General features: G+C 38.0%; 3 protein-coding genes, 1 long non-coding RNA gene and 1 other non-coding gene across 9 annotated transcripts in view; 3 read left to right on the forward strand and 2 right to left on the reverse strand.

Annotated features, from left to right (window-relative positions):
- Positions 1–293: 293 nt before the first annotated feature.
- itgb6 (integrin, beta 6) lies at positions 294–40,278 on the reverse strand. Its single transcript, XM_007237337.4, has 17 exons — positions 40,186–40,278; positions 31,215–31,284; positions 30,951–31,021; positions 29,392–29,590; positions 27,141–27,387; positions 24,968–25,133; positions 24,704–24,865; positions 22,446–22,541; positions 20,218–20,307; positions 17,223–17,357; positions 16,434–16,699; positions 13,583–13,734; positions 9,506–9,728; positions 7,879–7,973; positions 5,300–5,413; positions 3,866–4,032; positions 294–3,711 (listed from the first exon to the last, which is right to left on the reverse strand). Exons 2-17 carry the CDS (start codon positions 31,267–31,269, stop codon positions 3,622–3,624), a joined length of 2,328 nt encoding a protein of 775 aa, XP_007237399.3. The 5' UTR covers positions 31,270–31,284; positions 40,186–40,278; the 3' UTR covers positions 294–3,621.
- Positions 40,279–51,091: 10,813 nt separating this feature from the next.
- Positions 51,092–77,078, reverse strand: rbms1a (RNA binding motif, single stranded interacting protein 1a). 4 transcript variants are annotated; one of them, XM_022669582.2, is made up of 14 exons: positions 76,681–77,078; positions 68,689–68,870; positions 62,508–62,566; positions 61,015–61,145; positions 59,657–59,814; positions 58,041–58,120; positions 57,791–57,897; positions 56,939–56,988; positions 55,932–56,019; positions 54,795–54,845; positions 53,717–53,827; positions 53,504–53,584; positions 53,152–53,230; positions 51,092–51,736 (listed from the first exon to the last, which is right to left on the reverse strand). In XM_022669582.2, the coding sequence occupies exons 1-13, from the start codon at positions 76,729–76,731 to the stop codon at positions 53,156–53,158; spliced, it is 1,224 nt and encodes a 407-aa protein (XP_022525303.2). In that variant the 5' UTR covers positions 76,732–77,078; the 3' UTR covers positions 51,092–51,736; positions 53,152–53,155. The 4 variants fall into 4 exon arrangements, with proteins under 4 accessions (XP_022525303.2, XP_007237397.3, XP_022525304.2 ...); XM_007237335.4 differs by having other exon boundaries at positions 57,782–57,897; XM_022669583.2 differs by having other exon boundaries at positions 61,054–61,145; positions 76,681–77,077.
- Positions 77,079–101,109: 24,031 nt separating this feature from the next.
- On the forward strand, positions 101,110–109,225 carry psmd14 (proteasome 26S subunit, non-ATPase 14). Of its 2 annotated transcripts, none has more exons than XM_007237334.4 (11): positions 101,110–101,217; positions 103,203–103,259; positions 104,113–104,184; positions 104,335–104,454; positions 105,087–105,157; positions 105,296–105,446; positions 106,773–106,880; positions 107,152–107,226; positions 107,344–107,469; positions 108,655–108,717; positions 109,049–109,225. In XM_007237334.4, the coding sequence occupies exons 2-11, from the start codon at positions 103,212–103,214 to the stop codon at positions 109,145–109,147; spliced, it is 933 nt and encodes a 310-aa protein (XP_007237396.1). In that variant the 5' UTR covers positions 101,110–101,217; positions 103,203–103,211; the 3' UTR covers positions 109,148–109,225. The 2 variants fall into 2 exon arrangements, with proteins under 2 accessions (XP_007237396.1, XP_049321476.1); XM_049465519.1 differs by having other exon boundaries at positions 101,137–101,217; positions 103,182–103,259.
- A 2,627-nt stretch (positions 109,226–111,852) lies between these two features.
- trnar-ucg (transfer RNA arginine (anticodon UCG)) lies at positions 111,853–111,925 on the forward strand. Its single transcript has one exon. It is a non-coding gene; the product is annotated as a tRNA-Arg (tRNA).
- A 9,546-nt stretch (positions 111,926–121,471) lies between these two features.
- Positions 121,472–144,179, forward strand: part of LOC107197699 (uncharacterized) — a 25,699-nt gene continuing 2,991 nt past the window's right edge. Inside the window, exons 1-4 of the long non-coding RNA XR_001518719.3 lie at positions 121,472–121,888; positions 123,484–123,663; positions 128,782–128,852; positions 131,754–132,089. This is a non-coding gene — a long non-coding RNA (uncharacterized LOC107197699). The remainder of the gene's footprint in view (positions 121,889–123,483; positions 123,664–128,781; positions 128,853–131,753; positions 132,090–144,179) is intronic.

A 144,179-nucleotide genomic window follows, 5' to 3' on the forward strand; every position in this document is an offset into this window, starting at 1 on the left:
AGGGAGCAGAGTCTGGAGGAAGAGTGGAGAGGCACACAAGCTGCTTGAGGTCTATAGTGAAGTTTCCACAATCAGTGATGGTTTGGAGAGACATGTCATCTGCTGGTGTTATATCAAGTTAGTGCAGTGTTTCCCAAAAAAATCTTACAGCACTTCATGCTTCCCTCTGCTGACAACTTCTATGGAGATGCAGATTTCATTTCCTAGCAGGACCTGGCAAACTGCCCACACTGCCAAAAATACCAGTCTGTACCAATCACAATCTGTACAAATAAACAGAAGGAGGCACGCACTGACCCAGCCAAAATCTCCAACTTTATTCCAACATTAGTTCAAAAGTGAACTTAAAATATTAAAAACACAGCATGAGGCTCAGCCTCATGCAGCCAATCACAGAACAGTTTCATAAACCTGTGTAAAATAAACACACACATCACACAAAATCAAAAACCAGAACCCACCCAACCACCAAGTCCACTCCAGTGTTCCTCAGACCTGCAGGAGCTGATTACAGTAACATCACATTTCATCACAGTCAGAATCACACTGTTCCACAGCAGTGAGTAACAAATAAAAAAAACTCATTTAAAACATTAAAAATAAGCTGGTGTCTGTTTTTTTAATGTTCTGTGGATTCCCTTTTCTTCACTTCTTTGTGAAAGAAGCGGTCACTCGTGTCAAGATGGTGAAATACGCTGTTTAACAAAACTTTAAAAATGAGGAGATAACGATACACTGAATATTCAGCTAAAGATGCAAAAATCTCAGACAAAACCAAATAATTTATACCAAAGGATTTTGTACCCTGTTCATATGTCTTTTGTGATAGTTTAGTAATATTTGTTTTGACTATTTAATTTATGCAATGACAAAAAGTAGCAAAATGAAAGAAAACCTGCAAAAAATACACTCAGTATTTAGTATTTAACCAAATGTTTCATGTTGTTTGGTCTTGTTCTCCCTCCCATGATATTTAATGTCAGTGCATCCCTATTAGGAACTTCACTCAGTACACTAATTATGCCATAGTTCAATCTGACAATATAAATACACATTACCTAAAAACAGAAATTGCTATTATTAAGTTCTAGGCTATTATTAACATAAATGCCCGTATTAGTATATACTTGCTTTGCTATTTTGACCATGCGTGCACATAGACAACTGGCTGCATTGTGAACGTATTGGTTTACGTACTTGCCTGTGTGTGCTGTGTGTGATTTTGGAGGCTTCATACATGCAGATGTTCCTAGCCCCTCTTTAAAACAATGGCTGCAACCTATTTGTTTTGACCCAGTTTATTTACTTTGCTCCCTTTTTTCCATCCTACATGATGAGAATAATGTTGATGGCTGTCCAAAATTGTTTCTAATATTGATAAAAATGTTTGGCTTGTAAGCGCTGCATCATTGCTAGGTTACCTGTATGTGGCGGAGGAATACATGAAGAGCTTCAGTTACAGTGCATTACTGGCTGACATGCTCTTTCCGCCAGAGAATCTCTAGAGAGGAGAATGCCCCCTTAAAAGATCTGACTCGGGTTCGATGGACCACCAGAGGGCGCTTTTGAGTGAGCTGATACAGAACAATGTCAAATGTTTTAGCACCATAGACATAATACGTAAACTTTTTTATGTAATCTTTTAGCTTGTTATAAACCCTGTTTGTTAGCTTGTTATAAAACATGCTCTGGCTGTAGCTCCAGGGGGCATATTTTAGCGATCTATAAGCGAGCCGTCAACAGTGCGTCGTGCAGCTTCATTTAGGTCGTGTCAGTGTGTATTTTGTATCGCGAGAATGCCAAAAGTACGTTTTGGGTGACACGAAATGTGCAAAAGGCACATACTTATTCTCTTAACTAATCATGGGTGTGTTTTGGGCGAAACATGAAATAAACCAGTCAGTGTGTCAAGTGTTGCCATTCACTTTAAGAGCCAGGTGTGCTCTGACTTTGGCAGATTGGTATTTTAACAGCGCAGCGCTTCTCAGCACTGACCAGCGCCTTCATGCTGTAAAGCTGAAGGTGCACCTGTGTTTTCCTGTTTTTTCCGTTATTAAGATACTAAGAAATTATAATACACCAGAAGTTGCCCTGAACACACCTCACTTTCTCACCAGCATAGATATATTCACAAGCACTGTTGTTATTGAAACAATGCAGGCGCAAAGCACTGAGAACTGTTGGCAGAGGGACATTCATTAAGGACTCAATCAAGGGCTTCCTCTACCTGTTTTGCTTTTCAACACCTCGCGTACATGTTGTATTCATTTCTAAGGACAAGCCCAACTAAGTATATCTCAAATCCTGTAGTAGACCAGGTCTAAAAGAGTGAACACTCACGCTGTGGTGTTAACGTTAAAAGTGTTTCATTATTTTAAGATGCTAGTCTATTTTTAGACGCTAGCAGAAGTGAAGTGCTTTAGTTTTGTAATAAAGTATTATTAAGGTTATACTGAAGGTACGGAAAGTGGTATGGTGTTACGTCTACTACACACAATGTTCACCAGGTTTTACCCTGCCTGTAGCAGTGCCATGAATTCATTCCTTTCTAAGACCTGGAATCAAGTCACAGAACATTGCACAAATAAATATATATGTACAGCTCTGAAAAAAGTAAGAGACCACTTAAAATAATGAGTTTCTTTGATTTTACCAAATTAAAAACTTCTGGAATATAATCAAGAGGAAGATGGATTATCACAAACCATCACACCAACCTGCTTGAATTTTTGCACCATGAGTGGCATAAAGTTACCCAAAAGCAGTGTGTAAGACTGGTGGAGGAGAACCAGCCAAGATGCATAAAAATTGGGATTAAAACCAGGGTTATTTATATTTATTTATTTATATTTCTGAACTCTTAAAACTTTATGAATGTAAACTTATTTTCTTTGCATTATTTGGGGTCTGAAAGCTCTGCATCTTTTTTTGTTATTTCAGCCATTTCTCATTGTCTGCAAATAAATGCTCTAAATGACAATATTTAGAATTCGGGAGAAATGGTGTCTGTATATTATAGAATAAAACAACAATGTTCATTGTACTCAAACACATACCTATAAATAGCAAAATCAGAGAAACTGATTCAGAATCTGAAGTGGTCTCTCAATATTTTTCAGAGATGTATATATAAAAGGTGTGTGGAAGAACAGTTTGGAGTGTTACAGAACCATGTTCAGTACCAGAGAGCAGTACAAACAGAATGACAGTACCAAAAAAACATTAAATAAAAGGACATTAACTACAGGAAGAGGTGTTCCCTTAGGCCAATTCTAATAATAAATTATAACTACTCTAAACTACTTTACTGTTTGTATGTTTTTTTTACTCATACTAATACAAAAATCCCAATAATTCCAGGTTCTGACTGATCTTGATTTTTTAAAAACCATTAGCAGCACTTATATTTACAGTATAAAAAATGTCCAATGCATGTTTCTGAGGTGTAAACATGAACAAAATATATAAACCACTGAAATACAAATAAAAATCCCACACAGAGAAATACACACAAACACACAAACACACTTAGGCACACACTCTCTCACACACACACACACACACACACACACACACAGTAGTCTACATTCTGTACATTAAGTTAAACTGACAGACAGCTCGTCAGTATATATCCACCTTCGGTCGGACAGTGTTTTTATACGCCACATTCTTAAAGGTTGACGTTGAACTCCTGAACAGTGGGTTTGTTCCCTGTGAGGATAAAAATGTGACATAATTAAAAATAAATAAATAATGAATATACTAAAATAATAAAACAATAGATTCATTTTCATCAATTAAACACATGCAGCTTCAAAAAGAGTTCAAAAAGTTTTGTTGACACGTTTTGGACTAAATTACTTACTGACTGCCATTTAGCTTTCGCTCGCTCTGCCTCAAACTTGGCGACCTCTTTTTTGTCATGGACAGACACCAGGAACTTCCAGACCACCAGCAGGATGATCCCAATAGTGAGCACAGACATGCACACACCCAGAGCAATCACTGGGATGTTCGGGGGCTGCGGACAGTCTGCAACACATCCAGATAATAATTTTATTTCAGATTTTTTTCCCATTTTCTCCCAATTTGGTTATCCAATTGTCCCACCCCTTTGTGCGTCCCCATCACCAGTGGCACCTGCGACCCTAGGAGGATGCGGACGAGCACACGCCTCCTCCGACAGTCACCCCTTTTTTCGAGCTGCTGCTGATGAATCATTGCCTGAGCAGCTAGCGTGCACGGAGGAAAGCACAGCGGCTAGGTTCTGATACATCCGCTCACAGACGCCTTGTGCCGCCCGACGCCACCTTCAAGCGTGATGGGGAGAGAGTGTCATCTACCCTCCCAATGGGAGCAGGGCCAATTGTGCTCCCTCTGTGCGCCGGCACAGATAAAGAGTTTTAACCAGATATAATATAAGGTGAAATAGCACCAGATATAAGGAATGTTCCCGATCTGATCATGTGATCGGTAATTTTCAAAGGATCGGAATCAGGTGGAAAGATACGGCTTTTATTTCCTCAATTTAAGCTCTCATTTAAACCCAGCACATTACAATATTCTCATTTAAAAAGCATCAAAACAAGCCTGAAATATTAAAATACAGTAAAAAAAAGTCTAGTCTAAGTCTACTCTGCCAGGCCTAAACAACAGTACACTGTTCTCCCTCCCAAGTATACAGGGAATATCAGCACTTAAAAAAATTATCATGATTAATTACAGAATTGTTGTTGTCTAACATTTTTTAGTTGGTTTATTTAAGAAAATATGCCTATTTAAATGGAAATTACTTACATGACTATTTAGTTCTTTTTTATTTGGTGCTAAAATTTAATTTTTTGTACCACTGTTTAAATAATAATTAAATAAAATAAAATTAAATAATAAAAAAAAACAGCTTAAGTAACAAATTGGATGTGTTCTTTACTTTTTTTCAGCACTGACAAAGTATTGGATCGTGATTCGGTATGGGCAGATAATGACTCGGACTCAGGAGCAAAAAAAATAAATAATTGAAACATTACTTCCAGATTTGTCACATAAATGGGTTATCCACTGACATCACATCCAAATTCAGCTCACACAGCTCAGTCCAGTGTTCTTTACCCACAAGACAAAAGTCACTGGACATGAAACGTCAGTGTACACTACAAAGGGTTCTTTAAATGTTGCCATAGAAACTCTATTTTTGCTTTCATAAAAAAAACTTTATCGGTAAGAAATGTAAATGTACGTTCATGCTAAGATTTTCCTGTGTAATGTTTTTTTTTTTCACAGATTGGACGGTGGATCTTACCGAGGTAAGCTTTGTACACAGTGTTCCCTTTATCACCCGTCACCAAATTAAAGGAGATGAAGCACTCATTCTCACTCTGGACAGTACAGGCAACCACTCGACTCGCTTCAAACTCTGCAAAAAAGAGAAAATAGAGCTGAATGTGTTTATGTGTTCAGTGATTTGCAATTGTTTGGACACAAATAAAAGATTTACTCGATTTCTCAAAGTTATAAGGGTAAAGAAAACATTTGTTTAATATTTTAGCAAATTATTTAATTTTCTGTTTCAGATTCAAAATTATAAAAAAGAAAAAGGGAGGCAAATATCTGGGCATTCTATAGATTTGCTTTGACTCCCAGTGCCACTGGCTGCAGCATTAACACACAGTATCCATCCTCCCCTGCACTCTTTTTTCATTAAAAGTATTTCTGCTAATTGCTTATTCTATTTCCACTATATGGAACTGAGGACAAGAGTAATCTTAACTTGGAGAAAATATTTAAATATTTACAGTAATAGAAATTTAATTATAAGTATCCAAATATTTGACACTCGTTAAAAGAACTATGGAGGGTCACTGAGGGATGATTTGTTAACCACACTTACTTGCTTGATTATAAACAGCTCTGGAAAAAGTTAAGAGACCACTTCAGTTCCTGAATCAGTTTCTCTGATTTTGCTATTTATAGGTAAATGTTTGAGTAAAATGAACATTGTTGTTTTATTCTATAAACCAATACCATTTCTCCCAAATTCCAAATAAAAATATTGTCATTTAGAGCATTTATTTGCAGATAATAAGAAATGAACAGAAAAGGCTGAAATAACAAAAAAGATGCAGAGCTTTCAGACCTCAAATAATGCAATTTATTTGCATTTAATTCTTAATTATATTATTTATTTATTTAATTATTTAATTATTATATTCATAAAGTTTTAAGAGTTCAGAAATCAATATTTGGTGGAATAACTCTGGTTTTTAATCACACTTTTCATGCATCCTGGCATGTTCTTCTCCACCAGTCTTACACACTGCTTTTGGATAACTTTATGCTAATCACTCCTGGTGCAAGTACTTAAGCAGTTCAGCTTGGTTTGATGACTTGTGATCATCCATCTTCCTCTTGATTATATTCCAGGGGTTTTCAATTTGGTAAAATTAAGAAAACTCATCATTTTAAGTTTTTTTTCCAGAGCTGTATATTGACCCAGAAATAACTGCGATACAATTTGTTATTGTCATTTTAAGACAATTTCATGCCACTTTTAGAAAATTCATTTTTTCCCCTTGCACCGTAATTGATCACAGGTCATTGCACATTGTACAACTGGCTAAAATACTGGTGTCTTGTCCATACAGGAATTTGTGTGATACACTGGTAATAAAATGAGTGTGACAGGCCCAGTGCCATGTCTCTTGGGGATTTCAGGAGGCTTTAGTCCTGGATCTGATTCAGTTCTTTTCTATTACATCAGCTTTATATGAAATTAATCTGTAAAGAAAGACCCAATATGTCACATTTCCACAGCAGCCTCCAGAGCAGAATATAATATTGTTCTTATGCTGTAACATTCCTGTGCAGGTAAAGCTGATAGTGCTGATATTACACCAGCAAAACAGAACAATAACTCTTTTATTCTGTTTCAGGTAAAATGATCTGGATCTGCTCCTCTCAGGCTTGCAGTGATGTCCTCTTCAGAAGATGACACTGCTTTGTGTGTCTCTATTGTATCTCTCAGCGGGAGACTAAAGACGCAGCCTGACCGACACCTCACTGCTCAGGCTGAGGACTCTGTGGAGTATAAAGGCCGGGTTCCAGCCGAGACACTTCAGGGTCTTGTACTCAATGAAGCTCAACAAAAGCCTCGTCTAGACAACAGGCGGAGGGGCATGTAGCTCTTTGTAGCGTGTCAATAGGCTAATCTTAAGGGAGTGTGTGTATGTGTGTGTGTGTGTGTGTTTGTGTGTGTGGGGGGGGGGGGCAGGCAAAACAAGAAATACGAAGACAAGTAGAACAATATCATAAAAACTCATCATCAAAATAATAACTGCATCCAGAAGGAATTGTAGAATTCTGCAACGTTATGCAGAAAGAAGATAAAGCTTACCAGGAACAATAAATGATTAAACACTTAATACTTATTTTGAAAATATATTGAGTTACACATACAGAATTAGTGTGTAATACATGTGTAACACAATATGCCAGACAAATTGGCATGTGCCTGTCTTGTGTTTCTCCCTGTTTTGGCTCCATATGCTCGTTTTCCTGTCTTGTGTTCCATGACATGTGCTCCTTTTATCCCTGCCTGTCTTATGTGTAACCCCGCCCCCTCATTACTCTCCCAGGTGTTCCTTGTCTGTGCCTGTGTGGTTGTTGTTGTTGTTTTTTTTTTGTGCTCACAAGAAGTTCATTTACACATGTAAAATGTTAAAACTAGCTGGTTAATTTTTTTACCTGGTATTTTTGCGCCCTCGACTTTTGACATTGATGTGACGCCATATTTCTTTACATTTTCTTAAGTTACAACTAAAAGCAGTGTCAGCGAGTCACAGTGTTGGACAGTCAGATTGTGAGGAAGATGTACACACTTACCTGTGGAGTTGCTGATAGTGGTGTGAACATTGTTACACTTGTGGACACACTCTTCTGAGAATTGATCAGTTTTTAGATAACACTCAACACAAGACCTGTGGGACACACAAACACACACATAGAAACACACAAACACGCACACACACATAGGCAGGTGAGCTTGTTGGAGTTCTCAGGAGAGGAGCTGGTTTTGTTTATGCTGTAAGGAGAAACGTTGGGACACTTTCAGCTGCTTTTCCCCATTCTTCTCTATATCTCTACATCAGGGAGTGAGTGACAGGTGAGCAGGCGGGGCGTTCGGAGGGAGGAAACGAGATATGGAGAACCTGTGACAGGCTTTTATACTAGCCTAAAACAGGGAAAAGAACCGGGACAGGAAGGTGTGGGATGGTGAAGACTAAAATCTGCTTCCTGAGTCACATGATGGTAGCTAAAGCATCTAATCACTAAATGAAGTACCACTGGGCAGCTGGACACATTTGTCAGTTCTGTTGTATTAGCGAACAAATGCCCACACTGGTTAACAAAGGGTTCTGCGATGGGCCACCCACCATCCAACCCAGTTATGCTCTCTGGGTCTCCCAGACTATGCTATAAACAAGAGTCATTTTTTGGGACTGAAATGAGTATAACTTAGATAGCTGTGCTACCTCAGAGCTCCACTTCTGTCTCTTGATTTTTTTTACACAATATAACCCCTGCAGTGCTTTACTTAATATGTAAAAACTGTAAATAAATGGGTCAATAAAAATCGTAAAGTTATTGATCATATCTCTCATGCCAAAAATGTTTGAACCTTAACAGATACAGCTCTGGAAAAAATTAAGAGACCACTTCAATTTCTGAATCATTTTCTCTGATTTTGCTATTTATAGGTGTATGTTTGAGTAAAATAAATATTTTTGTTTTATTCTAAAAACTACGGACAACATTTCCCCCAAATTCCAAATAAAAATATTGTAATTTACAGCATTTATTTGCATGAAAATGAGAAATGTCTAAAAGAACAAAAAAAATGCAGAGCTTTCAGACCTCAAATAATGTAAAAAAAACAAGTTCATATTCATAAAGTTTTAAGAGTTTAGAAATCAATATCTGGTGAAATAACCCTGGTTTTTAATCACAGTTTTCATTCATCTTGGCATGTTCTCCTCCACCAGTCTTACACACTGCTTTTGGATAACGTTAAGCCACCCCTGGTGCAAAAATGTATGCAGTTCAGCTTGGTCTGAAGGCTTGTGATCATCCATCTTCCTCTTGATTATATTCCAGAGGTTTAAAAAATAAAGCATGCATTTATTACAGGTTTGATCTGATTAGACACTTTTGCTTCCCGTGCTGCCTTATAAAAGCTCTCTCAGAGGTTACCACTGGGTAGCGCACCTCTTAGTGAGAGATAAACATGCTAAACATGCCTCTATGATTTTTGCCCAGTTGTCAGATTTTAAAAGGGGAATCACCAGATTTATCACCAATCCAGCATTTATGGGACCAGATAGGATGCCAGCTTCAGCAACCAGTGTAGTGTAGCAACAAGTGTAGAGCAGGATCTATATGACCAGCTGTAACATCTGTTGGTAAATGTGCTGCAGGATGCCATACGGAATGTGTGTGTATATGTGTGTACCTGGTTTTGCTGCAGATGTCTCCACAGGTAGGGCACTTCTCGCATTTATCCCCCGAGGCTCCAGGAACAGAACACACACATTTCCCACACACACACTTCCCCCGTCCACTGCAGACTGACCCGTCCGCTGACTCACACGCCTTGGTGCTTGAGCTGCAGTTACAGTACTCTCCCGTCCATCCGCTGTTACACACACACTCACCACAGTCACACTTGCCATTTCCTAACACACACACACAAAAACACAAACACAGTAATGTAGGCTACATATTTTTAGTAGAATACAGAGCACATGTAGGGATGTGTGTATTCATACTTTTATTTTTAAGGTAACTAGCTATCTTACACTGACTAGTTAACTATCATACTTTGAGCATGAATATTTAGCACACCTTGCTAACATGAGCTTTTTTAAGCTCTTGCTTAAAGAATAAATATAACATTAAAACATAACGCTTGAAACTGCTTAAAACTGGCGGGGTGGCTCAGACTAAGGTTTAGGGCACCAGCAGTCAGTCCAAAACCAGCTGACCAATGAAGATTCAAGGGAAACGCCTTCTTCTTAGCCCCGCCCACCCATGCAAACTGTGCCAAAAAACTCAGAAGCAAAAAACTGAAGCAGAAGTAAAAGTGAGATTCCAGAAGCAAAAGTCTTTAACAGAAAAATCCAAAAAATACACAAAAAATTCACAAAAAAACTAAAATAAAAGCAAAGACTGCCAAAATCCAAACTGAAATAATTTTCAAATAACTGCAAAGGATAATAAAGTAACCAAGTATATTTAAATATATATATTTTCTAGATATTTTATCTTTTTTGAATTTGCAACATACAATTTTTCTTTTTGATTTTCATTCATTTTGATTGCAGATTTAATTTTTTTACGTAAAACTTTTGGCACAAAGTTCACTTCATAGACATTTCTCATTTTCTGCAAATAAATGCTCTAAATTAAAATGTTTTTATTTTGGTATTTAGGAGAAATGTTGTCTGTAGTTTATAGAATAAAACAACAATGTTCACTTTATTCAATATTCCTATAAATAGCAAAATCAGAGAAACTGAACTCAGAAACTGAGGTGGTCTCTTAATTTTTTTCCAGAGCTGTATATTTGCCAGCTTACATGTATGAATAAATTATAATAAAAAATAATAAAAATACAGAATAAAAGGTTACTACTAAAAATGCATTAACATTCAGATATTTTAGGACAGTAGCCAGGTGCTGAGTAAACTCTCTGTTCTATTACAGTACATTAAACACAAAATTCAATACTAAGCTGAAATATAAAATCTGCCCATATTATAGATATGATAAAGATATGATATAGAAATGAGCTGGAAGAGTTCAGGGTTAATAATTCCAGTATTTCCAGTGAACTCATCACTTTGTGTTCTAACCTGTAGAAGTGTAACAGCCTGGCTTCTCGTGACAGGAGCTTCTCTCTGACTCAGTCTCACCTGTCACCTGCAGCTCTGAGCATTTCCTCAGGGTTTGAACCAGATTGTTGGTTTGAGTCACTGACAGCGTTAGAGTCCCATTACTCATCATAAACGCTGTTGATTAAAACGGCAGTTACAGGCAGGGGGCCGGTTTACTGACAGGGCCTACAGGGCATGTGTTCAGGGGCTCAGACCACCAGGGGACAACATAGACATTAAGTCATAAGCCATTTACACAAACGCTGAAATGTCATTGGTGTAAGAGTCTGAATTTGAAAACTTTAACCTTTTTTTTAGATTTGAAATTATGTGTTAAATGTTGACTGTTGGTGATGTTGAAAGTTTAATTTAGTTTTTGCGTTTTTCTTTTAAATTATTTATTTTTACCATTTAATTTAGTCCTGTTTTTATTTTTATTTTTTTTATTTATATATTTTTGTTTATTTAATAGTTACTTTTAGGTTCATTTATTTTTTTTAATTCATTTTACTTTTTCTGTTTTAACTTTATCATTTATTTCCACATTGTTTTCTTCTTTTATTACTTTTCTTACACCTGTTTATTTTAATTCTCATTTTACCTTCTTTATATACTTACTGTAACTTATTATTTTTATAACATTATCTTAATTTTATCATTTTTTAATTTAAGTTGTGTCTAATTTGTTTCTTATTAAATGCTTTTATCTTGCTTATTTTCCCCTGTTGTTTACAATAAGGATTTATTATTGATTGACACTAATTAAGACAATATTAAACACTACTCAATTCTAATGCTTAAGAATGTTGTAATTAATAACACATTTAGTTAATGACTTTAAAATGATTAATAATGTCTTAAATAGTGTCAATAAATAATTAGATGAGCTATTCAGTTGTAAGTACTGTTAATTACTGTACCATTATTGTAACGTGTTACAACCTTTTTCTTTTTTAAACCATGTTTATTGTAAATGCTCTGAGTGTTACATTGAAAATGAGGGCCACTCCAATGTACCCTCAAGTCAAAATAAAGGTTGACTGATTGATTAATGATTGATTACAGATTATCAAAACCGACAGGCGGTAGTTAAAAAAGTTGTTACATAAAGACTATATATTTTTTTTAAGAAATTCAATTTAGTTATTAGAGTTTAATACCTACCCTTATGGTTTGTGTGAACAATTCATTAAGCTAATAAACTATTCTATACATGCTATGTATTTATAGACCCTGTTTATAAGCTAATTAATATGTATTTAATAATAAATGCACTGTATGTTTTTAAAAGTTTCTGATCCATTCTCATTTTCAGACACATTTATATTGGTCATTATGTTATGCTTGATCGATGTATACAGTATACAAAATCCAATATATTAATCCAGTACTATTAAGCTCTGGAAAGCTCTGGAAAGAATAAAGAAACCACTTCAGTTTCTGAAATAGTTTATCTGATTTTGCTATTTGTAGGTATATGTTTGAGTAAAATAAACATTGTTGTTTTATTATATATATATATATTGTCACTTAGAGCATTTATTTGCTGAAAATATTAGAAATTACTGAAATAACAAAAAAAGATTCAGAGATTTCAGACTTCAAATAATGCAAATAAAACATTAATTTTCATAAAGTTTTGAAAGTTCAGAAATCAATATTTGGTGGAATAACCCTGGTTTTTAATAACAGTTTTCATGCATCTTGTCATGTTCTCCTCCACCAGTCTTACACACTGCTTTTGGATACATTTATGTCACTCCTGGTGCAAAGATTCAAGCAGTTCAGCTTGGTTTGATGGCTTGTTATCATATATCTTTCTTTTTAGTTACATTAGTTTTTTTTTGGTAAAATCAATATAAATAGCAAAATCAGAGAAACTGATTCAGAAACTGAAGTGGTCTCTTATACGTTCGAGAATATATAAAGACGTATATTGAGCTGTTTATATTTTTAGTACATTCTTACATTCTTGTTGTAAACTTGCTTAAATGGTGTTTTTATTTTTTGTTGGCTTTTTTGCAGTTAGACACATTGCATGTTTTAAGGTACTTCTTTGCTATGAAACACCTGACTCAAAATCCACAGGGACTCCACAAGCTTCCAAAAATGATATTTTTCCTCTCGAAAAACATAACTCATGCCATAGAGAGTTAATAATATGCATTGTGTATCGAGAACAGTAGTAAATTGTTGGATCTTGCAAAGATAATATCTGTAAGTCAGTAGATACTGTATTGTCATGTTAAATGAAAATAGTGTGGAGTTTCCGTTTGTATCAAGCAGCAAAAATGTTGTAACATTTAATTAACTCTGCCTGGCATGACACTACACATCCTGCGGTGTGCCCACTGCTCATGCCTGCACTGCCATAATAATGCTTTATATTGTGCAGTTCTACTTTCACTAGGGTAAATAAACTGATACTGATCTGCATACCTACAGCACTCTTCATCTGTTATCACACTCAACACTGCGCCGCAGAAACACTCCCACTATCATTACAGAGTGTGGGGGTACTGTCAGGATGGCATGTAATTAGCAGGATGTTGTTTTTTCATTAACGCTCTCTCGGCTGAGAGATCAGACACTCCTCCCTGCAGTCGGCTGCGCTGCGTTTGTGTCTGCGCTGGGTTTTCCGAATATCTGCTCACCTCCACACAGTTTCCCTCTGAACCTCAGGCAGGAGAAGTCGTCACACTCGCAGTATTTCCCGTACACACGCCCGAAACTGGACGGGTGGCACACACACTGCCCACAGAAACACTCGCCCTGCCCGCTGCACATCTCCGCACCCTCCTCCGGCCTGTAACAAATACACACACGGACACACACATTGGATCAGGAAAGTTTGAAGTTTGAAAGTTTGAAAACCTGCCCCCAAGCTCATTGCTACCTCACACCCTGTAAAGAGTCTATTTTCACACCTTTTGCCTGCGTTGTTTAAAAAGCAAGGACGCTCACAAATATATCAATGCCGATGGCCATGGTGGTCTGGAAGTGAGGTGTGTTCAGGTTCATTTCTGACGTATTGCTATCTTGGCAAAGGAAAACACAGGTGCACCACTGACTGATTAGAACCTACTGTACAGGGGTTGGACAATGAAACTGAAACACCTGGTTTTAGACCACAATAATTTATTGTCCTGACGGACAGTTCTGGTGGAAACAGGAGAGTTGAGGTGCTTATTGAATTCTGTCGTGATTTGGGCAGCCATGGTTTTATGTTTTTTGAATACAATCCGGGTTAGCACCCGAACATCCCTTTCAGACAGCTTCCTCTTACAGCGTCCACAGTTAATCCTGTTGGATGTGGTTTGTCCTTTTTGGAGGTATGCTGAAATTACCCTGGATAACGTGGCTCTTGATACATCACAAAGACTTGCTGTCTTGGTCACAGATGCATCAGCAAGACGTGCACCAACAAATTGTCCTCTTTTGAACTCTGGTATGTCACTCATAATGTTGTGTGCATTGCAATATTATGAGTAAAACTGTGCTCTTACCCTGCTAATTGAACCTTCACACTCTGCTCTTACTGCTGCAATGTGTAATTAATGAAGATTAGCCACCAGGCTGCTCCAATTTAGCCATGAGACCTCCCACACTAAAATGACAGGTGTTTCAGTTTCTTTTTTTTCCAACCCCTGTAGATAACAGTCAACCTTCAGACGTTCATTGCTATCTTGGCAACACATGAACTTCACATGCGCAACAATAGTGAACAGAAGACAAAATAATTTAACACTGCTCTTCCTATAAATCATCTGCCTGTACACCTTCACAGCGTGAACGAGCAGCTCATTTTCTTCTGCTGAGATACCAATCCACAAAAGTCAGAGCACACCTGGCTTTTAAAGAGAATGGCACACTGATTGATTTATCTCACATTATGCCCAAAACACACCTCATTTTGAGTCGGCAAGGTGCATTTTTTGCATCCTTACGATACCAAAGACACAATGACACGCCCGTTATCAAGCTAAAATAGGCCTAAAATCAACTAATTCACATTAGTTTCTGTACTTGGATTAATAGCAATAAACTGAAATACTAAATACTGCAATAATGTCAGCAGTGACATAGAGAGTCAATGGTAAATATGAATTCCTTCCTCTTTGTTCTAGAGACAATTACGGAATTGTTCATAGCAGGGCTGATAGCAGGGAAGCAGAGTTTCTTCACAAAACATCCTCAGTTATGAAACCACTGCCTGATGCCTATCAAGTGCTATCAAATCTATTTACATATAACATAGTCATAGCTAGTTTTCACTGTTTTTTTTGTTCCTTTTTTTTAATTGTTCATCATGACCAACACAGATCCCCCCACACTGTATGGTAACATTTGTGGTACATAAGTCTGATCAATTTTTGCATCTAAATGTGTATAAACAAAGAAAACAATCTATTATATTACAGAGTTTGTGAATTTTGTGAATTTTACTACCTTACTCTACACTCTTGGTTTATCCCATACTGAGAGTAGGACAGAAATAATAAGATGAAAAGGACTGATACCATGTGATCCTAGGCAGCATGCAAATGTGACGTGATGAAATGACACATATGCAAATTAGTGCATTAGGTCATCTAGTGACATTTAGCAACGTTTCAGGCTGGTTTTGTCTGTCCTACTTTGAAATAATTTCCCAGCAGTGATCATCAGTAGATTACTCTACAGTGAACCAGTTCACATTAAAACACAATGACTTCATTTATACATCTACACTCTGAACTCTGCAGAAAACTGGAAATTTCCCCTTAAACTCTGCACTATGACTGAGCTCAGTGCAGCACTGACGGGCTATTCCACATTTTTATTATACGTTGATTCAACTCAACATCACATTCAAATGTACAGCTCTGGATACATTAAGAGACCATTTAAAAATGATGAGTTTCTTTAATTTTACCAATTTAAAAACCTCTAGAATATAACCAAGATGAAGATGGATGATCACAAGCCATCAAACCAAACTGAACTGCATAAAGTTTTGCACCAGGAGTGACTAAAAGTTATCCAAAAGCAGTGTGTTAAACTGGTGGAGGAGAACATGCCAATATGCCTGAAAACTGTGATTAAAAACAGGGTTATTCCACCAAATATTGATTTATTCCACCAAATATTAATTAATTTATCTAAAATTTATGCATAATAAAGTAATTTCTTTAAATTATTATTATAAGTTTTATAAGTAAATTCAACTTACCCAGACTTACATAGATCAGTAAGTGTTAAATTGTATTTTTTTAGTCTATTTTAACAAGGATTGGTTTCGTTAGATAGTTAAAATAAAATCCAGGTTCTCTACAGACCTGAGATCTATAAGTTTCCTTTTTTAACGCTCTGAGCTCAGCTCAGGAACGCCGTGTGCATCAGCTGATGGGTTAAATGTATTGTGTTTAGTACGGAACAACACGAAGCTTAGCTGTACTGTGGTCTGTCAGTTCAGTGTACTCTACGCAACTTCTCTAGTAACAGAACCGTGTTCCTCTTTCTCACCTGCAGTCGCTAATCTGGCCTTCAGTATCGTCACACTCACACCTGGGCCCCATGAATCCAGGCTGGCACGCACACACGCCACAGTCCAGTGCCCCGTGCCCGTTGCTGCAGTGTGTGCTGTTCGGCCTGGCGGTCCGATGGCATTCGCACACACACAGTGACTCCAGCTCCACCTCTAGCGTGTCCTGGAACCCGGCCGGCCGCAGGGAGAAGCGCCGCGGACTGTCCAGACAGCTGGCCAGCTCCACTGTCACGTTAAACGCCACCTGAGAACAGCAGATCGCACTTAGTAGTGTACTAAGGCTCATGTGGTATGGCCTAAGGTTTTGTTCTTAATGACATTTTTCCTCTTACATTACTTTTACTTTTATATTTTAAGTAGTTCTGTAAAACTACAGTGTATTCATTTATATTAGTAAATAACAAATAACTAAACTGAATACAACAGTTCCTATTAAATATAGAGCCAACATTATGAAATTAACTTTAATGTAAAAGAGATGATCAACCAAGTTTCTGTCTGACTGTTAGCTTTAGTATGAAATGTATTTCTATTTCTATTTATGCTTAAAATGGTAGTATTAACAAAAACAATGAACAAACGATTTAATCTTTGTTAGATTACATTCTTCATATTAAAAGTAAAAATGTTCAAGTTATTTACAGGGTTAAAATGTGTAGGTATTATTACTTATAAATAACATTTATATAGCATTATATAATAATGTTTATGTATTTTGTTTTGTAATCTCAGATGTATGGTAAAAAAAAAGCAGTAGGAAAGCTTACTGTGTCTCCAACTTTGACATTTGTGCATCGTTTGGTCCCAGGTTGCACTGTACCATCCTGACACAGAGCAGTGAAGGACATCTGGAGATGTTCTGTGTCTCCCAGCACTTCCAGCTCAATCTCAGACCTCAGCTCCTACCAGTCCAAAAGAGCAGATATTAGCACTGCAGAGGATGTAGGGTGGGCTACTGTCAAAACCTGAATAATAGACTAAAAAATATGGAAAACAACTAAACGTGGACTATTTATTTTGACTATAATCTGTGTGGAGGAAGAGGCGGGGCCGGTTACGGTAAGAGTCATATAGTTTTCTTTAGATGGATTCCTCAGCCTAATTCCAGGTAAGGGAGCTAGTTTGGCTTTGCCCCAGCCACAAGAATCATGGATATTCATTGGCTTGTTATTGTAGCTAACCCGTGCGGATGGTGGACGGTAAGTTTATCGCATTCTGGCAGGGGCAGAGACATTAATAATGTAAGTGCTATTAAGACGGTTTGTCAATTCACACTACAATAATAATGTGGTACAATACGCATCTCTGATCACCTCAGAATGTGATTGGATTATGATTACTTTTTATACTTCTACATACATTCTATACTTTGTGCCGGACCCTTATAATCGGATAACCCTGGTTGCATGATAATGTCAGCTGTGAATAGGGTTCAAGTCATTTCCAAGGGTTTACTGACTAATCTGTAATGCAATGCATCAGTATTAGCCTACTATTAGACAGTGTAGTATGAAGTAAACACTATGAGAACAGTTTCCTTGTAACACTGAAAGAATGACTTTTTACAACAGTTCTCACAAATCTGATTGGATCCGGGCCAATCTAAATCAATGTCTAACTGACTCGACTCAAATATGCCGTCATGTTGGCAGCGTTGTGAGCCGTTAGTGAGTCATTACTGAGAAATGAGAGATATGCTGCTTTACCCTGAAGGTAAAGGAGAGCTGAGGTGAACCCTCTACCTGACTGCTCTCACACAGGCCCTCCGTTCTAAACAGGAACAGCAGAAAACACCTTTTCTTTTCTTTTTTAGCTCGTTTTCACACCTGAAAGCTTGGACCAGAGTCTGACGCAAAGCTTCATGTGTTTGTTACATTGTATACTGTATATTTACTCCGGGTAGATTTGGTTTCACACTGCAGTTTAGAGGCAGAGCACATCAAAGGGCGCCACTAGGTCCTGTCATCATCACTTATGAGGGCAGAGTCTCCCTATACTGTACTTCACACTGATTATGTTGTAGAACGATGAAGCATGTTGTCAATTTGGCAAGTTGCTTTTCTAGGTTTCTAGGTAGCCAAATTGTGCCTCCCTGCCGAAATCTGACCTCCTTTGAGTACAGGTGCATACGGTAACAGAATAAGCGCTTCTGTTCATTAAGAAGGTTGTGTATATCTGTGGAGTATAAAGCTGCATTAGCACAGAAAGCTGAAAATTTGCAGCTGTTTTCAGTGGGATGTGCAGCACAGATGTTTTGTGCAGCAAACGCATTCTTATAGCTGCGAGCAGCGAATGCTGCACATTTCTGCATGTGTAAACAGCATGGAGCAGCAGAGACAGTGTTTGTTCATAGCACTATATATATATATATATTATCTGGCTAATATGTTAGATTAAACTGTGCCTTCTCAGCAGTTTAGCTCAATTAAACAGAAGTAAATTTGATAGCTGGATCAGATCAAGACCAGATCACGTTCTCACCACAAGCGAACTGCTACAAAAAAGAAATCTGTGCGTTGGGTGGGGGAGATTATTGTGGAAGTTGGGGACAAAGTTTTCATTACAAGAACTCCACAAAAAAACAACAACTTTTGATCAGAATCGGGCACCTATGGGTATAAATACATTGAATATTATACGAGTGGTGTCCAATCTTCTTCAATTTTTGAATTTTCTGCTGCGGATTCAGCATGGGAAAAGCATTTGGGAGTATGTATATGTTGTATATATATATATATTGAATCATATATTGGAAAATATATTTTTTTCATCATCTACTGCAGTACAGACTACTGAGTCAAAGTTATTAAAGAATTGGTTATTTAGCGTCACTGGCTAAAATACTGTTCACTGCTGTATGTGAAAAAAATACAAATAAATGCAATAGTAGATTTCATGATTAAATTTGGTTTAATTATTATTAAAAAAAATATATAAAAAAATATAAAAATTATTATTATATTAAATATTATTGAGGTAAAGTCCATTTATTGTATGATAAGTCGATAATGTAATTACTGTGACAGGCCTAACCATGGTAGATACTGTATAATTTACAGTAGTTACTGGAAACAACATGTTATATCTTTCATATTCAGTCACTGCTTTATTAACTAAATAATAAACTATTATAAATAAATAAATAAAAAAAAATAATTTCAGGTGTATTTTTCCACAGAGATCTTAAGAATTAACAATATTTAATGTCACCATAAAGTATGACAAATATTAATAGCTATAATCCTACTTTAAAAAAAACATTAGACCAGTTTCACACAGTACACCGTCTGCAGTAAAGTCTGGGGTGGGACGGACGGGTGCAGGGTGGGTGCAAGACGGGTGCAGGGCGGCTCAGTTCCGGAGGATTCAGATGAAGCAAGTTATTAGAGAGAGCTCACAGAGGAACGTGGGGTGGGGGGGTGGTAGATGGAAACATCAAACAGTCGAGAGAGAGAAAGAGCGAGTGCAGAAACGAGTGCAGGCATGCTTCACCAACATCCCGACACCGAGCGAGAGAGCGAGAGAAGTGCAGGAGAGAGAGAGAGAACTGCAGAGGAGAGAGAAAGAGAGAGAGGGATGAAAGATAAAACACACAGCGCTCACACTCGCCTTCCACAGCTCAGCTGATTCAGCGGATTATGGACTAACGCTTTACGTCTCTACAACTTCCTTTTCACAGCCCCCTAATTAATACTGCACACTTACCCTTCAACTACTGTCACAAATCTCACACAGACCTGCAGGCCAGCACCGCTACCGTACCTTATATGCAGTCATGATCAGATCCAGAATGTTCCGGGAATCCTCTTCCAAAACCCCAACTGTCGCTCCCGGAATCAGACTAGCATAATTCTGTGAACAAGGAAACAACAGGTAACTAAAAAAATAAAGTTTTACAAAAGCTTTCTGATCAAAAACAGAGCTGGTAACATCTAGACCTGAGAATTGCCGAGAACTTGGTGATGTGATATGTTATTGCTTCGAGGGCCGCAATGTGGCACTAAAAGGACCACAGAAAATATGGAAGAAGTTCTAACTCTTCTATATTACATTATTTTCCGTTTCATCTATTTATTAATTTATTAACCTGATTTGCCAATATCTTAAAAATATGTGCCTTAATAAAAATAATCACAGAGAAATGTTGCAAAACCTGAAATTTTTGTTTTTTACCCCATGTAGGGTCGGGGGTGCGGCCCGTAGTGAAACATACCAGCCATAAAAGGGGGCTCCAACTAAAAAGTTTGAAAACTGTTGTAATATGCATCAAGATACAGGACTTATATAGGACAATATATTGCGATACTGTAAGCAAGGCAATATAATGTAAAATTTTAATAACTGTTGTAGTAAAAAAAAAAAATCATATTTATATTTATCATCACAGCATGCTCAGGGGAAAGCGCAGTGACTCGGTTCAGATACATCAGCTCACAGATGCCTTGGACTGATCGACATTACCCTTTGGAGTGATGAGGGGAAAGAGCATCATCTACCCACCCAGAGAGAGCAAGGTTAATTATGCTCTCTCAGGGCTCCAGCAGCTGATGGCAAGCTGCATGACCGGCATTCGAACCCCCAATTGACCAATTTCTGACAACAATATTTACATACATATTTACAGCTGATCATGGATAATATAAAAAATCAAGAATAAGCAGTGCAAAATAGAACACACAGAAATTGGGAGTAAACAAATAAACATATTGAACATACAGAATATTGAACAGATGCATCTTATCACAATGAAATATTGCCTCAAATTTGAACAATGGTTCAACACCCCCTATTTTATGTGGATTATGTGTTGAAAAGAAGAAACCCATTGGGAAAATGTTTCCATACTTAAATGACATGTATTTTTCCAGCCCAATTTAGTAATTTTCCAATTTCACATTTTTCAAGTGATGTCATAGGCCACAGGTGGGCACATTTAGGGTAACAGGCCACATGAAACACAGCAGCAGAAACACTTATTTAACACAATGTGAAACACAGACTGTGTACAAGTATATACACTGATATATTTAAGTTATATTCAGTAACATCACTGCAGTTAAACTATTTACTGCATAAGGGAATTAAGTCTGTACTGTATTGGACTGTTTCAGACTGTCTTCCTCAGACATTTCTACAATAGTTGATGACAAAATCTGGTTAATACACATTTCCTTTACTGACTTTGTAGAAAATCCAGTGCCTGAATGCAATCCCAGCTATTATTACTCTAAATAAGCACTTACTCATCATTATTCATATTTATACAACTTTATCCAGTTCAACTGCAAAGATTCAGTTCTAAAAAGGGGTGTGCCATATTATATCGTGCACAAAATATTGTGACAAATAATACTGTAATTTTAAAAATCCATATTGTGATAATAGCAGTATTCATAAAAGTATGATATTTAATTTTTTTGCTATATTTCACTGTTTTAGAAAATACACAAAGGTTTTCTATTGAATGTTTGAAGCTAATTTTATTTTAATTACATAAAATTAACACATATATTGTTGCATTAGTATTTTATTAAAATTAATAATATTTTTTCATATTGCTAAGAATATACCCATATCACAGAAATATCCTTTTATACCATGTTATAATTTTATGGCCATATCGCCCACCCCTACTCCTAACTTTTACACTACATATTAATTTCATAAAGAGTATAAAATATTTCACAGTTCATTTCATAAGTCTAAAATATAATCACTGAGTAACAGGCCATGAGGTAAAGCAGAAAAACAAAGTCTGTACAGAGAAGCAAAGAAGAAAACGTGGTCGCATTCCTGGTATAGATGTTGGGTGAGATACGGTTCGTGTTAGAGCATGTTCCCCACAGAACTGAATACACTCACAATCGGACCATCTACCCCATTCTCGCTGATACACACCGCTACCTCTTTCTCTCAGCGGCTTCTCGGGTTTCACTGCGTCTGAAACCTACAGCCGTAGATCTGAAAGACCTGTGTGGGCGTGACCTCACCTCGTAGTTCTGTCTCTGATTGGCCGTCACTGCGAATAAAAGGAGGATGTTGTTTTCCACCAGCTTGTCTATCAGCTGCCCTAAGGTCGGGTACTCCTAAACACCAGAGAGAAATTACACAGACTGAATCACAGACAGGAAGCTGGCATCACACAGAGTTTGAACCAGGGGGCAGTGAACGCCCTACGTCTGGAACTGGTCTCTTCAAACAGGGTCATCAAACAAGTTTGACCTGAGGCCAAACTCTCACAGAGCAAATACTCTTTGTGTTATCAACACTCCACCCCTACTGCAAAATCTGCAGGAACTGTGCGAGAGTATTCAAGACAATTAGGAACCTCTACGACTCCACCCCGAGACGTCTGAGACAATTCTGTGTAAATATTGCTCATATCAGTCTACATTTTTTATCGGTTATTGTTCCTTGTAATTTTTTTTTTTTTTTTTTAATTTTTCCCATTTTCTCCCCAATTTACACGGCCAATTACCCAACCCACTCACTAGGACTCCCCCTATCTCTAGTGATGCCCCAACACCAGGAGGGTGAAGACTAACACATGCCTCCTCTGATACATGTGAAGCCAGCCACCGCTTCTTTTGGAGCTGCTGCTGATGCAGCATTGCTGAGCAGCATCACAGCGCGCTTGGAGGAAAGCGCAGCGGCTCGGTTCTGGTACATCAGCTCACAGACACCCTGTGCTTCAGACATCAACCTAGGAGTGATGTGGGGAGAGCGCCATCTACCCACGCGGAGGGAGCAGGGCCGATTGTGCTCCCTCTGAGCGCCGGCAGCTTGATGGCAAAGCTGCATGAGCGAGGGTTGGAACCTGTGACCTCCTGCTCATAGTGGCAGCGCTTTAGACCGCTAGACCACTCGGCGCCGTTCCTTGTAATTTGTATCTTCTGTTAGAATAGCATTGCAATCCGACACTTTCTTCCGGATGTAAGTATTTTTTGATGATGAGTAAATTTTGAGTACATTTTGGTCATGAGCCCCTTTTTTGATGATGCTTCCACACCAGTAAAACAATATAATCATCACTCTTACTAAATGCTTGACCTGAAAGCATGGGGTTCTTAAGAGCTTTCTGGGGAGTGTATTATTTTATTACATTTATACATACAGTTATATGTACACATTAAAAATGATTACAAACTCAACAGTTATTAATAGAGGCGCTCCAGCAAACTAAGGTTCTGCCACTATAATCAAAGGATCACTGGTTCACTGTGCTGAGACAGCACAACTGGCATCTCTCTGGTATGTTACACGACACTCTCAACTCCACAAAGGTGTCTGTTATTAGAATTTGGTGTATTAGAATTTGGTCGCTGTGCTTTCCCCCCAAATGCACTGGCTACCCAACAATGTTGCATCAGGGGTGGTTTCACATTTGTTGGTGGAGGCATTACATGGGCTAGCCTTCACTCTGTAGTGTTGTGAGCATTACTAGTGACAAGAGGAGTCCTAAAGAGTGGGTTCAGTAATTTGGCCTTCCAAATTGGGGGAGAAATTAAAAGTAAATTATACTGACTGGGGATTAATTCCTAATTTGTGTGACTTTACTACTACACATAGTACAGATTCATACTGGATTAAAACCAGTCCTGAATCAATAACTCCATAACATGATGTCTGGCCTATTGCATAGCACACTTTTCCAGCCAGGTTAAAAGAGAATGGTGGCTAAGTTTTGTACAAAAGAGGTTAATTTTTTTCAGTGGTTGCTGTTTATGAAACACTAATAAATTACTTTATTACTTTTATTAATTTCGGTCATTTAATGATGTAAAATACAGCTCTGAAAATAAAATAAGAGACCACTTCAGTTGCTGGATCAGTTTTTCTGATTTTGCTATTTATAGGTAAATGTTTGAGTAAAATGAACATTGTTGTTTTATTCTATAAACTACAGACAACATTTCTCCCAAATTCCAAGTAAAAATATTTTCATTTAAAGCGTTTATTTGCAGAAAATGAGAAATGGCTGAAACAACAAAAAAGATGCAGAGCTTTCAGACCTCAATTAATACAAAGAAAACAAGTTCATATTCATAAAGTTTTAAGAGTTCAGAAATCAATATCTGGTGGAATAAGCCTGTTTTTTATTAATGTTTTCATGCATCGTGGCATTTAATTTGGTAAAATCAAAGAAACTCATCATTTTTAAGTGGTCTCTTAATTTTTCAAGAGCTGTATAACGTTAAAACAGCAAAATTTAAAAGATGACAATTCAGAAACTGTAGCTTCATCCTACCAGGTGTCCCGCCATGGAATACTCATTGTTGCTGTCCAGGTGACACTGTCCATCGTTAGGAATCACAATACCCGCCAATTTACTGTCCATTCCAAAATGGGAGTCATTGTCACTGACAAAAACCAACAAGCGCATGGAGCCGTTACGCCACCCGATCTTGTCCTGCAGGGGGAAATTCCAGGTGAGTTCAAAAGTGCAGGACACAAAATGCCTTTTTTTCACAAAAGCAGGGTTCCAGTTACACAAAACCAGAAACAGTCTTACCCCACACACTGCCACCTGCATGATGGCATCAAAGCCGCATTCCGGATCGTCGTTGTTGGCCGAGACGCGCTGCTTGGAAATGATCTCGTTGAACTTCTCTGTGCTGCCGGTCAATGGAAGGATGTGTCTGTATCCGAAGGTGGGCAGACAGGAGTAATCCACACTACTGCAGAACAAAAATAAATACATTTTAGCACTTTAAATTAGAGCCTTTTTTCATCTTAAAATTCTTAGTATCAGTACACTACATATACGCTTCTTAAATGTCACATGACTCAGCACTGAAACGACACCGTTATGGGTGGTGTGTTAGTGTGTATATTTTCTGGCATGAGAAGATCGGACACAGCAGTGCTGCTGGAGTCTTTAAACACCTCAGTGTCAGTACAGTGTCCAGTGTGAGCCTGTCATAGGCACTACTGGATGTCCAACACTGTAAACTGTGCAGCAACAGATTCAGAGCTTCTGTCTCTGACTTTACTTTATCTACAAGGTTGAGCAGACGGATAGGAGAGTCTAATAGAGTGAACAGTGAGGGAACACAGTGTTTAAAAACTCCAGCAGCACTGCTGCGTCTGATCATCTGATCGTGTCGGCACAGCACACACTATTAACACACTATCACAATGCCAGTTTCACTGCAGTACTGAGAATAATGAACCACCACCTGAAAAAATAATAATAGCTGCTCTGTGAGGGTCTATTCTGTGGGGTCTTGAACATTGAAGAACAGGGTGACAGGAGGACAATAATGTATGCAAAGAAACAGATACAGGGCTACAGTCTGTAATTATAAAACTGTGGAGCTGAAAAAATGGATAATCAGCAAAGAAACATAGGAGGTGGTCATAATGTTACATAATGTTACAAACCACTGATTCTCAGTCCTGGTACTGGACTACTGCCACCTGTACTGCATGCTGTATTGTTTATCCTAATCTAACACACCCAGCTCACCTCAGGAAAGCTCTGTTAATCATTTCTGTTAAGTTGAGTTGATCAGATGTGCTGGCAGTAGCAGTACTCCAGGACGGTGGTTAGCATGAGAATAACACGTATTACACAACAGAAACATAACTTTAGCCATATGTTCCCTTTACAGAATATTAAGCTCATTGCTTTAAAATAGATTTTAGGGAGGCGACCTGATCTGCTATACATTTTTGTAGTAGCTTCAAATTAAAACCACAGTCTTATATCTAATACTTAATACTTAAAAATAAACTCCTTGTTACTACTGGAGATTCCAATAAATGTAAAAAAAATATATAAAGCGTTACACTTTTTGATCAGTTCTAAGTTTTATAAAGAGGGGTTATATAATACTTGACTATAATCTTGTAATGAGTTTACTGATTATGATTAAGATATGGAAATTTTGTTAGAGACTGAAACAACAGTTGCAGTTCACACTGAATTCTACATATGATGATGCAATTCTTCATATTGTTTTTTTTGTTATCAGGGCTCCAGACTCCAGACAGATATGATAAAAAAAGCATGCAGGACTCCAGGAGCCCTTATCATCATCAATGCAATGTGAACAGTTGCAACACTCACCTGACAGGACGTGCAACGTCACATACAGCAAATACATTTATACAGATCACATTACAATATGCTTGATTAAAATTTCACACTGTTCTCGTTTAGCATGACATATCTACCAGAGACAGATTATAATCTGTTTAATATAAGTTATTTTTAAAAAATCAAATATCGGCCCCAGAATGACTGCTAGCAGCAGCTCTGGATACAGTGTATAAATTAAAGGTGAATGTAATTAACGGTTTCCTCTCCGTAAAAATAACCTCTTAGACCCAGTAGTAATATCGTTTATACTATGGCTAATATTGGCAAAAAATGGACACAGACGTGTTTTTATTTACCAGATTTCACTAGACGCAGTATAATCGTGCACTCTGTGTACTGCAGATTGAAACATATTAAATCATATAGGGGATTTATAAGCTGTCTCTGGTAGATATATCATGGATATATCATGGCTCCCTCACAGTTCCACAAAGTAAATCAAGATTCTTCTCTAAAAGCAGGAGTGTGTATTTATGTGGTTTTGCATATGTACACTTGTCCCTGAACTTAAAATAAACTTAAAAATAACATACAGTGATAAGACTTAACACTTCTTTGACAGATAATTGAGAAGTATTACGTGCAGGGGTTGGCCAATTCCTCTGGAGTAATTTTGATGTAAGGCAGAACCGGCTTCTCCACAAAAGAACCGAATCCTAGTCTGAATTTACTGGTGAGACTGGCCATTTCTTTGGAGAGGGTAGATCCCAGGTGTGTGATTGTCTTCAGATCATCAATCATGGAAGCTGACAGGTCCATAAGGTAATACATATCCACGGGGTGGTCTTCAGGTTGCTGCACTTTCACTTGGAACGTCACCTGAGTTCCTGAGGAGGAAAAGGAGAAATGCTTATTAACTTGGAAAAATTAATCATTTGTGTTTTAAAAAATTACACGTTAAAGTTTCTGGATAAATCACTTGTACCAGGAAGTCTGATCTCTTCAATTAATCCTCATATAAATTATTTTATTGCAGTACTGAAGTTGCAGGATTAACTCTCCTTGGGTCTGAATTTGAACGCTACAAGGACAGATTTTGAGATCATGCCGGTAAATTTACCCATCAGACACAAAACAATCCCAAAATAACCCCCTCAGACCCAGCTCACAGGCCTTTACCTGAGGGGAGATAAGCCCAGGCATGTTATCAGAGGAAGTAAATATTATAAATGATGCTTATGCAGAAATACTGAACTGTAAACACAGTGTGAGTTTATAGAAAACACAAGAAAAAACTACTATTCTGAGATGGTGATGCCTTACCTGAGAACAGCACAGCTCTGCACTCATATCTACTTCAAACACAGTCACCTCACTGCTGTTACTGTAATTTTGGTTTATTCAGTAAATAGTTTTAAATTATACAGGTTTCTGGTGAGCTGTTGGAGGGCGTGGGGTTTAAAGGAATGGTTGTTCACTATTATAAAAAAAAGGCTTCCATCAAGATGTGTTTGGGAATTAAGTAAATGTTTTAAGATATATTTTTGAGAAGTTTAATAACAAACAAGCCTTATTTATAATTCCTGATTTTTGATCAGATTGGATTGAACCATCTTGATGGTTCACACAATACATTTAAGTGATCTGTAACTGTAATATAAATTTATGTAATTATGGATGTCAACACACTGATTCTGATATCGTTGATTCCAGTTTGGGCCACTTCAATGTGTGGTAATGTGTGGTGAAATCTGATATAAATCCGATTTCAATCTAAACGGCCAGATCAGGATTCATGCAACTTTTGTTACATCAAAGAGAAAGGCCAAAAAGGACAGTAAAGGAGTACACAGCAAAATGCATGACAACTGCGTGAATAAGGGTATAATAAATGGAATAATAATTTAATAGCTCATAAATCTGAGCTCATAGATATATGATGTGATGTCTCTGTTTAAAAAAAAAAAAAAAACATATGACAGTAGTTTTGGCTATTTAAAAATGGCCAATAGTTTAATTTAAAGAGGATAGTTTACCATACAGTCGAATAGAAACGATCCAAATTCAACATTTTGAAAATAATAATAGAAAAAAACAAGAGCAATGAGCACTTAAACATGTTCACAACACAATTGTAGCACATTTTTAGCTAGCTTTATGGACTTATTTTGCTGACTAAATTGCAGACTAAACAAACTCAATAATAACACTAAATAACTAAGAACAATATTTATAGCCCCTTGCCTTTATTATTAAAAAGTAAATTTTAGATTATAGTAAAAGTCTAATCACTTACGGATTGGGGAAAAGCCATGAATCGTGGAATAGAGCTCAATGAAAGTAGCCTCGATCTTGGAAAGCTATTTAAACTGTCTATGTCACATTTTATTATTTTTTTAAGTCACACTATTGACATCGTCAGTATCCTATACATAAAATCAAATGATTCTGATTAGATGAGGCTGTTCTGATTTTACCACAGGTGGTAGAGCAGGACCATGAGGAGACTTCAGTTATGTCAGTTTTGCCAAAAACAATTATTTTAAGAAGGAGATGTTAAAAGATGTTAAATTAGTTCATCATCTTAATGAAATAGTTTAACAAAATATGTTAACCTGTAGAATGCTATAAAATAGTAGAGTACTTTAGTCAGTAAGCTAACCTAGCTGACTAGTCTTAACTGGTGGGCATTGACTTTTTTTTATTATTATTATTCATACTATTATTATTATCTACCATTACTGGAAAAAAAAAACGTTTGGACCAGAACTTTCTCTCATTTACTCAAATATGCTATAACAGCGTCTCCTGGATCAGACAGGGACGTGAATCCGCTTAGTTCAGTTAGTCAGAGGCGGTTCTGGTACTGTAAACCGTGTTTAGAGCCGAACCTGGTCTCAGTCTGAGGGCCATCCTCTGCGGCGCGACGTGGGTCACGTTAGCGCGCGCTGCTCTCTTGCCCAACGGCTCGTCCTCGAGCAGCTCCGCGCGCGTTCCCGGGAACTCCACCTCGTCCTCTGGGCATCCTCGCGCGCTCAGCTCCGCCAGCGTGCCGCAGCGCTCGCCCTCCGCCAACGAGTCCGTGAAGTTCTGCAGGTGTGAACACAGCACAGGATGCAGTAAAATGCAGCACAATATCCTCTGTAACATCCCTTAATACTGAATATATATATAGAATAAATCCGGACAGCATTTCTGCCAAATTCCAAATAAAAAAATTACAGCATTTATTTGCAGAAAATGAGAAATGGCTGAAATGACAAAAAGGATGCAGAGCTTTCAGACCTCAAATAATGCAAAGAAAACAAGTTCATAAGTTTTATAAGTTCAGAATAAATATTTGGTGGAATACCCCTGTTTTTTAATCCGTTTCCATGCATCTTGTCCTGTTCTATCCCACCAGTCTTACACACTCCTTTAGATGACTTCATGCCACTCCTGGTGCAAAAAGTCAAGCAGTTCAGCTTCGTTTGGCATCAGTTAACGTTGAAAATCTGACATTGAATCAACGTTCATTTAAAAGTCTTGAATGGTTGGAGATATTAATCTACACTCACAATATAATGTTTTAGGTGAATAAGATGTATCTTTTAATGTAAGTAAACATTAATACATAAATAAACCATACATAAATAAACCATAATGTTTAATCAATGTTGCATCTAAGTAAAATTGTTGTACACAAATACATCAATTCTGACGTCAAGGAACGTCATTGAAACCTTATTTCAATGCATTAGCGATTAAAAAAATTAACATTCATTCAATGTCTTTTCGCTATCTGGGATGTTAATACAGTTATTACATCAGTTAAAACTATTATGTTATTGTACAAAGTGCAAGTAAGATAAAGTGTCAGTCCACTAAAACAGTATGGCATAGTAAACGTCCAATGATGTCTATGTGTAACGTGTATGTATGTGTGTCTGTATGAGAGAGATAGTAAGAGAGAGAGAGAGAGAAAGAGAGGAAGAGAATGAAAGAGAGTGTGTTTGAGAGAAAGAGAGTGAGTGTGTGTGAATTGAGTGTGAGAGTGTTCGAGAAAAAGAGTATGTGTGTGTGAGAGAGAGAATTGCTGTTCTTTTTTCTATTTAGTATAATCGTCAAAATCACAAGTACATGCAAATATCATATTTTCTATCATATCATATCCTTTGTAAAAGTCTTTTTTTAATTCTTGCTATTTTAAATCATTATTTTATTTATTATTTAATCATTACTGTTGTCACTTATTGTGTCAATATTGTTGATTTTATTTTGTTGTACATTTTGTTTGTAATTAGTGTAAAAAAAATCTTGTAAGGCTTTGGCAATACTGCCAATAAAGCTTCTTTGAGAGCTGTGTGTATTGATATTATTGCTATTATAGTTATTATAATTAATGTGTATGGCTGCTACCTTTAAGAAAACATCCGGTTTTTTTTTTTTATTACTGAAGGAGGACTCATACCTGCTGAGTGCACCACGCGCACTGCGGCTCCAGCTGTAAGCAAGCGTCGCACGTGAGCGCCGAGCACGACCCTGCAGATAAAGCGGAAAAACAGAGGGAGAAATGGGTCCGTTCTGTTCAGATTCAGATTTAGTTCAGAACCGAACCCTCAAACAGATCATTAACACGAGCTGGAGGTGAGTCTGAGTGATAGAGGGATGTAGGCAGGGAGAGAGAAAGAGAAAGAGACATGGCTCGAGACTTATTTGAGAGGTTCGGTCTTACCTGCGGCGGCGCTAAACCAGAACTGGAGCAGCAGACCGATCAGCACAGCCCCCATTAGTCCTCAAGGCCGCTGCGCGAGGGAGACAGAGAGCAGCATGTTCAGGTGATTACTGTAGAAACAGAGCTGAGGTGGTGAGGTGTTATCTGGTGTGGAACTCGAGCGGACTGCCTCACCTGAGGGAACATTTCTTCACTTACCTGCCCTGCCTCCTCCACACACTTCCGCCCAGGTGAGAGCGGGGAGGGCGGGAGAACAGAGCGGGAGGAGGGAATTATTACAGCCCTGTACACACAAACTCTGCTCCAACAACCTGAACAAACCAACAGATAACTAACCCAGCTAGTAGTTCTGATTTAGATTCATTAAACATTCAGGAGAAAAAAAACTTTTCAATCTGTGATCAGGATTTACCTCAGAAAATATTGCATTTTAACTTTAAATCTGTATTTTGAACCGTTTTATGGTAAATGTGCTGCTAGGCTAATAACTTTAACAGCACCACTGACAGAAAAAAACAAGGAGCTAAACTCTCCAGCTTTGTTAATTTTAAGTGATGATTTTGATCTGAAATTACCTTCTGAGCTGTTAACTCGCCTTATGAACTGAACAGACAGGAAAAACAACAAATAAAATATTTGTTCTGAAGTGATTGTGCTAGGCTAAGAAAAGTACAGAATAGTAGTTTTTACTGAAAAGTTCTATGTTAGATTCTTTAAACATTAAGAAAGAGAAATCTGTTTAATGTGTGATCAGGATTTACATTTAAATAAAGTTTTTAACAAAAATTAGCATTAGCTGTTTTTATGACTAATGTCAAGGGTCAGCTATAGCTGCTAGGCAACCAATAGGAAGAAAGGAACTATTTTTTTTGCTATAAACGTATCTGCTGAGCTGTTATCTCTCCTTATGAACTGAACAAACAGTAAAAACAACAAATGAGATATTTTTTGTTGAGGTCTTTGTGCTAGGCTAAGTAAAGTGCAGAATGGAAGTTTTTAGTGAGTTCTGATTTAGTTTCATTAAAAATGAAAAAGAAGAGACTTGTTCAATCTGTGGTCAGGAGTAACCTCAGACAGTATTACATTTTAACTTTAAATCGATATTTAATACAATTTTGAACAAAACTAGCATTAGCTGTTTTCATGGCTGTGTGAATGTACCAAATATTTTTAAAATCCGAGTCACTTTCATGTGCAGTCCTAAATCGGATACGTATTCCATACATGAATGTGAACGGTCAAATCTGAATTCATTTGTCTTTTTCCTTTTACGCATTTTGCCGTTGGTGAAGAAGGCGACGTTTATACACGGATCAAGCTTTTCAGGGACAGGTTCGTTCACATTACACACAGATACAGGTCTTCTACCTTTGTGAATGTGAACCCTCAAGAACCCTTCCATCTCAAGAAATAACTGATTTGAGCAATGTGGCATGTAATGTGAACGTAGCCTAAAAGCTTTGTGTATTTTAATCTTTTTGACATGAAAACTAACCCACTTAGCTATTATCTCTCCTTCTGAACTGAACAGACAGTAAAACAACAAATGTAATATATTTTCTGAGGTTTTTGGGCTAAGCTAATAAATACTATACAAATAGTAAAAAAAAAGGCAGTATTCAGCAAACAGCAAATGCTAATGACTTTCATCAGACATCTAGGAGGATTAGGAGTAAACTGTGTTCAGACTTTACCTCACAATATTAGATTTTAACTTTATATCTGTGTTTAATACATTATTTGAAGAAGACTTTCATTAGCTGTTATTATTAACGATCAGATAGCTATGCTTTTAGGCAACTTTACCAGCACCGCTGACAGGAAAACAAGGAGGTAGCTTTGTAATTTTTTTTATTTTACCTACTGATCTATTATCTTATAAACAGAACAGACAGTAAAAATACCCAATGATAATATTTTTCTGAGGTGAAAATATCAGCAAACAGTGCTGATTTAGGTTTATTTAACATTAAATGACTCTAAATGATCATTAGTTAAACAGACAGTTTAAAACAAATGGAATAAACTGTGATCAGGTTTTACCTCAGTCAATATTTAAAGTTAAAATGTATATTTTTCCTAAAACCAGCATTAGCATTATAAAGCATTCGATTAATATCAGAGGTCATTATATTAATGATATGGAAACTTACCTAGTAAATTGTTAGCTCTTCTGATAAACTGAATAGCTGATATAAAAGCACAAAGAATATTTTTTTCTGTGTAAAAATCATGTGAAATAAACCGGTGTTTTCTATTCTAATACTTGCTATTCTAATAATGAACAGTTCAGAATGGTAGTACTGTGATATGTGGGAATATGACACAGTTTCTCACTTCTTTAGTGACGTTAAGCAACTGTCCACGCTCTGTCCTGTGGCTTTGAAAGGAAAACCCTTATAAAACTATTCCACAAAAACAGGGAAATGTGAGCGTTCTGCTTAAGTGCTGCAACTTTCCCACGAAACCAGTCTTCAGTCTAGCGTACAAATGTGTACCTGTGTCCTTGTCTGTTTCATCTACAATCTATACTTGGGATCAGTGTATGAATACAGAGTAACAAACTGCGGTTTCAATACAGTCTGAATTAGCCTGGAGCGCCGTCATTAGCTTAATTAAGCTGAGCCTGACAGTGGATTTCTTTGTACACACATGTACCTCAGCTGAACCTCAGGCAGTGTCTGTGCAATACACCATCCATGGCTGATTAGACCAAAACAACATTTAAAGAATATATTTTTTTAAGGAATACACTTACCAATGCCAAATGTCAGTGTAAACACAATACCAGTCCCATGTCCCATGACATTTGCCACACTGCACTGACCTGCATTGAATTTGGGTGTAATTTGTACCAGATTTGCTTGTCTGTTCACACAGAAAAATAAAGCCAGACACCACCAGTCACCCTCTATACTATCACTGCACTGTCCACTGTGGGTAGTAATGCCTTCTGTGATGTATTCCCAGGACACAAGTGACACTCTGGATAGAGAAATGTTAGAATACAGGCACAACTTCAGAAATGGAAATTAAATGTTCTCTCTGTTTACCTCTATATCTCTCTGTTTACCATTTACCTCTATATGAATTGATGTGACCCGTTCTATGTGTTAAATTAGGCCATCTCACTGCTGTACAGATGGGTCAGCAAGGTGGAGGATCTATTCAGTGTCTGTCGAGCATAAATCTCCAGTACTGTCCCGCTCTGACCCCTGTTTGACTCGCCAGCCGCATTCCTCCAACGCTATAAACACTCACCATCTTAATACACACAAGGTTTCCTCAGACCAAGCCGGACACATTCAGCGTGATGCAGCCAGGTGTGTTAGCCACTCCCACTCCAGCAGCCATGAGTCAGTCTGCCAGTCCGAGACTCTGAACTCGGAGGAATAACAATAAAGCCGTGTTAATGTTTAACACAGCGAGCCGCGGGAATCAGAGCTTGGGTCAGTGCTGTCATATTTCAGCAGAACGACAGAAGCCTTAATGATTAACATCAGAGGAGAAACAAACATGCCAAGGTGTGAGAATGAACTGGGTCAGACAGTCCTGGACACAAACCCGGCAGATAAGAGTGATGTGACTCCTGCAGACGATTGTTTTCATTTAGAGTAGTGTGTGGGAGTAAGTGATAAAAAGAGAGGGCAGGCAGTGGGAGTGGTTATTGTATCGATATTCTACACTCATCAAAAAATAGCTGCACCAAGAAGGAAGTGTGGGATTGCAATGCTATTCGTGAAGAGGCCAGACATCTTGGCATTGTAGAGGTTCCTAATGGTGTCCTGCAACAATCCTTCTCAGGCAATCCCATCCCAATATTCCTGATTGTTTTAGTGGTCCAGTATTAATAGCCCATTTTCAATTGGGAAAAAAGCCTGAAAATTTGGCTAGCCATGGCATACCATCTGTCTTAAGTCAAGTCTTGACATGGTGGACAAGCATTGTCCTGTTGGAATAGCATTCCGAAGTGTGTGTTTAGAAAGGTAAGGCCACTGTAATGAAGACCAGAGGTGATCAATATTGTACAAAATTGCAGCCACACAATGACACAAGACCTTCTAGATGCATGACAGCAAACCATTGATATTGGCGTATACCACAGAGCTTTTTTACATAGATTTGTTGATTGTCTTCATTAAGACAAAAGCGGTACTTGTCGCTGAATATGGCCGCTGAATATGCTGCCATTCTGAGTCTCTCCATGACCATCTGCTGTAAAACCATTGCAGTCTTTGGTGACACTGACCTTGTGTAAACAGCAGTCATTCTGATGATCTGCATGCATGTAGTTCTGCATTGTGCAGCCTCCTGCCAATGGTGCTGGCACTAACAGCATGACTCATGGCGCTCAATACACGGGTAACATCATGCTCCTCTATGATGCGACCCCTCTGGAACTCTTCCAGCTACTGGAGTTGCTTTGTAACTGTACTCCAAGGCTTCATATTTAAGTGCGATCTGTGAGTTTCTGTGAGTTGCTTGAGTCATCTTGCTCTGCTCTGCTCTTTTGAGGTCTGTCCACAGGTCATTGGGTTATAGGGAAATCTTCAGCTTGCTCATCCTGAGGTAGTGCATTGTGGTGGATGTTGAATGTAGCTTTGCTTCTTTTTGTGTGCAGTTGTTCTGCAAATGGTTAGATGTTTGTTGGTTGCTTCCAGAATTTACTGGAATTTCATTAAATTTATACTTTACTTTACCAGTGAAATTTCCATTTATTTGTGGACACCCCTTGTAATGAATACATTCAGCTACTCTTAAGTTGCACACATTGTGGACACAGATGTGTAAATGCACACACAGCTTTTCTGATCCCTGTAGAGAAGTACTACCAATAGAAAAGGACTTTTTGGAATGGATAAACAAACATTATCCTATTAACCTATTGGCACCATGCCTAATGCCAGGTATGGGCTAGATGGGTATAAATCAACCCAGAAATGAACTGTGGAGCAGTGGAACTGAGATCTCTGTAATTATGGTGCTCAGTCCAATATTTTGGATGGGATTAGTTGGGGAAGATCCTCACAGCAGTGTTCCAAAATCTAGTAGAAAGTATTCCCTGGACTCTAGAGACAATCACTCCAAGAAATGCAGTATTGACTCTGTTTTGACTCTGACATTTTGAAAAGAAAGAGTGAATATGCAGGGGTCCCAGTACTTGTGACCATGTAGTGAATTTGTGAAGGTGATGCTGCAAAGCAGAATAGTGCACCCCTTCTCCAGAGTTTACTAAATTTTGCTGATAGTATTTTGTATTGAAACAGGGGTTCTGGTTTTGGATCTGTTTTTTTGTTATCCTTACCTCAGCTTGACCTCCACCGTCCATCTTACATTACTGAATTACGTTACGAACTGATGAACTATGAAACACTCGGCAGCTGCTTAGTGGGGCCCATGGCTGCTGATTGTTGGGATGAGGTTTGAAGGGTCAGATTTTCTCACTGACCTTTCCTAACGATACTGTGAACAGGCCATATTTCTAACGAGCTATACTTAGTGTTATAATTATAAGTAAGGACCTTACGATCTGTTTGGTTATAAAAACCCTGCAAGTTAAAATAGTTCCATTGCTGCTCTGTTTGTAGCTGCACTGTTTGGTTTGTAAGCGCTGCATCGTTGCTAGTTTACCTGTATGTAGTGGAATAATACATGAAGAGCTCCGGTTACAGTGCATTACCGTCTGATAATGGCACTCATAAAATGCCTCTCAGCCAATCACATTGCAGGGTCGGAAACTAACTGTGGTATATACTGGTACCTTTCTTTAAGTTTACCAAAAAGGAAAAATAGCAGAATATTAAATACCACAAACCTAATAATTGGATACTGTGTAATTATTAATTTTTATTATTTTGATATATGATGGATATTTAAATAGATATGTATAAATTATAAATGTATTTATTTTACTTTCATATCATGTTTCATATCATGTCTTTTTAAGAAAATATTGTTCCAAAAATTAATGGTAGAATTCACATTTTAATTCCATTTGTATTCCTGCTGACCTGTTACGACACCCTGTTCAATAACAGTAGTTTTAAACATAAACAAAATAAAACTGCTGTTTTTAAACAGTAATAGCAAACTCAACATGACCATCTCTTCCTGCTGAGAAAATAATTGGTGATATTGAGGTATTATAGAGATTATGACCACATATTTTATGATAAATCAACAACAGTTGGACTTGAAAGGATCTAAAAGTATCGGGACAAGGGGTGTGCCATATCGTATTGTACACAATAATGTCTTTGCCATTCTTGTAACGATAAAGAAATTCCATATCATAAAAGTAGTGGGATTCTGCTTCAAAAGGAGTTTATGTTTTGCTATTTACTGTGAGGGGTATTTTTTATAATTCTGCACAACCTCTTAATAGTGGTTGATTTTTGTTGTTTTTACATTACAATAAATTGATGTTACTTTACTTATTTTGTTGCGTTGTTATACAATATGGTTTTGGTAAGCTACTGTTGTCATTTATTTGTATCTTTGTTGCAGTAGAATATTTGTAAAATTAATAACACATAGTTCTGGAAAAAAATAAGAGATCACTTAAAAGTGACCAAGCTTAACTGCTTAAATATTTGCACCAGGAGTGCAGGCGTAAAGTTATCCAAAAGCAGTGTGTAAGACTGGTGGAGGAGAACATGCCAAGATGCATGAAAACAGTGATTAAAAAACAGAGTTACTCCACCAAATACTGATTTTCGAAAACTTTATGAATATGAACTTGTTTTCTTTGCTCTATTTGAGGTCTGAAAGCTCTGCATCTTATTTGCATGTTATTTGCCATTTCTCATTTTCTGCAAATAAATGTTTTAAATGACAATATTTTTATTGGAATTTGGGAGAAATGTTGTCTGTAGTTTATAGAATAAAGCAACAATATTCATTTTACTCAAACATATACCTATAAATAGCAAAATCAGAGAAACTAATCTAGAAACTGTTATAGTAATGCTGTTATATTATTTTAGGAACATATCATGCATTCCTAGTTCCCCCGATAGGAGAGTACCTTAAATTCTGTGTAAGGTCATTGACCGTAGACCATGACTTCACTGTGTTCTGTGTACAGGTGTACAACACTAGTGTTAGATTCTCCAGCTCTGACTAGGGCTGAACGATTAATTGCATTTGCGATAATCTCGCGATTCTCTAACCGCACTGGCTGCGATTTGACTGGTCACGTGACTTGGGAGCGAGCCAAGCCGAGGACGAGCGGAGCATACCCGAGCAGAAGGCAGGGAGGTGGAGAAGTGAAGTCAACACAGCGCACTTTAGGGCGTTTTCACACCAGCACTATTTGGTCCGGTTAAAATGAACTCTGGTCCGTTTGTAACTTTAGTGCGGTTCGATTGAGCAGGTGTAAAAACAGTAATCGCACTCGGGTGCGGATCAAAAGAACCGAACCGAGACCACCTCCTCTAGGTACCAAACGAACTCTGGAGCGGTTCGCTTGTGGTGAGAACGTGCTCCGGTCTCGATCGGATCCACCTATTAAATATAAGCCATTTATTTGAGCTAAACTGCTGATAAAGCAAGCATAGTTTAAACTAATATATTAGTCAGATAACGCTAATTACCACAGCTGTGAACAAACACTGTGTCCAGGCACGCGCTGCATTCACTGCTCTGTTTATTATGTATAAATCTGCGCTGCATTCACTGCTCACAGCCGCGTGACTCTGTTTATTATGTATAAATCTGCGCTGCGCGCAGAAACACTGTGTTTGAAAGTGCAGTGTTTCAGCGTTCAGTGTTAAAGCACAGATATTTGCGCTGGAACACAAAATCTTCTCGCTGTATTTACTTTTTTCGTATATTTATATTTAATGTACTCCCGTGTCAGACAGCTCTGACCAATCAGGACACAGGCTGCACGCGTGGTTTATTGATGCGCATTTTGGTGCGTTTACATTTATGCCTATGGGAAACCAGACCGAACAGAGCGAGAAAACGCTCCAAGTAAACGAACTCATTAGAAACGAACTACAGGTGTGAAAACGCCCTTGTTGCACAATGGCTTCAGGCTCGACAGAACACATCAGTTGTGTAGAATTACTTTGGCTTTAAAAAAGAAGATGCTGCTCAACGTCAGGTACTGTGCTAAACGTGCCTTGCTACTGTTGCTACGACGCGAGGTAACACTACAAACCTTTTTCAGCATTTAAAAAAACACCACAAAGCCTCGTGTGGTATTTGCAAGGCTAAAATGCCAACGACCAGTGCTGCATCTTCAAATACAGAAAATAACGAGTTGGTTTAAGCAGATTCTCTTTATGTTTTTTGCACTTTAATTTTTCATGATGTTACTAGCTGGAGAGCAGTAAGTTAAAGTAAGTTAACAATATATTGTTTTTCCTAATTAAAAAAAAATGGTGAAAAGGAAAAGCTATTTATGTATTTATTTTTCTATAAAAAAACAAATGGTGAAAAGGAAAAGCATAGATTTTTTTGCTTTATTGTTATCTGTGCTTTAAATAAATCTGACATTGTTTATTATTAAACAGATTGATTTATTGCTTCTGTTGTTGAAAAATACTTGTGAAGACAAAAAAATCGCATTTTAAATCGCAATTTATAGATAAAAAATTGCAATTAGATTATTTTCCAAAATCGTTCAGCCCTAGCTCTGACCCAGTTCTGCTGTTCTATGTCCGTTCCAGATCAGCACTGACCAGACTTCTGTTCCTACTGTTTCACAGACATACAGTACAATCAGGCACAGCAGTGTTCCTATAAATCAGCACAGACTGGACAGTTCTGCCTGTCTGACCCACGTGGCTTTAAAGAGGAGCTCCAGACTGTCAGTAGCTGTCAGTGCTCCAGAACCGGGTCACAATGTGGAGTATTAACACACAACAATCAGACCTCAGATATTATAAGGAGTAATAATCAGATTAGCACAGAGGTTATTGCTAACATAGAGTAACATATATAATTCTGTGTGTTCACCTACCTCCAGGAGCCTCCTCGGATACCATAGTGTCCACGCTGCCGTCCAGAATTCTGACCATTCATCGAAAACTCGGATCCAGCACCGGCGAGAGAGAAGCGGCAAGTGTGTCAGTGTCCGTCCGGCGAGTAGTGCGTAAGTGTGAGGGTGTGTGTGTTTGTGTGTGTGTGTGTCGGAGTAACAGTAAACTTAAAGTATCACAGCAGCTTTATGAAGCATGACGCCTCCGTTCTGCCCCCCAACTCACAGGCCTGAGCATACACACACACACACACACAAACTCATGCACACACACACACTGACTGAATGATGGCAACAACTGTTAAGCTGTGGGCACTCACACCCACACTCACACTCGCAGTCAAGCGCTCCTTTCATTAAAGACAGAGACAGAGAATGCACTGGCTGTACTGAGGAGCCCAGTGGGTGCCAATGTATGCAAGTATGTGGGTTTTTGTGCCACTGTCTGGCAGTGTGTGTGTGCGTGCTTGCGTGCGTGTGTGTGTGTGTGAGAATGTATTGTATTGGGGTTATTTGTATGTAGGTTAGTGGTTTGAGCGTCTGTCGAACAGCGGAACTGATTCTAGTGGGTCTGCGCTCTGTCTGATCTGTTTCTCTGAGCGTTTCTCTGTGTGTGGTGTCTGATCTCTGCTGACAGGCTGAACCGATACCTTCACAGGAAACAGGTGACCATACACCAATGACATCCAAGAAACCAGGGACATCAGGCGAGACAGAGAGAGGAAGAGGCTGAGAGACATGAGGCAGAAGAAGGAGAGAGAGAGAGAGAGAGAGAGAGAGGGAAAGAAAGAGAAAGAGAGAGAGTGACAAAGAGAGGGAAAGTGGAAAGTTTAAACAGAGTGAGGTGAGTGAAGACACTGTGATTGGGTGACACCCACACACCTGACCACAAACACACACACACTCTCTCATGTGTAAAGTCACCTGCCCTGTTTAAAGAAGAAGAGTGTAGGTGGCTGTCGTCTGATCTGCTGATGAGCTGGGGAGTTTTGAACTGTTTCTAATCTGATTAAATGATCTAAACTAATAGAGCTGTGTACTCAGACTGAAATTTTAGAAGCTGCGGTTGTGTATTGACACGAACTTGGCAACCTGATATGTACGCATCATAATACTTGGGTTATGATTCAGTATATAGCAATATATTTATAAAAAATTGTATTTGTAAAAGAAAGGTTTACTCTAAATAATAATCATTACAGGGGTTTTGAAAAGTGATACAGTATTGCAAAAGAAAGATTGCAATACTTCCGTATATCAGTGTTTTCTTAAAACATTATCAGAAACAGACTTTTATATAATACATTGTTGCATCTGAGCATGGGAAGGGGGCTTAGGAGAACTCCCAGCATGCTTTACTCAAGTTACTGTAATTGAGTAGATTTTATGAGTAAGTTGTACTTTTTAAAGTAGTTTTTAAAGTAGGTAATTTTACTTTTACTCAATTACATTTTGACACAAGTAATTTACTTCACTACATTGGACAATTCCCCGTTACTGAGTAAAAAATAAAATGCTGAGGGGAAAAAAACAATTGTCTGAATTTTTTAAAAATGTGCCCCGCCAGACAGAGCTGTCGGCTTTCAAAACGTCCACATTAAACCTGAGAAAACATGTGGTGGTGAGTATTTTTATCATTAAACAATCTTCTTGAATGTTGAAAAAACATGTAAATAGCAGTTAAAGCATAGCAATGGTAAGTTAAAATATAACAATGACCTGTAAAACTATAAAAATACAGTTTCTATTCACCTATATGACCATAACGTTTTAACATTAAAGAAAAAAAATGGATGATAGAAACATATGCCACTTGTTCTTGAAAATGTTTTATTGGGTGGTCAAATACTGCCTGAAATGTCCAAATTATTATGTGGAATAAAAAAATGTATGATTTGTTGTACTTTTTACATCAAATAATTTAAAGTAACTATGTAACTTTTACTCAAAGTACATTTTAAATTGAGTACTTTTTTACTTTTACTTGAGTAGAATTTTAGCAAAGTAAAGGAACTTTTACTTAATTATATATATTTCATATTTTGTTTTATTTGTGTTTAACTTAGTTGTTGTGGCTCTTCTGGTGTTGAGGTGAATGCTGGATAAGGGTCTCTGCCAGTAGATGGTATTCTATATCACAGAACTATGGCTGTGAATCTTAATCCATTTATGGCCTCCAATAGAAAAAAAAACATAGTATTCTTTTTGTATTTTTTATTTGTTTGGGATAATAATATAAACAATTAGTTTTTTTTTTTAAGACTCCAGTTTTTGAAATGTACACCTTGTTTGAGAAGACACTGTGTGGTAAAATCACGGACACACACCACCATAAACAACGATAACGTGTTTGTTATATTATGTGCTAAAACTATTATAGGTGAAAATAATCTGATTAAAATAACTGATTTTTTGAAATTGATTTATGAGCTGAAAGGGTATATTAATAAACCACTGAACTACGTCCGGATACACTGACCTCTACTGGAATCATTTAGCCCTATATATCTTTGCTGATTGGTGGAAAAGGCACAATCAGGTTGGGTTCTTCAGATAGAGAGAATATACAGTGCCTCAGAACATTAATGGGTTAAATTAGTGGCACTAGTTCATCACTGAGGGGGAGCTTTGAGTGACTAACCCCTGTGGTCATGTGATGTGTGGGTTTAAATGGTATTTCAGTTAAAAGGAAAGTTTTTTAGATGCCACACTCACTCAAACACACACACACATACACACTCAAAGACACACACAGGGGGAAATACATCCTCATAGCCCGCCCTTCACCCTCCCACAGGGAAATACAGCATGTGTCCCTTCAGCTGTGGGGGTTTAGAGAGGGGGTGGGGTGGAGGCATCAAATGTAAATCTGGTGCTGTAAAATGTAGATTTGTAATCAATATAGTAACAAATCAAAGCTTTGAACAGAGAGAAATCAAAGTGGATGTGTGCGTGTGTGTGTGTGTGTGTGTGTGTGTGTGTGTGTGTGTGTGTGTGTGTGTGTGTGTGTGTGTGTGTGTGTGTGTGTGTGTGTGTGTGTGTGTGTGAGTGTGTGTATGCTCCTGCCCCTCCATCTGCACAGTGTTGTTTGAAGGTTTGTGAGCCCCTTTGGATTTTCTTTATTTCTATAAATTCTAGATTTTCGTTCTAAAAGTATATAAACAGAACAAAATCAAACAAATAAGACAAAAATATATTTTTTTTTTTTTTTTTTGAGGAAAATCATCCAATATTATTGATCTGTTGGTGGCAAAAGTACATGGACCCTAAGGATTATCAGATCATTTTAACTAATGAGATTATAATCATGTGTGAGTAGGTGGAGCCTATTTTATTTACAGAACAGGAATCTATCAATGTCCGATTTTCACAACACATGTTTTTGGAAGTGTAACCTGGCATGAACAAGGAGATTTCAGGGAAGCTTAGATATAAAGTTGTTGATGCTCATTAGATTGGAAAAGGTTACAAAAACATATTTGAAGAGTTTGGACAGAATCCACAGGCAGAGAGATTGTGTACAAATTCAAAATTATTATTACCCTCCCCAGGAGTGATCGACCAACAAAGATTACTCCAAGAGCAAGGCCTGTAATGGTCTGAGAGGTCACAAAGGAACCTACGATAACTTCTTTGCAACTGAATGCCTTTTTGCCATTGGCTATATCTAATGTTCATGAATCCAGCGTTTGAAGAACACTGAACAACGGTGGTGGCCATGGCAAACAGTTGTTCTCTAAAAAAAACACTGATGCCTGTTAGCAATTTGCTAATGATTACATGGACAATACAGAACCAAATGTTTTGGTTTAAATGAGAAACAAGCATGTTTGGAGACTGGCATTTCAGCATAAAATCCTTGTCCCAGCTGTGAAACATGATGATGGTAGTATCATGATTTGGGCCTATTTTGCTGCATTTGGGCCAGGGGGCTTGTTATCATTGATTAACCCTGAATTCTTAATTTATTTCAGCAAATTCTGACAGAAAATGTCAAGATAGTTGTCCATTTGCTGAATGTCAATCTCAAGCGAAGATAAAACCGCAATTAATAAAAGGAAAACTACCAACATAACAAAGCTGAAGCTGTTTTGTATGGAGTAATGGCTTAAGGTCCTTTAAGGCAGAACACCAGATACTGAAAGCAAACAATCACATATATTTGCCATTCACAGATATCTAATACTGGATCATTTCTCTGAGTAAATAAATTAGCAAGTCTAATTACTTGTTTCTACTATTTAGGATTTGTTTTCTAAACTGACGACAAGAAGGTTTACAAACTGGATAAATCCAGAGCAGTTTAGTTGATTACTTACATCATGTCTAAAACTCTGTTCTTGTACAGGCTAGTTCTTCATGTTTGATAAATTAGTCATAGGTGCTAATAGTTAGGACGGGTCGGGACAAAACCCAACACTTCCAGTTTTCTACTAAATCATTTAAAATATATTTAAGCCACATAAATATACACGTATAGATACGTGTATACATAGAAATGTAAATTGTGTTTTCAGAAGCTTCTTTTGAGAAAGTGGAATTTATGCAAACATAGCAACTTTGCCAATAAGTGAAACTGAAAGGGCAAGTTGTACAAGCAACTTAACATTCTGGAACACTGATGCATGTTTATTCATAGTTATTTTAATATATGCTGTGATATTTGAATCAAAAAAGCTCTTCAGCACCACAAATCACGCAATCCAGCAAGAATGATCCACATTCAAATTATGATAATAAACCTAATAGCTTGATTGTGCCAATCTTGGTGGCAACAACTGCAATCAAGTCTTTCACATCTCACATTTCACATTTTTTTTAATTCAGGCACATTGGAGGGTTTTTGAGCATAAACATGATCATGATCATGCCACAGCATCTCAATCAGACTGTGACTAGGCCACTCCAAAATCTTTATTTGTTTTTTCAAGCCAGAGGTTTTTTCAGAGGTGGACTTGTTTGTGTGATTTGGATCATTGTCCTGCTGCAGAACCCAAGTACGCCTGAGCTTGAATCACAAACAAATGGTTGGATATTCTCCTTCAGGATTGTCTGGTAAACAGCTGAATTTCTGGTTCCATCTTTTACAGCAAGTTGTCCAGACCCTAAAGCAGCAAAGTAGCCCCAGATCATCACACTACCACCAACAAAAGTTTTACGTTCAGTATTTTGCCTTGGAACTCCCCCATGGAGACCAGTCTCTTTCTCATTATTGAATTTTTAACACTGACCTTAACTGAAGATAGTAAGATCTGCTGTTCTTTAAGTGTTGTTCTGGGTTCTTTTGTGACCTCCTGGATGAGTTGTCCATGTACTTTTAGAGTGATTTTTGTGGGCAGTCACTTCTGGAAAGGTTCAACAGTGTTCCATGTTTTCTCCATATGTGAATAAGAACTCTCACTGTGGACCGCTGGGGTCCCAAAGCCTTAGAAATTACTATGTGACATTTTACCAGATTGATAGATGATCTTTTTCTCATCTATTTTTAAATTTCTTCAGATTGCGGCATAATGTGTTGGTTTTAGAGATCTTTTAGCTGCTTCATGCTGTCAGACAGGTTCTTTTTAGAACTGGTCTGGCAGTTATTAGGCTGGTTGTGGTTAGTAGTGAAATTGAACTCAGCTTTTCAAAAAAATTTGATTAATCACAGTTATGAATTAAATAAATGAAATCATCAATAAAAAGTGCTTTTCATATGGATATATATATATATATGTATCAACAAGTTAATTTTTCTGTCCATCAAGAGAGTAAGTTTTGACATCAACAGTGACGTCACATCTTTAAACTGTCTTATTTTCAAGGGTCCGTAGGTACTTACTACATGTTCAGCAATTAATAATATAATAATATAGTTTTACTTAATATTTTTCTGTATTGTCTCAATATTTAGCTGAGGTAAAGCCTAAGCTTTCCATCCTGTCATGGTAAAATATCACAATAATTAAAATAAATGTAGAAAATCACAAGGTCACCGTAAACACTTCAACCGGTTTGCAACTTTGGGTCAATCATGTTTTTATTAAATGCCAATTTTCATTTAAATTGAACCCCCTGTCGTGCAGCTTGCCATAACAGGGGGAGGTATGCATGACAGGAAATAAAAATAAAAAGCGATTGAGCTGGAACATATGATTTCTGTGTAGCCTGAAGATAAATTGTCAAAAATAAAATCTTAGGTTAAAGTATCCTGAGGTTGGCCTGTAGTTGTTAAATTGTGTTTTTTTACGTTTTTTGTTTTTTTTTTACTACTTTTGAGTGTGTTGGCGTTGTCGGCAGGCACTTAATTTATTAATTGATTCAGTTATTATTTAATAATAACCGGACCTAACAGTGTAATACCTTTGTGCCACTGGGTCTGTAGCAAATGAGCAACTGGGACGTACACTTGAGCACAGGCCAAGATTTTTAAACTATAAATTAGTAATACACTTGAGAATATACCCCTCCTACACACACACACACACACACACTTACACTGATGAACATATACACATCACACACACACACACACACACACACACACACACACACACACACGTGAGTGGTGCCTGCAAGTCTCTGGCATCAGCTCCCCATAAGCCCTCGACTTTGTAGATAAGCCCAGCAGGCTGTGTTATATGGGGGTGGTATCAGCGGACCGGAGAAGTGAGGATTCACCCATTAGAGAGACCCTCCAACACCGCCAGCTCCCCCTAACCCTGCAGAGCCAGGCTCAGTTACTGCTGGACCTCTGGGGCTCTACAAATGTCTCCTGCGTTTGATTGGCTATAAATTCAGAGCTGGTGAATTATAGTAATAAAAAGAGACAGTAGGACTCCCCCTGCTGTACAGAGTTGCTGTGTGCAGCACTGAACTCCTTCTGCTGCTGTTTGGATGAAGGATGATGAGCATTTCTGCATTTTATCAGTAATTCTGATTATGGTGTGGATTATGAGGAAACACTGAGATGAGGAATGTGCAGGGAAAGCTGTTGAGGGTCTGTATATGGCAGCAGGATGGCGAGAAGAGGGAACGGGGGTACCAGCAGCTGTGACGGATTAATGAACCCACCACCCACTCACAAACTGTATTTTTATACACTGACAGGTTTGGGAATTTCCTTAGTGCATTTTTAAACTTTGTTACATATTTAACAAAGTTTAAAAATTCTATTATATATCAGTTATTCATTTATAGCATCAGAAAAAATAGTAGAAAACATATTTGACCATATATTAATGCATCTCAAAAAAATTGGAATATCTTTGAAAGGTTTCTTTATTTCAGTAAATCAACATTTAAAACTTTTATGTTACACACAGAGTGATCTATTTTAAGTGTTTTATCTTTTATTGATGATTATGGTTTACAGCCAATGAAAACCCAAAAATCAGTATCTCCGAAAATTTTAATATTATATAAGACCAATTGGTACTTTTGGCTGTGTGAGCAGTGTGCCACGTTCTGCTGGAAAATAAAATCTGCATCTCCATAAAAGTTGTCAGCAGAAGGAAGCGTGAAGTGCTGTAAGATTTTCTTGGGAAAACACTGTACTGACTTTGGACTTGATATAAAACACAGTGGACCAACACCAGCAGACTCTCCAAACCATCACTGACCATCAGTAGATTTTGCATTTAATTTGAAAATCAAAGGACCAGAGTCTTAATTAGTTTAATTTCAACATTAGGAACTTCTAGATGGGTGGCACGTCTTCTCAGACCCACTGGGTTCTCCTCACAGTAGGCAGACAGACAAGTACTGGAGGATTTTGCAAATATGGTGCAGGGATGTTAGGACTGGAGTTATTTTATCACTTTTTACCCTATTTATACTTCGTCTTTAAAAATATCTCCTGGAAATATTTTTCCCCCACCGTGCTGTCCTGGAATGTAAATAAAAGAGGTACGATCACTGACTTCCACCAAGGAAAGTTTGGGCACCATGGTGATTAGCCTCTCAGCTCTGGGGTCTTTGGTTCAAGTCCTGACTTGGGTGGAGGTTCCATGTTCTCCCTGTGTGTGCATGGGTCTCCTCCAGGGACTCTCCCACAGTCGAACCAAAATCGCAGAGACCAGGTCAATTGGTTACTCTAAATATTTCTCTAGTATTGCCGCTTCTCACGTCCTTGGGATTCTTGAAAGGTGCCATGCAAACTACAGCTCTCAAGAAGGTAAGAGACTAGATTCTCTGATTTTGCTATTTATAGGTATATGTTTGAATAAAATGAACATTGTTGTTTTATTCTATGAACTATGGACAACATTTCTCCCAAATTCCAAAAAATAAATTGTCATTTAGAGCATTTATTTGCAGAAAAAGAGAAATGTCTGAAATAACAAAAAATATGCAGATCTTTCAGGCTTCAAATAATGCAAAGAAAACAAGTTTATATTCATAAAGTTCATAAATCAATACTTAGTTAGTTTTCATGCATCTTGGCATGTTCTCCTCCACCAGTCTTACACACTGCTTTATGCCACTCCTGGTCAAAAGTCAAAGTCAAAGTGGATTTTTTTGTCATTTCAGCTATATACAGAGTACACAGTGAAACGAAACAACGTTCCTCCAGGGACCATGGTGCACATAAACACCATGGTCCAAAATTCAAGCAGTGGTGCAAAAATTCAAGCAGTTCAGCTTGGTTTGATGGCTTGTGATCATTCATCTTTCTCTTGATTATATTTCACAGGTTTTTAATTTGGTAAAATCAAAGAAAATCATTTTTAAGTGATCTCTCATTTTTTTTCGAGAGCTGTATTTACGTATAACTTTATCGTTAATTTGTTCAATTATGCGTTTGTTTATTCGTTCATTCTTTCACTCATTCATAAAAGTGGACATCAAGAGCAGGTTTGAGTTGTGTCTTTAATTCAAAAGTTTTTTTTTTCACAGAGGAAATAATAGAAATAAAACATAAAAAGCATTTAAATAAAAAAAATAATTTTGACAGGTTGAAGAAAAATAGAAAACAAAACACAGGAGCAGGTTTTTCTGTTGTTGGACCTACGAGTGACCACTGTGAAAACCGTGGCGTGTACAATAAAGAAATAAAAAAAGTTTCTGTGAAACCTGTGTGTTTATTTTCTTCTCTCTGTACTCTCGGACTGTGGACACGAGGGGTTGTGATTTATGTCCCGTTAAAAACTGAAATGTGTCCCCCTTCGATGTACGCCGGACACCACATCAACACGTTACTTTGGTTAGTCAAATCGAGTCTCTGAACTGGAACCAGCTGCACCGATCCTGTGTGGACTAAAGAGCGGAGCACGTAGCCCGTCTGGATTTTCCGTACGAAACAGTCCGTAATTCTCTTTTTCTGTATTTTCACTCTGTGTAACGGCAGCAGCGGCGCACGCGCTTCTCACTGCTGCAGCTTTTCCCGAACAAAGAGGGCAACGATGGTTTAACCGATCCTCCAGACGACGTCCAAAATCGTACAAAAATAACAAACACAAAAGACACACGGATAAAAACACAAACATTTCCTTGTAGAAGTAAGTGGACGAACAGACGAGTTAAAGGTGAAGTCCTGTATGATTCCAGCTCCAGAGCCGGCTTTTTTTTAAACTCCCGATTGGACAGGATAGACCTGCAAACCCAACCAATCAGACGACAGATACAACTCTGAGGTAGATCGACGGCCAAGCTGACCTGGACATCAAAAGAAAAACAGCCACACAACAGACACACATACATTTGTTTTAACTATCTGCGTTAAAGATCAAAGCCTCCTTTGGATCTGCATTACGAGCCTTTGATTATTTTTAATCGGTCCAATCGATCCTTTTTTCTCAGACACGCCACGTCCGATTACACAATTGAATAAAAACTTGATTAAAACAGAGTGCCAGGGTTGGCAAAAAAGGCACAATTTTCCAAACATATATCTAGTGTACACCTGCATCTCAGCAATCGCCCACACCAATAAGAATAATAACTCGATGGTCTTTGGTGGAATCTTAATTGCCTTGATAAATATTTTTTATTGCCTTGTCTTAAATTCCTTTTTTTCCTGCAGGATTATTTTAATTTAGCACAGAAGAGCTTATCCTTCTCGTAGGTTCTAAAAGTCTGTTTGCCCTCTTGTTCACAAACATTTCCTGGTATACCCTCCAAATCTGCCCTCTCTGTAATCACACGTTCCATTTTGAGGAGAAAATAAATTTGATCTGAAGCCATTGCTCCTTATATTAAGATTCTGATTGACAGCTGCAGCCCTTAATATTGCGATGAACTGGAGGGGTTACTACTGCTTCATGAAACTGCAGAAAAAAACCCTGGGATCTATTTCTTAAAATGATTGATTTGCTTATAAAAATGTTTGCATTTTTTTCTCGTTTTGTACAGCTCTCACTTTCTATCTAAAGAAAAATTGCACTTCTGCCTCTCGGTACGAGAAATCTCTACATACTGTGTTCAAAACAAAAGAGGAAAAAAAAACTGCCATAGAAAAAACATCATAATCTTCTCTCTGAAAACTATCAATAACGGCATCTGTCTCCCTAAAGCCCGCCCCGCCCACCCCCACCTCCAAATACCTATACTCCACCCCCACCCATCATTCCACATCAAACCAACCAACCCACCTACCCACCCAACCCCTCCCGACCCAAATATTCATGCCCCTCCCCCTCCCCCACCCGACCACCCACCAGGACACCCCTGAACCCCCCACCCTCCCCAAAACAACAGCTTCATCTACATCTACCACATCAAGTTTGATTGAAAGGCAAGAAGACTGTGAATGGGCTCGATCCGAGCGGAGCAGAACTGGACCGGTCCGCACTCGCGCTTTACACCACTCACTCAAATCTGCTCCGATTTGGGGGGGAAAAATTCCAAAGGAAAGCATTTTACTGGCATGTGAAACTTCTGCTTTGACAGACAGCAGGGAAGACCAATAGCTGGCAAGCATTTTATCACATCACTCTAAGCCCCGCCCTACAGTATTTACAAGGCAAATTTCTTTTACTACGGACCAAAAAGGCAAAGTGCGGAAGACAAAAGCAAAAATATTTTTTTTCACTGCTACTACCACAGCAAACTGTTTTTTTTTTTTGTTTGTTTCTTTGTTTTTGTGTGTGCATGTGTGTGTGTGTGTGTGTGTGAGAGAGAAAGAGAGAAACGGTCAGTAAAAACACACTAAAAACCATACTAAAAAGTCCTCTCATGCATCTAAAGGTACGAGCACACGCCGCTTGTGTTCTGTGTCGCGAGTTCTCGGTAAAAAATTAGCGTTTTTTTTGTTTGTTTTTTTTTTGTCTTCGTCTCTTTTCCTCTCGTTAGCAAAATAAAACTCTGCTCCGCCCCCTCGCCAGTCATCCCGGGTGAATTGCATTGTTTTGGTGGTTGAAGTCCTGTTGTCTGTCAAGCTCCTCTGAGGTGGTTTGTTGGTGGTGGGTTAATTACACCATGAACTTCTTTTTTTGTTTTTTTGTAACCTGTGCAAAAGTGTTGTTTCCTCTGTGATGTCACTTCCTGTCCAAAGAAGCTAAGCCTGTGTTCATTGCAGCCTTCCTCTGAATCTGCCTCCCAATGCTCCGGCACCCTAAAAACAAACAAACAAAAAATAGTGTTAGATCAGTCAGACTGGATCTGTCACAGTAATTGTCAAACGTTGTCTTGCTGTATTATATAAGGACATGACTGCAATAATATTTGCTGACCTCAATATTTTTCATTGTGTTTACTTAAAGGAGAAATCTGGTGTAAAATGGACTTGAGGTGTAGTGAAACATGATAAGGAGTATGATTTTTTTGTCAAGTAGCCAACATTCATTCTCTCCCAGCATTCTAAGATACAGTGTTGTTATAGTCGATGCACCAAACAGCCTTACAATGCTAGTGATAGGGGCATAGCACCGCTAATTTTACACCACTATCAAGCACAATGTAGCTCCACACTTTATTGGTAGAATTATGAGAGCCCTGTTATCTAAAACAAGGCATTGAGAACTCTATGCCCCTATCGCTAGCACTGTAAGCATATCAGGAACAGCCGCGCGGGGAAGAACGGAGGTGAGCTATTTAACAAAAAATTGTACTCGCAATCATGCTTTACTACTACACCCAAGTCTATTTCACACTGGATTTCCGAATCAGTTGCATAAAATTAATTTCCAATGAATTCCACATGTCTTTATGAATAAAGAAATATAAATGTAAGTGAATCAGGGTTTCTGGAAAAGTGTTATTCACATAGTGTCATTGATTATCGAAAAGGAGGTTCCTTTTAGTCTTAAATTGTGCATCTTTTAAATACTTCCAGATGATTTTATCATTCATAAAAAGAAATCCTCCTTGATTAACTAATGTCTTATTGAAGCCAAACATGTAATAGCACTTTTAGCACTGGAAAAATAAGAAAGCCCCTGGTCTCCCAGAGTGGATAAGAGGAATGATTCCAATCTTGCATTGGAAAAAATAACCTATTTTATTAAGAGCAAAATGATGGAATTTAGAGAGACAATTTTCTTGAACAAGGGGAGGATACGGATTTTCATGACTGATAATTGAATGATTTGATATGGTGTGAATATAGCTAGCCTGCTAACTAAAGCAGGCTAAAGATAAATATCATAAAATATGGTTGCAGTGTAACTATCCTACAAAAGGAGAACAATGAACAATTTGTTCTGTCATTTTGAAAATCTATTAAATATTTTGTTGAAAAAATAAAAGTCTAAATGAAGCACATAAATTTTTTTGATAAAAGTTTTTAGTATAATGATTTAAACAGGGAGAAATTGTCAATATATGGTTATTCACTGTAAGTACTTAATTATTAGTATTAATTCTGTGACATTATACCGTTCAACAAAAAATGTTTATCATTACAATTCATAAGGCCGCAGTCTGGTTTAAAGCAGACATACAGTTTATGTCGGTACAGATCGTCTGGGCTCTGAATGAGCAGCTTGTAATATGTCAGTGCTGCTGTGTAGCATCACTTTTAATAATTACCCTCTTATTGCTTGCTAGTTTGGAACGGGTAAGGGGAGGGATCATTGGAGGTCACATCCTGGGCCTGCACACTGGGATCCTGTGTAGAAAAAAAAAACAAGAAAATACATAAAATCACACTTTGATTTAATAAGGAATTAATTTTTTTAAATAAATTAATTTAGATTTAATTAATAAATAAAATATTGCATTAAAGGGAGAAATCTAAGCTACATCAGCTATTTCCAGCTAGTTCTTCAGCTGTGCTTAAATATTGACAAACCACATCTTTCTCAAAATACTATATAGTACCCTGTTGTTTATGGTAGGTAAAAAAAAAAAAGAGAAAAAAACAGCAGGGTTTCAGGGTTACCTCTGTGGCGATGGTGGTGGGCTGGATATGGGCATACTGAGGAATATATGCTCCTTGCATAGCTGTGTTTGCAGGAATAAACTGTAAAATCGCACACACACACACACACACACACATAAATAAACACATACACTGTATGAACAAAGAAGTCCAAACATAGTAGACAGTAATAGTTACTGTAATAGTTTTGGCTGGCGGTTTATATGGTCTTACCGTAGCAGTGCCACCCAGAGAGAGATGGCCCATCTGCTGGGTCAGAGGAGCCAACATGGAGGACGGCTGTAGTGGCATGGGGTGCTCCATAGGGGGCGACAGTACAGCTCCCTAAAACATGAGAAAGAGAGAAAGCACAGAGAGTCAGATCTACTGTCTGAACCCAGCAAAAAAAAAGAGAATCTGTAGCAGGTTGATTTTACCAACTTGAAAACCTCTAGAATATAATCAAGACAAAAATAGATGATCACAAGCCATCAAACCAAGCTGGACTGCTTGGATTTTTGCACCAGGAGTGGCATAAAGTTATCCAAAAGCAGTGTGTAACACTGGTGGAGGAGAATATGCCAATATGCATGAAAACAGTGATTAAAAAACATGGTTATTCCACCAAATATTGATTTCAGAACTATTAAAATTTTATGAATATGAACTTGTTTTCTTTGCATTATTTGAGGTCTGAAAGCTCTGCATCGTTTTTGTTATTTCAGCCATTTCTGATTTTCTGAAATTGTTTATTTGGAATTTGGGAGAAATGTTGTCCGTAGTTTATAGAATAAAACAACAATGTTCATTTTACTCAAACATAAACCTATAAAATAGAAAAATCTGAGAAACTGATTCAAAAATTGTGGTCTCTTAATTTTTTCCAGAGTTGTATATACACATTTTACAGCTAGAATTAACATGCGGTCTGGGTGATCCGATCAGTCCAGTCTCCATCACAACCCACATTGTGAATGGAATACAGTGCATCTCAAGCACGCACGTAATAAACTTAATTAATTTAAACCGATCACATTTGAAGGTGATCAGAAATACTTATTACCACATTATTATTGCAGTCTGAATGCCAAACCTGCTGAAACTGTATAACAACCTAAAATAACAAGCTAATGAATACAAGTGATGAGATGATCAGATCCCCGGGACACATACACACTCTCAGACGCGTGTTGTGGAAGTGGTGCGTGTTGTGTAATATCTCTGGTGATTTGAGGAGGAACGAGGAGTGAGAGAACGAGTGAGGGAGAGAAGAAGAGACAGGAAGGAGAACAGGAATTTTTTTTTTCCTCACCGGGTGCTGCATAATGTAAGGCTGATGTGTCATCCAGGAGGGATTCTGAACCTGTAAACACACAAACACACACACACAGTAAAAAACACAGATCAGAGCAGGTTAAAACTGATAGCCAAAACTCAGTTTAGCACAATGTAGAAGAAAGAGAGAGAGATGGAGAGGAAGAGAGAGATTGACAGAGAGATACAGACAGAGACACAGAGAGAGAGGGTGTGAGAAATCGCATGTGATAGACACAGTGAGAAAGAGAGAGGAGAGAGACAAAGAGAGAGATAGATAGAGAGAGGGAGTGTGAGATGGAAAGAGAGAGATACACAGAGTGAGAGATACAGAGAGAGCGTGAGAGAGAGATATAGAGAGTGTGAGAGTGAGAAGAGATATAAAGAGAGAGAGAGTAAGAGTGAGAGAAACTGTGAGAGAGATACATAGAGAGAGGGGTGAGAAATATGTAGTGTGATAGACACCGTGAGAAAGAGAAAGAGAAAGGAGAGAGACAAAGAGAGAGAGTGTGTGAGAGAGATACAGGGTGTGAGAGAGTGAGAGAAAGAGATACAGAAAAAGAAAGAGAGAAACTGTGAGAGAGCGATATATATAGAGAGAGGGTGTGAGAAATAGAGTGTGATAGACACCGTGAGAAAGATAAAGGAAAGAGACAATGAAAGAAAGATACAGAGTGTGAGAGGATGAGGAAAAGATACAGAGAGAGAGAGAGAGTAAGAAAGAGAGAAACTGTGAGAAAGAGAAAAGAGAAAGACAAAGGGAGAGATAGAGAGAGTGTGAGAGATAGAGATAAAGAGTGTGAGAGTGAGAGGAAGAGATACAGAGAGAGAGAGTAAGAAAGAGAGAAACTGTGTGAGAGAGATACATAGAGAAAGGGTGTGAGAAATAAGAGTGTGATAGACACTGTAAGAAAGAGGAAAGAGAGAGAGAGATACAAAGAGTGAGAGAGTGAGAGGAAGAGATATAGAGAGAAAGAAAGTAAGAGTGACAGAGAAACACATAGAGAGTAAGAAAGAGAGGAGAGATGCACAGGGAGCAAAAGGTAGAGAGAATGAGAGATACAGACAGAAAAAGAGAGAGAGAGAGAGAGAGAGAGAGGAGTTAAAGATAGCAAGAAAAAAAGAGAGAGCGTACCGGGTAGGTGGAGACGGGTGAGATGTAAGGGGTCACAGCAGTCTGGGGCATTATTCTGTTGCCCATGCTGTAGGGAGAGGCGTAGTACCTGAAAGGGTTAAAATAATCCATATGTTACACCTTAAAATTTAGGTTCAATCACAAAAATAACAACAGACATTCTACACACTACACACGGGCATTCTGATTGGTTAATAGTTTGATCACCTGAGCCAGAAGAGTAAATGAAAGTGGAGAGGAGAGCTCTCATTTAAACATCCCTTTATCTGTTTATTGCAAATTAACCTAATAATGCTGATGTCTGTAAGTTTAGGATTTTGGGCCCTCTCTGGTGAGAATGGGTAATTGAGCGAGCATGCGGAAGAATCCTTTTAAACTGGGCAGGTGTAATTGCGATTCCAGGTTATGTTCAGTCAGAGTGAGAGAGGGAGCGCACTCAGTCAGAAACTTCACTTCAACTACACACTTTGTTTTTACTATGAGTGAATGAATTACTGAGCTCTGAGTTTCCCCTTCTGAAGTCTCCATTGCTCCACCAGCCACTCACATTCAGTAAAACTGAGCCAGATCCTCTTTTAGAGGCTGTACATGTGACATAAGTACGTAAAGACACGTGACGTGGTTAGAAGAACTCCCACGAAAAGTGACCCGACACCCCAGTTTTTAAAAATGAATATATTAGGCTTAGCAGGGATGGTCGTTCCAGCACACTGGTAGCATAAAAGACAATATTTTATCCCTTCTCCACTCAGAAATGCTTCTGCCTTTAGTTTAGAAACAAAATAATAATAATATGGACTGCCACTTTAAATATTTACTATCCATACACAGATAGAAAGACCTTACACTAAGAGCTCTGCCCCAGTTCAGTACTGGCTGCCAGTGTGAGAGAATTTAAACAGACTGGAGGACTTTAAAAGACAACATTCACTGAAACGTGATCTAAAGTGAAAGCTATACAGAGTCGAGGAGGAATGTGGCCCCAGTAAGAGTATGGTAACACTTACCCGTTCTGAAGGGCAGTCGCGTTCGGGTCATATGTCAGCGTGATGCCACTCTGAAGAGGAAAGACAAACAAAAATCTATTTAAATTTCGAAACCTTGAAAATATCATATATATTTTTAATTAAAGGAATATGTGAAATGGTAATATTACTCATATTACATCATTATTGGTAATATTACTCAGATTAGACAGAAATAAAATGGAGAGAAACAACTTTTACAAAAATGCTACACTAGGGATGAACTCAATATTTAGTCAGTAAAAATATTCATCTTAAAAATTGCAGGATAATTAGGTTTGTCAGAAAATATTGATTTTGTATTGAATGACAATATTTTGTTTTAGAATACTGCATCGATTTTCAGAAACACAGTATTGATCATTTATTATTGGCAGACATTGGTTTATATAGTGTTGAGTTCAAACCCCGCCAACAGAGATGGATTTTACTACTCTGATTGAATAAAAAAAAATGTTTTACTTAGATTTTATAAATCTGATACTGTTTTTATATTATGACTTTTTTTTTCATTAGCTTTGAACAATAGCAATATATCACTTTGCTCACAGTATTCATTTTGAGTACTACCATATTTTTAGCACTATATGGCGCACCCAAAATATTGAATTTTCCCGAAAATCGACAGTGAGCCTTAAAATCCGGTGTGTCTTTTGTATAAACTCTACCAGTCAGGTTGTATGGAGCTGTAAAGCCAGTCCAATGAAGAACAGCATTACAAAAGAGTTTCATTGAAGTTTCTCCAGCACTAAAGCTGGAGCAGTATTAGCATCAGCATGTTGGCTGTTTCCACAGATTGAAGAATAGAATTGAAGATGCACTTACTAGTCTCACCTCGGCGTCCCGTGTCCAGGTTCGACCGTTGGGGATGTATTTACTCTGACTCAGTCGCTTCTTCTGCCCGCCATCAGCAAACTTACAGAGCAGCGGTTCTGAGGCACCTACACACACAAACACACACACACACACAAAAACACAAACACACACTGTGAGTCTCATTCTTTTAACTCTCGCTAAAATCAAAGAACAAGCACAACGACAAGCACAACGACAGAAACACAACACAAAGAGTTTTATTCATTACCTAGCATTCCTGACGCGGACTTAATGAACTTTCCGTTAAAGTGTGAGATCACAGCATTGCACTTCTCTGTAGACTCCATCCTGAGAGTCAAGAAAAAAGGAAAAAGTTATAAACACATGTATGTAATATATACACAAATACATACATATACTTCAAGGAATGAAACTTAAGCCCGATCTGGATGGGATTAGTTTCCCAGGGGTTCTGGGGTAATTTTCTCTTTTATGGGGAGTCTGCTGTGATCGTATTGCTCTGGGATGCAGGAGAACCGACAGATTGACTGACATGCGCACAGTGACCCAGCAGCCATGACTGCGGACATTTAGCGAGCAGTGATGTCCTCCAGAGTTATCCCGTTAGTGCCAGCACCCTTGGCAGACGGCAAAACAAAGCAGGACTAGGTGTACGCAGACCATAACAACGACTTCCCTTAACACAAAGTCAATTTTTCCAAGACTGCAGTGGGCATGGTGTTGATGAGTCTCACTTTTGTCTTAGTGGAGATAATCAACTAATCTATGAAGAATATTTCTAGGTGGCCAAATATCTGCAGAAGCTACATGAACTTTCAAGGATTAGGAATCTCTACAACTCCCTGCTGAGGTATCTGGCCTGCTGCACTAAATATGCTTAAATAATGCCCATATCATTCTGAATGTTTATTAATTTATTGTAAATGGTAGCATTTATCTCCCTTTTGAATAGCATTGCAATCCCACACTTCCTTCTCTGTGTATTTATATGATGATGAGCAGGGCTCCAGACTAAAATGGTCCTATCGTCCCGGGAAAGGTAAAAATAACATGTTGGATGGAACAAACTGCATGCATGAAACCGGTTATAAGCATTTTTGAGGAGACTACCTGCTGGTTGAAATATGACTGGATTTTTTCCTATTGCCAAGAAAAGAGTATTTTATGGATTAAGTTCTGCCTTTAAACACAGAGCCGATCGGCCGAGTTAAAACGCAGCAAGAGGAACTGGTGACATCATGGATGTAGAAAAATACACAAATAAATAGGATTTTCAGTTTGGGACAGCTGTCAGAAAGCTTCGGGACGAATACGGGACGGTGGTTAGAAAAGTTAGTCTGGAGCCCTAATGAGTGTATATACAGCCCTGGAAAAAATTAAGAGACCACTTCAGTTTCTGAATCGGTTTCTCTGATTCAGCAATTTATAGGTTTATGTTTGAGTAAAATGAACATTGTTGTTTTATTCTATAAACTACAGACAACATTTTCTCAAATTCATAATAAAAATATTGTCAAATAAAGCATTTATTTGCAGAAAATGAGAAATGGCTGAAATAACAAAAAAATGCAGAGCTTTTAGACCTCAAATAATGCAAGTTTTAAGAGTTCAGAAATCAATATTTGGTGGAATAACCCTGCTTTTTATTCATAGTTTTCATGCATCTCCTCCACCAGTCTTACACACTGCTTTTGGATAACAAACGTTCACTCCTGGTGCAAAAATTCAAGCAGTCAAGCCATCTTTTTTTATTATATTCCAGAGAAACTCATAATTTTTAAGTTGTCTTTTTTTTTCCCAGAGCTGTATTTGCATGTTTACATACATAAAAATAACACACTGTGCAGCAGTTTAGACACTGACCTGGCAAATCCCACGCCCCGACTGACACCATGTGCATCTCTGAGGATGCGGGTGGAGATGACCTGCCCGAAGGGCTTCAGGAGGTTCTCCAGCTCCTGCTCATCCATAGACACCGGCAGGTTAGACAGGTACAGATTGGTGGGGTCCTGCTCCTGTTGCTGTAATATATAAACCAAGCATACATTTTTAGTGTGTACCATTTTTTTTTACATACAGTAAAATTTCAGGCTGCGCTGGTGAGCTTTCTGCTGCTTCAGAACCACAAAAAGGGCTGGGGAAAAAAGCTTTGACCGACATGACCGATATGCACCCCACCCCCTAACTGTAATCCATATCTGTTTCAGTGAAGGGGAAAAACGGCAGCTTCTGCGTTCCTGCAGCCGAGCGTCAGGCTTCATCTGAGCCGCAGCGCCCGCGGCAAACCTCACATTCTTCCTGCATGAGGTAATCTGGTTTATAAGGGCATCCTGGATTTATGATCCTCAACAGCCCGCTCGTTAACGAGGGTCGAACCCGTGCCCATCAGCAGGATTAACATACAGCCTCAGTGCTCCTCACTTGGCGGCTTTAGAAGCATCCGCAGAAATCATTTGAATTTGGATTGAATAAGGCCACCATAATGTATATGCCAGATATGCTGTATTTAACACACACACACATTCACACACACACATTTAACCATTAGCATGGAAAGAAGAGAGCAGCAGAGCAGAGCGAAAGAGCTGATGAATAATTGAGGGTGACTGCAGAAGCGTAAGGAGGAGAAAGAGAAGGAGGAGAAGATGAGGAGAAGTAGGGGGAGTTGGTTGGTTGTTGGGGTTTTATTGTCACTCCTGCACATATATATCTAGACAGAGTAAAGTTGTTCAAAGGTTATAGCATGATAAGGGAAATATATCTTGCTATATATTTATTACATTAGGTGTTTGATGTCAAGATGTGATAAAAACTTTCAAATCATCCCTGGTGAGTTTTTTCTTGGTAGTAAGATTATCTTATATGGTTATAGGCAGGACAGTCGATGAGGATGTGTTTCATCGTTAGCGGGATGCTGCACATCCTCATTGGTTATTAAGTGTCTATTAGATTTGAGGAGGAGAAAATGCAATATAAAGGAGGATGAGGACAAAGAGAAGGTGGATGAGTAGGAAAAAAGAGGTGGAAAGGAAAAGAAAGAGGAGGAAGAAGAGAATAAGAAAGCGGGAAGATGAAGAAGGAGGAGGAAGGAAGAGAAGAAGGGAAGAAAGGAGAATCTAGATTAGGAAAGAGGAGCTGAAGAAGGAAGAGGAAAAGGAAGAAGAAACGCATTAATCGGTTAAGCAATAAGGAAAGACATTAATTTAGTAAATATAGGTCACCTTATAAGAAGGAAGTGATGTCATAGGTTGGGGTCTCACCTTGGCCATCTGAGCCTGAACTCCATTGTTCTTCAGCGCTGCCACAGCTTTCTGCGCAGACACCGGACTGTCGAAATCCACAAAGCCATAACCTGCAGACGGAACACATTCGGTTATTATAGAGAGAAAAATGCTGTTATAATAAATCATTTCACTCTACAGCAGTCATCTCACTGAGGCCCGTCATTACATTTTACATTATCTTTTTACACAGATTTCCACTTAAAAGTTACGACATTTCCTCATTTTTTTCTGTAGAGCTGCAAATTTTGGACATTTTTTTGTTTTTCGCACGTAATGCAGTGCACCTTCTGTATGAATTCTACCAATCAGCTTGTGAGGAGCAGTAAAGCCACTCCGCTGAACTACAGCGTTATAGAGGAGTTTTAGTGAAGTTTCTCCAGCACCAAGACTGGAGCCGTATTAGCATTAGCCGCTAACCACAGCACTAGCTCTTTCGCCATTCAGAGATAAGTATATTGGGCTGTATTCTGGCACATCGCCAGGTAGAGCCTTATAAGTAAGAACTAATACCTTAAAATCGATCCTAAATTTCACTGGCAACCAGTGAAGAGGGCTAATGTGCTCTCTTTTTCAAGTTCCTGTTAATAGTCTGGCAGCTGCATTTTGTCCTTTGACTAAGGCCAGTATATAAGGAATTGCAGTAGTCCAAGCGAGATGACACAAAAACATGAATAAGTCTCTCCAAATTCTGAAATGACAATGCAATGATGCAAAGCAATTATCATGCTTCTCACTTCTCAATTCAGTGATGCATCCCCTCTCATAGTCTGTCCATTGGAAAAGGTACACTACCCAAAAGTAGCCTTTTAGTAAAGGTGTTGTTCCATATCGTATTGTACGCAAGAATATAGCCAATATTTTTGAATATTGTGAACAATATTATACCCGGAAAAATTCACACTGTTTTCATTTCCCATTATATATCTACTGGAGACAGATTAAATCTGTCCAGTATCAGTTATTTTCTCTTAATCCTGAATATATATGGAGATATATGTAGTGCATTATTAGTATCATGACATTCTGAATCATTGACTGCATCATGTTCCAAATCTGATATAATTCTTGTATTTTATAATATCTCAGTTAGGGGTGTAACATATATCACATACAATAATAAAAAATAATTTTCATTTTGTTGCAGTAGTGTATTCTTGAAAAATATATTTTTTAATTTAATGTTGTGTCATATAGCCAAGAGTATCGCCATCATGAAAATACCATGATATATCTTGATATTATCGTAGTGCCATATCGCCCACCCCTACCGCTTAGTAAATTTTAGCAATTTTATGCCCTCTTGAGTGCAGTCAGATCATGCCCCTGTAATTATTGACATATCTGCCTGAGACAGAACTGCATGTCCATATTCTGAAGTCATGTTAATGCTAATACAATGCTATTGTTAGCAGAAGAACAGTGGAACACACCTTTGCATTTGTTGGTGGTCTTGTCCAGAATGGCTTTTGTGGAGACGATCTTTCCGTACCTGCAGAGACAGAGAGAGAGAGAGAAAGAGATGAATGCAGGTTCTGCTGACAGAGGAGGTCCGTTTGGGTCGTTTGTCACCGGGCATGAATGGACAGGAATGTGGTGAGGTAAGCTGAAAGGCACAGTGCAGTGAAACCGCAGTGACGAGCGGTAAGTCACTCTGAGTGTAAAGGTTTGAACACAAAGGCTCTGTTGTAGAGAAGTGCAAGGAGCTGGTCTGACTGCAATCCTGCCGCTCTGAGGGTCGGGTAGCGTGTCGGGAGCAGACTGTGACAGGACTGACGGCCCGGCCCAGCGGAGGATGTTATTACTGCATTCACACTACTGACCCACTGCACAAACAGCCTCCGGGCCTCCCTCCGTATAACAGCGTGCATATGTGCGTGTGTGTGTTAAACATCTGCAGCTGGGAGGCAGAGGATCGTTTGCTGCAATTTATATTAGGGATGCACAGAATATTCGGCCATATTGTGCTCTGTTGGCATGTTTGTTGGGATGTTAAAAATGTCCAGCATTCAATTATAGATGGACGTAATCAGCTACGCATCGCTATCTGCCGATTTTTAAGCCAAAATATCTGAGCAGCCGATCTGTGCTGACGCTCATTACAGAGACTCCTGGGACACATAAAGCTGTAGTTAATTTTTTTGTTCAACTTCTAGATGGAACTATGGAGCTTGTGCACTGGCTTGCCTAGGCTCAGTCAATCTGCCATTAGTTGTTTTGCCATTTCTAACTCATATGTGTGTAGATATGTGTAAGAATAACGTGCCTTGCGGAGGAAAAAGAATAAAGACTTTAACCAGATCACCCTCTCTAGAGTGCATCTTTCATCTTTCAGCCTATACAGTGAGTAGCTAATAGCAGAGCAACACAACAAAACTAGTTAAGAAACTACAGCAGACCACCACTAAAAGTAGTCCAGCAACAGTAAGAATGATGAAGGAATCACGTGGCAATGACTAAGCTGCAATTTTTGGTTGAGATTCTCTCAAAGCACAGTCTGGAAAGGAAAATGTGGAATCTAGTTTCAACATCTTTTGGTATCAGCAAATGGATGATGAAGCTGAAAGAAGTATAAGACCCCTAAAACACGGATTGGCCCATCTCTGTGTTATTTAATTTATACAGTGGTGAAAATAAATGGCAAAATGAATGGAAACTAACAATAAAACATATACCAGTTCGGCCAAATGTTTCATTTTGTTTGGTTTTGGTTCCGTCCAAATATAAAGTGCATCCCTACATTATATGTATTTCCAGTTGAAGACTCAAAAGCCCAGACTGTAGCAGAAATGCTGATAAATCAAAACAGCATCTGCATTTGTCATTAAAATAATTCTTCTCCGTAGAACCATTTATATGGTTTTATGGTTCTATACCTTTACATTTGAGATTCAGTAGTTTATAGTTATATACACAGAGAAACATCAGTAATAACTTATAATATAATACAATTTCACTCTGCACTACCTCCTTACTAACTAACTCGTATATACGAAAAAAAAACTACATTTGTGTGCTATATACTATATAGTCTGTGTGCAGTTTTGGAGACACTCAGATCCTCAGGTATGAAGTGTTCAGGGCTTCTGATTGTCTGGAAGATATATAGATAATATAGATAATATACATGGCTGTATGTTTCAGGGGGTAGATGAATCTTCTGTTTTTACAAAAATCTTTTTACGGTATATAAAAATTAGCTCCCTTCTCAGTAGAACTGTAGAGCATCTCAGGTTTCTGAGAGGTTAAATTTAATAAAAGTTCTGATTTGATATTGGGTTAAATTTAATTAAGCTTCTCTGCTCGCTCCTCTACAAACATAAACAACATTCCTTGGCGAGTCCCGTGAAGTGAGACGAGGAGAAGGGGGAAGGGAGCCAATGGGGTTTCACAGAGGGATCACATGACCCGCCACCATGGAGGCCCACATGACCTTGGCCTTGACCCCTTCGCTCTCGAGGGGAGGCCCCGTTTCCTGGCTGCGCTGCAGAATTCCGTTCAGCTATTCCCACTGCAACGGCGTGTGTCTGCCTGCAGCGTATCGCCAAAATCTGCTGCTTAACTCAGAGCGTCTTCAACCTTAACACACATTCTACTGACAAACAACCAGGGATGTCCCAAAACATTTGTTTTTAATGCTGTTTAAGTTGCTTAATTCTGAGTTTGGAACAATGCCAATTAACAAGACCAATCTATAGAGAGGTGATGAGTTTAAATCTTAGCATAAATGAATGGATGGAAGATGGAAGAAGCTAATCGAATTACACACTGCTGATAGCACAAGAAAAAAAAATCCAAATCATTTTAGAAAGCTTTAAAAAGATCATTTTTCACCTTAATGTTAAATATGATCTGATTTTTTCCAGGCTGTGGGGACACATCAATCCGATTTAATTCACATTTATATGTGGTTCTATATCAGACATATCATCAGTTTTCAACTACTGGGCATACGACATTAATGTAAACTCACATTGAGCATATTTTACTTATTAAGCTAGGATAATAAAAAATATATATTTTTCCATTATCTGAACATTCTTAAAAATTATAATTGTTCTTAAAGGGTTGTAGTTGCATTTTGAGCTATTATCCCCATATCAGTGGCTTAGGACGACAAAAGTAATCTTATATTGACAATGATATCAGTAATTGCTATTATTTCTAGGATAATATATTTTTCAATAAAATATAATCACACGCCAATGTGCATGTTTGCTGTTATAAAAAAAAATCTGAATTGATTAATGTTGCTTGTTATGTGAATGTAGCCTAAGCCCAACTGGATGCACAGCTTTGTTTTTTTTTTTCAGGCTAGAAAGGGGGAGCTACATTAGCTAGAAAGGGGGAAAAGGGGTTTTCTAAACTGTTTCATTCTATATTTTGTCTCTGAGTATTTGATTATTCGGTACATATTAAAGTTTTCTGTAACATGAAAAAACTGCTCGTCCTATGTTAATCTTTTATTACCATCCATATTTAAAAATTTGAGTCCACTTGAAAAAGTAAGCAGATTTGAACTGGGCTTGTCTGTGACACACCCCAGTACAATATTGTAAGCTTGTGATTTAACTGTGTTGAAATAATGATAATAGTGTAATTTAATGAATTTATTTATTACTTTTTTCTTATTTAACACAAGTAATGGCTCCATTACGACAAAATAACAAAAACAGGGCCGTGTTTAAACTCTAAATGTCTGTTTGACCTCAGCGCACCCTTTAAACCAGAACACGAACCAGGAGGATTAGTGCCCCGCCCCCCACGCCCGCCTCCCAATCAATTTCAGGAATTACCATGGTGAGGGCTGGACTCCCCAGAGCAGCCAGAGATAAATTAAGTCACAACGGGACCGTCCGGATCACACACACACACACGCGCGCGCGCGCACACACACACTCCCTCTCTCACAATCTCTCTCTCTCTCACACAAAAGGATTTATGGGGTAAAAAGGTCAATGACAACACATGAAATACTGAATATCAATACTCAGCATCAATCTGGCCTAATTGCAGCCACCACCTCTCTCAGCGAGTGCCATCTATAAAGCTGCCAACGTGTACTGAATGTAGGACTATGGATTGGCAACTTGCCAATACGATGCGTATCATGATACAAAGGGTTGTGATTCAATATATCACTATAAAAAAACTGTCTTAGTAGAAAGCACATATTTAAAAACAGAACTGAATAAAACTGAAATGTTATGCAGAACAGGACAGTAGGATTTAGCTACAGAGTACGACACTGCTATCTAGTGGGCGGAGTTTAAACAGAACACTAAATGAACCACTTCTGACACCAATCTTTATTCAGAAACTAATAATTAACTAATAAAAAAAAATCAGTTCTCCTTTCTTACTGAAACTATCGGGATACAACATGATATTGATATTTTATTACACCCTTAAGCGAATGGTGGAAACAGAGTGGGCAGTGCTGCCAGACCAGACCTCAGGTGTGGGTTCAGCTCCACCAGCCGGGATTAAGAACTGTACACAATGAACACAACGGCACCGAGCGCAACAACGCGGCTCCATAGCAATAGAACAACAAACCCCATCAGAGACACGGCGTACCCAAGCACACCGCACTCGCGTCCTCTGAGCGAGAAACCAGCAGGGAACTGAAAAAAAAAACACAGACCTGCTCAAATACCAGTTATAACATCAGCGCATAACTGGATTAGGAATGATCGGACGCCGCTGCTAAACGATGTGTGCTGTGTTAGCGCTGGTTACACAACAGGAAAATAATCAGAAACCAGGACTGGACCCGGGTCAAAGATTTAAAAACATCTAAATAAACATTTACACACAATTAAAATAACAGAGACACGTCACAGACTTCTGAGCAGTTCAGACCAGACTCTGGGGTAAACTGGACGGAAGAGCTCTGCCCTGGTTCTGCTAGAGTAGTTCTGTTTAACCCACACAGTCTGGGTCCTCTTCCTTTACTGGTTTTGATGAACATTTGCTGAATCATGCTGGTTGTATTCAGGCGAGTCTGTTTTGAACCAGCCGAACACAAATAGATGCTGTTGCTGTGGGTTACACACTTCAGAGCCTGTCCACGTGAGCCAAGGACGAGAGAGAGGGAGGGAGAGAGAGAGAGAGGGTGAGGGTGAGAGGAAGAGCGAGAGGGGAAAAAGAGAGACAGACAGACAGAGAGAGAGAGAGAGAGAGAGTGAGGAAGCCTTTGCCCTAAGTAACTCACCATTACAGTAAAAACACAGCGTTTTATTAGAGCTGAATAAAGCGCTCACAGTCAGTTCATATGGCAAGCCGTTTTAACCTAAAGGGGCTTTAACCCATACCTTGTTTGGTTAATTTTTTAGTTTGGGTCCGAACCAAAGTAACCGTGAACCACAGTCCGGAACAAAGGACCACAATTTGGTCCAATCAAAAGAGGCGATCCCTAGTCTGCACACTAAACTGCAGTGTGAAAACAATGGTAACATATGACAAGTCAGTTTTACTTTAAGGATATGTGACTAGTCAAAATGGATCAGTATATCTAATATGATTACAGTACTAGTACTAGGAAGAGTACATCTTAAAAAAATGTATTACAGACAGAGTGATCTACTTCAAGTGTTTATTTCTTTTATTGCAGATGATTATGGCTTACAGCCAGTGAAAACCCAGACAATTAGAATATTATATAAGATCAATTGTTACTTTTGGCAGTGTGGGCAGCATGCCAAGTTGCCAAGTCCTGCTAGAAAATGAAATCTGCTTCTCCATAAAAGTTGTCAGCAGAGGGAAGCATTAAGTGCTGTAAGATTTTCTGGGAAAACACTGCACTGACTTTGGACTAGATATTATAAAACAGTGGATCAACACCAGCAGATAAACCATCACTGATCATCAGTAATTTTACATTTCATTTGTAAATCAAGGGAGCAGATTCTGGAGGAAGAGCGGAGAGTCACACAGTCCAAGCTGTTTAAGGTCTAGTGGGAAGTTTCCACAATCAGTGATGGTTTTGGGAGTTTATAAGTTACATATTTTGAACAAAATTACTGAAATAAAGTAACTTTTCGATGATATCCTAATTTTTTGAGATGCACTAGTATATTTCATAGCTGAACATCTAAAACGAGAGTTTAATGACTGGTTAACGGTATCGCTGGTGTGATTTAAGGCTAAAGTTTAAACTGGGATATCTGTGGTCAATGCTTTAAGGCCAAACAAATTGTTATTATAAACAATGGCTACTAAATGTTCTGGGCAGGGATTCTTGACCTTATGCTGAGTTTCTTTATGTATCATCAAGAACTATTTACAAACTTATATTTTGAGTAGTCTGAGTGTGAGATGCTAGGCTTGATAGGGTTAATCCCGCTCGGGTCGGGCTTAGTGTTTGGCAGGCAGTGAGAATAAAGGGGTTTATGGGGGATTATAACAGCTTAATTCCTGCAGTCTTACGGACTCCAGCTGTTTCCAGCTGTCCTGGTCTCTTTGTTGTACCGCCACATTCCTTCCTGTCAATCAGAGCTACCTTAGCAAAATGACCCACACAGAAACAGGAATGTATTGGTCAGTGACCAACAAGCAATGATCTGCTGCCACCCCCCTGGTCTGTGGCAGGTGCTGGAGGAGTACACTTACGGCTGGCAGAGCTTGACGAGGTCGTGGTCGGTGGTGGAGGGGGGCAGGCCCCGGATGTACAGGTTGGTTTTGCTGAGCTGCTCCCATCCGGTCGTACTGCTGTTGCTGCTGCTGTTATTCGTGCTGCTATTGGTGCTAGGGCTGGGCGGAGCCATCGGGAGACTAGCCGGAGCAACTGGAGGCTGTAAAGAGGATGGAAAATGGGTTAGAATTTCATAAGACAAGATAAGGAGACCATAATAGTCATATTTGTGCTGGGAAGAGATGGAATTTATAGAATTTGACATACACCCATTCATGCAGTGACCCCAATGTGATTGGGACATCCCTAGGTGGCAGACATCACTGCGGTGCCCAGGGAGCAGTAAGGGTTAAGGGTCTAGCTGAAGGGCTATATGCAGTGTTTAGCACCATTAGGGATTGTATTTTCTGTAGTAACTCGTTCGTAACAGGATCAGGATATATCATCAGGTATTAAGGACATATGTTTAGTTTAAGCACTATCACAGTAATTTGTGTGGGTTCTGGCCTCCGAATCTGCCCACCACCACTCCTGTAGTCCCACAGATAACTATACATAACTATAGTGTATACAAACAGTGTGCTGCAGCCATGGAAACAGGTGAGCTGGCTATTTGTCCTGCTGAACAAGTAATCACTAAGCTTCAGTAAGGTCTGCTAACCAAAGCTAGGCATATGCGTGGGAAGGAGTGGTGGGACAGAAAACTCTTATCTAGTATTTGGAGACTGAACACCTGTTTCCTGACCTCTTTAACTTTTGTAATTTTGGTTTGTAACAATAGTCAATGATCCAAAATGTCTTGATACTAATAATACACTCCAAATATCTCCGTATATCCAGGATTACAGTATAATAAATGGTACCGGACAGGTATAATCTGTCTCTAGTAGATATCTAATGTGAAAAGACAACAGTGCTTAGTTTTTTCATTTGTAGTTCTGTACTTATTTACTTCATCTGTACTTCTTATCATTTTTATCAATTTTGATTAACTTATCTGTGATTTTATTCTTCCTAATAATTTCTTATTTTTATCTCATTTGTTTTATGTTTTTTAAGTAGTATCTTACATATCTTATTAAAATGCTGGGTCTCCTTGTATTTGTTTGCTTTTAATCTTACGTTACAAAGAGTCCTTTAGTTTCTTTTAGGCTTGAAAAGATAAAAAATTCACAATATATTGTCCCAAACATAATTGTGATAAACTTTGAATTTTTTTGAAATATCCTGAATAAAATAAAACCACACATGCATAATAATCCAGAATGACCCCAGCGACATCCTTCAACAGTACACAATGTACCCACAATAGACTGAAATACAACACGTAAGCAGAACCCTCATCTCTCAGCCCGCTTCCTGCGTGCTGAAACAGGCAGATCCCACCAGCAGTTCTTTATCGTTTGCTCGGTGGTGATGCTGCTGATCATGCTGGCGTTTTGGACTCTGAGTACAGGTTCACTTAGCGGCACTGCACGAGTTAGCATGCTTCTATAGCCCCCTCCAGTCTAATCGGCTCAAAGCTCGAACTACAGATCTTCCACTCTGTTCCACACCAGCGGCCCAGCGAGCCTGAGCCAGCGCATCAGACCTTGTATCTGTCCAATCTACCAGTGTACCATGTCAGAGCGCTGGCTGATCATTACTTCACTGGGCAAGAATGCACTGGAGTGTGAAAAATGGACTGTATGAATTCTGTAACCTGCAGAGAGGTTATTCTAGCTGTGTTTTGTCAGTCTACGCATCTGAGAGAAATCCAGAACCATCTCCAGGATTCTTTAGTATGGAAGAGCTTAATAACAGGACTCTCACTACCTCACAGTACTACAGCGCTATATGGGATATATATATATATGTCTCTCCACCTCCACTTAATCTACTCCACCACCTTCTGCTGTTTCCTGCTGAACACCTGTCTGACTTTATACAGAGTTCACCTGCTTCCATTCATATGACTCATATGAGCTCACCACAATCAGACAGGTATCCTGAGGAGATCAGACACAGAACCATTTCAGGAATGAATGACTAACATCCTAAACAAAGAAAACTGAAACAGCTTTGAAGGTGTCCTTTCGCCAAAATCCACTTTTCTTGTTCTTTGTACAGCAGGTCTTTCTGAGTTGTAAATGATGCTGCACGTGAAACTCTTCCTAAGCCTCCCTTAGCTGCAGTAACTAGTAAAAGAAAATATTCAGAAAAAGGAGCCGATCAGGAAAAGCACCGTGTCTACGTCAACCCATGAATTAGTATTCATGACCTCGCCCACCTTGGCTCGTAACCGCCCACAGGAAGAGTTGAAGCCATGCGGAAATGCTGTCTCGTCAGACAGGAGCTCACAGCGTTAGGAATAGCATGAGATGTATGTTTAATTAAAAGTAAAAAATTACCCCAGGGTTTTATTCCAGCTACCTGGGTGGCTCTGCTGGGGTGGATTTTTACTTTCTGGACCTGGACTATGGACTTCTGTGTAAGTAACTAGTTTTACATAGGATCTCCAGTGGATTTGGCGTTTTACAGAGACACAAAGACTAGGTCAGTGGCTGAACTGCACTTAGCAGGGCATTACACATGTTATAAAGTAACATATTACATTCAAAAGACTGTTATTAGTCTTTATTTTAAAATGCTTTTTTTAAAACTGTTGTCCGTCTGACTGTCTCCTGGTGTCGCAGTGCTGTCAGCCAATAAGAGGCGATATCTTTGCATGTATGAATATTCATAAGCAAGAGCCGAAATCCTGCCATACTGGAATTTTTGCATTTCATGCAAACTTGAAGTCATAGGTCAGGAATCACGCAATAAACATTCAGATATTTTTATTCAAACAACACTCCAAGATGTGCTACAGAGCTCCTAAGGTGGTATCATGTTATTAGAAAAAATTAGAATGAGACACAAATACAAGGAAATGAAATGAGACACAAATGCATGGGCATGACACATTAAGGCATGGGAACAGGATAATTAAGTTGTGGGGATGACTTATACTCCCAGGACTTAATTATCTCATCTCTAATACTTAATTTTGCCTTCTCATGCCTTCGTAAATCACCCCATATACTTAATTATTTTGTTCTCACGCCTTAATACAGTCATTTCTATATCTTAATATGTGTATCTTGTTCCCATGCCTTCATACGTTGCCTCCAATACTTAATTATCGTGTTCTTATGCCTTTATAAGTCGCCCTCCCAAGACTTAATTATCTTGTTCCTATGCCTTAATAAGTCGTCCCCATATCTTAATATGTATATCTCCATCCCATGCCTTTATAAGTCGTCCCCCCCCCAAAACTTAATTATCTTGTTCCTATGCCTTAATCAGTTTTCCCCATATCTTAATATGTGTATCTCGTTCCCATTCCTTTATAAGTCACCCCCCCCCCCCAAGACTTAATTATCTTGTTCCTATGCCTTTATAAGTCATCCCAATAAATCCATAATTCCTAGTATTTGTTTATTTAGGAATCTTCTTCAGTGTCTTTCGATATATCTCCATTATTGTGGCAAACACATCATGTTGATACCCTGTGACTCCCGCACCTACTTCATACTGGTGTTTGAAAAAGTGTAACATAGCCCAGCTCTATCACAGACCAGCGAGAGCAGCAGGTCACTCCAGGTGAGTAACGGGCCCTGGCAGAACTCTGGACCCAAACACAGCGCAGCCATGTTTTCCTACAGTCTACACCGGTCTAAATCAGAGGAAATGAATCACAGTTCGTCAGGACGTCCCGGCTATTCTTACCCCAGCGCCTGCCACAAATATTTGGACTACAATAAGAGTATTTCAGACTGAGTCCATGGCGGAGCTCAGTCATACCCCGGCATTCGTCAAGCTGCCAAAACATCTCCCCCATCCATCTCCCCCCGACCACCAAACTCATTCACACCCCGGTCCGGCCCGGAGCGACTGACGCAGGCCCGGGAGCCGGCGTGAACGACAGCGCTGGCGGGAAAACAGGGAAAGGAATGTTCCTCTGGAAAAAGGTCACATGGAGCAGCAGTGTGCCGGGACACAGGAAGAGCAGGCCTCCCGCCCACCGCAGACTGCAGCCGCCGCGGCCCACATCACTGACTCACTTCCTGTTTCTGACTCATTCATTAAAACAGCTCCCATTCCACTCGCCCCTCTCAGCACACTCACAAAATGGCTGCCTGTAAAACACCCAGCCAGGCGCTGGAGGAGCCAGAACATCATAAAACCACAGAAAAGACAGAAAGGTCCGACTGTGTGGGTTTCAAACCGACTATACCAGAACTACGCGAAATCTGGAGACCCGGCGAGACCCGGCAGAATTTAATCTGTGCTTGGGAATAACAGCTGCCCTGAAATACAATTAAAGCTAACTCCAGCTGTGCCTGGCTTTACGTGTGCCTGTGTGCACATGTGTGTGTGTATTAATGTGTGTGTTAGTGTGTGCTGCACCCCCCTCATCAGTTCTGCAGGGGTGAGTGTCCTCCCGCTCACTGACACACTGACCCAGTTCTGCGCCAGCGGTTCATGCCCTCGCAGTCGCACGCACACTTACACAATCAGGTGAATCTGGACACGGCAGCCTAAGCTCATTAGCAGCTGTTAATTAATCAGCCGAGGCACGCTAGCAGGGCCATGTGTTTCAGCTCAGCATGAAAGCAGAATGGACCAGGCTCTGGAGAACCACATGGGGTGCATCCTCCACGGCCTCCGGCGCTGCAGAAAACACTGATCGGGTTAATTTTGCAACATAAGGCACTGCTATTATTTTAAAGGGCCTGGGTCACAGATAACTAAAAGCACAAGCCTCAACTACTGAGATTCCCTCTGGCAGCTTCTAGATGTAACAATGTACTATATGTAACAAAGATCTCCACAAGCGTAATTAGAAAATTTTATTAATTTTATTAACCATCTAACACTAGCCTTACTGTTATTTAAATAATTTTTTCATTCATTTATTTTAAAAAACCAATAGTATGATGTAAGAGTTTAGTCTCTAGTCCATTTACAGAACCTGAGCTGTTTTTTTTTACGACACTGCCGAGTAAAACCCTTTTTTCCTATGGGTGTCTAAATTGTAATAAATTGGATTCTGAATGTGATTTCGAGGCAGTATAAACACAAAAAGGCTATTTGTAATTCGTAGGTCAATTTAATTATTCCCTAAATAATCACTTATCGCTGTGTGGATGGACCTCTAAACACGACTTATTGTGCAACCGGCGCTTTAGAAACATCTGAATTTACACGTTTTCCTAGAGCTACTTAATAAACTATAGGCTATAGTGTTAATGAACTATAAGAAGGGTTAAAGCACTTGCCCTGCTTATGAAATGTGGCATAATTCAGGGCAGCCAATCAGAAAAGACTTGCAGTCTCGATTGCACTGTAACATAAATAGATAAGAAAATTTAAGCTTTTTATGACTGTTTTAGTACATGAACAAACACTCAAACATCAGCTACGTATAATAGAGCTGCACAATGTATCACTTTGGGATCATTATCGCAATGTATACATGCACCAAAGTCAGACCACAAGGAGTGCAATGTGTTACTGCAAAACAAAATATCGCGATACAATATTTTCTTACACCCCTAGTTTTACTACTATGACTTTTTGCAGTATACAATTATTTATCCAATATTATACTGCCATAATGTATATTGACATCAAAGGAAGAAAATACACTAAGAAACTGGCACTTTAAAACTGGAGCGTAGTAAAAAAGGCTCCCACTGGTGAAACACATTAACGCCATAACGCTCTGTTTCTTATTCGACCTTCAGTTTACGTAACTATAAACTCTACACCTTTCCCCCATTTGCGTGAAGAGCAGAACGAATACAAAGGCAAGCCAAAACATGAGGGCAGTGAGAGGATCGAGAAAGGGAAAAAGGACGACGCTATTGGGCGCAGGCGCAAGGCAAAAGAGGGGGAGATCAGATTCAATTTCCGGGCCATCTTTCAAGCGTTGGCGTGTCCCCTGGGTCCCGTGCTATGTGCTGCAGTCATCCTGCGCCATATGGTTCCTATAAACTGTGAAATCCCGGAGTCCTGTTAACCTCTGCTGCTTCCATCAGACCACGTGATCTACAAAACGTGCAAATAGATGCAAATGTGGGTGTGGGTGTAGAAATGTTCGGGGTTCATCAGGTTTCACACACAGGCTGGCGGCTGTACGGGTACAGCGCATTACTATAATAGCCCTACGGTAAATCTTTTAAGGTTCAGAACAGATCTGCAGGGATCTCTGATCCTAAAGCATAAAGAAACATCATGTCCTGCCTCAATGCCCTCTCCTGACCTTCTCCTCACCAGGCCACACCCAGCAGTACCCTCCCCTAACAACTGCTGTAAGATACTGTAGTGCCTCATGAATATTCATGACCCAGAGGTTCACTGCACACACCCAGCACTTTCCTGCCTGCCTGACAGAAAGAAGCTGCCATGGGAAGAAACTCAGCTCAAATCTTCCCTTTTACTCCTCTTTAATAACAGCAGGAGGAAAAAAGTGTCCAAAATCTGATCAAATCAGATAAAATTCTGCAATGGCCCAAACTTCATTTTAATAGAGGATAATTTGGGAAATATGACTACTGTAGACTGGCTCCAACACGGCTAAAAAGGTATTATACGAATTTAACATTACAAAAAAAAACATGAATCACATACAACACACTGCACATAAAATAAGCATTAAGCAATTTTAGCCCTAGATTTAAATTTCAGTCAAAAAAAAACACATAGCTAAATAAGATGAAACACTTAACAATTTAATGTGGCTGGACTATATCAGAGAATATGTTCTTTTGTGTTGAAAAAAATAGCTTTAAAATAAATTAGCTGCATACTGAGGCAAGAAAATAATGAATATTCATGTCGGAATGCCAAAACAGTCCCAGGCCCAGACCAGGACATGACAAAACCTATATTATCTGGCCGAAACATGAAGTATAAACCAGAACCCGCGTCCTAAACGCTTTAAATCGATTTTTAGGCCAATTCTAATGAAAGTATAATCTCCTCAGCGCTGAAGGGGCTGAATATTTGCAGCGTACTCAGATAGCAAGGTAGCCGCTCGCTGTTCTGCCGAGTTGCGCTACCCGTCGATATGTGGTACTTCGACCTTCTGCGCATGCGTCAGCACAGATTTTTTTTTATATATATATATATATTTATTAATGTGTTTTCCAGATACTTATGTTTTGCGGTGCATAATACATTTCGAGCTTATGTTTATATATTCGTGAAACTGTACATTGCGACTCAAATAAATTAATTAATTTAAAACATAATTACTTATTCACTATTATCTAACTAGCTAAGTAAGCTAGTTACCTTATAGATAGCTAACTACACAGAAATTGATATAGGATATTTAGGTTAAATATTAAGTATCCAGTAGCTTAAAACAACACTATTAATGCTAGGTTAGCTAACATTGCTAGTAAGGTTAGATAAATAGTCAAATAACACGCAGGAAAAAAAACAAGATAAATAGATATAGCTAACTAACCTAGCTAAGCTAGAAAAATACCTTCAAATAACACGCATAAAGTGTAGCTAGATAACGTAGGTTACGTAAAAATGTAAGATAATACGTGATTAAGCTAGTCTATACATATATATCCTGCCCATACCTCTACAGAAACAAAAACGCTAGCGCTGTTGTCTTAACTACGCTATTATTAATCTGGTTAGCTAGGCAGCTTTGCTATATATAGTTATCTTAACAAACTGCTAGTTAAACAAGCTAGCTAACGTTTCCTATACCTATACAAAATGGGAGTACGGTTTGACAAGGGAGCACAATTCAGCAGAGCACCGCTGTTCTGTCCTGTAACCCGATAGCCTCCTGGACAATAGCTCCTCATCAGGACATCGCTCCTCAGGGTCAGGGCTCGCTCTCTGCTGAACTGCTATCGCGTTGCTGATGATATTTCCCTTCAGATACCTGGACAGTTAACGTTAGTTTATTTACCGACCTGTTTTCTGTAGGGCGGCCTCGCGGGGTTGGCGGTGTTGGCGAAGATCATGGTTAATTCCCGTGTCCTCTCTTTCTTTCTTTCTCTCTTTTCTCAGCGCTGAAACAACCAGTCTCTCCTCCTCCTCCTCCTCTTCCTCCGGGCTGCGTTAGGCTACAGTACAACTGTAGATTTTCCACATTTCACTCTCCAAACGCCAGCATTCAGTATTACACTCGGTTATTAAATATCCGTATATATCAGAAGCTTTTTCTACGCGCGCTGTTTCGTATAAACTGCCCGTGTCCGCGGTTTATTCCTCCTATTCGGCTTGTCCGACCAGTTTCGGTAAAACCGCCCGCTTTCATTGATCTCCACTCCGCCGCCCGCAGCACAAACAGAGATGTTAGGAATGAGGAGACCGACCATTGGTCACACATATGAATTGAGAGCGCTCGTGCATGATTAGACCACGCCCCTTTAACAGGAACAGCCAATCAGCTTGTTGCTCAACTCTGTTTGCCTCGCTCTAGCAGCGAAGCCCCGCCTCGATTAGCAAGATCTGCGCAGGCGCAGTAGCCACAACAAGCCGAAAAATCGCGTTTTTACGCATTATTGAGGTAAAAACACTACAAACTAATTACGAAGAGTTTGTCAAATTTTATTAATAATATAAAATACGATGTTTAAACGCTTATTTGACCTTTAATTTAGACTATTCCAGTTTCTACCCATTCAAACAGATAGGGTGCTGGTCTCAAATGAGTGGATATAGCGCACACAGATGGCCGCCGAGTGAGCAGTCTAGCCTATACGGACTTTGGCTCCGCTCCGCCGCCCGCAGCACAGACCCGCCTCCTGTGGAACAGCCCGTGCTGCTCACTCGGACCGCGGGGGAGGGGGTTACCGTTTCTTACATGCATTATATATTATTATATTATATAATATTCTCGCCGGTTTTAGTAGAATAGAGCATATCTTAAATTATAAGAGTTTTATTTATGTCAACACGTGAAGAAACACGAAGAAAATAGGATAAATATGCTTTTTAATGCAAGGTTAAAATCAAGTCCCTCCCCTCTATCCGCACACACTGAGCAACATGGTTCCTCCCAACACGCAAACGCATACCACACATTCCACAACCCAGCCATCAGAGATCCATCTTTACAATACAGCCACAGAAACCCGCCCCGGGCAGCAGCGCGTGCCCGTCCCGGCTTGTAATACTCGACCACATATTACTACACTTTAATAAAGGGCTGCACGATACTGAGAGAAAAACCTGACATTGCGATATTCTGTTATTCTGCGATATACAGTACATATGTTCATTTTTCTAATGTCTTTATTTAATGTATTTACTACATTGTAAATTAGTATAAAAGACATTAAAACAATTATGGGAAACATATTGAATTACATATATATTATATTGTATTTGGCCTCCACAATCCCTTGACCTAAACTCAATTGAGGAAAAAAAAATATTCCAGGTGATTCTACCTCATGAAGCCAAGAAAATACCAAGAATTTACAAAAAAAAAAAAATAATAATAATAAAAATTTAATTTACATTGTAAAAAAAAAGAATTCATAACAATAAAAAACACATTGAATTAGAAGAGATGTGTCAGAACATTTGACCGGTACTGTATTTATTTAAATAAATAAAAAAAATACAGGAGTTCAGCAGACTTCATATCATTAAAATATAGTGATATTAATATTGTGCTCAATATGTATTCAAACAGGGTGGAGTTTTGGAAAAAACAACATTTATTTAATGTTCTTTTCTACAAAAAAGACAGACTGGAGCCCCAAAGGATGTTTGACATCAGACATCAAACATTAGCTGAGCTATCGGCCAAATATCATTTATTCATTAATCGTTATTAAGTATTATTAAAAGCAAAGGAAACATCTGCGCTGAACCCAATCCATGATGGAGTGGTGTGAACTGTGAACTGATCCCGGGTTGCAGATCATTAGTCCCCAGCAAAACGGAACCTCCCGGGCCCACCCCAGGCCTGCCTTATCTCTCTATTATTATGATAATGTGCCGCTGTAATCATGTTTCACACCTTCATACAGACTGAATGAAGATTTTACACCTTCCACATTTCAGAGTTTATTCTCAATCAGACAGAACGGAAATCTTCCTGTGAGAGTTAACTTTTTCCAATAATGTGATGCTAATTTTACTGATGAATAAAATACAGCATTATGTTTATTATAGTAGTTTAATAATACTGTACAATATCTGCTCATGTAATAAATAGTATACAACATGGCAGTACATGTAATAAGCACAGATAGTCCAAAATAATCATTTATCATTAGTGAATGAACGCATTACTATGGAGGCTTAATAATAACATAGGTGGGTTTCAGTACCAAGGCCAATACCAATAGAAAACTCTTGATTGAGTATCATAGTGAAAAAACTAATAAACCAGATCCAGTCTTGCAATAAATCTAGTATAGGATTATGTATTTAAAAAATGAATCAGAGTTTTCAGAGCTCTCTGCTTCCCTGTAAAAAGTCTGTTTGTCTGTTTGTTAGTGTTACTTTTAATACAGATATATCATCATACACACATATATATATATATATATATATATATATATTATTTTATCAGGAGAGGAGAAATCCTTTTTTAAACTTTCAATAGAATATAGAATCACATTACAGAGAAATATGAAAATCCTTAAAAGAAATAGAGGCACAAGGTTTTTGCTCAACATGGACAAAATGTTAATGACTTCGGTTCTGATTGGTTTCCCTGTATCATGCCATCATCTTTTTCAAAAAGTCGCACATGCTGAAACACTCTGTATTATGTACATTTAATTTGAATGGGTGGGGCTAAAGAGACATACTTAAGTGAAACTGCAGATATAAAAAGAAAATGCATTGTACAATTTCTCCCGTTAAACAACTGGTTTTGTCCAAAATCTGTGAGACAAGGTGCATCCCACAGCAGTATAAGTACAACAGATTGTGCTGGTGATTCCTGTATGAACTGTTGCTGTAAAATTGATTGAGTGTAAAAATGTATCTTGAAAATGTATTGCTACTCATTGTTTGGATCAAATTTAACCAGCTATGCTGTGACACAAAGACATGTTATATTGATACCGACACATTTATATGTGTGTGTGTGTGTGTGTGTTTGCCCTGTGTGTACAGGTACATAAAGCTGGAATTGTATCAGGGCATCACCAGCAGATCAAAAGGCCACTCAGTCAGAATGGAAACAGTTAAACTGCTGGTGTGGCTTTGGTGGCAACCACAACTCTAAACCACAGACCACGCTCCCACCGCACTGTTAGCATGTAAAAACATATTAGCTCAGACATTAAACGCTAATTGCCTTAGTGACAGTAAGCAGGTCCAGCCTGCAGCCTGCAGACTACAACAACACATTTACACCAACTAGCCAAATGCAAAATCTAATAAATCTGATAAATCCATCAGCAAACATGCAAATCCACCAAATCTCAACAACCTGCAGCAAACAAATTTACTCCAGATTCACAAACCACCAACAAAATGGAAAACAGCAAATATTTGGCTTTTTGGAAATGTCGACTGCTGCTGAATCTGCATTTTATTCTTTTTTTATAAACAATCAGTGATCAACAGTGCCTTTTGCACGTTGCACCCCCTAAATCAAGCTGCGTGGTGAACGGCTAGCCTGTAGATCTTTAAAAAAGGGCCCTATAATTAAACAATTCTGATATTATTTTTATCTTTTGGGACTCAGACCAGCATAATTAAGTGCATATGCTATTCACCTTATTTGGTCATACACATTTTAGAGGAGAATTAGTTTAATTCTCCTCTGTGTCCTTTGAGTAAATGCAGTCTAAAGCAGCTACTGCTGTGAACGCTGATCATAACGTAGCTAGCTACGCTAACTCAACATTTCAACAACCGAGTGTAATTTAACCTTGTCTACAGCCTCAAAAGCACCTGACCAGTCCATACGTTCACCAGAAGTTCAGAATCGAACCTGTTCTCTAGTTTTGAGTGGGTATGCCACATTTTTCGCACTATAAGGCACATCAAATCCTTTATTTTCCCCAAAAATCAACCGGTGCGCCTTATGTATGAATTCTACCAGTCAGGTATTAAGGAGCAGTAAAGCAATTTCACTAAAGTACAGCCTTATCCAGGAGTTTAAGTAAAGTCTGTCAAGCGCAGGGGCTGAAGCAGTATTAGCATTAGCCGCTAACTGCAACGCTAGCTCTTTCGCCGTTCAGAGGACAGTATATCGGACAGTAGTGTGCATGTTTACCATGTTAAAACAGGCTGCATGGAACGAACCGCTAGCTGATAGCGCCCTGGCTTACCGGAACACTCAGGGTTCCTCAGTGTAGCACTATCGAGTGGCATTAATCGAGCTGCTAGCGCTGCTGCTAACTGCACTAAAATATATATATATATATATATATATATATATATATATATATATATATATATAAGCTTACTGTAAATAAATAGAAATGCTTTACTGACCCAAATAAATCGTTTTCAGGATAGAATGTGTGTAAATTAACATCCAGCAACACCCTTGTTTCTTACTAGTGTCGCTTAAAATGCGTTTTATCATCTTATGATGATATGTAGGAAAATAGACCAGAAAATAGACATTGATAATGCGCCTTATAATCTGGTGCACCTTATAGTTCGGAAAATACTATAAATTATATAGAGCTCCCCATCACTTAACATTCTCCTTTTTTCTTATTTTTCTTCTCTTTTTATTGCGACTCTCTGAGTACTCATTCTTTATGTTTATTGTCACTGTGTGTGTAATCTGTATTAATAAATCTGCTGCTGCACTGCAAGTTCTACACTAAGTAAAAAAGATGGATGCTTGTTCATGTGTCATCATCAAAAATAAGGTGAATAGCAGACTATTATAAAACACTGGGCACACCTTTAATTACATGACATGTTTTCTGTTGATTCAGACGCAAAACCTCTTATTTAACCTTTTCAGCTTCAGCACTGCATCACTCCACGCTGTGTGGCTCTAGAAGGTCTTCATTGAGTGAGCTGGACACGAAAGGTCAACCGAGAATGAAGACACACAGCCTCTCTGGACCAAAAGCCAATAGGTCAAACTGAGGGGAGTGAAGGACACGGGGTGAGAGAGAGAGAGGGAGGACAGGGGAGGATGAGATTCAGGATGAGAAGGTGAGAGAGACAGTTAGAGAGAAAGAGAAAGAGAGAGAGAGAAAGAGAGAGAGAGAGGGTTTGGTCTGATTCAGCAGAATGCAGAGGTCAGTGGGTGAAAGTGTGCCTCTGGGATTGAGGCCTGGTCTTTGTGATGGCCTGAATGAGGGCGAGTCAAGGAAGGCTGCTGGCTCTGCACTCTCTCTCTCTCTCTTTCTCTCTCTCTCTCTTTTTCTCACTTCCACTCATCCATGTCCAAAAGTAATGTATGTAAAATTACTGGTACACTGCCTCGCTAGCGGTTTGGCTGTCATGTTCTACTTGTTCATGTCATCCTCTAACCTTTCTGTAATAAATGATCTTGTTTTATTTTCTTGTATCAGTAGCTTAAAGAGGCTATGTCTTTTTTAAATAAACAATTTAATGTACAAACCCAAATCAGAAACGGTTGGAATAGCATGAAAAAAAAAAATGTGTTAGCTTGTGCTAAATGGTGAAACACAAACAAGCTAGTTCATGTTTAACCGCAACAGAACCACAAAATTCAAAAATTATTTGATCCACCCTGACTTGCCAGAGATCCCTCACTCAAACAAAGTCTTCTGGCTGATCCTGCTGTGTACTGTCTGAGGTTCTCAAACAAAATGGGTGGAGATCTGTTGGGGGTCGACGGGTAAGGAGTGGTGCTAGGATGGTTCTGTGCAGGCTTCCTCATTGTGACATGAGTATTTATAGAGGCAGTTAAGAGCCAAGTGGAAATAGTTTTGCATAATATGTCCCCTTTGATATACACCTATTCCTGCATTTCAGCCCTGCAGTTGGAACATGTTGCCACACCTTCTCACTTATTCTCACACATTTTGGCAGTGAGGATATCAAGTAGTTATGAGTTTTAGGTCTTTTTTTGTTCCATTTTTCCTGCAAACTCATCTTAAGGCATGCAACCATACAGGGTTGTTATCCTATTTTCCAAGGCAACATGCTGAGCACTGGCAGGTCTTGTCAGCAGTGCTTTAGCCAGTATGTTCTTATTTGAAGTGTGTGGCTTGTAGCCTCTGAACCTGCCTACTTCCATTCCCCCAGTCCCATTTCCACACCCCAGGTTGCTAAGTATAGAACACGAGCAAACATTTTGTGTCCTCAATCTAGCAACTCTCAAGGCAGGTAGTATTTGAGATGTGTGTGTAATGAACACCGGAACCAGGAAGTGCAGAGGCACGTGCTAAATATAGAAAAGCGACTTATTTACAAAGTAAATAAAATACAAGGATAACAGGGCAACAGTAAAACAGGACATACCAAAATTAGTAGTGGGCCAGGCAGGGGTTTAGCAATGGAGAGACAATCACAACAAAGAAGGACTAGGCTAAGAAAAAGGTCAGGAAAGAGAGCAGTAGGTCGATAACAACATACAGTAGTAAGAGAGCTAGGCTAAAGAGTTGTCTAGGAACAGAAAAACAGGTCAGGAAATGGAAAACAGGAAAGCAATAGAAAACACTCTGTATAAGAGCTGGAGAACCAGGTAATACTCGGCACCGGAGACAGGAAACAAAGGGGTATATATACAGGAACACACAGGGAGTAAGAACATAACTGTCCAATCAGAAGACGGGGGAGGAGGAGGAGAGTGACAGAGTTACATGCTCAGAGTCATTGTAATTCATGGAAGGAGCATGCTGGGAATTAGAGTCTTTGGGGCAAAAAGGGGCTAGAGCAGGCAGACTGACAGCATCAGACGTGACATCTAGCTAGCTAAAGTGCTAACGTGAAGTGCTATCAGTCACAGTGGAGAAGCATATGGGTCACAGCTATTTACCGCCTCAACAGCATGATATAAAAGTAGTAATTGGACAGTGTGCTTTTTCAGAACCATGAGCTTTTTGGGATAATGGACCCAGGGTGCTCAACATTAACAAACCTAAAGAAATCCAAGCATCATCTCATACATCATTTACCTTTTCTGGAAATACAAACACACCCACTGCCCCATGGGGAGCCTGGTCACTTCCTGTGCAAAGGTCACACTTTTAAATGTTCTCGCACACACTCACATTTACACTCTCTCACACACACACACACACACACACACACACACACACACACACACACACACACACACACACACACACACACACACACACACACACACTTTCTCCAGCAGCCACAGGCATGCAGAACTGAGACTTGTGAGCGTGTGTGTGATGATGCTGTTGCTCAGCAACGCCCCAAACTCTCCCATAAACATCACCCAGTCTCAGTCTCGGCTCCCATGCTTGTGTAATCGCTGTGTCCTTTCAGGTCCTGTTCCATTTGCTTACAGCACTGCTTTACCAACACAACACACACACTTTTGTTTGTACAGCATACGCACATATAAAATCCAAATGATTACACAATCATTACATAGTTCATCATTACATTTGCAGTACACATTTTTCACAGATACAGGTACAATGCCTTCTCCAAATATATAGGCTGCCTAACCTTTTGTCTGAAATGTAAGGATTTTTAGGCAGGACTCTGAGGCAGGAAGGCATGAAGTCATGTCTAAAACCAGTGACTCAGTAGGTTTAAAAGGCAGGGGCAAAATGAAACTGGCACCCTTTGCATGAAACAGGACCTGTACGTACAGTGATGTGAAAAACTTTTGCCTCTCTCATGATTTCTTTTTTTTTCATGTTTGTCACTCTGAAATGTTTCAGATCACTTTTTAAATGAAGGTTTTCATCATTAAGGGAGATAAAATATATAAATCCATGACCTTGTCTGAAAAAGTGTTAAAACATAACTTAACAATGTTTTTTCACACCTGAGTTCATTTTTTTAGCCACACCCATGCCTGATTACTGCCACACCTGTTTTCAGTCAAGAAATCATAGAACCTGCCTGACAAAGCAAAGTGGACCAAAGAATACTTAAAGCCTAGACATCATGGCAGTATCCAAAAATAAAATCAAGAACAAATGAAAAAGAAAGTGAAATCTTTCAGTCTGGAAAAGGTTAAAAGTTTTGGGACTCCAGCGAACCACAGTGAGAGCCATTATCCACAAAATGGTAAAAACATGGAACAGTGGTGAACCTTCACAGGAGTGGTCGGCCGACCAAAATTACCCCAAGAGCGCAGCGACGACTCATCCAAGAGGTCACAAAAGACCCCAGAACAGCATCCAATCACTTTTTAACCCAACAAAAATGGCAGCAAATTGTGCACATTGTCTCTTTTTTGCCACTATAGAGGACACTTTAGGGCATGGAAACACTAAGGTAGGGGCAGTTAAACTATCCCCCACCGGTTTAGCAATCTAGCCTTCTATTTCATTGTGGAAAAATGATAACATCTAACACAGCTAAACCCTCATAACTAACAGTCAGCTGTCATTTCACATCACTACACTGCTTTCTAAGTGAGATAAAGTGGGCATCCATTCAGTATGTCACATTTCAGAAACATAGTATATGAACTGCTCAGTTTTTCCCCAAGCACATTATCAGTAGGCAACACCCACACAGCCTGTGCCCCTCCCTAAAGTTCCAAACACCATTACAATCATTTTACATGAGTACATGCTCACAGTTTGGATATTCATCAGTGACTGGTAACATTTCAGTATAGCTCTGGTCTTTCCTCAATCAAAACGATATGGAGGGTGTTTAGATATTTCACTCACACACACACACATGAACATGTGCGTATGCACACACACTGCTTTGTGAGTTGATTGTAGGTGAAACAAACTGGGTAACAATAGGCCAGTTTTAAAAGGCCCTTGTCTTGTTAGGGTCACATTGTACACAGACAGGACATCTGGCCTGTCGCCAGCCCACAAATAGACCAGTTTACCCAGCACGTGCCTCCCTTTCTCCCAGTGACACTAAGGCCACACCTCCAACATGCCCTGACACAATTTAAAATAAACAGGACAAAGCTAAAGGTCAGGATCTGAATCATCCATTATTCATCCACAGCATCTATATAACACACACACACATACGCATTGTTTATAACAGTATATATACACATACTTTACACACAGCTGTGGACAGTTCTGCTCTTTCTGTGGAACTGTTCAACATACAGTCATCTATCATCGTTATCATCCTGCTGGTTCCATGTTTGGCTGTTTTTTTTACACTGTTCAAAAATTCCTGCAACCCTCTGCACTGTGTGGATAATCTGGAAACAAACCACTCTCCAGATGATCTGATAAAACAGTTCAAAGTTATTTAAAATAAAGCAACTGAGGCTGTCTGAACAGGGTTACAACTAGACCAGTAGAAATAGTCTAAAATGGCCCAATAAAATGGTTCAAAATTGTCCAACAGACATGGTAGAAATGTTTCAAAACCGTTTAAAATGAAGCAATGGAAACTGTCTAAACAGGTTTCTAAATAGACCAATAGAAATGTTCTAAAATAGACAAATAAAATGGTCCAAAATTGGCCAATAGACATAGTAGACGTAGTAGAACTGTTTCAAAATGGTTTAAAATAAACCAATGGAAACTGTCTTAACAGGTTTCTAAATACACCAATAGAAATGTTCTAAAATAGATTAATAAAAACAGTCCAAATTTGGGCAATAGACATAGTTGACATGGTAGAAATGTTTCAAAATGGTTTAAAATAAACAAATGTTAACTGTCTAAAGAGGATTCTAAATAGACCGATAGAAATGTTCTAAAATAGCCCAATAAAATGGCCCAAATTGACCAATATGCATGGTCTAGAAATGGTTTAAAATGGTGTAGAATAAAAACAGAAACTGTCTAAACAGGGTTCTAAATAGACTAAGAGAAATGGTCTAAAATAGACCAATACAAATGGTCCAAAATTGGCCAGTAGACATTGTCTAGAAATGGTTTCAAATGGTTTAAAATAAACCAACAGAAAATGGAACAAACCAAATATGTGCAAAAAACGAACCAATAAAAATGTTTTAAAAAATAATTTTAGAAATAGTCCAAATAGACCACAATAAATGTTCCTAAATTGGCCAAAAGACATTTTCTAAAATAAAATAAAATTCAACATCATACACCCTCAGTTGATCAGACCGTGGCCTGTGTTCAGGTAGCAGCCACTTGGCCACATGGACCATATCTCCATATCCAGAGCCATCTCAAAACTTTCTCAGCTGCTTCACTGATTGATTCTATTTTGGTATTCCTCCCACGACAGAGTCAGTTCCACGATGATGATGTTCTTAGACTACAAGGATATCTGAACTCTTAATCTATAAAGCTACTGTTTTAGAGTACAGAGGTTTTACGACACCGATCCCCTCAGGGTAAATTGTTCTTCTCTGTTGTTATGCTATAAATTCTTCACCTGCCACAGATGCTTTCCTTTCAGCTTCATTACACACCAGCTAATACAGCAATTACATCATACTGAAGCACTTCCTGTCCCATTCTGAACCCAATACAGTAAGAACCACAGAACACACTGAAAAATGGACTGAAGAGACGACTTTAAACCAGTCAAATGTGCCACCATATAAGAATTAATATATTTGGAGGAACCTCTCAGCAGAACTGCTATCATTCATACTAATTGTTCCAAGTCCCTTACCATTTTAATACACGATAAACAGTAAAAAGATTGTTCCAACAGCTTATATACAGGGGTTGGACAATGAAACTGAAACACCTGGTTTTAGACCACAATCATTTTTTGGTCCCGACGGACAGTTCTGGTGGAAACAGGAGAGTTGAGGTCACACTGAATTCTGCCGTGATTTGGGCAGCCGTGGTTTTATGTTTTCGGATACAATCCGGGTTAGCACCCGAACATCCCTTTCAGACAGCTTCCTCTTGCGTCCACAGTTAATCCTTTTGGATGTGGTTGGTCCTTCTTGGTGGTATGCTGACATTACCCTGGATACCGTGACTCTTGATACATCACAAAACTTGCTGTCTTGGTCACAGATGCACCAGCAAGACATGCACTAACCATAATGTTGTGTGCATTGCAATATTTTGAGTAGAACTGTGCTCTTACCCTGCTAATTGAACCTTCACACACTGCTCTTACTGGTGCAACGTGCGATTAATGAAGATTGGCCACCAGGTGTTTTTTTTATTTGAAAGCATAACAATTTTGCATCATTAAGTTCTTGATCCAAATTCAGTTGATGATGATGATGTCAATCATCTTTATATTCTTTACTGGAACAAAACATGGAAAAAAAAAGACTTGCTCCCAGCAACAAGCTTTGTTACTTTTTTAATTACAAATATGTACTTATGTCTCCTAATGTATGTAGCATCTGAGTTGGAAAAAATGGGAAATATATCATAAGCATCAGGATTCTTCTTTAAACTGCTGAAAAAAATATTTAAAATCACTGTACTCTAAACTTTAAACATTTACAAGGGACTATATATATTTACTGTAGAATTGACCCAATGTTTTGCACATCTACAGTAATGTGCTGTATACAGTTTCTAGTTATGCAGTAATAAGGCTGTGTAATTTGTTAATGTGTGTGAGAAATCATCCATGCATAGTTTTTTGTATTTATGTATATGTTCAAAATTCTTAAACAGTAACGTGGATTGTCTATATGTGATTTTGACAGTAAAGCTATCAAATATTTAAAAAAATGTACATGATACACTTCACTTTCACCACATTTTACCACAGCATTAAAGATGTGTTATATTTAATGACTTATGGGTTTACTCTCAGCAGGTTAAGCTCTCGTTATTGGTCTTAAGGGGTGTCCAATTTAATCTACAGTTCATTACAGCTTATCATCAGAAATTACCGGTACACCTTAATAACTGCTATAGCATCGTTGCTGATTGACAGCTAAAATTCTGACGAAACAGATAGAAGCATATGCAGTTCAGAACAAAATCTGAAATAAACACAAAAACAGAGCTTAATTGTGAAAAACAGTGTCTTAATTAAAATGAAGGACACCAGTCTATATTCTACAGTAAAGCTCGGACCCCCGCTACATCATATGAGCGCTGAATTATAGATGAGATGTTCTTTAACTGTCCCAGTAGGTGCTTCTTCTCGCCTGAGGCTCAAAGGAAGCCCCACAAAAAACTCTCATTTGTAGGACGATGGATTCATATTCACATTTATTCTCCCTTTTTAAAGTGGACCTCCATCAGTCTTACATAATGCTTTTGGATAACTTTATACCACTCCTGGTGCAAAAAAAAATGGTTCAGCTTGGTTTGATGGCTTGTGATCATCAATTTTCCTTACTCCAATGATTTTAAATTAGGTAAAATTAATGAATTAATGAGTGGTCTCTTATTTTTTTCCAGAGCTGTATGTTAGATTTTTTTTGTCTCAGCTGTTCTATTTAGGTAATATTAGCTCTTGAAATATGGGGTGAACTCTATTCAAACAAAATGAGAGGATATTGCTGCTTCAAGTGTATTGAGTGAATTATATAAGTGACTTTTTATAGTCTTTAATTGGGTAATATTTAGAATGGGGTTGTGCGTAGTAGATTTGATGTATTTTGCATAGTGTATCTCACAACACAGCAGTGAATTCTTGGAAAACTTCTTCAATCTAACCATCTGCTTTTTCCTCATATGTTACAATTAAATATAAAGGTGGCATATTGCATCCCAAGATGCATTGCATTCTACAGTTTTACTATTAAACACTGTTAAACAGTTATGTACTTTATGATTCCACTGTAAAAAAAGACAGTCATTGGTCACAGTGTAGAGATTTCCTCTTTAACCCTTTAGATATATGTGGATATGTAAATATAGAACAATAGTGATTGGAACCATAAAACATTCAGTTAAATGATCTTTCTTGTGCAGTCACCAAATATACTGCATCACAGCACTTTTAGAGCTCTGCATTGCACGGTTTTGGCTCAAAAAAGTGAATTGCTTCTTTTTTCCTTTCCTGCGAATACTAGTCATGACCTGGTCAACTACTCCATTAGTCTATGAAACCCTTATCGTAGATAGTTCATCTCCCTTGCATGGCTTCCTGCCTACAGACTCAGCATCTACTTATCTGCTTCATCTGCACTGGATATATGTATAATCAGCAGAACTGAACAACATGAACTTACTATTGTTCCTCTTGCTCTTACATTGCTTCTTAAATGGGACATATTATGCAAAACTAACTTTTGGCATGCTTTTGTATTTTCACTTGGGTTTGGACTGCCACTATAAACACTCTAAATGCAACAAAAATTCATCCATAATTTTTTTGGTGAATCAGTTTTGTAAAAGTGTTTGGTGTCCAGAATCACATGCTTCTATGAGCCGTTTGGGTGCTCTCTAATTGTGACGTCACAATAAGGAAACCTGCATAGAACCACCCTGCCACTATCCCTCATCAGTCAACCCCCACCAGAGCCACACCAAATAAATCAGTTGAAGAAATGTAATTTTGGTCATTTTGGTTGGCAAACTTAGACAGCACACAGCAACAATAGCCAGTAGACTTCTTCTGACAGAGGAATCTGTACATACTGTCCGTGGCAAGTCAGCAGATGTGGGAGTGCAGCTACTTTGATCCATGTGCCACCTAAGTGAGTTGCCATTTAGCACAAGCTAACACTAATATATAATTTAAAAAAAGCGTAGTAAACATGGGGCGTGGCCAGCAACAGCTTATTTGCATAAAAGTGACAGAGCCCTGAAACAGCTGGTTCTGAAAGGGACTGGAACTTTAAAAACATGTTCTATATAGCCCATAGACTTATTCTAACTTAATAATTGACACATTTCAGATTTAAAATCACTCACTGTTTAAAAGCTATGTTTAATAAGTAACACTGATGTTGAGATGGTTGACCTTTGTATATTCTGTAGAACTCTTGACTATTTAATGCACTAGAAATGGGTGTTTGAAGCCCAACCCCCGGAAGAACCACTATTAAAAACCTGTTTAAAGATCTCCACATAATGTAAAGGTTCGATAGAAGTAAAAGGTATTTCCTGTGCCTCCAAACGAAATTTTAAATATTTAGTAAAAACATTTTAAGCAGAGTGATCATGTGACCTGTAGATCCTGTTTTTGGACAGAAGCTGCTGCAGTTTTTAAACACTATGTGTAACTGTGTCACAGCTGGACTGAGAATAGTCCACAAATCAGTCCTGTGGGCAACATCTAGAGGATACGTAATAGAGGATAACCAACACAAATTGAGCAGCAAAATATTCAGTGTTTTTATCTCTGACTGCATCAACAAGGTGGAGCAGCTATAGGTAGGAGAATCTAATAGACAGTGAACAGTGGGTGAACACAGTGTTTAAGAACTCAAGCAGCACTGCTGTCTTTGATCCACTCGTAACACACTGCCACCATGTCACCAGTATCACTGCAGTGCTGAGAATGATGACCCACCTCCCAATTAATAGGTGCTCTGTGGTCATGTGGGGTCCTGACCACTGAAGAACAGGGTGGATGAAACAGATACAGGACTACTGTAATTCTGTCTGTAATTATATAACTACAAAGTGCACAATGTGATCAGTGGAGATACAAAAAACATTAATGGAAAATGGGTGTAGAAACAAGTAGGTGGTCATAATGTTATGCTTGATCGGTGTATAGACGGGTTAAACCATCAGACAGCCATCATACACAAACACTACACACTCTGGCTGTGTTAAATGTGGGTATATTTGTGTGTATGTGTGTGTGTGTGTGTGTGTGGGGGGGGGGGGTGATAAGTACAGCGCATTGATCTGTACAGTAATGACTGCCATTAAGAAGAGAACAGTGATGGGGGTGGGGTGGTCTGTGTGGTTAGGGGCAGTTGGGGGGGTTTAGGCCTGTTTCCTAGTTGGCTTGTTTCCTGTGGTTTCCTTCCTGCAATTCGATCTGTGCATTTTTGCTCGCAGCATTCCTGGAATACTCCCGCGGGCCTCCAACACACACTCACACCTCACCAGCCTGCACATGCACACACTAGTGCAATGGTTTGTAAATCTCACGGACCCATGTTTTATTCACAATAGAACATAGAACACATACAGCTCTGCAAAACAATAAGAGACCACTTTAAAAAGATAAGTATCTTTGATTTTACCAAATTGAAAACCTCTGGAATATAATCAAGAGGAAGATGGATGATCACAAGCCATCAAACCACACTGAACTGTCACCAGGAGTGATTTAAAGTTATCCAAAAGCAGTGTGTAAGACTGGAGGAAGAGAACATGCATGAAAACTGTTATAAAAACCAGGGTTATTCCACCAAATATTGATTTCTGAACATTTAAAACCTTATGAATATGAACTTGTTTTCTTGTTTGCATTATTTGAGGTCTGAAAGCTCTGCATCTTTTTTATTGTTTAAGCCATTTCTCATTTCCTGCAAATAAATGCTCTAAACTACAATATTTTTATTTGGAATTCGGTAGAAATTTTGTGCGTAGTTTATAGATTAAAACAACAATGTTTATTTTATTCAAACATATATCAATAAATAGCTAATTCAGAGAAAACTGATTCAGAAACTGAAGTGGTCTCTTTATGTTTTCCAGAGCTTTATCAGATGTAAAAAGTGACACATTTGACCATTTATTAAAAATGCACGGAAAGTAAATGTACGTGTATCAGAAGATTGAGCAAAGATCAAAGGGCAGAGATTCACCAATCACCCAAAAACTGCATCTAAGTGTCTGGAGAAATCTCTGTGCATAAATGCTGGGTTATACTTATTTTTCCGTCTATCTGTATACAGGCCTTCTGTGTGTATTAATTGTAAAATTAAGCTTGTTTTCTTTTAGATTTCATCAGCGAGGTCAAACATAAACTCTCAAGCCCTCAGGGTGCACAGTACGCAGTATTAGCTGTCACCGGCACATTCCTGCTGCTGTCTTTAATGGTCCAGAATGGCTTACAAAAACCCCAGGACTCTATACTGTGGTCTTGCTCAGTTCAGCTGCACTCAGGCCGAGTGTTCTGTGAGAAAGCAAGCCCCTCTCAGTGATGGTGTAACCCGATAGCTGGACAGGCTAATGCATGGCTGTGGAGAGCTGGGCTCAATCACGGGCCAGATTAGATGTTCTGAGTGCAGTTGGAGCCGATCCACCATCGTTAGGCTTATCTGGGGGGGTGGTGAGGGGCTAGGGGGAAGCTGAAACTGGACCCGGTCCTGCTGGTGAGAGGACTGGGTGGTCAGAAGGTTGAGCTGTTGGGTAGGGGTTTAGGGTTTTGGGGTGGGGGGAGGTGGACTGGATGTGGAATTCCCTGAACTGAGCTGAACATCCCCCGAACCCCCTCAGGTGTACTGGGAGCTACAGGGTGGAGAGGCGGGGTCATGCATGAGTGAAGGAGAGTGAAGGGGGGAAAAGGGGGTGGCAGGGTGGAGGGGGGGTCATTACACATTGCTCACATACCACCGATGGAGTCTGCTTCTCGGTCTTTGGATGATCCCTCTCTCTCTATCTCTTGCTCTCTCTCTTTTTCTTTCTCTATCTCACCTCACACACTTCCTCTGCCAGCTGATACAGTGAGGAGACAGCGGCCCTTTCCCTCCAACACCTTTCCCTCCAACACCTTTCCCTCCAAATCACAGCTGGCCGACTGATAGGCCAGTGATATATTTGCTGTTTGGCTACATGTTTGTGTAGACAACCAGCTGCATTGTAAACGTATCTGTTTCGTGCATTGGTGCTATGTGTGTTACTGGAGGCTTCCACTAGAGGCCTCCACCTCCCACAGCAGCAAAGACACGTCAGACAGATGAAGGCAATGTTTTCTCTTTAATGGAGTTTTCACACTTGTAGTCCATTTCTCTGGTCCACATCAGTTGATGAGTTTGTTTGCTTGGAGCGTTTCTCCCTCTGTTTGGTTTGGTTTCACACAGGCACAAACCTAAACACATCAAAATATGCACCAATGAACCACCTCCATGTTTCCTCTGATTGGTCGGAGCTGTCTGGAGCAAGAAAAGTAAATATAGCAAGAAGATGTGCTTTCAAATACATTTTTTTAATGGGATGTGCAGTGCAGATGTACATGTAAACGTCATGTAAGTCTCGCAGCTGTGAGTAGTGAATGCAGCACAGACCACGCATGTAAACAGCATGCAGCAGCAAAGACAGCGTTTGTTCATAACAGTGGTAATTAGCATTATCTGGCTAATATATCAGATTAAACTGCGCTTTGTCAGTAAAGTTTTAACTGGAACAAATAGTGCTGATGTAAAAACACCCGAACAATTTTGTGCTATTTTGGAAGTGTGATATTTTCTAGCAGGGTGTAAAAACATAATGTAGGATTGTTTATGACCTTAAAGCAACAATTATTAACCATTTTTATTTTATGTTACTAATTTATGTGAATAAGTGCAAGAAACTACTCCTGAAAACCTAACCTGAGTCATATTAGGGCAAGATTTTGCAATATTAATCTACCCCTTCAGTCCACGTTTCTCTCGCTTTCAGTGACAGTCCTGTATCCCTCTGCTTGTCCAGAAATGCATGTGTAATAAAGTGTGTCTTTTTTAACAGGTGGCTAAAATGACAAATTAGACTGTCCAACTGTAGGGGATCCCAGGAGCAGGAAATACAAGTTCTTGCATAATACTGCTTTAACGGTCCATACGGTGTAGACTGTTGCAGTGTTCCAGAGCCTAGCCTGCAGACAGAGGTAGGCTGAGCCCTCTCCCTTCAGGGGTCCAGCAGCAGCGGAGGCAGCAGTCTGACGTCCAGCTGGTCCGAGAGTCAGGACTGATGTTCCGGTTTTAACAGCATTAATGATACTAACGCCTGGGTCTCCGGCTGCACAGATCAAGCTTTCACACTCAGATCAAATCTCTTCAGGAACATTGGCAGACAGACCGGAGAGAGGAAGGATTAGAACAGTACAGTTATTTCAGTAAATTCTGCATAAACCCCCCCCCCTCTGACCTTTATTACTGACTAAAATAGTATGTCACAATGTGCAGTAACAATAAAGCTTTCACAAACAAAACACTAACATACTTACATTTTTAGCAAACTTTACAGCAAAAGGTACAAAAATAACCATTACATTTTATTTAACTTTTAGATCATTTCTTCTTTTTTCCCCAATTTATCTAGGCCACTTATTATACCACTTATTCAATCCCCCATCACAGGTGATGCCACAACACAAGAAGGGAAAAGATTAGCACATTCCTCCTCCAACACATTTGAAATCATCAACCCTGTATTTTTGAACTGCTGATGATGCAGAATTGCAGATTTTCAGAGTGCACCAGAATTTAAACCAGCGATTTTTTTTAGTGGCAGAGCTTCAAACTGCTGGAACACTCTGCACCCCTTTTGGAACATTTCTATTGGTCTGTTCTTTGTGGCATCTTCACAAAACCTTTTTTTTTTTCAGTTTTTCCAGCAATTTCGTCATGTAGTGTTCATCCAGCTTAAATTATGTTTTTTTATTTTCAGATAAAAATTAAGAGCCTTTCCTAGAGTGACTCCAGCAATAGAGAAAATACAACATTACATTTGTTCAGAATTTAATGAAAGCTATGCATCACCAGCCTACATAGTTTAATAATTATTTTTGATGTGTGTGTGTGCGTGTGTGTGTTTTCTGTTTTATGAAGTTCTCCAAAACAAATAGTACATATTGTGAAAAGTTCTGTAAATATGCAACAGTAAAGTAAACCAGTATGGGGCAACTGTGCAAAGTGCAAACTTTTTCACAGTACCCAATTATTGAAATGTGCAACACAGTTGTGACAAGTGCATTTTAGAGCTAGAAAAATAGTGTGCATGGGAGAAAGAACTCTCTATTAAATTAGACATCGATGTTTGGGAGGACACACTTGTTCAATAAACTCCAGACATCAGCTTTACAACTCTTAAACAAATCTTTGCCAAATTTTTTCTTTCAATTTGCCGTTATCTGAGAGATGTAAAAGTGCAGAAGATTTGCTTGCTCATTTTTTTTGCATGTGTCCTAAACTGAAAAACTACAGGCGTGATGTATTATGTTGTTGAAGTATATGAGGTATATGATTAAAATAATTTCGTGACCCTAAAAATACTGTAGCTCTGTTCAGATTTTCAATGGCGTTTAAAACTTTTGATCATTGTTTACATACTGCTTTTAAGTGTGGTATGAAAATTGCAAAAAAATATATCATTTAAGGCTATGAAAATTAGTGTGACTAAATGTAGCTTACAAAAGTCACAAAAAAGTTTTATGTTGAGAGGCTTAGATAAGTGTTGTCTTGTAATCTGAAGAAATTAAAAAAATTATGGAACCCTTTTGTGGAGTAGCTAGCCAATATACATGACTATTAGACTATTTATTACCATAGTTTTCTTTTGCTTTCTTTCTTTTCCAATAACCAGATGCATTATCCTAATCTGTAAATGATTTTTCGAGTTGATTAGTTTTGTTCAATCTGTTTCTGCTTCCTGTAGGTATGGCTTCTGTTCCTAGCTTCATCCATTGTTACAACAGGATAGAAACAGCAGAATGTGGAATTTTCATGCTCTTTAAATATGCATATGAGGTTTAAACATGAAATGTATTGATGTTTGGTGAGAAAATATGCAATCTGGTGTGTTTGGGGATTTTGCTGACCAAGTTGAGTGTAAACTGTGTGAGTGACCTTATTGCCCTTTTTCCATCGTGTTTCTCTTTCCAGCACTGCGTATAGTGTGTTGCATTTACATATTACAGGTTTAGATTTTACCTTCTTTATTATGTGGATTAATCATTGCAGCCTTTAGTATAGGTGATAATGTCTGCAGTCAAAAAAAGTCAAAGCAAATGTTCCAGTCTTTTCTGATTTGGGGTTGTACAAAAATCCACTGCAGGATGTGATGTTTATTTCTGCTGTCTGTAAACTCTTCTCAGCCTGTGGACATTCAGCACCTCCACCCCTGCATGTTCCATCATATTAATCATATTAAACTGCTGTGCATTAAGGTATTTTCAGATGATCCGATTGGCCGCCGCTGCTGGCCCTGCAGGCCACGAGGCCTCTGTAACAGACTCAATCTGCTGAGAGATCCATTTCCACAGGAAGTCATCCTACACCTCCCACTTCACCACTTCCTGCAGTGGAGGAAGGAGGTCAGGTTTCACGTGAGAGGCAGATTTATTCCTCCATCCAGCAGCACTCCTCTCCGGGTTCTGTTTTTCTTCTCGTTCTTCTCCATTAAAAATCACAGGGCATGTTTAGCATCCGCTGCTGAATACTGATGTGAGATGAGCATTTTATGTTTATACAGGATTTATTTTCTGCGAGTGTTATTGATTTATTAGCCGGACCTGGACTGATCCCTGGCCCGATCTGCTCATCAATACAGCAGATATTGATCTCCTCTAATGACATCACAGGGGATTAAGTCCAGATTACCTGAGCAGGACACTCATTTGGCTCTTCTTCATTCTGTAGTGTCATCAAACGATGACCCATCCCAGACTGATCTTTCTCCCCAGACTTCCTGCAGTGCATTTCCTACACAAACCAGTTTTAACAGCACTTAGCACCAGTTCAACACATACACCAGTGAACTCCAGATCTATTTATTAAGAAGCACATCTCTTAAATAAGAATAAAGAGTTTCCAAAACAGGGATTAAGACTAATCTTGGCATAAACAAACACTTTTTAAATGGAAATGTTCTATTTAAAGAAATGTGGACTAGGACTAGATCTAATCTCTGTTTGGAAAACTAATTCATAATTATCCTTAACAATGGAATACAAGTCAGAGCTTATTTAAAAAGGACTGAAACTAAATGAAAAACAGTTCTGTGGTCAGATTAATCAAAACATTTCATTTACATTTCATATTATTTTATTATTACAGCATTTCTGGATGGTGTTTACATGTTTATGCCTTCTTCTTTTTTGCATGATACAGCTTTAACCTGCGTTTTTGGATTGCACGGTGAAATGTGTTTCCAGACAGCGATTTCTGAAAGTGTTTCTAAACCCATTTAGTGATATCCAGTATAGAATCAGTACAGCCTGTTGTTAATGGACTAGTGCCCAGGGCCCTGAAGATCACCAGCATCCAATACAAACTGTCAGTCATTTCCCAGTTTCTCTAAATTGTAGATGGTATTGTATTATCTATTTTAATAACAGCTCTTGGGTGTAAACTGGATCGTGAGATCACAATTTCGTTCCACCTCATGTACCACATGTGATGCGAATGACAATAAAATCTCCTTGAATCCTTGAATCCAAAGTCTTTGCAAATTTACACTGATGAACATTTTTCTGAAATTGTTCTAAAATAGAGTTTTTTCTAGGCAGTTTGCTGAAGCTGTGCACACTTTTTTTTTCAGAGAGACTCTGCCACTCTAATTTTTAGTAAAGTAATAGTAAATTGCTCCTACTGCTTCTGTTTTTATTAGTACCACTTACTTTCCCAGCCCTTTCTGCCATGTAAATGAGTGGCAAATGAGTGTTCTAAAAGAGCAAATGTTTTTCATGAAACAGTTGGCATGTGTTCTTTGTTCTATTTTGAATAAAATATTGATTTATGAGATCCAAAAATTATTGCTTTATTGATTCTGTTTTCTGTTTAAATTTATACACATTTTAAATCCACATTTTTTGGAATTGGGTTTGTAAAACTGAGCCCATAGTTCATATGGAAGCTCACTGGAATGTGTGAAATTTGGTGTATTTTCCTCCACACATGAAGAGGAAACACACTGGGAGACTGGGCAGGGCTACACAGCATATTTCCTCTTTATTGGGGGTAGGAGGTCAGCGTTGCCCGAGGTCACAACTGACCCTTCAGAGGCTCCGGAATCCAACAGGGGATAATGACTAGGACAAGGACTTTAACAACCCTAAACCCCCGCCCACCCCACACCTTACACCCTGCCCCACCCATCTGCAGTTACACGAGTCCACATCCTCCCATCTATTTTACATAAAACAGGTTCCAGTATACCATATAGCTCTTATACCTCAGTTTTTTTTTTATCTAAACATTTGCAAACATTGGTAACATTCAGAAACTGCATAATTCTACAGATACAAACTCTTTTTGACCAGATTTCTTTTTTTTTTCGGATTATCAAACAAACTTTAATATCAGACAAATACAACCTGAGTAAATATAAAAAGCACTTTTTAAATTATGATTTTATTTATTAAGAGAAAAAAAAAACTCAACCAGGCCTGATTACTGCCACGCCTGTAAAATCAAGAAAACACTTAAATTTAACTCGTCTGACAACCTAAAGCAGGATAAAATCTCTCAAAAAGCAACACATTATCTGAGAAAATTCAAAAACAGATGCGAAAACAAAGTCATGGATATATATCAGTCTGGAAAGGATAATAAAATCATTTCTAAGGATTTCACAAATAGAGAAAACACTGGAGAATCTTTCCAGGAGTGGCCGGCTGACCGAAATATTCCCAAAAGGGCATGGACAACTCATCGAGGAGGTCACAAAAGAAACCAGAACAACATTTAAAGAACTGCAGGTCTCACTTGCTTCAGTTAAGGTCAGTGTTAATGATTCAATAATAAGAAAGAGGCTGGCTGAAAATTGTATTCATGGGAGAGTTTCAAGACAAAAAAACACTGAAAAAAAGAACACAATAAACCATTTCACATTTACCAAAAAACATCTTGGTAAATATTCTTTGGACTGACCTGACCAAAATGGAACTTTTTGGAAGGTTTGTGTCCCGATACATCTGGCGTAAAACTAACACATTATTTCAGTAAAAGAACATCAAACTGAATGTAAAACATAGTGGTGGTAGTGTGATGGCCTGGGCTGCTATGCTGCTGCCTCGGGGTCTGGACAACTTGCTGTAATAGATGGAACCAGGAATTCTGCTGTTTACCAGACAATCCTGAAGAAGAATGAAGCTTTCTGTCCTAGTACAGCTCTTTATCTCAAATAAACCTATCAGATGTGTTTGGTGTGAGGACGACATCTACTGGTTAACTGTTCTCTTCACATTAAAAAAGGATGACATTGTACTGTCCTGAAAAAACACTTACAATTTCTGCAAAACAGAATAACACTATCCATAATTCAAAACTGTTATATACAAGTCATATAAACACATTATATAAGTGTTAGCAGTGAGTGAGTCTTTAATCAATGTGGGTGAATAAAGCTAAACTGCTCAAAAAACATGACCCATTAATGTATGGACTAATTAATCCCACTGTTTGCTGTGATTAATCACGATTAATTGCATTTTTCCTTCCTTTTCAACAATAAAACTTTAATAATAGATATTTAAATGTAAATGTAATATTGTGCACAATCCATGAGAGCTGCTTGATTAGTTATTTTTAATTCAAAAGGACCTTGTGGACACGCCTTAATGGCTCTGATTTAATTAACTCATTCACATGCCTTAATAAGTCGTGGCCACTCCTCAATTATCTTGTTCGCATGCCTTAATTATCTCATTATACATTATTTTTATATGATGTCACCTTAGGGGCTCTATAGTTTCCAGATTAATCACGCATGTGTTAGCGCTGAAAAACTATTTTTCTTGAAATAAAGAATGTTGTATATTTTTGCATTTTTCTACAGTAAACGCGTTTTAGGCAGTAAAGTTTAGCATAACTACGACTGTGAGCTAAGACAGGTTTAAAACTTTTATTTAAAAGCTTTAAAATAATAAATTAGAACATTTTAGTATAAAAATAATCAATATAATGTATGTATATAATGTATAAAGCATTTTTCTTCAAGTTCTCCAGATGAACCCACCGAATTTAAACTTAAACTGGAGCGCCCTCTATTGTCTGACACCCTGAATCACATTCTTAAGCGGGTATTCTCCTGTCTACAGGTTCTCTGCCTGAACTCAACTGTGACCATTTTAATATAGGTGATGAAGAAAGGATATAGAAAGGATATAGAAGATGATACATATAAATTTTGACATTCGAGATAAAAAAAGTTTAAATAAGATTTTTAAAAATGTAAATAAAAGCTCTATAGAAAACAACAAAACAAAAAAATTCAAATTTTAAACAAACAAATTTTGTAGCTCAAAGCTAAATGTGGTACTTAGAAGAATCTAAGAATCTAAAGTACAAAACAATTCTGCTTTGTGTAGCTATAATGACTTCAATATTACATTTACAATGTTAAGAAAACGCATTAAATGAGAAGAGGTGTGTTCAAACTTTTGACTTGTATTGTATAAATGTAAATTGTAAATGTATTTATGTGTGAACGTATTTATATATAAATGTGAACCTGTTTGTATTTTCCATGAGTTAGTTAATTGGGATTAAAGGCAGTACTCTTATTTTGAAATGACCAGACTGTTATTTTGAAATATCTCTACAGGATTCGGTTGCTTTCACCCACTTCACTGCGGTGATTCGGGCTGATTCATTGTAGCCCCGCTGGAGCTTCAGCTCAGATTCAGAGGACTGTGCTCAGGTTTAACAGGTAAAGCCGCTGTTAATATGAAACGTTGGGTTCGCGGGTTTTATTCCGAGAGTGCTGTGATGGTTTAATATTTTGAAATTGTCGTTAGTCTGTGGTTTGGTATTTTATGTCTTTAAATTCAGCACTCATGTAGCTACTTAGCATCCTAGCTAGCTTCCTGGCTAACTCTCTCTAGCGTTGCGCTGCGTTAGCGGCTAGCTGTTAACGGCTAATCGAGTATATTAGTTAGCGTAGAAGCCTGTTTTTAGCGCTGTCCATTTGCTGGTTATATTTTGGCTTCTTGGTTTGAACAGGATTCATTAGCGAGACGTCGAGTTGGCGTTTCTGTAATGTAAGTTAGTTTATGTGTTTGCTCTGTTTAATAGTCCGGTAAGCAGGTTACTTAGCTAACTAGCTAACCGAACCATATTAGCACTGCAGTCTGTTAGCGTTAGTTAGCTTAGCTTTATTTATATGATGACACAGGCTATTTGCACCCATGTTTAAATAAAAGTGTTCACTATTACTGAAAAGCTCTATATGGACGTCAGTGTTAAAAAAAGCTCCCGTTTCAAGTTTATAAACACAAAATTATGTTCGAATAAAGTTAACTTATAGAATTCAGCACTGAGGGACCGAAGAGTGATGCTGCTCTGTCAGCCTCACATAGATTAACTTAGTTAGCCTAGGTTAGTTTAACTACTCGTGTCAGGTATAAAGCGTTTTTAACACTGGTATTTAATTTTTTTAAACATTTTGTAATCTTAATTAATTTAAAGCAATTTAATTTAGTCTAAGTAACGTAACGTTAGCTAGCTAGCTATACTGAGTCACAGTTAGCTAATGTTAGCCAGTTAGGGATGTGTTACAACAATAGTGAGCTGCTGTGCTCCTGCTGTCATGGATTAAGATTTAGGGCTGGTCGAGTTGGCCAAAATTTATGTCACAATAGATTTATTAATCTCAGTTAATATATACTTTTAATACCAGTTTAAAGAGTAAAGCAAGCCACCGACCTTGATGTACATAAACACAAATTGAATGTGCTGAGTGAAATAATTAAAATAATATCACAATATTTAAAGACTTTTTTTGTTTGCTTGTTTTTTGTTACAATATCAGCAGTGGCAAGTTCTGCTGTTATGTTATTCAGATACACTTTCATGAAAATTACAGTGATTTCGCTCTCTTTAATATGTACAGTTGGGTCAGTGTATGTTTTGCACTGATTATATGCTTGATATGTTTAAAAAAAACATATTGTAGATACAATACATTTTTTTAGCACAATACAATAAAATATCTATATCTTGCCCAGGTTATAGGGGTATCAGTAAATATTAAAATTGTAAGATTTTGCTTGGCAAGTATGGAAAGTTAAAATACCATGATTTATTATAATTCTAATGACATTAATCTTCTTGTCTTGTTATGAAAATGACACTCAGTTCATTTGAGGTAAGAAACTATGGTCAATTTTGCTTTAAAAATCTTTTAATCGCATGTCTAATTATTTGGATCCTCAAGTTTATTTAAATATTCATACACACTACTCAATTTCTGTTAGCGATACCCAAGTTGCTATATATAACTTTATAACTAACCTTTGAACATGTTATGTTTTATTTTAAGATTTATTTGCTTTAAACACTAATATGGTCATTAATTCTTTTTTTTTTTTTTTTTTTTTAAGCTGTACGGCATCTATATGTAGTAGGTCATTCATGCTGTATAGACGCGCCCACAATTAAAATAAATCGTATGCCCAAAGGGCAAAACAGATTAAAAACTAAGTAGATGCTGTACACTGATTGGTGGGCTGCTTGGTGCTTCTTTTCCAATGTTAGCTCATATGTTATAGCTGGTCTCTTAAAACAATATATGTGCTTTAAAAATATTGTAAATTTTGTAGCAATGGTTTATTCTTCAGTGTTTAACTTAAATCAGTGTTTGTGACTGATTTTTACTGTTTATTTTATCTTGAGTTTCTTCGTGTTTTGGCACAGAGAGACAAAATGGACCGGCTGCTCAGGCTTGGTGGTGGGATGCCCGGACTCGGACAGGTAAAGGCTCCTAATAATGATGATATTGTGTTGTTATTAGATGGCTTCTCATTGATTTATATAGTTAAACCATGTTGTGTGGAACTGCTAACCACACAGATTCTCCTGACAAATCTAGGAAAAATAGAGCCTGTTTAACTTAACAATTCTGCATTTTCAATTTCATGCATTTATCTATAGTGACATTAGGAATCACTTCAGTTTGTACAATTTGTAAAATATTTATTTACCAGCAGATGTGTGCTGGGAAAATACCAGACTGTAGGAAAATGCTTTATGATAAAACTTAAACTATATTAAAGAATAAAAACACTCTTCTTCCTCCTGTTTTACCACCAGCCTGATTATTATTAAAGCAAGATCTCTCCCTTCTCTCAGCATCTTTTCTCTCTCATCAGTCACTAGTAGGATATCGACCGCAGCTGACACTATCAACATCTGTTACAAAGTCTGTTATGAAGCAGTTACGGGTGTAATATACTCACTCTAACATGGTGTGGAGTGGTCTGGTAGGTTTGTTTGGTGTAATTGGGGTAGTTATTTCACAAATTAACAAATTAGTTCACTCAAAAAAAATCACACAACTTATTTAGATTAATCTGCATTTAAATTGTTCTTCCACATGCACTGTGCAAATACACATCAGAGATATCTAAATTCCCAAATTCCCTAAACAACTGTTGCTTTGAATATTAGCATTGGCCCATACCATAAACCATTCCATAAAACTCTTATTAGACTGTTTATACAATGTTCCAGGCAGCGGTCCAGCTCTTGAAGCTTTTGGAGAGGGACTTCAGTGACTGAGCTTCCTAATCTTTGTTTCTGTGTGTGTGTTGTGTGTTTAATGCAGGGTCCCCCCACAGATGCCCCCGCTGTGGACACGGCCGAACAGGTGTACATCTCCTCTCTGGCCCTGCTGAAGGTGATTATGTTCACTCGCATGCACACTGTCCTCAGGAACTCTTCACTTTATAGCACAGTGTGAACAGCATGTCCCTGATTTAACACTGTTTGCCTTTATTTAAAATGACTTCATAATGTAATCGTAACCTTGTGTTGTTTTTTGGTGCAGATGTTGAAGCACGGGCGAGCTGGTGTGCCCATGGAGGTTATGGGGCTGATGTTGGGCGAGTTTGTGGACGACTACACTGTGCGGGTTATTGATGTATTTGCCATGCCACAGTCAGGCACAGTGAGTACCTTCATTACCCCCACATTCACCTGCACACTAGGGATACCCCAGTAGTTAAGGACCGTTACAAGTAGGGCTGCACAATATTGGGGAAAAATTTACATTGCACTATTTTATGCTATTAAAGTTCAATGTAAATTTAAAAAAACTTTTTACCTCAGAGGTAGTTGGCAGCATGTCCTATGAGGGCTTATTATCTATTAAAAATCATAGACTGGATTAGAATCTTATATTAATGTGAACTATTTAAGCACTTATTGTGAAAGTACTAAAATACAAACTGTTCTTTTCAGTATGTAAAATATAGGTTCTCTCAATACCCAATACTGTGATGCAATACAGTTAAATACAACTTTCATATTTCCGTTTATTGGAAATGTAGTTAAAACTGATGTTTCGGGTCTCTTAACAAATTTTCTTGAAATCGGTTCATTCTGTTTCCACTGTGTATCTATGTACTCTCCTTTTCAAAACACACTACCACATGCGTTTGCTCAATAATCGTAATCATGGTAAAAAATATACAGTTAAATGGTGTATTAATCTGTAGTAATATTGTACTGCAAAGTAGTTAAAGTAAGAAAAAAATTATACTAGGTATGGAAATGTAACTGTGCCGATTGTGTTCACAGGGTGTGAGTGTGGAGGCTGTGGATCCTGTTTTTCAAGCCAAAATGTTGGACATGTTAAAGCAGACTGGAAGGTAAGAGGGTAAAACCAGCAGCCGGCTGTAACTTGTACACAGTTAGTAATCACTGTGAAATGGTAGTGCTTGTGGTATTTTTTGTGTATCTACTGAATGCAGTAATGTGTGAGCATGTCTGTGTGTGTTTGGTGGCAGGCCTGAGATGGTTGTAGGCTGGTACCACAGTCATCCTGGTTTTGGCTGCTGGTTGTCTGGTGTGGATATTAACACACAGCAGAGCTTTGAGGCGCTGTCCGAAAGAGCCGTCGCAGTGGTGGTCGATCCCATTCAGAGCGTCAAGGGAAAGGTACACAGCGTTTATTGTTAACACAATTTATTATTTAGTGCTAACATGCACTACTAAAGATGCAGTGCACTTCTAAAGGAAGTCTATCCTGCTGTCCTGCTTCTTTGTTTAAGCCATGTTGAGACAGGATGTTTTACATAGGAGTGTGAAGCAATATACATTTACTACAGGATAATTATTACAGATTTTCACAGAATAAGAGATTTTGGTATAAGTTACTTAGATGGGAGGAGCTACTTTATTTATGTACCAGCATCACCTCCAAAAAAACACATGGTGATACCCATTTACAATAATAATGAAGTATATGTTTCGTTTAAAAAAATCCTCGATCATGCAGCTTTGCCATCAGCGGCCGGCGCTCAGAGGGAGCACAATTGGCCCTGCTCCCTCCGGGTGGGTAGATGGAGCTCTCTCCCCACCTCACTAAAGGGTGATGCCTGCAGCACAGGGCGTCTGTGAGCTGATGTACCGCAACCGAGTCGCTGCGCTTTTCTCCAAGCGTGTTGGCTGCTCGAAAAGAAGCGGTGGCTGGCTTCACATGTATCAGAGGAAGCATGTGTTACTCTTCACCCTCCTGGTGTGTTGAGGCATCACTAGTGATAAGGGAGTCCTAATGAGTTGGTTGGGTAATTGGCTGTGCTAATCAAGGGAGAAAATGGGAAAATTTAGAAATAACATTATTAAAAAAAAAAAGATTGCAGCTACATGTTTATAAGCCGTATTCACACTACACGGTGACTTACTTGAATATGTGGAAGGGCAGACTCTATTTTAAGCGTTTATTTTTTATTTTTTTGTTGATGATTAGGGTATACAGCTAACGAAAACCCAAAAGTCAATATCTTAGAAAATATTAATATTATATTAGACCAATTCGTACTTTTGGCAGTGTGCCAAGTTTTGCTGGAAAATGAAATCTGCATCTTCATAAAAGTTGTCAGCAGAGAACAATCACTGATTGTAGAAACTTCACACTGGACCTCAAGCAGCTTGGACTGTGTGTCTCTCCACTCTCTCTCTAGACTCTGGTCCCTTGATTTACAAAAGAAATTTACAAAAGAATTAAATTATGCTTCCTTTTTTCAGTGATATTCAATTTTTTTTAGATGCATCTGTATTATTAAACTTATTATTTAAAAAAAGGAAAAAAATAGAACATTCAATATTTGTTAAACAAATATGTACAAATGTTGATAAGAACCAGAGTTTTCCAGTCTTATCCACAAAGAGTCGGTTTTTATTCCAGTCTAGCAGGAACTGGTGTTTTGAAGTTCGAGAAGTTTAGGATAATGTTATTTCTGAAGTCTTCTTTTTTTGTTTCAGGTTGTGATCGATGCTTTCAGACTCATTAATACTAATATGATGGTATTGGGACACGAGCCAAGGCAGACCACCTCTAACCTGGGGCACCTCAACAAACCTTCAATTCAGGTGAGCAAGAACACTCGAGCTAAAACAAGTTAATACTTAGGGCTGTATGATATTGGGGAGAAAAACTGGCATTACAATACATGTTTTCCAGCGATATACACATAACTACTTAAATAATTAGAAAACTGCAGTAATCTGATTGACAAGATTAGACTGGAGTAAAATTAGTTATATAAATAGTTGCCTAATTGATATAATGTGCTGCCGTTCTAGTACCTGTATTATTTTAATAGACCACCCCCTCTGAACTTGTCGTATATTTCCCGATTAGGCCCTGATTCACGGACTAAACAGACATTACTACTCCATCACCATCAACTACAGGAAGAACGAACTTGAACAGAAGGTATGTATTCTCTTTACTATTCTCTTCTCTTTTTCTTTTTCTTTTTTTTTTAGTTCAGATTAAATGTAAAGAAATCCTTGTAGTGTCTCGTTTCATCAATCACATGTCTTGGTTCAGATGCTGTTGAACCTCCATAAGAAGAGCTGGATGGAGGGTCTGACTCTGCAGGACTACAGCGAACACTGTAAGCTTAATGAGACCATCGTAAAGGAGATGCTGGAGCTGGCCAAGAATTACAACAAGGTAAGTAATTTAAAAGTGCAACACTGAGAGATAATAATGAGGCATGTTCGACTTCACGTGGCGCTGCGCACACCGATCAGCATCTGCCTTGGTTCGGTGCATGTCAGTTAGTTTTTTGTCTGAATGCGTCTTTTACCACATGACGATGACATCTGGCAGCAGCCTTTACAGGCAGTTCTTACAGTTGCTTTTTTTCCCTGCTTGAGGCAGCTTAATAATCACAAAGCTTAATAATAACAGAGCTTAATCCCCTTTGTCTAGAAACCCTCCTCACACACCTGTGATGCTGTTTCTGTTCATTCTAAAATATAAACATACAATATAAATCTCTCTTCAACTAAATAATGCACATTATATAATGATCCTGTGACAATCTTTGTTACTTGTCATTTTGTTACCATAAAGCACTAAAATTCCTTTTTTTCTCTAAATTCTTTGTTAAAAAAAGAAAAGGGGAAAATGCAGACCTATATATATGTAGGTTTAAAAAATGAATATTCAATCATTTTGATATAAAATAATTTTCTTCTCATATAAATAATGCACAATACTTAGTTTATAATTTAGAATTTCTCCTAATGGTAAACTTGCTATTATCCATAGCTGATATTCTAGATCATATCCATGCAGTTTAATTCTATAATGTACGGAATGCACAGAGCGCACAATGTCTATATTTAGTCCTTTTATAAAAGCCGCACCCTGTAGTTTGCAGGGGCTGCAGGTAAAGACAGTCTGACTTCCCTTCACCCTCACCCCACCCAGCTGCGCCCAGTTCAGAAAGGAGAGACACAGCTGTATCTTGAACACACCTGTGGTCTCAACACCCCCCCCCCCCCTCCAGTGGGCCCCCAGTGGGCTCCCAGTGGGCTGCAGAGGTCCTGTTCTGTACCATAGGCCAAAATCTTAATATCTTAATGGTTGAAAGCTGGCCCATCTTCAAGAGAAGCAACCCCTATATATCTGTATCTCTATACCTAAGAAAATTAAGAAAAAAGTTTTGCATTGTGTTAAGTTGGCAGTGAGTTGCAAAAGGTTGGGAACCCCTGGTGTGGGACCATTGATCATGTTGTGTTTTAAGTCAGTAAGATCACGTGTTCTTTTATGCTTTTGTGGCTGGAGTCACCTGAAGCTGACTATTTCTGATTTACTTTTGTTTATTGTGTGTTTTCTGTCACTCTGCAGGCTGTAGAAGAAGAAGACAAGATGACCCCAGAACAGCTGGCCATTAAGAATGTTGGAAAGCAGGTCAGCAAAACTTCTGAAATTCCCTTATTTCATTACAGCAAGAGAGATCATTGCACAGAATCATAAATTGACCTTAAGTGTGAAAACAATTGGGGACGAGAGTAAGTAAGGTAGCAATAGTATTGTTATTTGGGGTAAGAGTGGGTGGATTAACTGTAATTACAGCAGTCAGCAAATTAAAAGATTCTAAGAAAGTACATTTCTGTTGTGTTTTGCATATTCTCTCTCATGAAAGAGTATTGAAAATCTAAACTGTCTGATATCTGTTAAATTATTCTTCATCTTGTTGCTTACTATTTTTCTCTCTCTCTATCTGTTTTTCTATCTGCAGGATCCAAAAAGGCATTTGGAAGAGCATGTTGATGTCTTGATGACGTCTAATATTGTACAGTGCCTCGCCGCCATGTTAGATACCGTCGTCTTCCAGTAATATTGTTCGCTGTGCTTCATTGTTCATAATTAATCTCTGTTTTGTCTTTTTAAGAAATAAACCTATAAAAAAACCAAAGATTCACATTTGAATGTTTGTATGTGCACAGGTACAGTAAGAGGTAACAAATAAATGACTACTTTAATAGTGCAGCATTAACACCTAAATTATTCCTATTATCTAACCGGGAGTACTGAATAATTACTCAGTACTGAACTAATGATTTAAAGTTGTTCCCTGTTAACTTTACAATAAATACTGTGACTTACATATACATATATTGAAGAACTACTTACTAATTATGTCTATTTCATAGTAACTATTAAATTATTACTTAATAAATTGTTATTCCATCAATGGATTTACAATTCCAGCCCCATGACTCCTGGCATTGTCATCTTGGAATATTCCCGAGCCATCAGGGAAGAAAAAAATCCATTGATGGATTAACCTGTAGTCAGCTGAACTCATTCTTTCAGCACATACTGTTGCTAAAACTAGACCTGCCCAACTGCAGCAACCCTACATCATTTGCATAAATCCAGGTGGACACATTTTTGGTCAGGCAGTGTTTATGCAATGTTTCTGCAAAATTCTACACCTAAGTATGCAAAACTATTGGACTATTAGATTATACTTATTGTTTTAATTAGGCAAAACATCTTAAATTCAAAACATCTTTTTAAGTGAAATCTTATTTTAGCTAGCAAAGATTGTTATTCAAGAATAATTTTTACAGTGCATTCTGTACATTTTTTTTTTCTGATTACTTAGTCTGCACCCTCTTGTGCTGAACAGTTCAGGGTGTTGTGGATCACTGTGCTGTTTATGGAGTGCATCATCAGGGCAACCTTTAACTTTTTTCCCCTCTGAACACCGGATTCACTGAGCTTCCTCTCAGCACCACTTGCAGGTGAAGGCATTCTATTCGTAAAAACGCGGACCGTGCGCAAAAAGCGCATGCTCTGCGTAAAAAAGGGGCACAGGGCATAAAAGGGATTTCCATGGGTACAAAAACGTGAGCTGTGCAAACAACTGCATTTTCTGCATAAAAAAACACGGTGCGTAAAAATGCATTCCGTGCGTTAAAAAATCCGTGCTTAAAAGCGCGTGCCTTGCGTAAAAATGAACGCCGTGCCTGTGAAGAAGCGCGCCATCTGCGTAAAAGCGCATGCCTTGCATAAAAAGCACCACCTGCGGGTATAGACGTTCTGTACGTAAAAACGGATGCCGTGCGTAATAGCGCATACCATGCTATACGCACTGTGCGTAAAAGGGAAACGTGCCTAAAAACGGATGCCGTGCGTAAAAACGTGCGCCGTGCGTAAAAACTGGCTGTGCGTAAAAGGGCAACCTGTGCCTAAAAATAGATGCCGTGCGTAAAAACGCGGCCGTGCCTAAAAGGGCAACCTGTGCCTAAAAACGGATGCTGTGCGTAAAAACGCGGGCCGTGCGTAAAAGTGCATGCCATGCCTAAAAACGCGCACTGACCAGCTGTGCGTAAAAACGCGGGCCGTGCATAAAGCACATGCCGAGCCTAAAAATGTGTGCCCTGTGTAAGTTGCAAATTAGACAACAGACAATTTTCTAATTAGATTCATTTATTTTTATAAATGAATCTAAAAATATATAACAAAACACTTCTACTTCTACTTCTACTCTTTCCTATGGAACTCCAGAAGTGTATGAATGATAAAACAAAGTTTTACATGAATGTATTTTATTTTTATTTTAAATACAAGCTTCCACAGTGAATGCACTAATTAAAAAAACATGACAAGAATATTTGACTTATCCAGTGTCATGAAGGAGGCGTTAGAATGCTGAAAAATCCCATGATCCAAGCTGATAGAGCATTTTAAGCAAAGTAAGCACTTTCATTTAGGAAATTTTAAAAAATTAGACACAGCCATGCACATTATAAGCAGACACACGCAAATGAGGGTTGCAACGAGGCAAGTGTGAGTAATGGGACTATAAGACCTATTAATCGTTAAATTACAAAATAAGGGTCAGCATAAAACAACTCGTTTGTTATTAAATATACAGCTCTGAACAAAAATTAGACCACTTTAAAATTATGAGTTTCTTTGATTTTAATTGAATTTAATGAATTGAAAACCTCTGAAATATAATCAAGAGGACGATGGATGATCACAAGCCATCAAACCAAACCTGAACTGCTTGATTTTCTTTTGCACAATGAATGGCATAAAGTTATCCAAAAGCCGTGTGTAAGACTGGTGGAGGAGAACATGTCAAGATGCAAGAAAACTGTGATTAAAAACCAGGGTTATTTCACCAAAAATGTATTTCTGAACTTTTTTTTTTGGCATTATTTGCGGTCTGAAAGCTATTTCAGCCATTTCTCTTTATTTCTGCAAATAAATGCCCTAAATGACAATATTTATATTTGAAATTTGGGAAAAATGTTGTCCGTAGTTTATAGAATAAAACAACATTGTTCATTTTACACAAACATATACATATAAATAGCAAACTCAGAGAAACTGATTCAGAAACTTAGTTTTTCCAGGGCTGTATACACCGTTGAATCTTATCACCCATACGTTGCTAGTTTTATTAAAGTAAGCTTTATAAAACACTGAACTGCCATCGTGTGGGTTTATTCTAATCTTTATGATCACGAGCATGCAAACGTATACATTTGTGTACTTGTGTTCTGGACCCGTGATATATCGTGTGGCCTCGTGGCCTAATGGATAAGGCGTCTGACTTCGGATCAGAAGATTGCAGGTTCGAGTCCTGCCGGGGTCGCTGTGTTTTAAAGTACTTGCTGCAGAAACTTCACGGTAAACTGCACTGAAATGTAGATTCCAGGCTAAAGCGCTTTCTTGCAATATTTAATTTAAAAAGAGGTGTTTTAAAGTTTAATTTTATTTACTAGTTCAATTCCATTAAACTGTATTATTTAATTACAACACAGAAGTAAGAGAGGGTTTATAAAACAATAAACTGCTTGTATAAATTCTAAATTATAGTTTATAATTTATTCATATATAAAATATTATAATATACAGTTAAATACATTATAAGTTGTACATACTAGTGTACATACTAGTGTATAAAAAATAGAATATCATTGAAAAGTTTCTTTATTTCAGTAATTCAGTTTAAAATATGAAACTTGTTTACTATATAGCTGTATTACCCATAGAGTGATCTGTTTTAAGTGTTTATAGTGTTTATAGCACATTCTGGAGGAAGAGTGGAGAGACACAGTTCAAGCTATCAAGTCCAAAGTCAGTGCAGTGTTTTCCCAGAAAATCTTACAGCACTTCATGCTTCCTTTTAAAATAAGGGTTAGCATAAAACAACTAATTTTTGTTGTTAAATGTACCACTTAAAATTGTTAGTGTTTTTGATTTTACCAAATTGAAAAACACTGAAATATAATTAAAAGGAAGGTGGATGATCACAAGCCATCAATCCAAGCTGAACTGCTCAAATGTTTGCACCAGGGGTGGCACAAAGTTATCCAAAAGCAGTGTAGACTGGTGGAGGAGAACATGGCAAGATGCATAAAATCTGGGGTTTTTCCACCAAATATTGATTTCTGAACTCTTAAAACTTTATGAATATGACTATGTTATATCTAAAGTCAGTGCAGTGTTTTCCCAGAAAATCTTACCGCACTTCATGCTTCCATCTGCTGACAACTTCCAGCAGGACTTGGCACACTGCCCACACTGCTAAAATAAACCAATTGGTCTTATATAATATTTTATTTTTCTAAGACACTGATTTTTGGGTTTTCGTTGGGTGTAAGACATAATCATGAACAATAAAAGACATAAATGCTTAAAATAGATGATTCTGTGTGTAATACATCTATACAATATGAGTTGAATTATTTTGAACTGAATTACTGAAATAAAGTTACTTTTCAATGATATCCTAATTTTAATTTAATTTAAAGCTGCACTAATATCTTGTTTAAAAAGCTCAGTGTATTTTTCAGCATTAATGCCGCATAGTGTAGTCTTTGGTCAAAAGCATGTGCCATCTGGTTCTCCTGGACTACTGATTTGTCTAACCACAATGTACATTTTCACTGTCTGATAGTCCATCCCAGCTGAATCGGAGCCCATCAACTGTAAGAGACACTTCTTATAGATGATATAAGTACAGTAAGTGAAACGTTGTGTGCCTGTCTGTAAAGTGTAATTTTTTTCAGGGTAGGTGTGGTGGTGGGGTGGTGAGGCCTAACATTCCTTCCTGGTGGTGCACTTGGTCTCTGGAACCACATCAGGTGTAGCTTCATAGACCTGAAAAAGACAGACAAGCAGAAGCACAAAATTAATGATCTCTGAGTTCTGGCTAAACCTTGTCATACCCCAAATTAAATTAAAGTAAAAAGCTTCAACATTAACAGATATACAGATATGACCATTAAATATAAATACAAATAAAGAAAATATAAATATAAATATGTATAAAGATATAATATGAAGATATTCATTAATTAATATTTACTGTAACTCTGTAACTGGCCAGTGTACTCTTTTACAGTTTGGGGTTTTCATGGTCCTGAGCCCCATCATTGGGTAGTTATAAGGTCTACATAGGGGAAACAGGTGCATTAGACCCAGAGCACACAAGCCTGCCTAGAGCAGGTGTGCTTAAGAGCCACCTGCAAAACCACTGTTACCATTATTCACAGATCAGGACAGTATAATTAGGCTTTTAGGCTTTTGAGGTGCATTTTAGCTAAAACAGGTAGAGACCAAAATGTGACTGTGCTGCTGGGGTTTCTCAGTCCAGCAGTCTATTTTGCTGGTTCTCCTGCTCTTATACCTTTCAACTCAGATGTTAACTTAAGCAAGTTTAGTAGTAATATGAGCAGATCCTAAGGCTGACACAGCATTGTGAATGGAGATTCTGACTAGGCTTAATCCCTGTCCAGGAAACGGATCCATACTGTTCTAAACTTCTAAACTAGTCCTGGACATGAAGGCCCCACTTTCATCATTAGTGTACTAAAATCATATGCAGATAAATATGCAGGAAAATCTGCATAATACAATTTCTTTGTACACAGGCTGAGGCCAATTATTATTTTTAAATAGATAAATATATACAGTATCAGCTATGAGGCTTTTATGTAATTGAAGCATCCAAGTATTACTTGTAAAATTGCCTCTTATATAAAAAAAATACTACTACTACCCTTACACTATCCTTACTGTGTGTTTCTAATCGAGTTAGCAAGCATGTGTTTGTGAGATGCCGCTGTCGATGTTCACTGTTGATGTTCGTTGTTTCGTTCTCTCTGTTTTTTGAGGTGCACACAGAGTTAGTTAAGAAATTTACCCTGCATTCTTTAATCAAAACTTTATAGAACTTTAATTTAAAAGTGAAAAGGTAAATAATATCACTATACCAATATAAATTAGGGCTTTCAGCAGTAAATATTCTCTCAGCTTCTAGACTTCACTTGAATTTAAATATTTAAATTTAAAAGTAAGAAAACTGCCATGGAGCTAGAGCTAGGACTGCTGTACGGTTAGCAGACTTTTGAATGATCTAAATCCTACTGTTGCTAAAAAAATTTACAGGTGTTTCACTATTTTTTTTGAATAAATTACATGTATTCAAATAAATGTCTTCCAAGAATCTGAATGTTTCTGAATGAACTTTCACAAATTTCGTTTTGCGTTAATACAGACAAAGAAATCTATTTAGAACATATCCTATTATTTATTATTGATATTATTAGTAGTATTATTAAGACAAAAGTTTTTTTTTTCTACAAATTTATTTGACAAACTTTGTTGTAAATAATAAACCCATTATATTATAGTAAACCTAAGCTTTTGGACCGTTTTCTATTTTGTTTGATGTGGACATAAGATTATTCAGTACTTGGTGTAGATACACAGGACAGGTTAATAAAAAATGTAATACATTTATTCTTAATGTAAATATATTTCTTTTGTCTTTATTTGAATAAATGACATATTTATTCAAATAAATATGATGATATTATATCTGAATGTGATTAGATGATGTTGCTTTAGTATATTAATCGTTTAGATGACACGATAATTAGAATATTTATCAGGAAATCAACAATCAGCAAAAAAATATAAGAAACCGTTTGATCAGTTTTACCGCCAGATGTCGCTCTTCATCTCCTTTTGAAAATCAGCCGGTTCTTATAGTGAACATCACGCGACGAGCTTTTTTTTCCTTTGAAATATTTCGCTTGTTTTTTTTTTTCTTTTAAAGTAATTTTGCATTTTCTAGCCTTTTTACTGTTAAAAATGTATGTACGGAGCTCCACACATTCAACCGAGGTAAATATAAATACGCGACGAACGGACTAATTAATACCAACGTCTGTCCAATCACTGTAACATGCTTTTTTATTATTAGCCTATAATCACTGCTAAAGCAAAAAATACAATTTCATCTTTTTACTGCGTTTTACTTTTTTTATGTAAGTCTGTTATTTGTTTCTCAAAAAAATGTCAGCATTTTTTCCGAGGCAGGGTCCAATTGAAATGGTCCGAAATCGCTTGGAAGAAATTGTTTTTACATCGATTTACACTAAAAGTTATAAAAAGATTTTCTGCCCTTTTCCTGTTTAGTAGCCATTTTAGAAATACCTTTTTTTTACATGCCAACGATCTAATATCTGTTTATCATATTTACATAGTCAAAACTGCTCGTTCTAATAGAAATGTATCTTCTCTGCTGTGAATTAAACAAATAAAACGAAATAAAATTAGCCATAAGCTTATTGCTTTAATAATACATACAATACAGTGTCGATTTAGACAAACTACAGCGGCACTGATTAAATACTGTAACGTTGTGTTTAATGTAACACTGGAGATTGGGCTTTTTGTTGGATGATGACATAAAAATTTCACAAATTTCAAAACAATAAATACAGACAAATAAATCTATATAGAACATATCCTACTAATTATCATTAATATTATTATTAGTGTTATTAAGACAACATTCACTTTTTCATTTTTTTTTTCTTTAAAAGGTTTCGACGAAGTTCGTTTTAAATAATGGTAGAGAACCGGTTTTCTAAAAGTAGTTAAAGTAAACATGTTTAACGTATTTTAAGATTCTTGGACGAAGCTTCATTTGATGCACAGATTTTTTTTTTTTTTTAAACATGAAGTTTCTTCACATCTTCTAGCGGTTTTTTACACTCACCGTCACTATCCAATCATAGATCTTAAGGGACAGTATGAATACTGCGCTGTACTAATTCTAATTCAGGCATCGTTTATTAATTATTTCATTTTACTCAAGTCAAGTCAAGTAGTTTTTGTCAATACTACATATGTACAGGACTTGAGGATTGATATTGCGTGACTCTTCTTCCCAATATTACAGCAAAAAATATTATATAGTTTTTAGCACTAGTTGACTAACGTAGAGCAAAATCAAATTCTAAATCATAGAAGAATGAGAGACACTAAACGTACAATACAACACGATCACAGATACAGACATACGTGAGACAAGAAGAGACACAAAAATAGTGCAGTAGTGATGGGGGCATAAAGAGGGAATGACAATACCAGTATAAACAGAACAGAACCCGTATAAAGAGAAGTGCAAATATAGAGCTATAAAAGCTTAGGGCAAAGTGGTAAAATTAACGAATGCATAGAGTTTTTTTTTAAATAAAGTTGTAGGGTGAATAAAAGTGGGTATGAATTTTAAATATTTATAATTATAAAAAGTAATGCAAATAATCGGTTATTTGCTAGCTTGTACAAGCTAAAATGGTTTTCGTGTTTAAAGCAGAGGAGGGTTATTAGATTGAAGGACTATTCTTGATAGATTCAAGTGAAAAGAAAGTCCTGCTCACTGACAACTATACATAAAAAGGATGAAAAACATATGTTTTTCATCCCATCTCTGTAAATGATGTAGAATAATCCGTCCATATGTTTAAAACCCTTGTATTCCGTGTAGCCTAAAAAAAAACAATGTGCAATAATTAACTTCACACATGCAATTTTATGAAGGGTTCACGCAGCGTTCAATACAGTAACACTGTAGATAATCGTGGTTTCTACTAAGCAACATGCATAAAAAAACGTTAATTTCTAATTCTAACACCTTTACATTTAGATAATGATTAATAACAACTATCTCTATTTTTGTTATATAAAAATCTATATATAATGAAGTATTTGAACCGTTGTCTGTTTTTTAAGTGGCCATAAGATAGAGCGTTAATTCAGTCTGCCTCGCCACAAGAGGTCGCTGCTGTTACAGTCAGACTCAATACATAAACCAGTGTTGCGTTTTTCTCTCGCACTGCTAATTAACCAATATTCCAGCATCTAAATGTATTTCAAATTACAGAAATCATCTAGACGGAGACAATTGAAACATTCTAAATGATCTTCGCAGTTAATTTTAACAATTTAATAATTTATTGAAAAAAAAGGGTAAATACCAAATTAGAAAGGTGAAATGAGAAATATACATTTTAATGTTCTCGTTCTGAAATGTAAAGGCGTTTAAAAACGTTTTTTAAAATCTTCATCATATCGAGAGGAAACTTGGCGTAGTTCCTAGTGTTGCAGTCAAGTTACTTGTTTCATGGACTCCAAATGAATCTTGCTTGTTCTAGGTAGGTGTTAATTCAACACTAGGGGTGTTAATTCAACACTGGGGGTATTAAATCAACACTGGAGGAGGTAAAATAACCGTTCAGTCAGAAATGCTAATGTTCCCAACGTTGGATGAAAGTGAATAGCGACCAATTAGCATTATGCAAATGCTCGCTGGTGCTTTCTAGCTTCCATTCACCTTTAGCCACATTAGCCTGTTGGCTTTCCGTATCAACACTGGGGATTTTAGTGTGTGAAAACAAGGTTCAGTCTGCGGTAAAACCCCAGCCTGAAGACTGTCCACCAGACCCGCCAGAAACACGAGGCCTGCGTTTGACCTAGCTGACCTGTGCTAAAGAGAAAGGCTGGAGCACTAAACGGTGCACTTAATAACCACAAAACCAAAAAGCCAGGGGTCAAGACCTTTCCGCCACTGTCCACTCAGGCTTGGTGTCATTGTGTTCTCATTAAAACGTGTGTGTTTAACTTGACAATTAAGTTTAACCGGGGAATCGCTCGTTCAGACGTGTGTGAACGTGTTTACAGAGACAAGAAGCTTTTCTCTTTTTGTAAATATGGTCGTAAACTGCACGGCATAACATAAATATAAACCCGTCTTTTGAGTGTAAATGCCGGAGGATGACTGACTGAAATTGATTAGCATGCATTATTTTTGAGTGCTGTAGGATACAAGTCTGCATGTGTGCAGTCTATGTAGTGGGAAAATTAAAATTAATAGGCCTCATGACTCATGCAAAGAGAAGAAGGCGGATTTTGTTTATGATTCAATTTACTAGAAGTACTGAAGTTGCACCTCGGCGTGTACCACGATATTAAGGTCTATACTTGAGTCTAAAAGGTGATTTACCCAAAGCATGCCCTCTATTAAAAGCCTCTGAATCACTCAGTACAAAGACGTACGTAAATATTACACAGAGCCCTTTTAACGGTGCACAAGGGCTATATATACAGCCCTGCAAAAAAAAAAAACCCCAGACCGTTTTAGTTTCTGAATCAGTTTCTCTGATTTTGCTATTTATAGGTATATGTTTGAGTAAAATTAACATCGTTGTTTTATTCTATTAAACACAGACAACATTTCTTCCAAATTCCAAATAAAAATATTGTCATTTAGAGCATTTATTTGCAGAAAATGAGAAATGGCTGAAATAACAAAAAAAGATGCACAGCTTTCAGACCTCAAATAATGCAAAGAAAACAAGTTCATATTATTAAAGTTTTAAGAGTTCAGAAATAAATATTTGGTGGAATAACCCTGTTTTTTATTCACAGTTTTCATGCATCTTGGCATGTTCTCCTCCACCAGTCTTACACACTGCCTTTGGATATCTTTATGCCACTCCTGGTGCAAAAAATACAAGCAGTTCAGCTTGGTTTGAAGGCTCGTGATCATCCAGCTTCCTCTTGATTATATTCCAGAGGTTTTCAATTTGGTAAAATAAAAAAAACTCATAACTTTTTAATGATTTCTTATTTTTTTCGAGAGCTGTATAATGTGGTCAAATCTGTATCAAAGAGAACATTTTGTTTGCGATTTTAACAATGTGTATGTTGACACTGGTGGTGCTTTTGTAAATATAACAATATGTATGGTAACAAAAAAGGTGGAAAAAATGTTCATCTCAAAAGAAACATGCTCACTCAGAACAACACCAAATAATACACCTTTCAAAATACATTACTTATTATTTTCAGCACATTTAGGTACACATCATTGTTGCAATTATTATTCTAATGTTGCATTTTTTTGTTTTTATGGTTTTTCAACATAAAATAAAAAAATTACATATTTGATATATGTTTGCAATGAAAATGTAGTGTGTGTGTGATAACCTTGGGAATGTGAATCTAGTTCATATTTTAAACTTAACATTTATGATACACATTTTGGACCTCAGGACACATTTAAATTGCTTGTTCCTTGGAGGACAAAATGTACCTATTACAGTACTCTGCTTTCTAGCAGTAAGAGTTTGGCAGCCAGTATGAATGGAATCCTGACTGTTTAGACATTAAAGCTCCAATAAAGTGCAAGTGCCAAGGACAATTAGATGTTGTATTAACCACAAAAACATTTTATTATTAACAATTCATTGTTTAAAATAGAATGGATGCCTCCTACACTGAGAAAGTTACAGCGAGTTAAATTTCTAGTTTAACTTACCCAGCCTTTCCAACTTTAGCTAGAGTGTGACAACGCCCAGGAGAACAACTTCAGGACAATCCAGTGCAACTCTACAAATTCCTTTCAATGATGACCTGCTATTGGAATTTTGGCATTTAAAAAAAATCAGTTAAAATAAAGCCTTCCCATTTAGTTTACTTGTTGTATTCAACATTAGTCAAATATATATTATTGGACATATGCACTAACCCTAGTATTTTAAGCTATTAAAAATTTAACACCCTTAACACTTAAGGTTATCCTTGAGAAAATCTGCTGTTAGATTAGGTGGAAGACACCACTTAAAGATAGAGTTCAGTGGTGTAAGATTTCACACCTTCCCACTGCATTTATCTACATCTATAATTCCTGCATTCGTAAATGTAATGAATGTGATTATGTTAAAGTGTGGAAGTTCATTCCTAGTCCTGGTCACAATACAGTTATTCACATTACTGAATGTTAACTAATAAAACATTTTAGATCTGTCTGATCGGTTTACTTCAACAAAGATGTATATATATATGGTATCACTGCTGTTGATGTGTGTATAATGAAATTTGCATTAAAATTTAAACATGCAATAAAATCAAGTAGTCTCTAACATTTTGATATTTTACATCAGTACCGAATTAGATGTTTGCACCAAATAAAAAATAGTTTTGGTTCATTAGATTTAAGCCTTTATATATGCTGGAGTGATTTTTATAAAAGAACCACTTTGAAAGATTCTTAATCAGCCATAATAAATGCGGTAATAAAGAACATCCAAAAACAGAAAAGAAATCCACACAATGTGTAGGTTCTATACAGGCTACTGCTACATTCTTCTTTGATTCATAAGAACTGTTTAGAAGTGTTTAAATATTAACTATGTGATTATGTAGAGATGAGGAACAGTAAAGTTGGTGAGAGTGTTTCTGTGGTCCAGTCTGTGGTGTCCCAAAGGCTACAAGTGGATAGAAGAAAGAAACTATATTTATATATAAAATTTATATGACCTAAAACTGTGTTTAAATGTGTCTACTATTAACTGATGGTCAAGTGTGTTAGTAATTAGTCCGGAAAATATATTATATGTAAAAGGTAAGTTAAAAATAGTATATAACTATCTTTAGTTTACGTCAAGTGGCCTCGAGATAGAATGATTATAATCAATTAGCCAATGGATTTTTTTTTAAAGATATTTTAGCTAATCTGTGGCTTTACGCAATATACATTTTATATACATATATATATAAGAGATAGATAAAGAGAGAACACTCCATACTCCCACGCTACAGTATCTGCATCTCGCTGATTGTTTCCTCTGCTCCTCTCTGATTGGTTCGTTTCCCGCGCTCACTCCCTATCTGATTGGTCGCGCGTGTTTCTCTCCTTCTCTCCTATTGGCCACTCGCTCGCCTTCGCTACCTCGGTGACGTCACTGCAGGAGAGAAGTGACTGAGCTGGAGGCGATTAGAGCAAAACTGGAGAGTGAGAGCTGGAGAGCAGCACATTCACACAGGGAGAGAGAGAGAGGGAGGGATGAAGAGATGAAGGGATGGAAGGACCGATGATCCAGCCCTAAAGACGACGGACTGGCAGCACAGAGCGAAGACTGGCTGGCCTTCTGTTAAGTGTAGCTTAGAGCTGTTTTCCATGATTTCCCAGTGCTGGAGATAAACTGGCAGCTTCTGCTCTTTCTGGATCTGACTGGATCTGTAAGAGTCTGGAAAAAGCTCCGGACTGATAAAGGGAAATGCTCGGTGCTGCTTTTAACCATGAAGATGATGATGAAGGTGGTGGAGGTGTGTATGATGATGATGATGATGAAGAAGTGCTGAACATAGTCTCCATGGCCTCAAACACATGGAGCTTCGACATGTGCCTAACATACGACCACCTGCCCACCTCTCCGTCTGACCAGAACACAGAAGAGCACGGAGGACATAAAAAGTATGACTTTCTTTTATTGCTTTTGTATTGTTGTAGTTCTTGTAGCTTATAAGAATATACTTATGATGTTATAAAGTTTACTCAAGCTACATCTTTACCTTATCAGTGATATATTACAGTTTGCATAGGTGTTAATTAATCACTGCATGATTTATTCAACACTGTTGAGCACTGAGACGATTTAGGTTACACTGTATTTACACTGCATGTGTAATTTCCATTCTATAATACATTTTTCCCTATATAATAACATTTATATCTGTATAATAATATATATGATTGTGCAGTGACTAAATCCTGTAAAAAAAACTATTAGTAGCCAATAGTATGTGATATTCTTAAATGAAATGATAGTGTGTTATAAGGATGGCTCATTCATATTGGCGTCTCTACATAATATATGTCATCAGTTTTAGTTGCGCTAAGACAAATATTTGTGTGTATAGGTGTATTGAAGCAATTGCAGGCCACTTCAGTTTTTTTTTTTACAAACATTTAAGATAACATAGTCAGCGTCCACTACTACAACATTCAGAGTTGTTATTATTGTATCTTTTTTATTTGAGTAAATGTTTTTTTTAGTAAATGAACAAGACAATGATCCGATTTTTTTTCTCTTCGTGTGAATGTATTATTGGTCAGAATAAACCTATTGTACATCATATGTGAACAGATAAACAGATATGGGCATTATTTGTCCCGTAATAAATTACAGACTAATATGTAAAATGTAAACTGTTTAATTAGAAGAAGCACCTGACTTACGTTCAGCACAACAGGTAGACTAGTTAGACGCCGTGACGTCACACGGCAGGGCGGCCTACAGCCTTTCGTTTTGGTGCGTTTTGTACACGTTTTGTTTTTATTATTTTTATGTTGTCTTCGTTTTATTTTAATTCATTTTCATTACTTTCAATTTTTAATTTTATTTGTTTACGTTATTGGTTTTAAAACAATGAATGTATGTTCTTTAAAAAGTACTGTTTATTACAGTTAAATCATTTTGTTTAAAATATTAGAAAGTTAAGTAACTAGAAAGTTTGGGGTCGTAGCTTGTCAGTTTAATTGTAAAGATTATGATCCAGAGACTAATTAGGAATGTAATTGTTGGGATAGAGTCATTAAGCATCAGCAGTTCACAGAAAGTGATCATAGGAGTGAGAGGGAGTTCAACAGGGCATGAATCCTGACCTTCTCACATAGTATAAATGGGGATATTCATTTATGATATTTATTATATTCTTTTTTATCTACTTAATGGATTCATTCTAGTTTATAACTGAAAAATGTACAGCGCTGTAGTGCATGCATTTTGATATAAATTCGCTTTTTATTATACTAAAATAAAATTAAAGTGGAGTTTTAAGCATTTATACTTGGTGTATGCTCCCCATGTGCACTTTAATAGAATATTAGAATAATTGGGATAACTATTAACAGGCCTACTTTATGATATGATATGATATGCACGTAACGATTTTTCATAAATGGCAATAGCGTGAATACATGCATTCACGTGCAGTAATTGTGCCCGCATATTTAAGAGTCTTAAGCGCGTGTTTCCTCCATGCACTAACCTCTCCTGTGTTAATCAGGTGCCTGTGTGAGCTGCTCCATTATGATTGCACTGTGAAAGGAGGTTGATGCTATCTTTGGTTATCTAGCTGTATGAGTGTTTCTATGCCGTCATAAAGCTAGATAACCGAAAGTAGGAACGGCCTCCTCTGCTGCAGGACAGCAGCACACGCGCACGTGCCCGGTGGAGCCCCTGTAAGGTAAGCTGCGGTTCAGAATAACGAAGATTTACTTTTCACACGAGGCTTTTTCTTAATTCGAGTTATGAATTGTGCAGATTAATTGGGATTAATCCCAATTAATGGGATTGGTTTTGAGATATCGTATGGAGTAACCTAGTTACTGAGGCCTAATCTGCAGATCTCGAGGTCTGTGTGGGCCTGAAGGCGAGCATAATTATTTAGATGTGCATACAATAAATAAATTAATACACAAATAAATACATTTTTTATATTTATTTAAACAAAAATATATACAAAAATACTAAAATATATATAATATATGAAAAGACTACGTAAAGATAAAATATCACACACAGATATAAAATAACTTTTTTTTTAAATAATAAATGTAAGGGATTATATACACAATGTCAGGTATAAACACTATGAGGGCAGTTTCCCAGACAGGGATTAAGCCTAGTCTTGATCTACACCGCATTTTGAATGGAGATTTTGCATTAAACGTAAAATGTAGTTTAATAAGCTGACCAAAAATGTAAACTAAATTAAAATTATATATAAAATGAAAATACTATATATATAAAGACTGCATAAACACTATAAAACACATATTAAGTGTAAATAAAAAGCCAAAAAACAAAAACAAATCCAGAAACGCATAAATATTTATTTATTATGTAATCAAAGGCGTATTTACATGGCTATCACACGTTTTTGACGCGGTCAAGTTTTTTTTTCGCACGAAACAATGAAAACCACGTTTCTAATTCACGTGTTTTATGCTACGTTTTATGCAGTTTAATTCCAAATTACTGATAACTTTTTTTAAACACACACACACGCTGGTCAGGGAGAGGTCTGATCTCTGGACACACTCACTCCATCCTACTCTTAATAGCATTAAAAACAAAGGGGCATTTCACACAGGCTACAAACACGTCTAAAACAACTGAGATTATTTTGTGATGTGTGATGTATGATTTAAAACAGGTCCAGAATCGATCAGCGTGCTTTGTCTTTCACACATCCCGGACATTCCCGCTTATCTCAGGGTCTGTACAGCGGCTGCAGTTCGGGCAGGCTTCCGAAATCCAGCCACTTTCTGTGGGCCAGCTGTGTGGATTAGCAGCGATCAAGCCTATAGGGACCCTTAATACGCTAATATAAGGATGTAGTGCTCGGTGTCTAGCTGCACTCCAGCAGCTTAAGCTTGTGCTCTAGCTAAACTGTAGAATGTTAAGTGCCAGTACTAAATAGAAGCCTGGAACTCGTGAAGTGAAGTTGATACACATAGTTCACCAGTTGTGTGTGTATGTATACAGATCTGGAAAAATATGAGACCACTTAAAAATGATGAGTTTCTTTAAATTTTACCAAATTGATAACCTCTGGGATATAATCAAGAGGAAGGTGGATGACCACATGTCATTAAACCAAGCTGAACTGCTTGAATTTTTCACCAGGAGTGGCAGAAAGTTATCCAAAAGCAGTGTGTAAGACTGGTGGAGGAAAACAGGGTTATTCCAATAATTTGGGAGAAATTGTATCTTAATTTTTTTTCCAGAGCTATATATATTTCGTTTCTATATATATATATATATATATATATATATATATATATATATATATATATATATATATATATATATAAAGGCCTAATAGAGTAACATATATTAATTTTAAATAAAACAAAATAGGATTGTACAGGTGGGTTCGCAGGGACAGAGATGGGTAGAGGTGCTTTGAAGCCTGAAAGGCCACTGCAGGCTTTTGCCTACAGAAATATTTAAGTAACATAAACATAGAATGAGAGGATGTTCAATGTTGTAATAAGTTGTAATATGCCACTATTCTGCGTATATATTAAAGAAAAGACCGTTTGAGATTTTTGATTTAAACCGTATATGTGTACTTGCACACCTCTGGTGTACAAAGATCTATTGTGCCACAAAGTTTATGTTTTAGTGTATTTAGTTTCATCGTACAAAAAAAATATATAGACTTCCATAATTCTTAGCTTGTGTATAAAGTAAATAGTTCTGCTAATTTCATTTAGTGTAAAGGGTTCTATAATTCTTTTGCACTATTATGATTTTTTTTGTATATGGAGTTCTGCATTTTGAACGGGTGTTTAGAGTTCAGTAAATCTTAGCTGGTGTATAGAATTCTATACCTAGAGGTTTTTTTTTTACCATTCTTGACTGGTGTCTACAGTATAATATCTACTATAATCCTTCTTTTTAGCTACTAAGTTGATTGTTTGTCTGTTGTGTACAGAGATCATAAAGAACACTAATGTATTTACTGTGTAGACTTCTAGGGCATGTGCTTGTGTTCTACCTAGAATACTCAAAATCAGACTCATTTTATACAGCAGGCATACACACACACTCACATGATGCATAAATTATCGTCCAGCATCAGCATTCTGGTTGGCACACAGATATGAAGATGGGCGCGCAGACGTTCTCCATGACATATGCATGGTTCTAATTGGTTTGATTGCCCTGAGAATGGCCTGAACGAGCTTTTCCCACGCTGAGGCTTTGTTCTTGGAGGCCTGGAGGCCGGTGGAGTTTCTCTCCAGTAAAAGACCTCAGGACACGATGAGTGGCCTTTTAGATTGGCTTTTGCGCACACACCTGCCCACTCCTATACACCCACCCCCACACATCTAGACGGACGCACATACCAAGAGGATATAACCATATCATATTATATAAGGGAAAGCAAGCCTCACCCTGCGCTAATTAATTAATTTTAACTAACTAGCTAACTAACTAATTTTACATGACCGGCTCACATGATTGGAATCTAGGGATTGTAATTTTTTTATTAATTTTATGAATTTCAGATGTCTGTGCGAGACATGGTCCAAAGATAATCTTCACTCGTTCTCCAAGTCTTACTGTAGCTAAAGCACTAGAATGGTGTTTTTTCAGTGGCTTTGTGCGTATTAGCCTGAATACGTGCCTGTAAAGCCTTTTTAACTGCTTTAGTAACGGGTCACTTGAGCAGGCCATTGTCAAGTTTACATAACTTTACAAATGAGCTTTTAGTGCTGGATTTAAAATGGAATGAATGTAACCTTGTATAGTGCTTACTGCACTATATTGTTGCTGTCATGCAAAAACCCTGTACAGTATTTCCTTATAAAAAAACTTTCAATTCTAATAAAAGTCAGTGTAAAAAGATTTTGTTCCAAATATGGTTGAACAATAATTTTATATATTCATTATATATCATGATCTAAAATGTTCAAATTATGCGTAAGTATACATTATTTACAGAATTTGTCACTAATTGATGTCTATTCCAATGTACATTACATTAATTAAAAAAAAGTGTGTGTGTGTATATATATATATATATATATATATATATATATATATATATATATATGTATTTATATATATATATATATATATATATATATATATATATATATATATATACGTATATATATATATATATATATATATATATATATATATATATATATATATATACGTATATATATATATATATATATATATATATATATTGTATTGATATCAGAATCATACTATTCTAGACTTTTGACAAAATAAAGAAATGTATACTGTGATCTATATATTTTTTTCATATAATCAACAATTTAAATACCTACTCGCAGATTAAAAATATGTCTAAAATAAAAAAATAAAATAAAACAGAACTGGGGGGCTCAGCAGACAAAGCAGATTTTGACACTCTGGCCTGAAGCTGTATCGGCATCAGCAGCCAGATCCAGAGAAAACCGAATTGTACTTTCTCCCATTGTGATGCTGGCTGGCACAGGTGTGTGTTGGCTGATGGATCAGGTGCTTGTGCATGTCAAAAAGTTTAAAAACTGTTGGTGGCTGACATCTCATGTATCGGAGGAGGCATGCGCTTTTACTTCCATTTCTAGTGACAGGAGCATTGCTAGTGCTAGGAGGAGTTAATTGGATTAATTTACAAATTAATCAATAAACTAAAAATGGAGATACAAGGTTTTTGTAGGACAGTCACAGTGGTTATATTGGAGAAGCATAGCATAGGCACCATGGAGGGACTGATGCTGAAATGTCTCAAAGCTGCTGGCTTGAGGCCTGTGTGGTTAGTTGTTAGTGGTTAATCACAGTTAACCACACAATAGCAACAAAGAACCAGCATTAGACATTAGATGTAAGGTGATACTTGGTTGGTCCTTTGACTAAAGCTAAAGAATTAATAACTGAAAGACTGAAACACCTCTTCAGTATTGGGACACCTGCTCATTCATTGTTTCTTCTGAAATCAACTCTATGTAGAGTAACTGTCTCTACTGCTCCATCTAGAAGATTTTCTTCTAGGTTCAAGAGCAACACAGTGAGGATTTGATTGCATTCAACAGTGATAATACCACCCCGCCTCATATTCCAGCTCTCCAGATCTCTGCATTTCCAAAAAATATCAGATGGAGCACCATCATTCCAAAGAGCACAGTTGTAGTGTTCTGTAGTTCTGTAGTGGTGTGTGCATTTGCACATCTGTGTCAGCAGTGGGTGCAACTTAAAGTTGCTGAATGCGTTTATTAGGGTGTCCATAAACGTACCCTGGAGGCCAGAAAAAGAGATTTAAGGACAACATCAAAACCAATCTAAAAAATTGCCACATAGAACTCAAATCTTGGGAAGACACTGCAAAAGACAGGGTGAGCTGGAGAAATCTTGTACAAAAGGGTGCTGCACTGTATAACGATGACCTCTGCCAGGCTGCACAAGTCAAACACAGACTTAGAAAAGAGAGAGCAACATCCAAGCAGGCCAGACCCAAACCTACTACTGCTACTTTCCCTTGTCCATATTGTACAAGAATAATTGGGTCCAGAATCGGCCTCTACGCCCATCTGAAGACCCACAAGGATTAAGAAGGAGGATAGTCATACTCGATTACGAGTGACCGCCGATGATGATGATGATGACATATACATTGAACATATAGCGTATTATACAAGCGAATTGTCATTGCTTGTTATTTTATGGTGAAATGAGTAAAAGTGATGTGACCTATATTATTATACATTCTCAAATAAAGATAATTGTTCTGAATGTTATGTAAACGATATATGTTATATTTTTATTTTTCGTCCAGATCACAGCTCCTCCCTGATGCAGCGTCTCTGTGAGAGACCGGAGGACCATTCACTGGAACAAAACCATCTGGTAAGTACAGTGCGAATGTACCACATTGCAGCTTACTTATAGAGTGATAGCTGTTTGTTATAAAACCGCTAACATGGGTCCAAATAGCTTACAAAATTGAAAAAAGATTTCGTAAATAATGTATACGGAAATATTGGAAATATGTTAAAAAAATACTAAAATATTACCATACCTTCTACTGTGGTGATATGTATTGCTACTGAATTGATCCAACCTGTTATGATATGAATAATGTACTCTCTGTATACAATATTGGCATAAAATAAGATGTTTTGACATTTTTATAATATTTCACAATATTTTCATAATAATTTATGATCTTGGGTAGATATAATCTGCCTCTATTAAATTAGGTCACTATTGCAAAAATGATGTTGAAACATTATATTGTGCAGCCCTAGTGCAATATAATATAACCCAGATGAAGGCTGTGTAGTTATCTGCAGCTTAGACAGGCCCAAATACAAGCTTTAACTGTTTTTCTTAATCTTTTTTTTCGTCAAAATGATATTTTTAAATGAAGAGAACATCTGTCTAAGCATCTTCATCATACAGTGTTTACTGGGGGCTTATCATTCTGTTTCATTTCATCTCTCTGTGTGTGTGTGTTTGGTTATGCTTATTGTCCATACAAAACCTACGGTGGATATAAGCGTTATAAAACATATAGGGCATATGTATCACACATGGGGAACAAATGTACAGTACTGGGCAAATACAGTCAAAAAGTAACAGGAAATTCTCATTTTTAAGAAAGTAGTTAAGATAATGTACCACTAAGCTAGTTTAAAGAACAAAGCTTGGTTGGTAGATGTGTTTAATTGCATGGTTTACCAAACCAGATGTTGATATGATGATACTCCCATGAGGCGTGCTTTGGCTATATGTTTTAATCTATCTGTATGAATCGTATATGTAAATGTGTTTTCTTTGATATATATATATATATATATATATATATATATATATATATATATATATATATATATATATATATATATATATATGGAAAAATAATAATAGACCACTTAAAAATTATGAGTTTCTTTGATTTTACCGAATTTTAAACCTCTGGAATATAATCAAGAGGAAGACAGATGATCACAAGCCATCAAACCAAACTGAATTGCTTCGAATTGCCAGGAGTGGCATAAAGTTATCCAAAAGCAGTGTGTAAGACTGGTGGAGGAGAACATGCCAAGATGCATAAAAACTGTGATTAAAAACCAGGGTTATTCCACCAAATATTAATTTCTAACTCTAATTAAGGTCTGAAAGCTCTGCATCTTTTTTGTTATTTCCATTTCTCATTTACTGCAAATAAATGCTTTAAATGGCATTATTTCATATATGTTTATTTTACTCAAACATATACCTATAAATAGCAAAATCAGAGAAACTGATTCAGAAACTAGAAGCGGTCTCTTAATTTTTTTTCAGAGATGTATATTATTATAAACATATAGGGATCATATTATTGGTACTGTGTATATACACATATATTTTATCTATGGGACACATATGTAATCCCACATCAGGAGGTGGAATAAAAACAAACCTGTGCATGTGATTGTGTGTGTGTAAGATATAGAGAGACAGATATAGAGAGACAGTCTGTTGCCACTCTCTCATCCATCCACCCACCCTTCACCTGACCACAACATTCACAGATCCTCTGACAATTAGTGTCAACACAAACAGCCCAGCCACATTCCCATGCTTTTCCAAAATAAAAAAAAAGATACAAATCGTATTTTTCATCTCGTCTTGGCGTTCAGAGATTCAACTGGCTTACTGAAACACAGAGGTCACAGTGGAAAAGACCATCTGTTCGAGTTCCGTGCCAGTGATTATTGCACAAAATGTTACGTAATGTGGTATTTTGTGTTTGGTATGAAAGGCACGAGGTTAGTTATTATCATCTGTCAAATCGAGCGCTCCACACATTCATCGGCGATGTGGAACTGGAGCTAATGCGCAAAACTCAATGATGCCATGTTTAAAAAGCCACGAAAACATATTGCCTATGAATGGTAGATAAGATCAAAGAGACTGAGACCGAAGCCGAATGTCTTTTGGCACGCTTCAGAATCCGCAGTTAGAATGACTCCAGGACATTAGGCCGGGGGCTCCAATGCGATAAATGATCAGAGAGAGGAAATTATATGTCAGTCTCCGTCTCGGTAATGATAAAAACGTATGAGTCACTATCACATTACATATTACTGTTATGTAAAATTAATGTGCGCTAAGAAATTTTGTCATCATTCATTAACAATGATCTTTTCCAGCTAAACTGGTTACCCAGTTAAATTGAATAAGGGTCGTGCGATGAAATTAAGGGTGGACAGCAATTGATCGTGAAGCTGATTTAGTACACCTGTGCTGCGGCTGCCAACGTAACGTCAACCACACAACTGGCTATATGGGGATTCAAAAAGTCGATAAGTGGATGAGGGGGGTGTTGCAGATAAATACATGCACGTTGTTATTGCGTTTAAAGCGTTGATACCATACATTCCACTTGTGAGATATGAGAGATTTAAACAGCCCAAAAAGCTGTAAAAAAATAAAAAACTGTAAAATGTAAATCTGAGCAATCGTCAAGTTCCCTTTTATGGTGAAGTTGCTTTGCATAGAATACAAAGGAATTACAGTTATTTTCCTTGATTTTTTTTCCCTCTCTAAAGACAGATTATATGGTAGTTGCCATGACATCCGCTTTTGGCGGTGATAAAAGGGGGCTTTTTTATTATTGTGCCTTACTTTCTTGTTTCCCCCCATAGTGACTGCCAGGCCATTCACACTGTCTTGATGGAGCACGACAGAAAAAAAAAATGGCACAACCACCCAAATGAAAGAATAGAAAATAATGGTCAACTCTCATCCTCCTTTCACTAGACCAGCCCGCACCCCCCACCCCATCCGACTCCCACCATCAACGGAAGCGTTTAGTGCCATGTGTGCCCCCAGAGAGGGGGCCGCGGGAAGGGGGAGAAAAAAGAAGAAGAAGACGACGACAAGCAAGAGGCTGCAGCTTGTGTGCCAGTGGGGACAAAGAGGCTGCTGCCAGTTGCCACGGACCACCCCCTCCACCCTCCACAAACCCCCAAGCCCACCCCCTCCACCCCCCAGATGCTGAAGATTGGAGCCCAGAACGAAAGGGTTGTGTGCGAGGAAGCCATCTTGATGGAGAAGCTGGCTGCCTGCTTCCTAAAATGGCTGTGTTGGCATGAGGTAGGTTTGCATCATTGCCTCTATTAGACCCAGCATTGGCCATTATTCCTAGTTCGCAGCGAAAGCTTTCAGCTTGCTTTCATCTCTCCATCAGCCATGCTGATCTCGCCAATTACCCCGGCAGGTCGTTCCGAATGCAAAAAAAAAGAAAAAAAATGAAAAAATGAAAAAACAAATGAATAGGTGGACGAGAGCTCTATGCATATTCCATATCGCCATGCACGGAACATTCTGCAGAGCTCCAGCTCATTATTCATTGTTTTTCATTGTTTGTTTCAGACAAGCTTGTGAGTTTGCAATCAGGTGCGATTAAAAGGCCCTACAGATCATTTTCTTTAATAGATTGACGTAGTCAGATTCTTTTAAAATGAATCTGCAAATTATAAGTATCTCCAAAATAGCAACTTCACAGGAGGGAAAAAAAACCTTCTTTACTTTCAATGTATTTTATTACAAATTATTTTGGAGCATTTCTATTGGTCCATTCATCATAAAACTACCAGATTCACATTATGTCAAACAGTAAAAAAATAAATAAAAAAATGAGACACCAGGTTGTGTTTACACGATGACGATATATTAATTTATATTTATATAAACCTACATATACTTAAGCATGTACACACATCTGCGGACACACCACACTGACACACACACACACACACAAAATGACTGTCTAATTTGAAATGAATTATGAAAGCTCCCTTTGGTTTTAATGAAACAGATTTGTGGCGTTATCTTTATCTTTTGTCACACGTTTCCGTAATTAAGGATATTCATAATCATCTTCGTTTATAGGAGTGTAAAACTGATATATATATATATATATATATATATATATATATATATATATATATATATATATATATATATATATATGATAGATTTGCATAAATTGTAGTGTATTATTTAGCATTCTAAGCCTCTGTAAAAAACATTACACCATTTTTTTTATAATTTGCTTTAATTTTTTTACCCTAATACTGAAAGCAAGGCCAAAAAGGGGGGTTATAAATAATTTAGCCACATTTTATTATGAAATATTCTACGCTTTAATACAGTCTAAATAAAAAAAAACTAACATGCTAAAATATGATTTTCAGGCATTTTTAGGTTGTTTTATTTCTTTAAATTGCGACATTACCATAACGAATGAGACCAAATTATAAACTTTGTGAATCGTTACACCCCTACTTCTCTCAGTTGTTAAAAAAAACGGAAAAGGTTTGAATGAAGTCAGATAAGAGACTAAAAACGATATCCTATGAACAGTGTCAGCTCAGTTAAGCATCACTTCCCTGAAACAGCTCGTCCTGTGCCCAACAGTTTAGATGAAAATGAAAGAGTGCTATCTACTCTCCAAAAATGAAGAGTGAGATAACTGCCTCACTTTTAACAGTAAGCGTCTATGGTGACCTATATCAACACCCTCTTGACCAATGAACCAGAGCCGACCCATGCTGAAGTGCTCTCGGCTTCGTTATTGAGTGGGGTTGGTTATTCCTCCTTGCCAATAGACTTCAATGTAAAACATGAAGGTGCTCACACTGAGCAACATTCAGTCACATACTCCACCCTTAATCTTAAGAAGGGGTTTCAAGGCCGCTATCAGAGCCTCCTCTGAAATATCAGCCCAAGGCCGCACCAGTGTGTTTAGTGCAGTTTAAAAGCACAGACTTTTCTACAATTTTTTATTCTAGTTTTTGACAGTGTGAATCTGGCAATTGCTTTTATGTAGTGTCCAAATTTCATAATTAATTGGGCTATTCCAAAATGTCTTGGAATACAATCTTTTTTAATGTAAAGCTTTAATGTAAAGCTGTCAAGCTGTGCAAATTTAAAGATGAATTAACTTATAGAAATGCTCAAAAACAAACAGCTGAGTAACAAGTGTTTATATTCACTTACTTTGAAATAAAACTTTTTTTTCTGTAAAGTTGATTTTTGGAGATATCAACAGGCCTTCCAAATGACCTATTTTTGGTTAATCTGTCACAATTCATTTAACATGATCAGTTGTGTGTGTCTTCATGAAGATACATTTATTGTAGAGTGAAAAAGCCTTAGTATGTAATACATTTTTTTCTTTCCACATCATTTTGGAGCATTTCTATTGGTCCTTTCATCATAAAATTTAGACATCTACCAGATTCACATTATGTCAAAAGGTAAAATCATACAATTTGAATAACAGCCAGACAAATAGAGATACAATGTTTTTGCATAACAGCAATCACATGCTGCTTAAAGCTCCATTGAGCTCCATTCTATAAGACAGAGGGTTTGGTCAGGCCTCTGTTTGGTTTGTCTCACTAAGATGGAGATGGAGCGGCATATCATGCTATGTGACATTAAAAGGTCACTGCTGTCCTCACATCGATTGCTGATGGTATGCAAACATTACCATTTGTCTGTTTTAATGCTCCAAATGCAGGGGCTGGGCAGGAGCCGCCGCAGAGAACATACGTACATCTATTTCATGACCACAAATCGATTGGATTGTGGCTTTTAAGCAAAAAAACAATGGAGCATGGATTAAAATTTCCTGCAGTTCGATAGATCGATGCAGTCAGTCATGAATGGACAAGTGAGCAAGCGTCACCTTTTGAATATTTAAATCCATTCTAATATCTGTCTACCTGAAGAGGGGGAGAAAAAAAAACATATTTGCATACTCACTGCAGGCTGGACCATATCTGTCTAATGTGCTGTCGTTACTCCAAAGGAAGCACGGCCGGAGGAAAAGGCAAGAGCAGGAGAGATCGGTGCTGCTCGCTACACGATGCAGAGGCTTAAAAATAAAGGAAACAATGATGCAACCGCTGCCGCTGTTAATGAAAAAGGAGCAGATCCCCATATTAACATAATTGCATAGGAACGAGCTGAGAGGAGCGAGCCCCCAATTAAAGGCGCAGGAGCGCTTTAGTGTAGCCGAGGCCATTCGGACTGGGCACAGCTGGGAAAGGTCCGTTTTGCTGCATTGTATTTTTAGTTTATTAGTGATGCATAGTGAATGCATAGTCTAATTTTGTGTTTTTCACATTTTGACATTTTTAAATTAAACTGGCTGTTGTTTATTTTTAATATTGCTTTCAAATTGCTACATTGAATGGACCAAAAGGAATGCCAATGTCCAAAACATCAATGTTCAAAATCTTTTCACACAGACTTACTTTAGATTTTTCGTTAGCTTGTTTCTTACAGCCACTTTTGCTGTGAAATGAACAAAAAGATGTGCAGATACAAGGTTGACAAAATAAGAATTTATGTATCAGTATTATCAGACATAAGACAAGCTGCTTAGGAAGCTCCACATATAATCATAGAGGTTCATTGTATACAGGTTTGTAAACAGCTCACGATGTGTCTATAAATGCGCAGGATGTCTAATTAGAACATCTACGCAAATGCATCTGCGCCTGTTGGCATACATGCTCTAAAAGCAGTCTTTCTATACTGAATTGACGTATTGAAATAATAGAAGGTAGTCATTCAGGCCCAGGCCTTTATAGACTCCTGTATAGGAGGATTAAGGTAAGGTCTGGATTATTCAGCTTTAAATGCACCTCAGCCTCAAAGCAGCAGCTCTGTGCTGCAGTAATATTCAATTATTTGCACATGTTTACCAACACAGTGAATAGAACATTATATGTTTTTGCATTTTTATGTCTCTTTTTCTCCACAAGGATCTGAACTGCGAATCAGTGCATTTGTACACCACAGCACTGTACATTTCTTTTTAGATTTCTCTGCAGACAAAAGCAGAGTAAAGCAGCATGCCGAAATGAGAGAGCTGTGCCTTTAATAGCTGTTTTCTAATTAGGCAGTGCATCTGCATCAGAGGGGGGGAGGGGTTTCAGCCATGCTTTGCATCTCTCAGTGCTTTATGCTAAAAAAAAGACACACACACACACACACACACAGACCATTTGCGTCCTAAATTAAATAACAGAGCAGCGTAAAAATGGGTAATATAGCAATGCTGTACTGTTAACCCAGTTGTGTATGCACTGTGTTCTATATGCAGTAGCATCACTGACCATCACAGAATGTGAATTTGTTCTAGAAATGCTGTTCTGTGTTTTAGAAAATGAATGTGTGTGTGTGTGTGTTTGTGTGCAGACTAAGAAAGAAGTAGTATGTGAGGAAAAGACAGAGATGAGACTGAATGTTATGTTATTTTGTGTGTATTGGAGGACAAAATGAAATGAAGAGTGTATGTGTGTGAGTGTGTGTGTGTGTGTAAGCACACTAGCAGGGGGAGTGCATGTTTGTCAGTGCATAATGTGGCTGCTGCGGAGCTGGCCAAAAGTGTTAATTATGCCACTTGGCACGATGCCAAACCTATACCAGATTTTTCCAGTTTTTCAGTATGCAAATGGACATTTGAAACAAGCATCACCGCAACCAACGGCCGCGGTGTTGTTTTTCAGTGCCGCAGAATGTATCCGCATCCAGTGGTTGGTCATAAATTAATGAATTTTTTAAAGTATTAACTTATTTATTTTTTATTAAGAAATAAGTACACGTCCGTTCCCAGCACATAATGATCGCAGTAACCACAGATTGTTTTGTTTCGGCAGTACACAACCCACACTAGCCGTTTTTTACGAATTCTAATGGCATCTGAGATTAAGATTAGGCTGTGCATTGTGTGTTGCATGTTTTAATATGCACAGGAATTGATTGTTAATGTGGTTGTTAGTTTTTGACCCCTAGCCGCTCGTAGGCTCTTTTAAAGCACCTTTGAGAGTCCAACTCCTTATCTTTCTTTCTCTGCACAGTGAAATAAGCTGATTCTGAGCTCAATGGAGTGTTCATAAAATGGTCCATGCCCTACATTTTTAATATGTGAATTGTTAATGTTTCTCTGCTTATGACTAGATAATCTTTCTTTATCTATAGTATTCATAATAACACATGCAGTTAGTTGTTGATAGATATACACTGACATGCCACATGTCAAGCAACAAGTTCTAGTATCGTGTCCCGTGACTTTTGCCATGTCCCATGGAGATAAAAAACGCTGCACTGACCTGCAGGATATGAGTGAAAATCCTCCTGCACTAATTGTGTATATGAATGGCTTGTCTTTTTGCACGGACAATTCTAGCAGGGACGCTGCCAATCACTATCCTTACCACCCATTGTGCTGAGCTGTTTGCTGTGGGAGGTAATGTCTTTAATTTACATCGCCTTGCCATGAGCACACTGGCCAGTGTTTAATATCATGCACAAGATTACACCCCACAACTTGTGTTGGGGTTTCCAGATGTTTTGCAGAATGCAGCATTATTGTGTGTTTTGAAGGATTGGGATCAGGACATATCTTAATCTGATTGTAATAGACAGATCTTTTATATATAAAATTATATAATTCTCTGTATATAATTGTGGCCATAATGGGATTGTGTTATATGTAGTAGCTAAGTTCTTTTTTTGCCTGCCTGGTTCAAGAAGGACAAGGCCTGGTATTCTTAAATAAAACCCCACCCTATACAATCCTGGCCATGAATTTAGTATGCATGCACAAATGTTTGTGGACACTCTTTTTAAGGAATGCATTTCACTACTTTTAATTGCCTGTATAATGCAATGGCATATAAATAAGCCCATTTTGAACAGATAAACATGATGAACCTAATGGCAGGCATAGGATAGAGGGGTGTAAAGCCCCAGAAATATGCAGTGGAGCATTGTATTCTCTGTATTTAATACCTTTGGGTTGAGTTGAAGAGCTGGGGATGAGGTAGGGTGGTGATCCTCCAACATCCTGCAACCTCACTAATACTCTTCTCTCTGACTGCAATCAAATCCTCAGTATAAAGCATTCCCTGAACAGAAGCAGGATAAACGTTTTTAAAACCCTTGATTTTAGATTGAACAATGAGTAAGCAATTATTCAATTATTCAATATATTTGGATATATATTGTACATATCACAAAAAATCACACACTCTACACACCTGCTTGTATAGTAACCACCCATTTACCACCATGTAGGACTGTAGAAGGATGGTGGGCACATTTCTAAGGGCGAGCTGTGCAGCTGTTGGTCTGTGTTGGTAAACAGTTGGACAGTGCTGCATTATTATTCTGAACGCTCTCTCTGCTCTACAATGGCAGCATTGTGAGGGGCGCACTTGACGTGGCCATGGTCCCCCTTTTTCCCACCATTGTCGGTGCGAATGTGGCGCGAGAGCTGGGGGGGTGCTGGTGGAGGTGGGGGGGGGGGTGGGTGTCTACCAGGCTGGGAAAGATGCTCAGGCCCAGACAGAGCCACATGCCTAAATTAGCACCAAAGCCCACGAGAGCCCCTTTTATTTGTTCTTTTTTTTTAGAACTGTGCGTGTAAATGAGTGGGAGGGTGCCCATGCTGGTGCAAGCATTTGTGCACCGTGTATAAGCAGGAGGGGTTTCGCAACCATCTGCATGACCGTGTGTATGTGTGAGAGGTGGATGTAATAGTGCAGTATATTTGCATTGAATGATAATGTACAAGGAAAAAATATGTAGGGTCAGACTGCAGTGTGTGCCATAGCATCTCATATACTTAGGGATGCACTGAAATTTTCACAGATTTTCTTTAAATTTAGTCATAGATTTCACTCGCTCAGTAGTTTTACTTACACATTGAGCCAGCTAGCTGATGTAGCAGTGCCATTTTAGTCATACGTTTACCTCAGTAGTGCTTTTTTAATCATAATTTGCTTAAGCAACGTAACTTATTATAAAATTTATCTTAGTATTGTTTTGCTAATCATGAATTTGTTTTACCTGACAAGCTAGCTACCTGTAAAATGCAATTTTGGTTATAAATTTAGCTCAGTAGGGCAATTCTAACCATTAAATAATTTTAGATAAGCAATTTTAGTTACCAATTTAAGCCTGCTAGCTACTGCAAAAGTGTGATTTTAGTTATACGTTTACCCTAGTAGTGCTTTTTAACTATAATTTACATAAGCAGTGCAATTTGTCATACATTTTGCCTTAGTAGTGCTATTCTATTAATAGTTGATTTATTCTGTGATATTCTAGTCATACATTTAGTACCTTAACTAGTGAACTAGCTACTTTAAGCAATTTTAGCCATAAATTTATCTTAGTAATGTTATTTTACCCATAAAATTATATTAGCTGTGCTATTGTAGTTACAGATTTATCTAGCTAGCAAGCTATCTAACAAACCTAGATCTAGGTTACCTTAACAATGCAATTTTACTCTTAAATTTAGCCAGTAGAGAAATTCTAATCATTCATTTATGTCATCTGCCTATTCTATTAACACTGTTAGCAAGCTAACTAGCTAGTTTGCTTGCTAGCTAGCTAACCTACCTCAGTATTGCAATCTCAGTTATATCAGTGGTGCTAGTGGAATTATTACTACAGTAAAATCCTTGCAGAGTAAGGCAATCTACTGTTTGTTAAACAGAACTAACTGTAGCTTTACAGATGCTAACACTAAGCTATCTAACCTGGCTAGCTAGGTAAGCTAGTTATCTAGGTAGCCAGCTGTTAGCTCAGCTAATGTTTTTATCCTAGCTCTATACCCACAGCTTATGCATTTCAGCTTAAGAAAAGCGTTTCAGCTTTGTGAAGAGTTAGAAGACTGGGTAAACTGAGAGCAGGCATGACAGGTGATACTGAATATTTAGTTATTTAATTAATGTGAGTAGACTGTAATAAATTATGTTAAATCTGCTGTTTTTGGCTCTCCCTGCTCCTGTATGCAACACTGCTAATAGCTGGGGAAGGAGTGCATGTGACCCTGCTGCCACTGCTGAAAAAATAATAACATAATGCAATTTAACTCAAAATAAATGAGTTATTATTCTCCATAAATTATTTGGTTAAACTCAATTTTTTTGTACATTTTTGGTTGAATATTTAGTGTATTCTCACATACAGTACCTTACAGTATAGTTCCACAACACATAGAACACAATGTAAACAGTAGCTTGCACTTAATAACCAGCATTTGCAGTTTTAGGGCCAGTTTTGGACAGCACACATGCCAATACATTTCCCAATTCTAATCGGTCATGGTCCCAAATGGGCAAAAAAAAAAAAAAGATTAACAGTACAGTCCTGGATGCACAGTTTGTCTCTCTATTTCTCTATCTCTCCCTCTTTCTCTCTCTATTTCCCCTTCTGCTAGGGCACAGCAGTTGGGCGAGCAATTAATTAAAGCTCCATTACAATATATTACCCAGTGAAATGGAGGTGGCGATACAGAAAAGAAGCGAGAAAGGGGAGCAAAAGTTTATGCCAGGGGCTGAAACAGTATTTCATAGGAAAACAATGAATAATCGAGGACAAAAACTGGGAGGGGGTAGGTTAGTAATTTATGTTGAAAAAAAAGGGCCCCAAAGTAAGGAAGGGTATAGTAAAGAGAGAACCACACACTGAGAGACTTCAGGCGTAAAAAAAAAATCACAAAACGGACAGACCATACATGAGGCTGACCAGCACCTGTGCTCGCTCCTTGTGGCCTGTTTTAATGAGATAAGGTCAAGTAAGAGAGACAAACAGGCCAACTACAGTCAGTCCAGGCCTGTGTGTGTATATACTGTATGTGTATGTATTTGTGTGTATGGCATGAAGCTTTGGGTCCAGTTTGGTGTGTTTGTGGGTGATGTGTGTGGTGTGTGTGTGTACGGATTGTTGGGGGGGGAGGGGCTGTACTGTCTGGCTCTGCCTGTGGCCCCATGTGGCAGATGCTGCAGCTGGCATGCTAATAGCAGAGGCCTATGGGAGTCGACTAGCTGGGAATATTTGTCTGGCATACTAACAGTGTCTGCACACCTCCTGTTCCTATGTCATCCTTCATGTCCCGCGTCATGAAGCATTGGGTTTTTGGTCCTTTAACAGTGCACCCCACCAGGGGTTCCTGAACAGATTATTTATTAGAAGCTCTTTGATGATGATAAACTAACGTGTGCTGCAATTTTGTGAGCACACATGAGGCACACATTTATGGCCCTGTTACATATGAATATGAATAGATCTATTTCAAATATTGTCTTACATATCCACATACTTCTATGCATCCTTTCCATTGGCATTGGTGTTAAGCAACACATCCACTAAGGGTCAGTTCAGTGTCAAAAGTTTCTGACAGCAGTAGACAGGGGCACATTGGAGGTTTTAGCATGTGGTTCTTGATATGGATTTGCTACAAAATACATGACACTGGTCTATGGTCTATCTCTGAGTTTCTAGAGCTCTTTTTCCTTTGTGTCCATAAAATAGAGGTCATATTTTGCTTGAAGTGTTAGCCAAGTTGTTTTTTCACACTTGTATATTTTATTAACATGATTGTTCTTTAAAGAACCATTGAAATGTCCTATAGTGAGCTGTATAGTGTGACTTTTTTCTCCAGTAAACTCTTTACTTTTTTTAGGAATCTACGCTAATCTGCTTTGTGGATTACAGTAGTTTAAATACTAGAAATACCAAGCAACTGTGCCAATCTACAGATTCTGCCTTTTTGCACCATTGATGGTTTAAGTAGAATATGCTTTTGGACATTTGTTATTTTTGAGATTTTTTTTAGATATTTCTCAAAATTTGCTTTAAACATTTTCATTATTTATGTATTAGTAACTGATTTCTGTGTATGTCCTTTATTATACACTGACATACCATTATTAACTGGATAGCAAAGGTAGCACACCTCTTGTGAGGTTGTGAGGTGTTACCTTCTGAGTGGGGCTGAAAACTGTCCAATGTGCTCATGGCAAGGTAGTGTGAATTATCACTGAATTTGCTGTTGAGCAAGGCTCAAGTCCAGAGTCCACAGTGTCCTGTGTGTCTACCAGGATGTCATCACAGAAGGCATTACCACCCCTAGTGGACAGCTCAGTGCAGTGGGTAGTAATGATTGTGACTGGCGATGTCTGTCTGGTTAGAACTGTCCATGTGACTGTGGACATGGCATCGCAAAACAACAAGTTTATTCAAGAGTCAAAATTACATTGCATAGGCCCAAACTGTGGGATAAAATTGGCATCAAGGCGCACATATTCCACACAACAGTAATTGCAGCATAAAAAATCTGTTCACATCACTGTGTGTTTTTAATGGAAAAATGTTCTTTTTCCCTCCCTCCCATGCGACAACCTCAGCTGCCGATTCCTGTCTTAATCTCGGGATAAATGTGATTATCCCAAGAAGGGTTGTTCTCAGCTTTGTATCGGCTACAGGGGAGCTTTGAAACACCCCCCTCCCATTATCTGCACCCTCTCTGGCCGATTGGCCGTGAAAAGCCTGGGATGGGCATTCCTGAGCATGACTCTGGCAGAGGGGATAACAGGCAGCTAAAAGGACCTCACTCAGCAAAGAGGCCGCAAGAAGGGTACTGATGTAGGGCTAGGCTCTTTTTTTTTTTACTTTTTTTTTTATGGTCGTTCAATTTTTTTTTGGTTACTGTCTATTGTGAAACAAACCCTGCAGTCAACCTTGAGTTTTGAGGTGCAATACCTTTGTAATCGATTTGATGCACTCTAGTCTAAATGTTTGTGGTGGACACACCTTTTAATGAATGCAGCGTTCATCTACTATAAGTTGCACACATTGCTGACACAGCGTGTTTACACAACTTATTTAATCCATGTAGAGAGGCATTGCCAATAGAATAGGACATTCTAATGCAGATAAACATTAACATCAACCTATTGGCATCGTGTATGCAAGCATCTATAGCCAGAAGGAGCTAACTGGGTCATGCATTTGTTTTCATGTGTGTTCATCTAAAACTTCTGGTAAATCAGGTTTTCTGTTGTCATTGATGACACTGGTCATTTTGCCTTGCCTACATTTAGTTTTAGGGCCTTTTACTTTCATATAAATTGAAGTAGACATATAACGTGGACATTTAAGCAGTTTAACTAGAGTTATGGGCTGTAGTGTAAAAGTTTGGTCTTCACCAGACTCTAGACCAGTCTTGAGACCATAAACGAGTCTTGTTCTCATATTGGTCTTGACCTCATTTGAAATCTGTCTTGTTTTGGTCTTTTAGTGAGGTGGGGCGGATTTGGAAATTGCTGTTATAATATTAACAGGTAAATATAATTCTTTATTTTATAGATTTAGTTTTTTAATCAACATCATAATATATCTTGTCTCTGGTTTTTCAGTTTTAACTACAACATTATTCGCCCTTAGATACAGATAAAGCTACAAAAATAGATTTTTTTTTCAACTCTTCCAGGGATCTTAAAAGCAGTAACTAAATTAAACATCAGCAAAATGTAGCAATGGGTTTAACAAGAAACAGCATTTTTTTTACCAGTGTTTCAAACTATTTCATTGATTGGTAATCGTGTTTTTTTTTTGTAATTGTGTTTTTTGTTTTTTTTGTTTGTTTTTTTGCAACCATCCCTATCAGAAACCAGTTCGGAAGAAAGTAACCCACAGAAGAAACTGGTTCCCATTAGGCCTACAAAACCTCATAATAACATGCAAATAAATACGACTGTTTCAATATGGTGTCAGCGCCAGAGTCAAGTTCAAGTTCTCCGCATTGTGGGGACGTCTAGTCGAGACAGGCCAGACTGGGTACTTCTTCATCCAGCTCTGTGAACCTACCCCCCTCCACCCCCCATGAACTCCACAGTCCCCCCACCCATCCCTCCACCCTCTCCCCAACTCTGTGCAGTTGCTAAGGGAGAGTGGGCTGGCCGGCCCAGCAATGCACTGGTGAAAAGGCCGGCCTGTCAAAGTGTCTGAGGAAAGTCAGGCCAGTGTAACCCCCCTCCACGTCTACACAAACACACACACACACACTCGCATAGACTCTACCCATAGCAGCTGGGCACAAGCAAACTGTGTGTGTGTGTGTGTGCGTTTAAGAGCCTGGGAATGTCAGCTTGCAACGAGCACTTTATATTCATCAGGCCCTCCCTTTCTCTCTCTCAGTGACTTTGGTAAACACCCCCACCACCACCACACCCCAACCCGCACCCCTCAGCCCACCTCTTTTAAGTGTCTAGTCTACCTCCATCCACTTAGCCCCCCCACCACCAACCCACCCACTCACCCACCTACCTACCCACCACTGTCTGATCAGCTATTGTTGACATTCTTCCT

The sequence above is a fragment of the Astyanax mexicanus genome, chromosome 16 (genome assembly GCF_023375975.1).
Source record: "Astyanax mexicanus isolate ESR-SI-001 chromosome 16, AstMex3_surface, whole genome shotgun sequence".
NCBI lineage: Eukaryota > Metazoa > Chordata > Actinopteri > Characiformes > Acestrorhamphidae > Astyanax > Astyanax mexicanus.

Excerpts from the sequence above, each read along its gene's own strand:
- psmd14 (XM_007237334.4), top strand. The coding sequence starts at position 103,212 with ATGGACCGGCTGCTCAGGCTTGGTGGTGGGATGCCCGGACTCGGACAG. Across the intron at positions 104,185-104,334 it reads CCTCTCTGGCCCTGCTGAAG|ATGTTGAAGCACGGGCGAGC; the intron begins GTGATTATGTTC and ends TTTTTGGTGCAG. Across the intron at positions 105,158-105,295 it reads ATGTTAAAGCAGACTGGAAG|GCCTGAGATGGTTGTAGGCT; the intron begins GTAAGAGGGTAA and ends GTTTGGTGGCAG.
- itgb6 (XM_007237337.4), bottom strand. The coding sequence starts at position 31,269 with ATGGGGGCTGTGCTGATCGGTCTGCTGCTCCAGTTCTGGTTTAGCGCC. Across the intron at positions 27,388-29,391 it reads GGCCCTCAGACTGAGACCAG|GAACTCAGGTGACGTTCCAA; the intron begins GTTCGGCTCTAA and ends TTTCCTCCTCAG. Across the intron at positions 3,712-3,865 it reads CGAAAGCTAAATGGCAGTCA|GGAACAAACCCACTGTTCAG; the intron begins GTAAGTAATTTA and ends TTATCCTCACAG.
- rbms1a (XM_007237335.4), bottom strand. The coding sequence starts at position 76,731 with ATGATCTTCGCCAACACCGCCAACCCCGCGAGGCCGCCCTACAGAAAA. Across the intron at positions 62,567-68,688 it reads CTCGTCAAGCTCTGCCAGCC|GTACGGAAAGATCGTCTCCA; the intron begins GTAAGTGTACTC and ends CTGTCTCTGCAG. Across the intron at positions 56,020-56,938 it reads GCGACTGCCCTTCAGAACGG|GTACTACGCCTCTCCCTACA; the intron begins GTAAGTGTTACC and ends TAACCCTTTCAG.